At 46.1% G+C, this 142,943-nt stretch overlaps 7 protein-coding genes across 15 annotated transcripts; 2 read left to right on the forward strand and 5 right to left on the reverse strand.

Annotated features, from left to right (window-relative positions):
- Window positions 1–4,163: 4,163 nt before the first annotated feature.
- snx27a (sorting nexin 27a) lies at window positions 4,164–12,684 on the reverse strand. The gene is made up of 13 exons (XM_062446230.1): window positions 12,271–12,684; window positions 9,732–9,963; window positions 9,388–9,580; window positions 8,803–8,867; window positions 8,475–8,579; window positions 8,238–8,316; window positions 7,943–8,106; window positions 7,707–7,796; window positions 7,366–7,515; window positions 7,081–7,209; window positions 6,820–6,879; window positions 6,570–6,618; window positions 4,164–5,844 (listed from the first exon to the last, which is right to left on the reverse strand). The coding sequence occupies exons 1-13, from the start codon at window positions 12,579–12,581 to the stop codon at window positions 5,777–5,779; spliced, it is 1,695 nt and encodes a 564-aa protein (XP_062302214.1). The 5' UTR covers window positions 12,582–12,684; the 3' UTR covers window positions 4,164–5,776.
- Window positions 12,685–13,104: 420 nt separating this feature from the next.
- Window positions 13,105–15,156, reverse strand: LOC134007069 (ictacalcin-like). Its single transcript, XM_062446234.1, has 3 exons — window positions 15,025–15,156; window positions 13,684–13,826; window positions 13,105–13,389 (listed from the first exon to the last, which is right to left on the reverse strand). Exons 2-3 carry the CDS (start codon window positions 13,819–13,821, stop codon window positions 13,246–13,248), a joined length of 282 nt encoding a protein of 93 aa, XP_062302218.1. The 5' UTR covers window positions 13,822–13,826; window positions 15,025–15,156; the 3' UTR covers window positions 13,105–13,245.
- Window positions 15,157–17,386: 2,230 nt separating this feature from the next.
- On the reverse strand, window positions 17,387–19,569 carry LOC134007068 (protein S100-A1-like). 2 transcript variants are annotated; one of them, XM_062446233.1, is made up of 3 exons: window positions 19,354–19,569; window positions 18,029–18,229; window positions 17,387–17,607 (listed from the first exon to the last, which is right to left on the reverse strand). In XM_062446233.1, the coding sequence occupies exons 2-3, from the start codon at window positions 18,167–18,169 to the stop codon at window positions 17,446–17,448; spliced, it is 303 nt and encodes a 100-aa protein (XP_062302217.1). In that variant the 5' UTR covers window positions 18,170–18,229; window positions 19,354–19,569; the 3' UTR covers window positions 17,387–17,445. The 2 variants fall into 2 exon arrangements, with proteins under 2 accessions (XP_062302217.1, XP_062302216.1); XM_062446232.1 differs by having other exon boundaries at window positions 18,029–18,182; window positions 19,354–19,566.
- Window positions 19,570–23,128: 3,559 nt separating this feature from the next.
- trim46b (tripartite motif containing 46b) lies at window positions 23,129–33,936 on the forward strand. Of its 5 annotated transcripts, XM_062487372.1 has the most exons (13): window positions 23,176–23,198; window positions 23,423–23,515; window positions 25,912–26,173; window positions 26,560–26,710; window positions 27,401–27,599; window positions 27,834–27,980; window positions 28,384–28,479; window positions 28,829–29,082; window positions 29,612–29,733; window positions 30,500–30,838; window positions 32,014–32,243; window positions 32,478–32,545; window positions 32,665–33,936. In XM_062487372.1, the coding sequence occupies exons 2-13, from the start codon at window positions 23,492–23,494 to the stop codon at window positions 33,098–33,100; spliced, it is 2,328 nt and encodes a 775-aa protein (XP_062343356.1). In that variant the 5' UTR covers window positions 23,176–23,198; window positions 23,423–23,491; the 3' UTR covers window positions 33,101–33,936. The 5 variants fall into 5 exon arrangements, with proteins under 5 accessions (XP_062343355.1, XP_062343357.1, XP_062343359.1 ...); XM_062487371.1 differs by having other exon boundaries at window positions 23,129–23,515; XM_062487373.1 differs by having other exon boundaries at window positions 23,129–23,503.
- Window positions 33,937–41,780: 7,844 nt separating this feature from the next.
- Window positions 41,781–43,335, forward strand: dpm3 (dolichyl-phosphate mannosyltransferase subunit 3, regulatory). Of its 4 annotated transcripts, none has more exons than XM_062486956.1 (2): window positions 41,781–41,906; window positions 42,321–43,335. In XM_062486956.1, the coding sequence occupies exon 2, from the start codon at window positions 42,368–42,370 to the stop codon at window positions 42,644–42,646; it is 279 nt and encodes a 92-aa protein (XP_062342940.1). In that variant the 5' UTR covers window positions 41,781–41,906; window positions 42,321–42,367; the 3' UTR covers window positions 42,647–43,335. The 4 variants fall into 4 exon arrangements, with proteins under 4 accessions (XP_062342940.1, XP_062342939.1, XP_062342938.1 ...); XM_062486955.1 differs by having other exon boundaries at window positions 41,797–41,959; window positions 42,346–43,335; XM_062486954.1 differs by having other exon boundaries at window positions 41,799–41,959.
- Window positions 43,336–47,669: 4,334 nt separating this feature from the next.
- efna1a (ephrin-A1a) lies at window positions 47,670–61,011 on the reverse strand. The gene is made up of 5 exons (XM_062445678.1): window positions 60,716–61,011; window positions 50,245–50,540; window positions 49,731–49,796; window positions 49,529–49,609; window positions 47,670–49,395 (listed from the first exon to the last, which is right to left on the reverse strand). Exons 1-5 carry the CDS (start codon window positions 60,814–60,816, stop codon window positions 49,271–49,273), a joined length of 669 nt encoding a protein of 222 aa, XP_062301662.1. The 5' UTR covers window positions 60,817–61,011; the 3' UTR covers window positions 47,670–49,270.
- Window positions 61,012–84,487: 23,476 nt separating this feature from the next.
- efna3a (ephrin-A3a) lies at window positions 84,488–128,822 on the reverse strand. The gene is made up of 6 exons (XM_062486507.1): window positions 128,777–128,822; window positions 128,059–128,635; window positions 92,662–92,963; window positions 91,661–91,726; window positions 89,578–89,664; window positions 84,488–86,744 (listed from the first exon to the last, which is right to left on the reverse strand). Exons 2-6 carry the CDS (start codon window positions 128,166–128,168, stop codon window positions 86,626–86,628), a joined length of 684 nt encoding a protein of 227 aa, XP_062342491.1. The 5' UTR covers window positions 128,169–128,635; window positions 128,777–128,822; the 3' UTR covers window positions 84,488–86,625.
- Window positions 128,823–142,943: the final 14,121 nt, after the last annotated feature.

Raw genomic sequence — 142,943 nt, forward strand, 5'->3', positions numbered from 1 at the left:
ACCCCTCCACCCCCCTCTCCACCCCTCCACCCCCCTCTCCACACCTCCACCCCCCGCTCCACCCCTCCACCCCCCGCTCCACCCCTCCACCCCCCTCTCCACCCCTCCACCCCCCGCTCCACCCCTCCACCCCCAGCTCCACCCCTCCACCCCCCGCTCCACCCCTCCACCCCCCGCTCCACCCCTCCACCCCCCTCTCCACCCCTCCACCCCCAGCTCCACCCCTCCACCCCCCTCTCCACACCTCCACCCCCCGCTCCACCCCTCCACCCCCCGCTCCACCCCTCCACCCCCCTCTCCACACCTCCACCCCCCGCTCCACCCCTCCACCCCCCTCTCCACCCCTCCACCCCCCTCTCCACACCTCCACCCCCCGCTCCACCCCTCCACCCCCCGCTCCACCCCTCCACCCCCCTCTCCACCCCTCCACCCCCCGCTCCACCCCTCCACCCCCAGCTCCACCCCTCCACCCCCCGCTCCACCCCTCCACCCCCCGCTCCACCCCTCCACCCCCCTCTCCACCCCTCCACCCCCAGCTCCACCCCTCCACCCCCCTCTCCACACCTCCACCCCCCGCTCCACCCCTCCACCCCCCGCTCCACCCCTCCACCCCCCGCTCCACCCCTCCACCCCCCGCTCCACCCCTCCACCCCCCGCTCCACACCACTGTAAGCATTTAATATGGCGAAACTGTCCTCTATAAGCATTAGAATCCCTGTGTATCCTGCACCCCCAATTACCAGAGGTAATCAAATTACTCCAACATGACTAGAGAACCAAATAAATACTGGTTGTAATTCTAAACCCCCCCCCCCCCCCCCCCAAAAGACCCTGTAATTTAAGACAAACGTGCCTGAGTTTTCATCCCTTATTACCATGGTAACCCATCACGATCATATTCCCTCCACAGATCTGAAAAGTGATCAAACAAGTCATATTTCCAAATTATTTATTTTCATCCAACTATGTTTAAATCATCAAGGAAGATCCCACTGACTGTGTTATGACCTTCCCCACCTGCCCACACGGCTGGTTGGACATACTGTATCCAGAGGCTTAGAAGCTGACTTGGAGGTGGAAACTGGCAAGGAAACACGTGTGATTGATGTGTGTACATCAAACAAAATTGACTACTTTTACTCTTTTATAGTGAATATTACACTATATTACAATATTACAAATATTTTGTGTATTTTATTCATGGTGCGTGTTTATTTATTTGGGGGAACCTGTTTTTGTAATTTCCTCTTCTTGATTGCTGCAAGGCCTCAATTTCCCCTTGCGGATCAATAAAGTACCTACTGTATTTATCCTTATGCAGTGGATGTACTTTGAGTCTTCAAATAAGGCAATGTGTGTGTATATACGTGGGAGTCAGGTGGCTGAGCGGTTAGGGAAACGGGCTAGTAATCTGAAGGTTGCCAGTTCGATTCCCCGGCTGTGCAAAAATGACGTTGTGTCCTTGGGCAAGGCACTTCACCCTACTTGCCTCGGGGAGAATGTCCCTGTACTTAATGTAAGTCGCTCTGGATAAGAGCGTCTGCTAAATGACTAAATGTAAATATACAGTACCAGTCAAAAGTTTGGACACATTTTCACATTCAAGTACTACTGTAGTTACTGTATGTTTACATATCCATTTTCCATTGACGACACTACGACTTGTTTCCTCTCCCTCAGGTGAAAGTCCATCTGACCTACCAGTCTGAGAGTCTGGCCCAGAGGCCTGTGCTAGCGCTGTTAGCCAGGCATGACCACTGATAAAGACGTGTGCTGTAAGCTCCCATCCAAATGTCATCAACTGCGTTTTTTTCTGCAGGAGAAATGTGTGTGTGGATCTTTAACCAGTGCTGGTGCTTTAACCACAGCAGCTTGTGCTGTGGTTAACCCTGCCAGGGTTCACGAGCGCTATGCTTTTTAAAAAGAGCATCCCAAAGTCAGGAGAGTTTGTGATGTTGTGATGCCCCTGCAGGATAATGGAGACAGCTCCCTATGAAGGACAGTTAGGATCCATGCATTGATAAACCCCATCAGGCCAGTATATCATTATGACAGTCGCTAATTAACTATCCCAACAGCTAATTGAGGCAGCTGCTGACTTTGTATTTAGAACGCAAGTGTTGTGTCCAGAATCCATAACTGTCCTACTCGTTTGACGTAGGACAACCACACACTGTCAATACAAGGAAACAGACACCAAATCGTTTTTCTCAATATATCATTTTATTTAAAATAATGTTACAATTTATTACTCTACATGACATTTTCAAATCTGTTTTTTTTTTCCTTCTCCTTTTTACATTGGTTAGTAAACCTTCATATATTTTTTTATTTTAAGGATATAAAACTTTCCATTTCGTGTTTCAGTATCAGTTGTTAATTCATGTCTTTAGTGTAATGAGAAGATGGCAACACTGCTTGACGTCCACAGTTTGACTGGATGAATGATTAGATCTTGCTTCCCCATATGCCCACCCCACACACACAAAAAATGACAGCGGCAACTCTAGAACACTATACTAAAATGTCCCACAACTTAAACAATTTGCTGAAATAAATTAAGGTTTTCAGTCAGAGAGAGTGCATTCTTGTCCATCAGACATTTCTTTTTTTTTGTTGCAATAATTTACAAGTTATACTGAAAGACAAAGACAAAACCAGGTATAGATATTAACGTTGCTGCCTACTTGCCATGAAACGTAAAAAGCCCTGCTAAGCCTGAAACGTAACATACAGAAATCGGTTTGAAACGCACACAAAGGCTCGACAGTTATAAAACAGCACTGGACACCCATCTCCATGTTAGTGATTTCATAACGCCAGGCTCCAGAAGGCAAAGCGTGTGGTCCTGCCCTTGAGGCTGGCGTCTACACAAAAGCATTCAGTTCTGGTGGGTTAGGTTGTTTACGTTGTTCACTGAGGACACCGTCCTGATAACTGTTGGGGGGGGGGGGGGGATATTCACAGATACATTCTAATTCAGACGAGAAGTAATTTGCGGTGGCTGTCACCCAGCGGAGCTACATGGTGTGGTTTGAGGAGGCGGAGCAGGGGAGCGGTGGTGAGAGGCGGTGATGGCGGCGTGGCTGCTGGGGTGAAGATGAGTCACAGACATGTACAAGCGAGCCGCCTGCTCTTACCTCACAATCCTGTTTCTATGACAATGAACTCTAGAGGACCATGATGCCAACTTAACGGTTTGTTAGTTTGTGTGTGTGGGTGTGTATTTCCCACAACAGTTAAGTAAAGAACCATGGTCTAGGTACAGAGTCCGTCAACGAAGGGTGATTCACAAAGCAGAACCCTCAGGGACGACACAGGACCATAAAGCATGTTTACAAGAGGGTGATGGCAGGCGGGTGACTCAGTCAGGTGACAGGGTGAGTTGGACTGAGCATGCTCAGCCAGCGTGGCGCTGTCACGGCAACCGCATCTCCAGTCCGATAAGAAATCAAACTGAAATGGAAGAACTGAATACAACCTAGGAGAGCACGCACACGCACACACACACACGCGTACTCCTTCTCCCATCACAACAGTAGCACATACCCCTAGCTCACACACACACACTTCATGGTAGAGCACCTGCTATCCTTATGCCATCCATCTCTAAATTGGTTATTACTCTGTCCGTCGGGAGGAAACGACCAACAGTTCCACAGCTCTCCCCACAAACGGCTGCAAGGCTCCACAACAGACCTGCTACTGATGTCAGCTCCTCTGGACACGACACCAAACCAGCTGGACGTGATCTGTCACACGTGGGCCAGTGTGTTCTACCACCACAGTGGGGCGGGGGAAGGGGGCAGGAGAGGAAGTGAGGGGAGGAAGTGGGGGGAGGAGAGGAAGTGAGGGGAGGAGAGGAAGTGAGGGGAGGGGGAAGTGAGGGGAGGGGGGAGGAAGTGAGGGGAGGAAGTGGGGGGAGGAGAGGAAGTGAGGGGAGGAAGTGGGGGGAGGAGAGGAAGTGAGGGGAGGAAGTGAGGGGAGGAGGGGAAGGGGAAGTGAGGAGAGGAAGTGAGGGGAGGGGGGAGGAAGTGAGGGGAGGAAGTGGGGGGAGGAGAGGAAGTGAGGGGAGGAAGTGAGGGGAGGAGGGGAGGAAGTGAGGGGAGGAAGTGGGGGGAGGAGAGGAAGTGAGGGGAGGGGGGAGGAAGTGAGGGGAGAAGAGGAAATGAGGGGATCGGGTGGGGAAGGAGGACAGAGGGAGGAAAGAGAGAGATGGATGGGAGAACAGTGGAAGAGGGAGAGTGGATGGGGGGATAAGAGGGAGGAAGGCGGGAGGGACGCTAACACAGCTGTAAGAGCCTGTGAGTGTGGGCTGGAGGGGAGGAAATGTCTTCCATCCATCTCTATCTGTTCGACTGTCAGCCACACGGTCATGTTCTGTCTGCTGGGAACAATACCCCCTATCAACGACACACACACACTAGGACAAATCCAATACAGTGTTGTCTTGGTTACACAAGGTGCAGCGAGGCGACACAGGCAACATGATTCTACCTGCTCTGCTGTGGTCAGAGTCCTGCACTTCCACATTCTCAATCCTGCACTCTAACACACACACACACACACACACACACGCACACCCTCCTGACACGGTTAATAGACAAACTGCAGAGCAGTACTCAGTGGGTGAGTTACACAGCCCAAGGGAGCAATTTCTAAGGAGCTTCCTGATAGACCTGTCTGGTATATGCTCAATACTGAGAAACACTTCACAATACTGCACTCTGCTGGCTATACTGGGAACTGCAGTGACACATGTTCCTGACATTGGTTTCTAGTCACGTAAGACCCAAAGAGGTCAAAGCCTATTGTTTATAGAAACCAAACTATGACAATAAAAACACTTCTGGTGACTCGGCAAAACATTACATGATGGGTGTCATCAGAAATGATTATTGAAGAGGAAGTTAGATTGGTTAGCGCACTGGAACAATTTGAGCGTAAGAACTAAGACCTACATTACCCTCCTCCACAATAAAATAGGTCATTAAACGAAACATTGCCATAGTCGTGAGCAAATATAGCCAACTGAATCATGGCCGTCTGCTACTTCAGCCTTCAGTGCTGTTACAAGTTTACTGGGCCATTTGTTCCATAGATGATTTAGAAATCTTCATCTGATTCTTCTCCAGCATGTGAAATGCTCTTTCCTGTCTGCCTGTGAAAGTAGTGTCCACCCCAACTCCCCCTCCCTCTCTCCCCTCATACATCATTTCCTGTTTCCATACTCCAGCATCTCATTTCATAGTCCAGCTGACCAGAGGCACATCTGAGCTTCAACCTGAACCAATCATGTCGAAGATCTGGCCGTCACAATCACATTGTGGATGTCAGGAATCCCAGCGAGCGTTTCGCCGCAGGCGAGGGAGCTCCCTTTCATCCAATGGCATCGCAGGCTGCCGTGACTCAATGACCAATTGCGCTTCACATCGTTCTGTGTCCTCAACCAGTGAGATAGTAGAACTCTGCCAAGGTCCCGCCCCCATGGCTGAGGGGCGATGCGAGGAGGAAAATGTCTATGGCGTTCTATGAACATCTAGTTAATGACATGTAGGTTTCTTTTTTTTTTCACGCTCTTTCCCCGTTTTCCTTCAATGCTCTTCTACGCTGTGTGTTTCCCTGGGTTTGGAGTGAATCTTCGGGTGATGTCGGGCTCGTCTCAGCCCGTCCTGGGATGGTTGGTAGCGGAATGGCGCCGTCTTGGGTTGTGTGGTGGCTGTGATGGCGTGGGTGGACTCCGGATCCTCGTTCTGGTTCTGGAGGTGGAGAGGTCTTAGGAGGTGGCGATCTCCCCCCCTAGATGGCGCCAGCCTTTCTGGGTCTCCAGAGGAGGGAGATATTCTACAGCAGTGACATGGAACAACAGCAAAATAAGTCAATATCATTTTCAGAACGATAATAAAAAAATAAAAAAATAATACTTAAACTTTCTCAGATGTTTTCCCTTCAATACATATGGTTGTAATGTTGCTTGAAGAAAATGTGACCGACTGAACAGTCTATCTCTCTTTAACCTCTATGAGGAAGGACTCCTCTCTTCACTTAGTCTGCAGACAGCAGCCATGCCCTGACTGCTCAATGTCTCCCTGAGGGGAAACACCTCTCTCCATCTCACCCCTCTCTCACGTTCTCACTCTCTTTTTGTCCCCCCCCCCCCCCCTCCACCCCCCCCTCTCTTCACCTCCCCTTCTCTCTACCACATGGCTCAATCACATGTTCCTGTCTGTCCTATCTGTTCCTGTTTGCTGGTACTGTTACATCCATCCAGCTGTCCCCAGTGGCCAAGGGAGACATTAACTATGTTCTCTCACTCGCATTTTGATCTCCTCACGGCCACTAACCAACTTTGTTAGTTCGTTATTAGTAAAAACGAGGCGTGCACTGTAGCGACTGGACTGCTTTGATGTGAGGGCACAGGAGCGTTCCCCCAGGGGACTCCCAATTCCAACGGGAGTTCAACCTCCCATTTCCTTCCCTCGCTTCCTCTCCCCGTCCCTCGCTTCCTCCTCTGACGTAACGCCGCGCGAGGCCCGTGGCGGCGGACGCCCAGAGGAGGACGCACTCACCGCTGCTGCTGCAGTTCTTGTTGTCCTTGTCCGAGGCTTCCTCCTCCACCTGGAACGTTTGACACGGGGAGAAGCGACAGGTGAGGATTCACGCCGTCGCAGGAGAAAGATGAGCCCCCCCCCCCCCCCACCATGTTTTCGTGTCGCGGCCACGTTTGCGGGGAGCTTTTGTTTGCCTGGGACTACCGTGCGAACACGGAACGTGCCGGAAGTGGTGTGTTGACAGAACAGGAAGGGGTGTGCTCCCTACCTGTTTCCTCCTCTTCAGCTCGCAGAAGACCCTCTCGAAGCACTCGTGCATGTAGTTGAACTGGGGAGACGACACACGCAAACACGCACTCGAATAAACATGAACCGTGACGGCACAGAGTTCAGCTCTCACCACTTCACTTCCCACTGTAGCTGACCACTACTTCTAGTTCCTTCACTGGAAATCGTCGAGTGAGAGTTGCTTCCGTGTTTATGTCTGGCTGTACTGTGTGTATGTGTGTGTTTGTGAGCGTAGACTCACGTATGGCGTGAAGATCTTGACCCAACGAGGTTTCTTCTCGCCCCTGGCGTACTCGAAGCAGAAGGCCATGCCCTCCTCGTCCGTGTCCCAGCGCTGCATCTCCCCCCACTCAAACGCGATCACCTGGTTCTGGAGGGCACCATGGGGACAGCACAGGGTCAACACACACACACACACACACACACACTACAATCATCCTGAGATTCAGACTCTCACACACACGCGAACCAGAATCATACTATGATTCAGATTCAGACTGTCACACATGTGCACGCACACACACACCTCCAGAGTTCCGTCCTCGGTGCATGCGTGCAGCTTGAAGTGGTGGATGCTGATGGCGGTGATGACGTGGCCCTTCCTGCGGGAGTCACAGGAGCAGTGAGGGAACAGGACCTCGTTGTAGCCCTCACAGGAACGCAGAACGTTCAGGTACTGGGGAGGGGGAGAGAGGAGAAGAATAATGAAATGTCAAAGCGTCATTGAACATCTCAAAGCACTTGGAGATAGACAGAAAAAACAGACCATCAAGAATGAAGCTGGCATATACTCTGATAAACCTCCCCTACACACACACACACACACACACACACCCCAGACCGTGTCTCTGACAGGCGAGCACCTACCATGGCCATCTTCCTCTGCTCAGCCAGCTTCTGCAGCTGGTAGGACTTGTCTTCTGTCTTGATGAAGCCCTTCTTCACGTCCTCCAGCGCCTGGAGGAAGACAGAGAGACATACAGTGGGAAAAAAGAAGTACAAAAATAAAACAAAAAAAAGAAATGAAACAAGCATGTTTCAACAGAGCAGGGTTGGGGTGGGTAGTGTGCCTGGTGTGTGTGTGTGTGTGTTAGTCAGTGTACCTGGTGGAAGCAGTAGTGCATGGCCAGGGGGTTGTCCCGGAGCAGCTCGTCCTCCTCGGGGCTGAACAGCCACTTCCGGAGCACCAGGCAGGTCCCAGGCACCGCAGACGTGTAGTTCTGCACGTACAGCTTGTGGGGGAACTCGTTAGGGGCCAGCTTCCTCACTGAGGGGGGGGGGGGGGGGGGGGGGGGGGTGGGGGGGGGGGGGAGGGAGAAAGTGAGTGAGAGACAAAGTGAGAAAGAGAGATCACCCCAACCTACTCTCCCGTGGACAGTATAGATAAAAAAAGCTTACCAAAGGAGTGATTTATGACTTCAAAGAGGGCGAAGTAGCTGGCCATGACGCTGTCCATCCCAACCTTCACCACCAGAGCCTGACGGATGAAGAGGAGAACATTGCATGTTGAATGAGGAAGATTTGAGGCCACAACAAGAAAAACGAGCTTCCAAAGAAGCAGAGTCATCAACGAAGTGAACGTGAAGATGGGGGGGCGGTGTGTGTGGTCAGCAGACGAGGCGGCGGTGGGCGTACCTGGTACACCTGGTCCGTGGTGCTGTTCTTGCGGATGCGCACAGACACGGTGGTCTTGTCGGGCAGGGCTATCCTCAGCTCCACGTCCGTCACACCGTTGTAGTTCTGCGGGACGGAGGGAGGTTTGCAGGAGGAGGGTCAGAGTGAGGGCTGAGGTCTTGAGTGTCCGTGCGGGACAGTGTCTGTCCACTCCTCTCTGTGGAGGGGTTAACCTTGTGTGTGCGCGCCAGCGTGAGCGCATGCATGAGCCAAGTGCAAATGCAGCGGAGGGCATGTTGAGGCCGACATGAAAACCACATGACTAGTAGGCCAAACCACACGTCCTCACCTCATCCGACTCTGACAGGAACTCCTGCATGATATCGCTCTCCCCGATCACCCGCACCGAACACACTGGGGAGGAGAGAGACACAGGAAGAGACTGATAGGTCGTGTGGCTCTGAGAGTGTGTGAAGGCATTCCACGCAGAACATTTCACAAATACTGCAGTGATTCATCCGAGAGATTGGTTCTTTCTGACACGCGCTCTCTTGTTCCTCCTTTTGATGCGATTGCATTTTGCACTTCTTCAAAACGCAGATTTATTTGCAACCGCACTTCCCTAGTGGCCTTGATAACCTCGGTTTCGCAACTTCTAAACCCTCATTTCTCTACCCTCGCTCACCCCCCCCCCCTTTCCTCCTCTGCACGTCTTCCCCCTCTCTCTTCCATCTTCCATTCTCGCCCCTTCCCTATACGTGACTCTTCTCACCCCTCTCGTCCCCAGTCTCACCCCCTCTCCCCCCTCCTCAACTCCCCAGTCTCACCCCCCTTCACCCCCCCCTCCTCCCCGTTCTCACCCGTCATCTCCTCCACGGTTCCCCCCCCCCCCCCCCCCCCCCCCCCCCCCCCCCCCCCCCTCCCCCTATCTCACCCCTCTCCATGTACTCCTCCAGGCCCCTGCGCCGGGCGTCCAGCTGCTGCTCAGACAGGGAGAAGGGCCACTTCCCCGGCAGCTTGGGGAAGGTGTAGGTGGCAAATTCCCTCTTCAAGTTCTGGTTGAGGATAGCGAACTCCCGGTACCGCTTGGAGCACAGCTGCCTGCCTGACATGTACACGTTGTACACCTGCGGGGGGGAGACACGCGCCGGGAAAGAAAACCATCACAACACAGGGTAGAGGAGTGACGCAGCAATACAGCAGCAATAAACAAAAACTTGCGAGTGTAAATGGGAAGCACAGGGCTGGGACCCAAAAATGTGTCAGGACTCGGCTCACCACGAATCTCTCGGCGTGCTGCTCCACGTGCTTGTAGGTTGGCACGGAGATGGGCACGGCCTGCTTGTCGCTGTAGTCGTGGCTGGGCTGGACCGAACTCTCCTCGCCGGCCTCCAGCCCGTCCGCCTCCTGGGGAGGCACGGACAGCACAGCCAGCACCAGCTCCCTCTCTCCGGCCCGGATCAGGTCCACCACCTGCTTGTGGGTGGCCCCCTCGACACTTACCCCATTACTGGAGAAAATATGGGACGGGGGGGGGGGGGGGGGATGAACTAACATTAGTGCATCGACTTCTCTATTGTGAAATGTAGGCCTATGTTTGTTTAGTCTTTTCATTAACGTTTCTTATCTTGTTATGGATTGCTCTCTTTTTGTACAGTCTCTATTTTGTTCTGTGATGACACCCTCTCTCACTCTCCCCCTTATCTCTTGCTTCCCCTCTCAATCCATGCGCCTTGGCCAGATGGCCACAGCATTAAGGTGTCTGAGCTAATCGGCCTGAGAAGCAGGGATGGATGGATGGATGAGGGAGGGAGGGATGGATGGATGGATGAGGGAGGGAGGGAGGGAGGGAGGGAGGGAGGGGAGGCAGGTCAGGGGAAGGTAGCACCTGTCTTGGCCTAAGCACCCTGTTTCCATCATCATTTATTAATTTCACTACCAAACATAACAGCGAGAGTGAGACAAACGGAAAGGGGAGGACAGAAAGGAGAGATGACTGGAAAGTAGCCCTGAGGCACCAGGACAAACAGGTGAAAGGGAACTGGCCCTATTTCTGAAATGCGATTAGGGATTCGATATTATGAGGGGAAGAGTATATAAAGTTTCTTATTGGCTATGCACAGCAGGTAACTTATTATCCAGCTAAACCGCTGACATAAATACTGTAATTTGAATATTTTTTATGATAGGCCAGTTCAATTAGAGAGTCGAACACCTGAAAACTGGTCTTGCAGAATCAATGAAGGGCTGCAATGAATGACTGCCAACACAGCGATTCAATGGTTATCGTCACTGCAACAGCTTAGTATGACGATCAATCAATTTGCAAACCAACTAAATGAGATAACGTAACCGAAAACAGAGATGACTTCCACAACTATATCAAGACATCTTTGAGAAGCTTGAGGCAATCATGCTGGTTAATGTGTCACATGAAAAGCACAGGTCACATGACCTAGCTTGGAGAACAGATCAGGGTAAAGCCCATTTGATGCCTCAGCAAGTTTGCTCTCTCACTAATGTTCCTCATTCTTCCTTCCAGCGTAGGTGGACGCTAGCATGGACTCCTGTAAGCTATAAAGGCTACTCAGCCTTAATGTAGTCCACAAGGCAATTTCATGGTACCCTAACTTGTATACGTGTATCAAATTGAACACAAACTGGCCAGGATAAACCTAGACCCAACTGTTATAGAGACAATATCCTCTGCTGCAATCCCCTAACTGTAAAATCGGTTCGTAACAGATTGTTGCTTTTGCAAGTTTGGGTTAGCTAGGCTAAAACACATCCTTTGAAACCTCCTGACATGTTTTGGGTGGGGGAGAGTGACAAGAGTTCAATAACACCTATGGAGGCCTGATTAAAATAGGCTTTTCCTGGCATGAGATGCCGGACTTGCCAAAACACAAAGCACTTTTGTATCAAGTCTCAAAGGTTTAGCACTGCCTGTCAGCTTCAACCACACGATTCATATAAAAAATCTGAATACAACGCAATACGAGTAGCATGCGGTAACACCGCTGAACTTTAGCTGATTGAATGACTTGATACATAGAGCTGGTCTTACTGTTTATCCCATCAGCCAAGAATCAGAATAAGTTTTATGAAAAGCTGAATTAGGTATTTCAGGTTATACTATATTTGAAAGCCATGACTTTAAATATGAGTCTATATCCTATGACAAACCAATTACACTATTTAGCTGGTCAGGGGGATTAACTGTAACTTTAGGTGACTAGCTGGCTCGACAACTAGAGCTAGCTAGATCCCTCAATGCGCCAAATAGCTCGCTGGCCAGCAAACATTAGGCTCTTTCGAGCTAGACTACCTAATTTATGGCTAATAGCACCTCTATTAAATGTACAGTACCCACGAATGCAGCTTGTTCATTCCTGCACGGAACTACATATATCAAACAAGCGTAGTCTAACTAGCTACATTATGGAATGGATTGGCAAGGCCCAATTTGAACTGGATATAGCAGGCAGCAGCTAGATAGCTGATTGATACAGTTAGCTCTAGACTAGTATCTAGGCTATTCAGTCTACGTAAACTATCTATGTAGAATATTTACACAATCGTTAGCTGGACTGCACTGTGGCTAGTTAGGGGTAGCTAGATTGGAAGTGACAGCCAAATTAGCTGAAATAACATTCGTTAGCTAGATTAGGCTAGTAGTTCACGCTTTGACTCTACTGTACAACGACGTTAACAGTGAGCTAGCTAGTACGAAAGGTAGAGCTACAGCTAATCAGTTAGCTTGCACTAGGTGGTTGGCAAGCAAACAAATGGCTTAATGTCATTACAGTTGACTTACACTTCAAGGATCCTGTCACCCTTTGATATGCCAGCTCTGTCCGCTGCTCCTCCGGGCAAAACAGCACTAACATGCTGAAGAGGGGCGTACAATTCCCCATTGATGCTCCGCAGTTGTCCCCCTTCGCTAACCTGACCACGAACGTTGAATCCATAGCCCGATTCCGACTTGACAATTCTTACTACTCTTGGACCTGACGTCACCGTTGTGGTATTTAGTCCGGTGGTACCGACTACCGAACCAACACTAGGTCCATTACGAGATGCCGAAGGTAGAGCCGACCGAATTTCATCGCCTTCAACATCCGCCATCTTCTATTGAAAACACTACCCCCTCCGGTCCGTGTCTAGCAGATTCAAAACAACACCGAATACGCTCTCAGACAACCTTCTCCAGACTGACTCGGTTGTTATCCCGCCCCTCCATCGCATCACGAGACCTCGATTTTAACCCAAGCGAAGGCATCACGGGCCGCTGTGGTTTCTGTCAGAACATTTGGATTGTTTATGCTCTCAGTGTTGATCAGTGTTGATTATGCAAAATAGGTTGTTGCACATATTGCATGTAATAAGTGTTGCATTAAGTGGTTACTGTCAGTGGATTCCAACTTTCACTGTACCAGAAGTTCACTATTTACATAACCAACAATGTGAACACTACACCACCTAAAATTTAATTCTGACAGTGGTATTAATTTATAATAATGATGAACTGGTTTGAATAGATTAGACATTTTGATAAGAAGGTTTGAAAGCAATCTGTATCTGTGCCCTTTATTTTAAAAAGTAACAATATTAGAATTGAGAGAAACATATCAAGTCACACACTTCACAATTTAATTAATCTACTTTATTGTTTTATTGTATTGTGTAGAACGACTTCCTTTAAAGATACGACATGATTTCGGATATATTTTCAGCCTGTTGGATCGTTTTCCCCTCCTGCAGTTTTCCTCAATGGCCAGCAGGTGGTAATCTAGTTCTTTTTGGTGAAGAAGTCATTGCACATCACTGTGAGGCATGAGACCAGGGTGACGTACTCCTTGAAGTCAACAGTGTTGTCTTTGTTGGAGTCTAGGTCGCTGAAGATTCTATCCACGGCTTCCTTGTCACTAGACTTCTGTAACAGGGAGGGAAAATAAAGCAAGAAACTAAAATGGGTCATGATTGGGTCTTGATCATTCAATTAGTAGTCGGTTGTCTGCTAATGATTACAGGACAATGTTCTTATTTTACATTTTCTGAATGTGTATTTTTATCCTAACAATCAGTTATCAGAGCGGTTTAAGTCTAACACAATTGCTTTGTGATGTGAATACAAGTCATTTTGCTGCATTTAGAATGCCCGCTTCTGTGCTTCAAGAATGGGTGAAAACACTCTTTATGTAGAGGTTGGCCTGACTGGTATTCTTACCCCCAGCACCTCCCCCAGCTCTGCCTGGAGCAGGTCCTTCAGTTCAGCCTTGCTGAGGGTGTACTTGTCCCCCTCCTTACCAGAGTACTTGTGGAAGGAGGAGATGAGGAGGGCCATGGCTTGCTGGACCCCAGACATAGTGGCTGGGGAACAGAGACATTTACATTACATTTAGTCATTTAGCAGACGCTCTTATCCAGAGCGACTTACAGTAAGTACAGGGACATTCTCCCTGAGGCAAGTAGGGTGAAGTGCCTTGCCCAAGGACACAACTTAATTGGGTACAGCCGGGAATCGAACCAACAACCTTCTGATTAATAGCCCGACTCCCTAACCGCTCAGCGATCTGACCCCGGGCGGCAGGAGAGGAGATCGCAAATCACAGATTACTAAAGCTCCAAATGCATTATGAGACAAAGAGAAGATTTCGAAAGAGATGTCATAAAGGATTTATCATCTGCATAATGGTTTTTATTTGTAGACAAAGTGACCAGATATGGTGGTTATTCAGTTAACCAGATTCTTTATTATTCCCAGCGCACACACACTCTTGTTGACATGATAACTTTTGTCCCTTGCTGTGTTTTTCAACTGTACAGGTACTTTCCATGCAGCTGGATATAAATAAACCTGTTGTTTATCCGTTCCACGGAGACCCCAGCAAAGCCTCCCAACTGTGACTCCCTAACCCTGGCTCCTGGGCACTCCTAACAGGCAATGCTATGGCAACGGCCCTCTCTCTTGATGATTGGTCCTGATACAGGAAGTAGGGTCCAACCTATGTGATCACTTCTACAAAAGCATAACATCCCACCCAGACACCGAACCTTTCCCTGGAGAGCCAAATACAACCACTCCCATGTGTCTGAGTGTGGATGTAGCCTTACATGTATGGGGTGTGGCACTGGGAAGCCTTAGGATGAGACAGGAGAGGATGACAATAACTTAATAAGAAGTGAGACAGAGCAATAGTTGTGATGGGTTCATTTGTGCCATCAAGCTTTTTTGAGAGACAAAGTATTCCAAGCAAAGCCATACTGTACATATGAGTCAAAACAGGGATACATTCAATTTAAGTATTTACACTGCAATTAAAAGTACATTGTGAAAAATGTTCAGTTACCTGGTGTTACACATGAAGTAGGCCTACAAATGACAAATCTGCTTATCCATACACAGAATGCATGGATTGGACGTGGCTTGAGCTATAATATCCAAAGAGCCAAATGTGATCCAGTGTAGGTCTGGCATGCAGCAAATGTTAACACGTTGACCAGTAATACACACAGATGTATTATACTACATATAGTCTTATTTAGCTATGTTAAAATTTGTACTCACCAAGAGGTTGTAGAAAGTAAGTTTGAAAGGTGATGGAGAAATAGAGTCAGAGTAATGAAGAGAGGGGTGTAATCTAAGTTTTATACTTCACCACACCCATTTCCCCTCTATCCTCCCCTTCTTTAATTCCCACTCTCTCTCTCTCTCTCTCTCTCTCTCTCTCTCTCTCTCTCTCTCTCTCTCTCTCTCTCTCTCTCTCTCTCTGTCTCTGTCTCACTACCCTCCTTTTCTCTCTCTCCCCCCTCTCTCTATTTCTATCTCTCTCTTTCTATTTGAAATGTATCAAAATGGCTTAATATTTACTGATGTTCTGCATATGTGCATAGATATACACCTTATATTATAATGCATCGCACAACAGAAATAAAATATGCTCTAGAACTAAATCAGTCTGAAACAAAGGAGCAAAGTCTTTAAACAAAATCCTTTCAAAATGAATACTGTCATGAGAACGTGTAGATAAAACTTAAAAGGGTAAATATATTTATTTAACATATTAATATATTATAGACATATGTTGAGGATTTAAGAACTGGTGATGAGAAGATGTTGAAATCACTAATGTGTGTACAGATCTTAATTTCCTCTCAGGGCAGGGTCTGTTTTGGCAGTTACAGTGCTCTCTTGTTTGTGTGTCACACAGTATCATTCAAATAATTTGCAGTGCCTCTTTGAAAATAAAAATATGTGGTTTCTAGGGCCACAATTAACTTACTGTCACAAAGTCACAAGTTGGAGTCTAACTGCTTTCACAAGAATAGGTACATGGTACTAGAATGACTTGTGACAACATACACACTCAACACAGCAGTTTAGCAGCTACTTTATCTTGCCAGATTTATCCAAAGCTAACCCAAGGAGAGAGCCCTGGTTCAATGTGGTTTGTTTCCTCTGCAGGTTATCCAGCTCCCAATGTATGTGACTTGAACCTGAGACCTTAATATCTGCATGCTCTAACCACTGAGCTATAGCTATGAGTTCAGAGGGTGTCAACTGAGTTTCTGTTTATACCTCTGAGGGTGGTGGCTCTGTAGATCTTCCTTCACTGCACAGGAACCCCAGATTTCTGAGGTTGGAATTGTGAGTCACAGTCAGGACCATGAGCCGATGAGTCAGCCAGAAGCTTCCTGACAGAAAAAACATCTGATGACCAGGTCTCTCTTTACCATGGCAACTGTTGGTGGTTACTCTGTATACTGTTTACTGTGTGCTTGTGTCTCTAAATGAAAGCATGTGTGTTGGCCAGGTGGCATCTGTGTGTGTATGTGTGTGTGTGTGTTTTCTGTTTGGTTTGTGTCCGTGACTACCTCCTCTATTCCTTCCTTCCATTCAGCAGAAACCCACAATTGTCATTGAGTTAAATGATCAGGAAATTCTTGTCCCTAAATCTGTCCTGTCTGCTCCTAGGAATTTCCTAAACCCTGCATATTTTCAACACAAACTACCAATAACGAAACTAATTTCATGAGTTTCAACTTTGTAAACTTGTTTAAACTCTACCAACCAGCTACACTCTTATCAAATAGAGAGGGCAGGACAAATACACTCTGTGCAAGCCAGAAATAATGTGATTTAACTGGGTTTCTGTAAAACCCTTTCTCCACCTAGTGGCCATTGTATGAAATGTCTCAATAATACCCTATATGGAATTGCCAAGAACAGAATTATGTTTTTTGTAGCCGCATCCATAGTTACTGTTTGAAACACTGCTTGAATACCAAGTATTAAAACTCCCACAGTGTGGTATGGTCTGTGTATAGCTACTCCAAACAAAGTTGAACATTTAAGTAGACCAGTGAATCTTCAAAGAGAAAATAACAGTTACAGAGCGAATCAGAGTTATAATTCTTTAAGAGGACTCAGGGGAATCCCCATTCTGTCCCTCCAGCAATCCAAGGCTTTGGCGTGAGTGTCACATGGGTGTGTTGCTCATGTCTTCCTACTGTACACCCACGCCACTGTAACCTAGCAATACATGTTTTTTTTCTTGTAACCAATAACGTTGGTCGGGGTAGACCACACAATAAGTCCTGCCAAAAAAGAGAGAGAGGGGAAGACCGGAAGAGATATAGAGAGGGCGACAAGGCTGTTAAACCTCTGATGGTAAAACTGTAAAACCCCACCCTGAGGCCTTGTGCACTAGAACATTCCAAGGATTCCTCTTTGAGATGATAAATGAGCTGTTTTATCAGACTGTATGACTTTGATTGTATGACTAAGTGACATACAGCTCCAGCAGACCTGCTATGCAACATATTTTTAACTGCAACCACGTCACTTACTGCAGCTGAGATCCATATTTAAAATCTATCTCTGTCTCATTCACACAAACAAACCAAATCAGAAAAGACTCCATGAGGAAAACAGTTTCTCCATGTTTTTAATGAACAGTGTGATATTACAAAAGTGACCCCTCCTCTCTCACTTCTTCCCCATCTTCTTCAGGTGCATCTGGTAGCACTGCTCACAGGCGATGGACAGGCCCACCACCAGAGACACAAACTCCTCAAAGTTCACCTCTCCATCTCCGTTGGTGTCCAGATCTTTCATGATCTTGTCGATCGCAGCGGGGTCCTTCTGAGACTGAAGGGAGCAGGACGACAAAAAGAACCACATTTACCAACGTTTATCATTTACGAAGGAGTTGTCTCGGAGCTAAGGCTTCCCCCTCAGTGATCTAGTCAACGTGGTGCAGGCAAACACTGGATGCCCACAAACATGTCCTGTATGGCCACTGTAAAAGTGTAGTGCGACACACAGGTGGGCAAGGATACTAAGCGGAAGGGGGCGTGGTACATTTGTGCGCTCACTTCTTCATATTACACAACACTACTGCTTCATCCTACCTCTTATGAATCTGGCAGTGAATAGTCAGATAAAGCACACTTCACTGACATGGGCACTGTCTGCACAGAGCTATATAATGGGCTGAGTCGTCTCTGTAAACTGGCTGGTCTCAACACCACACCGTCTGACGTGGCTGAGATGAAGATATGGTGCCCACCTTGAGGAACCCAGAGAGCTCGTGCTCCATCAGGTCCTTGAGCTCACGGCGGCTGAGCGAGTTACCGGACCCCTCTTTGGAGGCGTAACGGTGGAACACCGTGATCAGGGACTCCATGGAGCGTTCCAGTTCAGAAGGCATGGCTGCTGGTTAACTGACAGAGGGAGAAGTAATAGAGAGAAATATAAGGAGACAGAGAGACTGAGAGGATAAGAGAGATAGATAGAGAGCGACAGCGAGAGACAGTGTGTGTGTGTGTGTGTGTGTGTGTGTGCGTGTGTGTGTGTGTGTGTGTGTGTGTGTGTGTGTGAGGAGACAGACAGAAGTTGAGATAGAAAGAGAGAAAGAGGTTGAGAGAGATTTCAATTATTTTGAATGCTGCCATTGATATGCTAGAGGGATCATGGGACCTGAGATCTTTTTTGTGTTGACCTTGAGGCATGTAGGCCTATAAGCCTGTATGTACTTATAGGTGGCACTTGGGAAGATCTTGGCTGAAGAAAGCATATTTTAACGATTAATATTTCTCTGTACTCTTACTCACAATCCAGCAAACTACTCTTAAAAGGTATCCCAAGTTTACAGGCATACTCACATCTGTCTTACACACACACCATTTAAAGCACAAACACTCATGCTGCAGCTTGACCCAGAAGCTCGAATGTACAAATAGAGGAAGAAAAAGGTGGGGCAGGGAAAGGGTGTAGCTGCCACTGGTACATACTGAGAGAAGAGGGAAAATGACTAACAAGCGAAAAATGTGTAGAGGGGGAGAGAGGCAGAGACAAAGAGACGTTGCATCAACACCAGGGAAATTGTGTATGTACACATCCCTAAATCCATTCGATTTTATCCAGTAGACACTCAAAACCTATGATGGCCCCGTTAAATATAAAAATAAATACATAAATTAACATTATCAGCGCATTATTAGTACAGGTGTGTGCGTACGCCCATTGGAACTGGCAAGAAGCAAGTTCTAAAAACTGACTAAAACACCAGATGTAGACAAATTCATACCGTAGCAGCATGATGAAAGTGTTAATGTGTCAAGTGTTAATGTGTAAATAACATATAGCCGTCTTCAGTTGTACAATTGCTAAATCAATTCTTTCATAACCAGATTCCAAAATGTCTCTAAATCTCTAACTTGACTCGAATCTTTCTTCCTCGTTTTTTATGCAAACTAGAAGCATCAAAAATAAAAGCATGTCGCAAACCATTTCGCAGGTTCTTCTTGTGGAACAGACACCAAACTACTTTGCGCCTAGAGACAAAAATACCAGTCAAACAAGAACTGTGCAGTACTATTACATAATTCTTACCGTTACGGAGCGAGGAGATGGCGGTTGAAGAGAGTTTGTAAATGCGCAGGAGTTGAGAAATATTGAGTGTTGGAATTTATAGCAAGGCGCCGCCCTGACTGTCAGAGTTCGAGGCAAGTAATGTAGTTGAGGATGTTAAGATAAGCCCACTCACTTTATGATAGTTAACAACAGAACAAATAGACTTGGAAGATTGTGTGATCAAACTTTTTAATTACCTTATTTCGACTAGTTAGGCTGTCTATTTTATTTTGACGACCACCCTGCACAGGATAAATAGTATATTCTTAATTGTGATAGAGTTTAAGTCCTGTAAAAAATAATGTAGCCACATACATACAAATCGTACAAACTGTAACCTGATCAGAAGAACGAATCATTAACCACCGACTATCTACTGAAAATAACCATTGAACAGGAGGGCGTGTAGCCATACCTACCTCGCCCAACAACACACACACATATCAGCCTCATACCTGTGTTACTACAACGAACTATACACTTTTGTCCTTAAATAGATTTCCCCCAATAAATCAAATAAAAATCAGTTGTAATTGGTTGAGATAAGTTTTTTTTTTTTTTTTTTCATATGTTCTTGATATTGTGAGCATAGGCGATTCTAGGTTTTAAAACGGGGGGTGCAAAGAGTAGTCATTTTTTGGGGGGGGCTTACAAAAAGATTTTCAAAATTAATACTAGATCTTAAAATTTACAATTTATCATTACAGTACAACCAACCTTGATAGAACATACAACTCTGACATCCCTTAAAAAATTCTAAAAACATTTTATCGTTTTTTTACATCCCAACAGTAGTGGGTGCAAATGCACCCGCGGTAAAAACGCCTATGATTGTGAGGAAGGTATGGAGGTTTCTGTGACGATCCTCTGAGTCATAATAAACTGAAATCAGAATGCGATTTTGGAACCACAAGAGGACACTACATAGGTTTATTCAATCTGGATGATCGTATTATTCTTAGTTGAATGTTCGCTTCACCTCATATTAACTGACTCTATCACCTATGTTTCATGTGAGAGTTTATGTAAGTGTGTGTGCTCACTAAAAAGACAAATATTAATAGGGAGGGGTCCCACTGAGTCACTGTCAGCACGAACAAGTTTTGTTTTAAGACGGATTATTTTTCCGCCATTGTACTTTTTGTCTTGTGTGTATGACTCACTTGACATTCACTTCACTCCCTCCCTCATTTAGCAGACGCTCTTATCCCCCGAGGCAAGTAGGGTGAAGTGCCTTGCCCAAGGACACAACCTCATTTTGCACGGCCGGGAATCGAACTGGCAACCTTCAGATTACCAGCCCGATTCCCAAACCGCTCAGCCACCTGACTCCCTGTTACTTGACTTCAAAATATCATCCCTCTCCTTGACACTATACCTTGATCCATGTGTGCAGCTGCTTTGACTGCTGCACAAGTTTGCTTTATATATTTTTGTATATTTTGGAAAAGTACTTTTCTGGAGAAATAGGTAACACAGCCAACCGATTATTGCTATGAAGTGAACCAAAAGACAACAAACAAAGATTAATACACATTGTTGAATGTTAACACAAACATGAATGTTCTGAATGATCTACATTATGTTCTGCAACTGTAGGCGGTGGAGATGGTATTCAGAATAGAAAACTTGGGAAACATGACAGACTAGCCATCTCAAAACTGGGATTAACTGTAAAGAAAAGATGGACCACACCCAATATGATTACCTGCACTTGTGAAGGGTGAGATGAACTCAACATAAAGATGTAAGAATATCTTTAAAATTTCATCAGTTTATTACTCTCCTTCCAATTAATCTATGAGCAAGTTTTTTGAATTGCTGAACACATGATCAAATTTGAGTCAGAGTGCAGGAGTCTTATCTCATGGAATCTATTTTACGTAATGTGTCTCACAAACTGGTTGGTACCACTGGTGTGGTGTGTGTATGTGTGTGCAGTATATAAGCACCCACACCATCTTTCGCCTGCACTTTGCTTCCCCTGCTCAACTGAAAGAGTCACCCTCACCCAGCACACAGGTAGGATGGGCATATGACGAGAAAGGACAAACTAGCTCACATAGGGTACTAGTAAAAAGAGAGATAGACAGACACTCTGGCAATAATTGTGTTAAGAAATGATTCTGAAAGTCTAGTTGTCCATAGCTTCAAGGTCAAAACTTAAAACTGCAACTCTGAACACAGTCTCGTTATCTATCTAATTCTTCCTAAATTGGTATTGTATCTATCAAATGTCTCATTTAGCCAGCTGTAATACATATCATCTTCCCTCTTTCTTCCTGTTCAGGATCACGCTCTAATCGCAAACCATGGAACCAAGCACCCTTGAGATGGGATTGATCGCTCTTGTTGCGACTTTTAAAAAGTATGCAGGAGAGGGCAGTCAACAGACTCTCAACAAGGCTGAGCTAAAGAATCTGCTGGCCAGCGAGCTTCCTCATCTGATGGCGGTGAGTCACTGAAACAACTAATTGCACAAAAGAATGTGGCAGTGATTTGCATAGTAGCTATTATAAGGCTTCAGACAACAGGCTGCTGAATGCTGACCACATTATTAGCTTGAGAACATTTAATAACAAATAAAATAATAATAATAATATTTAGAACTCACTTTATATTAGCTAAAATAGCTAAAGTGCTACAGGTTAAAAACAAGAAAGGGCGAAAAAAATCATGTCGACCAAAAAAGAAAATAGGACAGAATAAAAGAGTCAATCAACCAAAGGCTCTGTAAAAAAAGGTGGGTTTTGAGGCCACGTTTAAAAGCATCCACAGTCTGTGGTGTCCTCAGGTGATCAGAGAGAGCATTCCAGAGACTGGGAGCGGCTGAGCAGAAAGCCCAAACTCCCATGGTACGCAGCTTAGTCCTTGGTGGTTTCAGGAGATGTTTTTCAGCAATCTACATTTGGCAAGCACGACAATATAATAGGTGATTCAAGTAGAGATTTTTTTTGTTGACTTTTTTGTCGTCAATAAGAAACATCTAATTACAGTGATTACATAACTGAATAATATTGCAATGCATGAGCCTTGGGAGTTATAAATACAATATTTGTCCAATTTATGTATGAGAACTACCTAACGTTTTTTAGTGGCCCTTGTTTGTTTCCTGAACAGAAAGGGGGAGACAAAGTGGATGAGTTGATTGCCATGTTGGACGCGGACGCTGACGGGAGTCTTGACTTTCAAGAGTACTTCACTCTAGTTGCCGGCTTGGCTATGTGTGTCCACGCCGCACTGGAAAATCACTAAAACGTTTTGAAAATATGTTTTTAAGGGTCAACGGTGTCTATAGACAGTGGTTATGTTAAGACCCCCTTTTAATGTTTAACTATTCTTAATTTGCCAAAATGTTAAAATAAATAACAATACAAAAGAAATGCTTGTTTCAGTCTTATTGTTCTTTATTTCTAGTTTAAATGATAACGAATTAAATGTTTTCTTACCTGGTACTTACTTTAAAGATACCTTTGGTATGAATCTGTATTTGATATACAATAACAAAGATATCTGTCAGATATAACTTATTTTAATTTGGCTATGTAATACAGTTACACAGGGACTGCAGGACATTTACACTGCAGGAATCAGAGATATGTGTGTGTGTGTGTGTATGGTAAGTATTACAGTTTTTACGTTTTTCAGGCCATTCTTTACATCAAGATTGATCACGCATGCTCAGTGGGTGACACCATCAGTGGGCATGTACGTGCAGCTCACAACCTGAGTACAGGGCTAGGCATCATTTTTAGTCTAGAGTGATTCGATATCTGAAGGATTGGGGGACGGAATGTCAGGACAAGGAGCGGATAACATTATCAGTCAGGAATCGGAGACCTTTTGATTATAGTTTTGCATTATTTTGAGTATCTTAAAATTTCTCGTTTTTACTGTTTTCAATTCATATTTTATTAAAGATTGGCATAGGTCTGTGCGTTTTACAACGATCCAAACACTCACAGGCAGGCGTAATGCTTTCATTTGACATCATACTTGGATGAACATATTACCATTGAGAGGTTCACTTCTGGAAATATTATGTTAGGTATCATACACGGATACCTCTATCGTTGACGGTGTAATTCATCGAAGTCGGACTGGAAAATTCTCAAGGATGGACGCACTGGTTCGTATTAGTGTGAGTAACGTGCTGTGACGGTAGCCTAGCCGATAGATTCAGAGCATGTTGTATGTTCTAACACAGGCCTACATTGGTGAGAGGCGAACCTACCATGAACCCCCTCCCACATCCCACTTGTCGGACCCACTTGTAGTATGCATGGCTTGTACATTCTACTTTGCATCTAGGTTTGCATGGGCCTTGCATCGGTGCCACCAGTGTGTAACATATTTCTATTTAAGCTTTTATCTTTATGTAGACAATGCTATTGACACGTCATATAGGATTGGTAGCCTATCTCTGTGACCGTATTATGTTACAAGAAATAAAAAGATAGCACATGGTAACATGACAAAAAAGGAGATATAAAATACGGAGTTTTACGGTGTACGCCCATAGTGTGCTAACATACTGCACGATACTAAAATAAGCGGTGCAGCAGAACACTTACACTGCACTATATGTCAGAGCTCATGGGACTTGGAAGGATGCTCGTTGCCATGGACACGGGATACAGACACGCGGAAATTGTGCGTTGCATGGAAAGGGGAATACAAATGCGTTACAAATTCTAATATAAATACGTTCACGACATATGTTTCAGTGGGCTTATATGAAAACAGGACAATGGTTTTAAACAGTCTACAAACATACTAAAGAACAGTGTGTGCAAACAAAGAGCGCTTCTCAATCTCCTTTATTGGTTACAAAAGCGATGCAAATTGATAAAATGACATGCATCTTCCACATGAAGGTTCTTAAAATGTTTCCCTTAAAACTGTATGGGACGGGAACGTCTTTCTCGTTTCCTAACCCTCACTTCCTTACTATCCCAAACCACCGGGGTGTAAAACCAACCCAGCGCTCAGATTGTAAGGAGGAGGAATCCATTCTGCTCATCCTATCATGGCGCCTAGATTCCAGGTGAAGGTAGGATGTCGCAGCTCGTGTTCTGTCAACGTCGCCGGTGACACACGTCTAATAGCAGTTTACTCTGATGTTATTTAAAAGAGGAAATCATTAGAAGCAAAACGGTTCTTCGTTTTTCCCAATTGCATGCTCATTTAGCTAGATAAAATAGGGCAGGCCTGAGTTGACATTGGTGAATGACACAGAAATATGTTTTTTCAGCGAGGAGCATGTTTATGCTGTTGTATGCCTTCCTTAAATGCATGTATTGTATGGGAACACGATGCTTATCTCAAATGTGTGCCACGTTCGCACTTGTGGTGTACGTTACTACCTAATAGCTGTATGAAGTGAAAATCATACCGTATTGCTAATCTAATTATAATTGAAAGGTCTTATTTTGACGAAAACAATTCATGTAGGCTTGTATTAACATTCAATGGAGTTTCTCATCTTCTGTTGCTCCTTCCTATATCAGTCCAATCATGTGAAAGGACATTTCTTAAGTGTTTTTCTGTGTAATCTGGTTGATTGAATGATGTGTGTGTACGTGTGTTTGCCTGCATGTGTGTTTGCGTGCCTACTTGTGGGCATGGGAGCTGGTCATCAGTTTGTGATCCATTTTCATGCATAAAGTAGAGTCAGTGCAGGGAGACCAACATTTATCACACGTAGGCTAACATGCTGCTATAATCCCCTTGAAAGGAAGCTATTTTTGGAGACTGTAGCACAAGAGAGATGCAACACTTTGAGGTCTCAGTGCGTTCACCAGAGCCTACCGTACTAAGTCCTCTGTCAAGGGCAGCTGCCAAGGCAGTAGGTCCAGGCGGTGACCTGTCAGTCTGTCCTTGTGGACTGTATATGGTTCGTATATGTTTTCTCGATCCATTCATCCTTTTATTCAAATAGATAAACTCTTGTAAATCTCGTTCTAGCATTAAATCCATCTGTATACTGATGTCAGCATGTGGATGTTCTTGAATGGACAGAGCCCACAGCCCATGTGAGGGAGGGTGCGGGGCACAGAGCACACAGCCCATGCAGGCATGTGGAGAAATTAAATAATTAACGTCTGTCTCGAATTCATATTTAACGAGATGGCCCCTGATGCTCCATCAGGGACTGCTATTTATAAAGTCCCGTCATCGGTCACTGTGTGTTCACATGTAGCAGGAGAAATCCCTGTCTTCTCTGCACACATGCCGTGTCCTCCAGGTCTCTCGCTGTACCCCCCCCCCCCCCCACACACACACACACACCCTCAACCTCTCTGACGGCGTCTCACTCCCTCTTTCAAGTCTTAGATGGAGATAGATGATGTGTCGGCAGTTTGGATAAACTGTAGCTCTGCTGTTTGGGATCCTGATTCGTTCTCCTCGTCTTCCTCTTCTCTCCTCTCTTCTTCTTCTTCTTCTCCTCCATGCCCTACCATGCCATGCCACACCACCCTTTCACTCAACTCTCCCTTCCCCATCTCCTCCCCCCTCTTCTCCTCTCTTCTCTAGTCGAATGTGAAGAGTATGGAGAGAGAGCTGCACTGCCCCGTGTGTAAGGAGATTGTGAAGCAGCCCGTGGTGCTACCATGTCAACACAGCGTCTGCCTGATGTGTGCCTCCGAGGTCCTGGTTCAAAATGGCTACCCTCCTCCCGAGTTGCCTCCAGAGCCCAACTCACCCGCCTCCACGCCCAACACCCGCTCCCCTCGCCAGGCACGCAGGCCCATGCCCAAGGCAGAGCAGAGGCCCATCGACCGCGTGCTGCGAGCTGGTGGGTTTTGTATCAATTTTTTTTCGTTTTGTATCAAAGTCGAAAAGTCAAGTTTATCGAGTGTGTTCTGTACCTATGCCAACCGGCCACAAGTGCAACAGTCTTTGTGCCACTTTCATATTATATTAGGTATCAAATGACCGGGTGTTACGGGTATGACAGTGCTATTCTAATCTAATTTGCTTACAAAGTCCTTTTTTCGTTGTCACTGTCCATTGACAATCAATATGCCCTGCCCTGTCTGAGGATGTGCTGTGAATATTATTATCTTTGTCCCCTCTCTCTCTCTCTCCCTCACACACACACACACAAACACACACACTCTCTCTTCCTCTCTCTCTCTCCCCTCATCCTGCTCCTCCATGTTTGTGTCTGCTGGTTTCCAGGGTACGGGACGTATCCTGGGCGGCGGCGTAAGGAGGGCCCTCCCCTGGTCATGATGTTCCCCTGCATCCCCTGTGGGAGAGACGTGGAGCTGGGGGAGAAGGGCCTGACGGACTGCCTGCGCAACCTCACCCTGGAGAGAATAGTGGAGAGGTACACACACACACACACACACACACTCCAGTAAGCACACACACACACATATACACACACATAGACACAGAGATATATACACACACTCCAGCAGGCACACACACAGATACAGAGACATACACACACACAATCTGGCAGGTGTGTGTATACAAACACACAAATATGACACAGTATCTCATCTGCAACTCTGTGTGTGTGTGTGCTTAATGCCATGCTGTGCTATTTCCTCCTGTGCTACAGGGTAGTTACGTTTCAATTAGCAGCAGCGTTAGCCTTTTGAGCAGCAGGTGAGGGAGTCGGTCCAAATGCTGACTCTCATGATTCAGCACGGAGCTGAGCTTCAGCAGAGAGAGCACACTGACTGCAGCTGAGCAGACAGTGCATCCACGCTCGACACAAGAACAGCTACATCTGCTCCCACTGTAGATAGTGTACATGTAACCACTTCATGCTGGCAGCCTGGTTGGCTGGCTTATGTCCTCTTTTTCTTTGTTTTCTATCACTTTACCTTTCCTCTCTCTCTCTCTCTCTCTCTCTCTCTCTCTCTCTCTCTCTCTCTCTCTCTCTCTCTCTCTCTCTCTCTCTCTCTCTCTCTCTCTCTCTCTCTCTCTCTCTCTCTCTCTCTCTCTCTCTCTCTCTCTCTCTCTCTCTCTCTCTCTCTCTCTCTCTCTCTCTCTCTCTCTCTCTCAGGTACAGACACACGGTCAGTCTGGGCAGTGTAGCAGTGATGTGTCAGTTCTGCAAGCCACCCCAGGCCCTGGAGGCTACTAAGGGCTGTGCTGACTGCAGGGCCAGCTTCTGTAACGAGTGCTTCAAGCTCTACCACCCCTGGGGGACGCCCCGGGCCCAGCACGAACACGTCCAGCCCACTCTCAACTTCAGGCCCAAGGTGAGGCCTGCTGGGAAGGGCTGGCAGGGAGTTGGGGGTTGGGTACGGGGAAGGAGGTCCTGTACAATAGGGAAATGGGGGAGTAGAATGGCTGTGTCACAAAGCCATGAATTTCTTGTCTTTTTAAAAGGTAAAAAAAAAAATGACTGTCACAAACACTATTTACTATCCTTCTTATCCATCCATTGTAATCTCAACTCTCCTTTTTCCATCCCTCTCTTCTGGTGCCTTCAGGTTCTGACTTGCCCAGAGCACGACCAGGAGCGTCTCCAGTTCTACTGTAAGTCCTGCCAGCGCCTGCTCTGCCCGCTCTGCAAGCTGCGCCGCGCCCACGCAGGACACAAGGTCATGCCTGTCGCCCAGGCCTACCAGACACTCAAGGTGGGCATCAGGGAAACCTCTGGCTAGTTGGCTGGTTCAGCGAATGGAGGAAGGCGATATTGGGATTGTGTGGTTTGTATCTCATAACAGATACATCACAGTGGAAACTCAAACTGAACACATAGGGTACATGCAAGTATCTGCTAATCGGCCATTTTAGTTCTGTTATCAGTATTTATGTTAGTTTTACAGGAAGATATGGAAGGGAAGCGATCCTGACATGTTTAATGGTGTAGTTCTGCATGTCACAGACAAGTCCTGCAGGACAGGACTTAACTTGGAGTTAAAATGACCCAGTGAGGAGTCGGGTTCAAATGTAGGCTAAAACTCACTAATGTGCATTCAGATTAAAGTCTTGTTCTCCATTTGTTGTTGTTTGCTAATGTTTATCTTTTATTTTTAGGATAAGATTACCAAGGAGATGAACTACATTCTGGCCAACCAGGAGACAGTGCTGGCCCAGATCACCCAGCTGGAGAGTGCCACCACTCAGATGGAGGTGACCAACGCTGCAGTCAGAGAGAAACACTCTGCTAGGGAGACCACAGCAGAGAGGGTTTAGGATTGGGTTTAACTCCCCCTTCAGCATTATTGATTCCATTGCAACACCAAAATGCTTGGAAGTTCCAATATTTCTCCCACCACCCATCTCTCTTTTATTTGTATTTTATTTTTTACAACATAGCAGTGGAAGCCCCTGACAGAGTATTGATTGAGCTGTATTAAATCCATACCAATGTACTTTTCTTTAAAAAAAAAAAACTCAAGGGGAAACAAAGTGGATTTGCTCCTGCAGTCTTGGTATTAAAACATTGACCTCTTCCTGACCCCCATGTCTGCGTCTCCAGGTGAACAGCGTCGCCGCCCGGGAGCAGCTCTCTCAGAGCGTCAGGGACCTGACGGCTGCACTGGCGGAACGCCACGCCTCATTGGCCCAGGCCCTGGAGGGGGCGCGGCAGAGGAGGGGTGAGGTGTTGGCGGGCCAGGTGGATGAGAGGCGGAGCCTGATGGAGCACGCGGGGCTCATGGCCTTCTCTCAAGAGCTGCTGAAGGAGACAGACCCGTCCTGTTTCGTTCAGGCCGCTCGCCAGACTCACAACAGGTTTGACGACTTTGTCCACACCTCTCAGAATCCTCCTTTGTCCCCACAGCAGTTTAATTTGTTATTGCTACTTTGCTTTTTCTGACCCTCCCCCCCATTAACCACTCCTTCTATCCATATCCGCCTCTTTTCAGTTTGTTCTGTTTGTCTTCACCCCTATTGTGAGTGTGTTAATGATTGCTTCTGTAATAGCGACATGTTTACCACAAGAGGGCACCAAATATTTATGTAATTGTGACTGTTGAAGACCGGGAATTTTGTGGAATACTGTTAGTGTGTGTAAGGAGGAAGAAACAGTAGATTAGTACATGTTGACGTATGTACAATGGCAGTGCTATGTCTATGCCTTGATTAGGTGCTGAATGTAAATTCAATTACTGCGCTGCAACTTTATACAAATCTCTGTGTCAAATATACTTAAATAACTGCTTTCTCTGTTATGTCTCTGTGTGTGTCCAATGTATCAATGTGTGTGGGTGTCCACTGTGTCCACGTGCACGTGTGTGTGCACGTGTTGTGTTTACCTCAGGTTATCAAAGTCCATCGAGGGCATGCAGTGTTTCTCTCTGGTTGCTGATCCCTCCTTCAGACACTTCCAGCTGGACGTCTCCAAGGAGCTCAAACTGCTCACAGAGCTGCAGTTTACCCAGGGTGAGAGACCAGGAGGGGAGGAGCGGGGGAGGGAAGGAGAAGAGACAGGGAAGAGAAGAGGAGGAGAGGGGGAGAGCTGGTGGTGGCTCGAGTGGGGAAGAGTAAGAGGAGGAAAAGAAAAACAGAGGACAGTCATTTTGAATAATGGCATGGTGTGTAGTAATACGATTACTGCTTCGGTAGTCTCTAATTGATTAAGTAGGGGAGTTACGGAGATTAGTGTAAATAGCTATAAACAGTATTGTATTACTGCTTAGTTACTGTAGGTGGTGTATGGAGGCAAGTCATAGTGTAGCAATAGTGCATTCCAAAGAACCAGCTCATACTGAAAAACCCCTTGATTGCCAACAAAATCAAGTCATACCAAGACGGCCCTTTAAACAAATAATTCTTGACGCGTGAGGAAGCTGGTGCTCTCTGCCTGGCTGATAGTGTGTTCCTCCAGAGCGCCACATAGACATGTGAATGTATCTGACCTTTCTAAAGGCAGCCCCTGCAGCTTTGCTTGTGGGTCTGTGTCGCTCGCTTCCCACAGGGTGCAGAAGGACTCTGATTCCTTTCCATGGCTTACGGAAGACAAAGGAGGTCTCCTCCATGCCTCTGCACCCCTAAAGTTGCCATGCGCCTCTCTATGCAAATCCCGAGGCGATCAAACAGATCTCTTCTTCCACCCTGAGCTAGAGACATGATTTCATGTCTGTAGGGTTGTTAGTCCTGCCGACGTGTTTTCCATCTTACTGACACCTGTGACTCCATTTCTCACCAGCCCCTCTGGCTCCAGTGATTGACACCCAGCGCACTCTGGCCTACGACCAGCTGTTCCTGTGCTGGCGGCTGCCCCAGGAGTCCGCCCCTGCCTGGCACTTCTCCGTGGAGTACCGTCGCCGGGGGGTGGTGCCGGGGGGCGGGGCCAGGGGTGGGGTGCGGGGGGGATTGGCCGCCGCCCGCTGGGGCTGGCAGCGCCTGGAGGAAGTGGGCGGGACGAGTGCAGTGATTGACAGGTTGGAGATGGACAGCGTGTATGTTCTGAGGGTGAGAGGCTGCAACAAGGCAGGCTTCGGGGAGTACAGCGAGGAGGTGTACCTACACACACCGCCCGCACCAGGTAAGAATGCTACACACACACACACACAATGTTATGGTTGGTAAAGCTTACAGCTAAAGCTTGGTGTAACTGAACTCAGTGAAAGCACCGGAACGCGCAGCTAAATAACCCATTCTCTTTTTTCTACCTGTTTCCATCTGTCTCTCCTTCCATTTCTTTCTTCTCCCACCCCATTCTCATGACCTTACCACCTCCCGTGTTTCTACATGTCAGCTCTCTGCCTCTCTCCCATCCCGTCATCCTTCCACCCTTCACCGATTCTCTTCCACTTGCTCTCCTTTCCCTCGATATGTCGGCAACTCCGATTTGCGTCACTCCGTCTCTGCGTAAGGATGTGCATTCATATATTTTGTTACTCTGCATCTCTCTCTACCCTTTGTTTCCCTCTCCTTTGCTATGCATCGCCATGGATCCTAACCCGTCACCCTCGCTCACTCCCTCTCCCTCCTTTTCTCTTTCTCTCTCCAATAACAAGATCTGCCAATGAACTGATGAGGTTTGCTGTTTGTTAAGACCCAAGGCTTAACAAACGGATTGTGGTTGAGATCCAGGTTATTGGTCTAGTGGAGTCTTGAGTGGTCAGTGGTGTATCCTCGTGTCTCCCCGTGGACTAGCTTCCTGTCAATCTGACTCCTTCTTTGATGGTTCCTCTTGAGTTTCTCCCTCGAGTTCCACCTTCTGCTTTGAGTCTGTTAGCTTTTCAGTATGTCGATAAAGTTCGGCTCCTGCAGTCCTTGTTCCCTGAACTCCTCCCCTTTTCTTCTGAGGTTGTGCATGTCTGCTCTCTGATATTCTTCTTCTTCTTCTTCTTCTTCTCTCTCTCGCTGTCTCTCTCTTTCTCTCTCTGTCTCTCTCTCTGTCTCTCTCTTGTTGTTTCCTATTGTCCTTATTATTCTCCCCTTCCTTACTACTCTTCCTCTGTTTCCCTCCTCTGTGCCCTTCTTTCTCTCCTCCTGCTCCTGTCTTCCATCCCCCTCTCTCTCTCCATCTCTTACCTGCCAACGCACTGCTCCCTCTGCGTTCTCCCTCTCCTCCTGCACCCGTCCACCCAAACGGAACCTCCGTCTATCCTATCAATCCCCTCTCGCTTCTTTCCTGCAAACACACTCCTCCCTCCTTCCTTCCTTCTCCCTCCATTCCCTCCTCTCTTCCACGCTTCCTCTTGCCTCACTCAGTGCTAAACTTCTACCTGGACTCTCGCTGGGGTCTCCATGCCGACCGGCTGGTGGTCAGCAAGGAGCAGCGCGGCGCCCGGAGCGTCCCCGGACTCTCCCTGCTCCAGGCCGCTGACCGCGCCCTCACTTCCTGTCACCTGACCGCCGACCTCCTGGTGGGGGACGTGGCCATAACGCAGGGTCGCCACTACTGGGCATGCTCAGTGGAGCCTGGGTCTTACCTCGTCAAGGCAAGTAAAACAAACGGGAGAGGACGATTATGGGATGTCTTTTTTTGTTTTGTTTTCTGTGTTCTCTGCTGTTTGATTCAAACAAATGTAAATTAGTGGAAGAGAAATGTTCTAACCTGGAAGGTCAGATATTGTGCTCTCAGATATTGAGTAAGAGGATTGGGGGTTAGGATCCTAAGGTATGTCATATGTAACATACCTTATAGATAAAGGGCCTCTGTATGTGTCGTACAGGTGGGGGTTGGCCTGGAGGCCAAACTCCAGGAGTGGTTCCACCTTCCCCAAGACATGGCCAGTCCTCGGTGAGTTCCACTGAGGAACATCCCATATCATGAGTCATGATCATGACACCCGCAGAAACAATATTAGAAGAAAACATTAGGAGAGAGTAGGTTTAATAGTGTTCCTTCTATCCCCGTAGCTATGACCCAGACAGCGGCCATGACAGTGGGGCAGAGGACGCCCTGGACTCCCCTCCTCCCTTCTCCTTCCTCACCATGGGTATGGGGAAAATTTACCTGCCCCAGCACTCTAATCATCACCATGCCAACGGTACCCGCGACCCTGTTACCAACGGCAACAGCCCCTCCTCTCCCAGCGGGCTCACCTACCCCCTGCCCCCCAGGCTCGGGGTGTGCCTTGACTTCGAGAAGGGGCGTGTCACTTTCTACGATGCCCACTCACTCCGCCCTCTGTGGGACGGGCCTGTGGATTGCTCCGGCCCAGTTTGTCCAGCTTTCTGTTTCATTGGTGGAGGGGCTCTGCAGTTACAGGAGCTGGTGGCCAATCGGAATGCAGATCCAACACCGGTCAGGAGGGTTACCATCCAATCCCGTGTCACTAAAATGAATAAATAATCTGAGGTGATTGAATGTCAAATTAATCGCAAACTATTTAGTCAGCTACAGCGAAAAGTTAGACACCTCAGAGATTTTGTTTTGTATTTAATTAGAAAAATAGTTTTTATTGCAACCAATATGCAAATGTAATTAAGTTTTGTTACATTTTTAGTTCACATCTTTTTGCCCAGTAAAAATAAAATGCTAATGTAGGGGCTTGCAAATGACACATAACTAGTTAATGTGTTATTATATCTTTGACGCTTGCTCTATTTAATACGTTTTATTGTATACATTTATAGTGTATACGATATGTATACTGTATATGCCTTATGTGAGAGATGTAGAACAGCAGGTGCACTTCAGGACCTTGTTCAGTGTCCGTGCTCTTTGATACTCCCATGAAGCAGGCCCTGCCCACTCTGTGCTGGTTCACTGATGCTCTTGAAATGAAAAATGTCTGGACTGTTAGTGAACTCTTCCTCACCTTCACCCCCCTCAGCATCCCAACCAAAGTAACCAATACCTATATATTGTATTGTACACAAGGATGTAACTGATTAGCATTGGAGGTAGATCAGAGGCATAATATGAGGCAATATTGGAATTAGTAATCCTTGCTGAACCTCTAAATGCATGCTAATAACACTGCGTATTAGTGTGTTTATGCATTGCTGTTATTCTCTGTCCAAGGTTGAATTGATGGTGTGTGTGAGCGCGGGCGCACATGTGTACACATGAGAGAGCGAGTGCACATGTGTCTGGAGCTGCACATGATACTGATAATCATACTTATACCTGTTGGCTGATGTTAATGATTGTTTTGGCGTACACAAAGAATATTTTTTAATTCATTTCAGCTGTCTTGCTTATTAGTTCATGAGCTGTGCTTGTTATTATTAGCTAGAATTCACCTGCTGGCAGAATGTTTGCAAAACAAAAAGGATTGATGACTTGAAAGTTAAATAAAGGCAAATTCTTTTAAGTGACAAGATGTCCTCCCCGTTTTGCCACTGGTCTAGTGGCAAGGCTTGGTCAGACCATAGCACATTGTCACCACAAGGGGGCAGCAGTGAAACACAGATTTTGAAGACAAACTGGAAAATTAAATATGATTTGTAAAGTATGATCTGCATCTGCTATTGATATTGACATTAACGCCACACATGTGAGTACGTTCAGCATTCCATATGTAGATGTAATGTAAATCGCTACAGTTTTTACGAGCGTGGATATGAAAATCCACATATGTATTTAATTGGCCCCATATTCAGGGGAACCCAGAAGGGTGGCTGGGTTTGCCTCAGAAACGAGGGGAAAATAAAACGACCAAAAAAAAGGTAAAGACAAAAAAGCCACAGCCCAAGCCCAGGGGAAAGTCTGTGTGATGTCCTTAGACTTTAGATAAAACATATTCCTCCTTATATGGCTTTATCGCTGTTATCTCCCATGATATGGGGAGTGGAATGTGTTTTATTCACCTCTCCCCCCATATCTCTCTCATTTTTCTCTCTTACTGCTAGTCTCTTTTTTTGGTCTAAATCTGTAACAGATTGGGTTTAGGCTGGGTGGAGGTATGCAGCCACAACACCACATGTATGGGACCACGTAATCCTTCCACTCAGCATTAAACACAGCGTGGGTCTTCTCTTAAATACCTTGCAGGAATTACCCATACTTAATCTTCCTCATCATCATCGCTATTGGCAGGGGAAATAAAATAAGTCATTTGAACTTATCTGATGACAGTCGCGGCAGACACTGTAAGTCCTGCTGTGATGGTGCCATCTGCTGGGCCTTAGAATCTGTCTGACTGTCTGTCCCTCTGCCTGTCTGTCTGCCTGTCTGTATATATATCCGTTTGTCTGTCTGTCCCTCTGCCTGTCTGTCTGTCTGTCTGTCTGTCTGTATATCTATCTGTCCCTCTTCCTGTCTGTCTGCCTGTCTGTATATCTATCTGTCTGTCCCTCTGCCTGTCTGTCTGCCTGTCTGTATATCTGTCTGTCTGTCCCTCTGCCTGTCTGTCTGCCTGTCTGTATATCTATCCGTCTGTCTGTCTGTCTGTCCCTCTGCCTGTCTGTCTGCATATCTATCTGTCTGTCTGACCCTCTGCCTGTCTGTCTGCCTGTCTGTATATCTATCCGTCTGTCTGTCCCTCTGCCTGTCTGTCTGTCTATCTGTCTGTCTGTCTGTCTGCCTGTCAGCCTGCCTGCCTGCCTGTCTGCCTGCCAGTGTAGGCCTTAGACAAACACAAGATGTTCAGAAAGGACTGAATACACTTCATTTACCTTTCCAGATACACTATTGACAAGCTGTTCCACTTGTAGGAACACACCCAGTGTGTGGTGCAGAGAGTTCTCTCAGAGCCTGAGAGGATTTAGAGTTGCTGGAGGATTTGTCCTTGAGGAACTACTCTACCACGTTTTCTTGTGTTTACACAAGTGGCTAACAAGACAGAAACAACAATAAGTGGTCTCTCTAAATACATAATTATATATATAAATCAAAACTGTAATATAGAGCAAGCTGCAATACGTGATATTCACATTTTCCTTTATATTTGATTTCAATGCAAACTCGTTTCTGAACCCAATCTCAATCTCAGTACACTCACAGTTCCACAATGACACATATGTAAACCTCAGACATCCCCAGCTTATTGGACATACTGAATTTTCCCAATACAAACAATGCCATTGTTATGGTACCATATGACTTATGTCTCATCTCTTCTAAACTTTAATTGGAGTGATTCACATACGAAGAGCTGCCTGCGGATGAAGGTGAAAGCATTAAACCTTTATGGTTATCCGGACTGCTGCCTGAGCATCCTGGGCCTTTACCAAATTGATAAGCTAAATTGAAACAGCAGGGAGAGGAGAAAATCAATCTGCTAAATGTTTGGTAAGAGGATTGAGGGAGACATGAAGAGGACGTCTCTCCTCGTTGCAGTAAACGAAGGGTGGCAGTAATACTAGAAACGCTCCATATGGCTGTGACCTGTAGCCTGCTGTACGGAGCACAGGGTGGGGGGGACGGGGGGGGCAGGGGGGGAGCTGGATAAGTCTATTACCATTTACAATACAGAGGCATGTCCGTTTGCCTCGTCTCAAGACTGTTTCAATTGCCATCACACAAATGTCATCATATGATTATATGAGAAGACAGAATAACTATCACAAGACACTGCTCTAATCTAAGTGTGCTGCATCGGCCACCCACCTGTTTTTCCCCATAGAATATTGTGTCATCTGAGGAATCATAGGGGACTTTACAATCTGTAATAGACCAGGGGACTGCAAAAGTTTGATTTCATATCAAGATTTCAATTTTAATCGCATGGTGTGGAAAAAAATCGGTAAAACTGTCAAAGATCGAGCTTGAAGTTTGCTCCCAAAATGGAAATCAACCCACATGTTGTAGCCTTTGGCTCTTGGGTGTGACTGTGAGGTTGGTATGACTTTACATTTTTCTTTACGCTTTGTACATAACTCAAAACCAGTAGGATGTTATTCTTTCCCCTGCCCAGCACGGACGAGTGTTGGGACTAGAGAGAGCAATGATATAGTGTTAATAGTAACGCATGCTGAGGGGAGTGGGTGTGGGTCTGACGATGGAAACACACTTTCAGTTGAGCTTGTACAACATGAACGCGATCTATACTGCAGGCCGGGCGGGCTGCGGTTCATTTTTAGAACGTTTTTTCGCGCTGGTCAAACGTGCTGACTTGGAACCGCGAGCGTCCCCGGAGCTGTTAAAATTCCTGTTCCCTGAAAAGCGAAAGCCAAGGCGGATCAGAATGTCAACAGGAGATTCGTAAACCACACATGTTTCCCGGAGCACTCTGTCAAAACCAGCTGTGCATACATCACAGCCCTCAGTGTGTTAACTACAGGGGGACACGCAGAGAGACGGATAGAGCAAGACGAGAGTGAAAAAGAAAGGAGTGGGAGAGGGGGAGACAGTGAGAGAGAGAACACAATAAAAGGAGAGAGAGAGAATGACAGCGAGAGTATGGGCGATAGCATCAGTTTCAGGTAGACAGAGGGGGGGGGGGGACACTCAGGGGAAAGTGGGGTGGGGCAGGTTAAAAACAGTTGACCTGGGAAAAGAGAAAAACAGTCACTGTCTCTTAAGAGTCTGGAACTCTTAGACCTATCTGTTACCATGTCAACACTTGCCCAGTCCCCCCCTCCCGTCCAACTCTCCAGGTTGGAGAGGTCAGAGGTTGACAGGTGCCTGAGGGAGACTGCAGTCCATGGGTCAGATTTCTGAGGGGTCAACGGGGGGGTGGGGCAGGAACAGGACAATATCCCCTATGTCCAAGTTAAGAAATCGACAGGTCGAGAGAGTCCAGACGTCACGTCCAATCAACTTCATCCACAGAGCTTGACAGACACGTCTGTCTGGGTCAACAGCAATCAGCTTTACTCAGCCACAGAGCACTGTAATCCACTACTCATGACCTTTAATGTGAACGTTATAGCCTCAATGACAGCCTGTAGTCATTCCATTTATGGAAAGGTATTCCACACCGGCCATCTTATAAGTTATACAGTTTTGTTCAACGTGCATTTATGTTTCATAAGAATTTTATGTGCATATAATCAAACATACATTCTTTGTCTGTACTTTTTCCATCCTTACTAACCATGTCATACTTTGATATGATTTGTTTAATGTACCTTAGCAGCTTCAATGACATTTTGATATCCATATTCTAAAGCACGTCATAGATGATTGAATTAGAGATTAACTTGGAGCGACCTTGAAGTGGCCATTACCCTTGTATTTCTAACCTAATTAGCATAGACAAGCCATTGTCCACATAATGAGAAGCAGTAAAAGAGCACAGCTACATACATTTGCTGTAATATAATATGCAAATAACTCATTTAACCCTTCGTTTTTGGTTGTACTTAGTATTTGCATATTGCATATATTGCATATATATTTTCTAAAAGTACATCTCAATTCCATTAGTATAATGAGATCACCTTATTATATGAATGACAGATGTCGATATCCAATGATCTCTTCGTGGTGATCAATGTCATGGAATCAGGACAAGAGACCAACGGGAATGAGCAGGACAAGAGACCAACGGGAATGAGGATGTCAATTACCAGGTCCCTATGCTGGGTGTTCATCCCCATAACTAATATCCCCTCATCAACAATAACCTCTCATCAATCCTGACTGTAAACACAGACCACAAAAAAATCCTAAGAGACCCATTCCGAACCCCCCCCCCCCCCCCCCCCCCCCCCCAGGCTACCCCCAGTATTAGAAGAGTGAATCAGATGACTTGGATCTGGTCTAGACCTCCACGTGACGGGCATAGACGAATGACCCACATTGAAGCTTTGAAAGCAATGTGGCCCTTGGTCCTGTGCAGCGTTGTGGCTGGAGGGAAGCAACGCAGACTAATTTAACATATCCGCAGGCTAGCTTAGCATGTGCCAATTAGCTCATGCGTCAATAGCGATGACACTAGAGGACGTGGCGTCCCGCTCCAGGGAGGAGGCCACCGTACGCCTGGATGCTGCTCCACTGACAGGAGCAGATTTGATCAGAACACAGGGGCCGTTGTTGATGGATGAGTTTGGAGAGGTCACACACAAACACACAACCACACACACACACACACACAAACACAAAAACACACAAACACACACACGTGTGCTCACAAACGCTCACATTGGCACACATAAACACGCAAACGTGCCCACACACACAAACGTTTGCACTCGTACACATGCACACACACACACACACTGAAAAGAAGTGATACACCATGGACATTAATCTGTAATGACAGCTATTAAGGTCAGCAAACAGCAGTTCACTGAGACAAACAGAGGCAACATAGTGATGCGATGCATGGGGGCATGGGGACAGTATGGGGAGGAGGGCACAGGAAGGACAAGCCAAGCCCATCCCTCTTTTCCTCTGTCACTGCAACCCCCTCTGTTCTGTCCTTCCGTCACAGCAGTAACAGAAACAGGTGTGTTTTCCAACGCAGGCAACAGCCACCACCACCAGGACGAGGGTCATCTGGTTTCTACAGGTCACACTTGGCCACACTTTGACCCCGGAACATGAGTTGTGGAGGTGGTTCAAGAACAAATGTCCTGGTTGCCTGAAAGCTTCTGACTTTAGTTCGTTCCCCCTGAAAATGGCTTTAGCTTTTCGCTCACCCAGCAAATAAATGTCTCTAGGTGTACTGTACCATAGACACAGCCATACACGCTAAGGGCACAAGCTGTGCCCTCTCTATTACCCTGGGTACACACGTCTCACTGCTGCGTAGCTGCTGACTGAGGTCCACCACTGAGGAAACAGAGGGTTCCTGTTTGTCAGCCCAAGCTCTATTGTTACCCTGGCTGGATCATTTTCTTACTGTACACACTCTGCGCGCGCTCTCTCTCTCTCTCTCTCTCTCTCTCTCTCTCTCTCTCTCTCTCTCTCTCTCTCTCTCTCTCTCTCTCTCTCTCTCTCACTCTCTCTCTCTCTCTCTCTCTCCTCTCTCTCTCTCTCTCTCTCTCTCTCTCTCTCTCTCATCTCTCTCTCTCTCTCTCTCTCTCTCTCTCTCTCTCTCTCTCTCTCTCTCTCTCTCTCTCTCTCTCTCCTCTCTCTCTCTCTCTCTCTCTCTCTCTCTCTCTCTCTCTCTTCTCTCTCTCTCTCTCTCTCTCTCTCTCTCTCTCTCTCTCTCTCTCTCCTCTCTCTCTCTCTCTCTCTCTCTCTCTCTCTCTCTCTCTCTCTCTCTCTCTCTCTCTCTCTCTCTCTCTCTCCTGCCACCTCACTGTCTCTTTCTATACTGCGTACAATCCGGTAAGGTATTCATGCTAACATTCCTCTTGGTCAAACAAAACCCAATCTTTTTTTTCTAGAACAATCTCTTATCTAGATCATTCAGTTGACTAATATTGACCTAGCCACAGAAACATGGTCCAAACACGTCGCCAGAACTGGGTTTCCTGTTTTATCTCTGTCTCTTATTTTCTCTCTCTGGGAGTACAGTTACTCCCGGTTTTATCACTGGTGTATCTTTCTACCGATCTACAGATTTCATTTTCTTTCTTGTTCATTCTCTCTCTGGTTCATTCTCCCTAGTTATTTTGTCTTCCTTTCTTTCTACTTACTTTTCTTGTTCCTTCTCTCTTCTCTCTCTCTATTAGCCTGTTCTACCTATTCCCACTTACTTTTGTCTTCCTCCTTTTTCTCTTGTTCCTTCTCTCTCTCTCTCTTCATTTATCAAGTCCATCTATCTTTACACTCTGTCACTACGAGATGTGGGAATTGGGGCCTGTGTGTGCTGGGTGGCGGTCGGAGGTGTTGGGTGATTGAAGAAAAGTCTGGATCAACATCTGGATTTAATGCACCATTAAGGTCATCAATTGTTCAGCTTGCACCTGCAAACCTCCTACTCTAAAACCTCCTCTCTCTCAACCTCTCGCCTCTGGGTCCCCCTCGCTCCCCTGCCTCCTTCTCTACCTCTTGGCCCCTCTCTCTCTTAACTCAAGCGAGTAAATCCTTCCCTGCTTTTCAATCACAAACTCTCCCCTCTTCACCCTCTCTCCCCTCCCAAGCCTCTCTCTCAGCCTCTCTGCCACTCTAAGGTGTTCCCCTGCGGCCTCTCTCCCCCGCCCTGCCCCTCTCACAGCTTGTGTCCCCTCGCTCCCCTTCCCTGTCTCAGGCTGTTGTGTTTTGTCTGCCAGCCCCCCTCCCCCATTTCTCTCCACTGAAGCCCAGGTTTCCTGAGTACAGGAACAGGAGCTGGCAGAGACACACGCTGTGAAACGCCAGCACGCCCTTTCCCACTGAGACTCACACGCGCATTGCGCAGCTCACGGTGACGCAACACATGCACATCAACACTTACTGGCAGACGTGGACTTTAGATACACATAAAGATATGAACACAAAGACACACACACACACACTAACAGACAAACACGCAAACCCAAGAAAATCAGACTCGATAGCACACACATATACAGATATTCTATAAAGATTTCGGCTAAAATAAATGATTCACACTGGCATACACACAGATAGAGTCAAACATACACACACTCTCACACATTGTAAACATGGAGAACAACCTGTTCCCTCACAGGCACGCACACCGTCACTCTCTCTATTAACACTGACACACACAAACATAAACACCAACGTTCTAAGAATGCTCAATTTTTGCAGAGTGAATGATGTTTATGTCTCAGTGGCTCTTTAGTGTCTCTCGTGCCTTCGCTAAGTGAACAATGTTTATGTCTCTTTGGTTCCTAAGTACACTCTAAGAGGGCTGTGCCCAACTGCAGCCTGACAGACGCTCTTGAGTTCACCCTTGTGAATGAACGAATGTGCCCCATAGCACATACTAACCCACATTTTTGTAACAGTGTTACTCCTGTCTGATTCAGCATGTTTGCCCATTTGGGAGGCTAATGGCAGTCATTAAAATGTTATCTCTAAATTAGGAGGTGGAAACATATGTTAGTTCGAAAAACAATTAAAACTAGGATATTTTGTTAATGTTTGTGCTAGGGGCCATTGTAAATTGACACATTACAACAGGCAGGGAAAACATCAGCGGCAATTGCATACAATTTTAATGAGTTTTGCGTTTCCCTTTAGCTCAATATTTACCTCGCCACCTTTCTCTGTCTATGTTTCTGTTTCTATAAACCATTGTTGTGAGGCCGCTCACTTGCTGAGAACTACATGTCCCATATTACACGACTTCCCTCTGACGTCAATTATGTGCGCGCTGAGTGAGGAGTGGTGAGTTGGCTTTGGAAGAAGCTAACGCTCGTAGCAAGTAACTGGATTAACGAGTATAGTGACAGACATCTTTGCTCTATTTGTCTGCACGTATGTATCTATCAATTGTTTTTACAATTGTCGCTATATCAATTGTTGTATATCAATGTTCGTCTGTCTATCGCCAGGAGTTTGAGTTGTAGTTGGAAGCCTAGCTTGCTAGCTTAGCAGCATGTGTAGGTAATCAATTGAATTAGAGCCTACTGTTCAGACAAACATAGTCATTCCTTTGCATATAGTTAATAATACTACTTTTCTTATCTAGTTTCCTATAAATGGATAGCTCTGTCACTTACCGGTTAGATGGCTGGCAAACCGTGTTCGTCATCACTTACAGAATTGTTCCAGTGTCCAACGTAGAATCTCACCTTTACTTATAACTCACTTTTTTTTTATTGTCATCTGATACCAGGCTTTCTTTCCCTGGTGCTTCCCAGCATCTTCACCGTCTCCCCCAACATGACTAAGCTGCTGGAATGGCTGTTTGGTGTATCGCTATTAGGCGCTGCCTGGGCTCTGGTGACCTTTGACCTCCTGGACCTGAGGCTCCCCCAGAACTACAGGGAGGTGGCGTGGCCCATGCCCGTCTACCTGCTGGTGGTGTTTGGCTGCTACTCCCTGGCCACATTGGGCTATAGGGTGGCCACGTTCAATGACTGTGAGGATGCCGCAAAGGAGCTTCAGGCTCAGATAAAGGAGGCCAAAGAGGACCTGAGGAAAAAGGGACTGAAGATGTGAAACAATCGCAAAGACTCATAAGAGACAGTGATGGACCATGAAAAAATAGTTTCTTTATCATGGATCGCTGTGCCGTTTTATGTTCACAGGTGTTGGTTTAGGCACAGCAATCGTTGTTTTGTTCGGTAACAGAATGGTTGTCTTACTCTATAGGATTTAGTGAAAAATACTTTAAACTAGTAAATTACTATCTGAATGTACAATCAGTCACAGCAAGTGCTTTGTGTTGACAGTAGTTAGCATTCTGATTGTGACTATGTAACGCCAGATGCGTTACATTTCAACTGTGCATATGAATGGGCTGCTTTCAAGATTTTGATCTCATCCTATAGCACCAGCAGAACATTACATTTTAATACTGGGGGAAAAAAAAGTTATTTGAACATTCCCAAAATAATACTAGTAATATATGACATGGTTAAAGCACTCTGCTCTTGTGTAGGTCCTTGTCCTTCCGTATATAAAGCCGTAATTGTCAGGCTGGACTAGGACTGGTAAGGCTTACAGTAGCTGTGTCTAGATCAATGTGAACATGGAATTACATCCTAGTGTTTCTGGAAATCAGCTTTGACGTCATCTTTGTTGGTTATTTTTGATGTTTAATAAGTGCACATTCCATTGTAAGGTTTCAGACTTGTGTCCTGAGGCTGTTGTGACTTAATAAAAGCAGTCTATTTTTCCCAAAGCTTGCTGTGTGTCTGTGTCTGATGAATGCATGCCAGACGTGGACTTATAGCTTAGGGGCTTCCATACATTGAATGCTGTCTTCTGTTCTATGAAAAAGAAAAAGAATCCTCAAATGTTCTTGTGTGTTGGCCAAACCAGCATTTCTAAGTTTCTCCCTTTTTGAAATCATTTTCAGCTCAGCTGTATGAGAAAAGTATATGGCTCAGAACAGATCTGATGTTTTTGGCAATGGCTAATTTACTCTGTCAGCTGTAAAATACTGCCTAGATTCCCATTTTCAGTGACCCCTGCTGTTCATGAACAAAGAACAGTCGGGTTTAGAGCCTCATTACAGGATTGCTGCAGTCCTTCGGAACAATAACTTTGCAAGCGAATTGGCAGTTTTCTTTGAGTTGGTGTGCAAATGTCTGGCTGCTGGTCAAATTCTAGAGTTTCTAAAAATGAAAGCTCTTTAGTACCATAGAAACATCGTAATTCAACAGTTCTGAAATGTAAGAACAAACATTACTAAATAAATAAATGTATGTCAAAATGAATGACGTTACCAACAAGACAGACATACTCAATATGCCAAAGTGAGAACAATTCTGCAATCCAACGAATAGACTCCACTGCACATAAAATCCCAAAGCACTTCAATGTAAAATATCCTCACGTTTTAGTTGTGGATTTGCAACAGCATTAATGCTGTTCGGTGTACTGGGGTAGGAGTCTGTTCACAACAAAGAGAACACATCTGATCGAACCGGTTAACTTGAAACACTCGTAAAATCCAGACTAATGATCGCATGACAATCCAAACATTTTCCCACCCACATCGACATCACCTTTGAGGTAAGAGATTTATAACACAGCATGACCACCATTGTTCCCACTGAGCAAGTCAGCACTCCACTGGACCACCACTAGGTTATTCTGAGCTACACAGTGTTCAAATTGAGCTGGAAATTGAACTAAAATGCATCAGGAAACCCCATAAAAGTTAGTGACGCCCCATAGCAGAGAGAAATGTGTCCCATGTATATCTCTTGCTATTTGTTTTAGCCGTGCCCTGACCCACCATTCACCTTAGGCACGCCCCAAGGTTAGAAGACGAATAGGAGAACAAGTTCTCTGTGTTTTGATCCGCAGGTGTGTCTCTGTGATAGTAGCTAATAATAATAAATGTTATTTGTATTGCACTCTATATTTAAAGCAATCTCCGAGTGCTACAAAGCATATAGTAATACAAATTAAAAATAATCAAAGTTTAATAATTACAATTTAAAAAAAGATCAAGGTCAATAAATAATTAAAAGCTAAACCTATAAAACACATTTATGAAAAGCTTTTTTTAAAAGATATGCTTTTAGGTTTCCTAATCTGCTCAAGCTGCTCAAGACCAATGAGATACCACTGAAAAATGATGTGATTCATCTATAGCTAAGGAAGATTGATGAAGGCCTTTTTGTTGGTTTTTCGCAACTGAAGGATGAGTTTTGTGTATGAAGGGCATTAACAAGAAGCGAGAAGCAAAGTTGCTTTTACAAATGTCCCAGCCTTCAGAAAATCACTGTTATTAACACTTTCTTCAATGTACAGTATGGACCAACATGAGTCATTAGTGTAGGTGTTGGTATTATAGTTGATGAAGTCATCTGTGCTAGTGAAAAGTGGTATATCTCTCCTAGAACCTCTACTCGTATTCCATAACAATTGTGCATGTGGAGGTCAAACAGCTCTCGAATGCATCGATAGTAGATAGCCAGGAATATAAAACACATTTGAGTATTAAGCTTCAAAAGGGATGGTTTGTTCTGAATCTCCATTCACTTCTTTAAGAGCTAAATGCTTCTCTCTCCCACACACAGATCTCTGAAACTTCTAAGTTCTTTTTGTTGCAGTTACTACTGATAAGTGGAATCTGTGTGTGCCCTCTTCTGGGTTTTGAAATATTTCCCAGAGGTCAGGCAGGGAGGAGTTCTGACAGACATTGAGGCAGAGAGAGATGACTTATGTGCACAGAATGTGCTCCCTCTGCTCTCTGAGCCGGCGAGAGGTGAGAGGCGTTGAGTGAGAGAAGCACAAAACAACAGTGACAAACAAACAGAGACGGAACATGAGAGACATTCTACAGTCTCCCTGGGGGCCTCAAGGCAGGCAGGGACACCACTGCTCTGTGTATGGAGTAGAGAGAGAGAAACAGAAAGGGAGATAGGGAGAGACGGAGATAGAGAGAGAGAGAGATCCTCACCACACAGTGATGAAAGGTTGTAAATTCACAGGCAAACCTCAAAGCTTTTAAAAGAGCCAATGTTAAAGAGGTAAGACCAAAAGAGATATGAATAGATAGGGGCACAGCATATTTAAACAGTGACTAGGAAAGCAGAGAGGAAAGGAGAGAGGGAGGGAGAGAGAGAGAAAGACAGAGAAAGAAAGAGAGAGAGATGGAGGTGGCACTCGACAGAGACAGGAAACCAGAGAATCCCGAGCAGGAAAACAAGATAGAGGACCCTATCAGAGCCGTGGGTAAGAGTATGTGACAGGACACTTTCGGGAAGAGGAGACCACACCCTGACCGCTCTCCCATGGCAGGGGGCCAGCATGTGAGGGCCTGGGAGAACCCGGCCGCCAGCGCTGACTGTGTTGTTGACAGTGACCAGGGTGCTTTGCTGCCATCCCACTGTCCTTTCTGACCTTCACTTGCTCTGTCACTCGACGCCATCACGAGGCTTCCACAAAGCCAGGGCTTCAGCATTCAGGAATCCTAAAACTTGATAAGCACTAACATACAAAATAAATATTTTGTATTGGAGTAAAAAAATGACATTCATGGATTTTTTTTATCTGCTCCACAACAGTACTCGGACATGGAGAGAATGAGATTTTAACATTTTACATCAGGACAGCCTATTTTGTTCTCATGGCTCACAAACAGCTGGTCTCTCTTGCTAATGCTTGAATGCCAATTACACACAGACGTCTACCCAGGTTACAAATGCTACAAATGAACACAACAATGTTAGCTAGCCTCCCCACGGCCCTCAACCATTCTTGCTTGTATATCGTTTCCTGCTCCGGCTTGGTGGAGACTGCTGTCTGTGATATCTCCCAATCACTTTCATAATATTTCAGTGTTATTTCCACTGTTATTGCCACAGTGACAGCAGCTTTAACTCAGTCACAGGGCAGGAGGATATGAAATATAATTTTCTTGCCTGTGCGGCGAGCCGAGTGCACCTCAAGAGTGGCCTGGTTGTGAGCCAGCGTGTGTCTCGTTGTTTTGTTGACTTCGTCCAACAACAGACTCCGACCAGCTGGCCACCGTTCTAAACCGACGCAACCGTCTTCCAAGTCCAGCTCTTCTCGCCGTGTGAATCCCAGCGTTAAAGTTAACCATGCAGTCCCCATTCATTTCAACCTTTGCATAGTGATATAAGGAACAGCACAGCATCCTGTCTGCTGTAGGCTGGCTCTAAGGAAAACCAGTGTAAATATAAACCCGTCTAACCACAAGACTGTTGAAAACTGGAGTCCCAAACACTCGCTCATGAGGGGTGTCTGCTTTGTGCACCGACTAGGTTTCTCCTCTTACGTTTCCAAAGCCATGGATCCCTGTAGTGTCTGCAGAATGTTCACTTGTCGTTGTTAGTTGTCTGGACTTTTACTGAAATTTACTGCGGTGATAAAGACTTTTACTGTTGTTCCTCATCGCTCGGTTAAGTTTACCTATGTTAGGGCGCTGGTGGAGTGAGTAAATAAGAGACTAGTCTTCTCCTCACAGAGCTACTGTCCTGGAGAGGCCCCTGGAGAGGTCAAACGGCTAAGTGTCTGCCAGCCTAATTTATGACAATCACTTTGAAAACACAGGGGAGTGTTGTGGCACCAGCACACTTTGGGGCCACAGCTGTTTTAACTGTCACGGCCATAAAGATCTTATGGGAGGAGAGAGAGAGAAATAGAATGAGGGAAGAAGAACAATAGTGGTGTCGGGGAGTGGACGGGAATATGAGAGATAATGGAATGTGGGAGTGAAGGGTGGAGGTTCACAAAGTTGAGAGACAGAGTTAAGTCAGACAGGGTCTACACCTGTGTCTCTCCAGCACCCTACTAAACACCAGGCCTTTTGTTAAGAACATCTGCAGATCTACATCTCTCTATTGTGTTCCCTTTCCGGTCATGGACTGAGACAGAAATGGCATGATTATATATGGTTAACTTTGCTACATTACTATTGACTGTTCATTGGTGCAACTACCAACTCATCGTTATTTCCATTGTAATAACATAGAAAAAGGGTTTGCTTCAAGCTTTTAAAAAAATTATTCAACTGGAGAAAGGGACACTGTTCTCATTTTCCAAAAATATCTTTTTTTATTGAACGAGAATTTCACATTAATCATATCAAACAGGTCTTTATATAATCTTCTTCTATATATACATATAATACACTTTACTTACACATGTACACAGTAAGGTAACGCATATTCTGATAACAGTAGGGTTGACTCCATGTTGGTCATGTGTCGTGTCCGTCATTCAAGCCTCCCTAGAAAATCATGTTGTTCTTGGCAGCCATCACTGGGGTCGTGTCTTGTCCATTGAGTACACACATTAATGTGCTGTGTCTGGGTTTGTATTATCAACAATAACAGTAACAAAACCACTCCCGCACTTTTGTCTGAAAAACTAATTGTGATACTGATTTAACAAAAAAACGGAACTGAATTGAACGTGTACTTTTCAATAGAAATTGAATTTTGTTTTGCACTCTTGACTGACAATAGCATCGTTTCGGTTAAACAATAGGAAGGGCTGCGGGGAGAAGAGTCCAATCATAGCTGTAAATGCTGGTGGATGTAAACGCTACAGGGACACAACTAGCAGAGGAGGCCAGCCTATCGGTACTACACACAACATCTCAGTGTTCACTTTTGGCAGATTAACATTGTGTCTGAATCCTTCCACACTCACTCTTTCTCTGTCTCACTCATGGAAAAACACACACTCTTCCTTCCACACAGTTTCTCACCCTGAGAAACAGCATCTGCCTCCTTCCCCTCTACAGTAAACATATCATTGCGTTCAACATACAATATCATATACAGTAAAATATCAGCACATATAAATAATTTTTCACAGAATGTACATAACACCTGTCGATTCTATGTAGTGTGAATCCCTGTGTTGTACTATGGGGCTTGTATTATGATGGTCTGTGTGTGTCAGAGTCTGTACAAAGTAATAAGTAGTGTGTTGTTTTCTATTGTGCTGTATAGTGCTACTGTACAATAGCACATGGTCGAGTCTGCAAAGGAGCAGCTGTGGTAAGTACAGCCCCTGCTTTTGTCGATGCTACATTGAGAAAAGAATCACTTGGACATTGATGTCACTCAATACCAATACAATAACAACAATACAACAAACAGTACACAATACTGTAGGGTGGAATAGTATACACTGGAAAGATGACCGCTATGATCTTTGGCTCAATAGTTTAGAGAAAACTTTTGAATAAATGCAGTTTTTTTTTACAAGTTTATATCTTCATAACATAAAAATCCAAAGAGAAAGTTGTTTTTCTTGATTGTTCTTCGTCTGTTCCAGTTTGTGTTCCCCTTCTATATTAGCATTTATATAAAAAGAAAAGTCACATATGGAGGAGAGCACAAAAAATACTACAATTAAAGAGAAATAATTTTCTCTGAAAAAAAAAAAAGACGAAGAAACTGACATCTTTTGGAAAGAGTGAGAAGGCTAAGTGCCTCCTTGGTTACCTCCAACCATTGTCTCACTCCTTACACGTGGTGCACGAGTGTTCATCCATACTTTACAAGTGTAAAAACTCTTCCAATGGCCAGCACTGGGCTTATAGTACTGTCTGTGTCTGAGGTGCCTCACAGGCCACCTTCAGTGTCCCTGAAAGTCCAAGGTATTTGTAGTTCTTTTTGTAGTCTCTTATTGCAGAAACATCAATAATAAGAGTGGGAGCATCAGTGAAATGGTTGTGAGGGACGATGATGTCACGGCGGAGTTTGTCCGCACACTTTTCTGGACCTCAGGCAGGATCACCACTGGGTCATCTGTGGGAAGAGTAGAAGAATCAGTAAACATGAGTTGACTACAAATGATCTCATTATCTAAACACTAGTGCCCTGAATTAGAAAATGCCAGCTACAACATTCAGATAAAACACTTCCTGGTTTCTTACTGTACCTGCTGGAAGTCTGTTGGAGGGAGTGTGGGCTCCACCTCCACCCCCAGCTCCTCCTTTAGCCACTCTGGCCTCCTGAGAGCCTGGAGGAACAAACACAACACACAATCAAACCAAGTCCCCGATGTCCAACCAGCAGGCTCAAACATGACCATACTCAAAAAGCTGCAATCCTCCATCCGACCACTAGAGCGACACACTCACCGTCGGCAGCGACGACGTCCACCCTGAGCCTGAGGCACTCCTGTCCGTGGTGGTGCAGGGGTTTGGCTGCAGGGGGAGAGAGGAAGAAACACCAGCGTTAATTAGAGGCTGGCTAATGCACTTATCCTCCTCTGTCCTTCTAATCCACCTCCACACACACACACACTTCCACATAGGCATGGACAGACGGGCGTGGGCCAAAGCCCCAGCCATCTGTGAACAGCGCTGACCTATAACCTCTGTTTATCTAATTAGAGCCATCATCGGAGGTCAAGGCGTTGGGCCAGAGTTGACCCACTTGGCATGTGACCAAGATCTGTTGCACAATAGCACACATAAGCATGCCATCGGCGTTTAACATAGCTGTTCAAAAAGGTCAACTAGCTTATCTCAGGCTTTGCCAAAGTTTCTAAGATTGTGTATTAGACACTGATAACAGACACAGATCCTTCAGCCCAAACCTCTTACAAACTACCTGTGTGACCCTTTTAAACTTGTGAGAGGAGACACTTACAGATATAGTAATAGCTCTCTCCCTGGCGGAACTCCTTGCCCAGGGTGAAAGGCGTGAAGCGCTGGAACTTCTCAGAGAACTTCTCGGGGGCGTGGGGGGCGAAGGGGTGTCCGCATTCCCAGCGCATCTGGTCATAGGACTCTGGGCGGCAGGCTGCGTAGTCCTCCTTCTCCACCATGTACAGGACGTAGCGCTCGGCATCCTGGGAGGGCACCTCCCCCAGCGGGTAGTGAGGGCAGACGATGTCCAGGTAGTCGTTGAGGCGCACCTCCACGGCGTAGTCATCCAACTGGAACCTGGGGAGAGAGGAGGACGGGGCGTCAGTAAACCAGCGCGGGATTGATAAGCACGTCAGCTGTAGCCGGCGATAAATATCCATCTGATCTGTGATTAAGTATCGACCGGGGAGGGGGAGTGCCTGCGCCCGGATACGACAGGGAAATCAGAGAGGAGCTGGAGAAACCTGTGGGGGGAGGGAGAGAGAAAAAGGAAGAGAGAGAGAGAGACAAAGAAAGAGAAACACAGAGGTGGGACGAGGGAGAGTCAGGGAGAGGGGAAACCGCTTTTGAGCTTCTGGGAGAAAACAATACGAGAAAAAGCGATCCGAGCGGGGGGCGTGGGTATAAATATGGATGAGAGTGGGCCGGCTGGAGTTAGCTGGCGGGTGCGCCGGGCTGCTGAGAGTTGCTGCTGCTAGGAGAGCGCATTGATCCCGGCTCCACCAGGAACGGAATGATGTTTGCAGAGAAACATTAGCAGTCTGTCAAGACTGCCACACTCAAGAGATGAGTATCGACATCTGCAGCTCTGCACATAGCAGACAGATAGGGAGACAGAGAGACAGGCAGGCAAAGAGGCAACAGGGGCACAAGAAAAGAGACGTGAATCAGAGTGCGAGTCTCTCCAGGGGGTCTTCCACCCCCCCCCCTCCATCCCCCCTCCCTCTCTTTTTCATTAGGACCAGACAGACAGACAGAGAGACACGTCTGGTAAGTGTCTGTCTCCCGCGCACTAACCCTTTCATTACTGAGGGGAGTCTAAAGAGAGTCGAGACAGTCAGACTGGCTGCCCTCTCTTTCTCGTCTCCTCCCTCAGCCCCTCCACCCTTTTTACGACGGCAGTCTCTGTTCTGCCAGGTAGTCACCTCCACTCTCTCTTCTCATACTGCCTCCAATCCCCCTTTCCTTCCTTCTCTTCACTCACTTTCCCACACAGATATGCACCCAACTCCAGGGGGTCGTCAACAGTGTGGTGGTAGTGTGGTCGGGGGGGGGGGGGTCGTCTCTATTTCGGCCTTCCATGACTTGAGCTATTCCTCCGGGTGAGGACTCACTCCTCAGGCCCCGCACATCCATCACCAACCTGGGGGCAGTAGCTGGCCACCGGAGACGCCAGCCCCCACCCCAGGGCTCAGTTACCCAGGCTAGGGTGAGCTATTTACTCCCTCCCTCACCCCCCCCCCCCCCCGCCTCTCGCATCACCAGGGTGCCTGGAGGAGAGGGAAGACCCCACTGTACTAAATGTTTTCACAGCTCACCATCCACAATGTGTGTCTTAGATAGTGTTTTATTGCTTTTGCAAATAATATGTGTGGAACAGTCTTGCCTTTCAGCCATGAATAGCCAGCTAGTGTGTTTGTGTGCGTGTCTGTGTTTGTTTTATCGACCCCCCCATTTACACCACACAGTTCTGTCCGAGATGGCCTTCTGCACAGCCTGTGGGTAGGTATTGACAAACTTGCCAATGAAAGCTCAGCTCCACTAGGAGAGAGGGAACTCCAGCTTCCATCGATGCAACGATTTGGGATCGTTTTCAAGGGGAAGGGGTGCGTGTGTTTGTGACAAGGTCCATATGTGGAACTAACGATCAAAGCGCACCAGCAGCGGCCCCTGTTGCTCGTTACCTAGTGTTGTTGTTTGTTACTGGGGGACCCCCTGGGTTAAAGGACAGACACAGCGGCTCCAAACACTGGGTCCCCTCCCCCACTGACCCCCACCCCCTCTCTGGCACAGCCCCCCCCCCCCCCCCCCCCCTCCACCCTCTCTTCAAGCCTCACTGCTCCCTCTCAATACTGATGGGCAGATTAACTAACAACACTGTGACAAGAGCAGAGCAGAGTGTAACATGGCGGTAAAAAGAACAACTTTTTCTGTCTTCGGTAATGAGAGTACAACAACTTCTATCGAAATGCATTAGATAACAACATGTCCTCGGCCAATGTGGCTGAACAATTGTTATTCAACAGCAGCACAGCAGCTTAGTGCTTATCTACAATTTGCCTGCCACGTTTCGTTTACCAGTCTGGCAGGAGAGTGGCTTTTCTCTCTCCTACTTCCAATTCCAGTTAAATCAATAATGCTACAGTTGTTTGCTTTGCCTGACTGTCAGAGTTGCCCATCTCTAAAAGTAAACACAAAATCACACAAACACTGTCTCTCTCTTTCTATGTAGGTTTGTCACTTGTCCCCTCCCCCCCAACCTCAACCCTGATTATAAGCTGGTGGTGGTATGGTCCCAATGTGTTCATCAAAAGGGAGTAGGAGGGGGTGCAATTAAAACACAAAAAGAGGCATTAAAGTCACCCTGGAGGGGGGCAATTATGTACCCCCCCTTCCCCCCACCCCTCAGGCTGGGAGTTAGGGGAAGGAGGGACAGTGGGAGGGAGGGGGGGGGTCAGAGGGCTTAAAGCTGGGAAGGGCTTTGATGACAGTGTGATACAGTTGCCTGGTCACTGCCTGCATTTTATACGGTGTCACTATTCACACACTGACTTGATGGAACACCTCGCTCATCAGAAGGAGCCGGGCTGAATGCACAGTCTGGTTATCACTTTAATAGGCAAACAGTTTAATTATCCTGGTGGGTCTTTTTAAGTGTTGTCTGTCTTAATTAGGACATCATCAGACTCCATGATCCAATTTGAATTGGTTTTCAAAGAGTGCATGTGTGAAAAGCTTTCTAACATGTCTCCGATACTTTTGTAGATTCCGCCCTCTTCATTTCCAATCAGACTATCCTCCATCTTACCACTCCCTCTAGTTTACGTTCAGAGTTTGATTAATACCCTCTGGTTTTTCAGGGATGCAGTGTCTGGTGACGCACGGAGGCCAAGCAGAAATAAATCCAGGGAGGGGCCCTACATTCTCTACTTAGAGATGATTTGTGGAACTATGGCAGATATGCAACAGCGAGTGTGGTCGGTGTGTCTGTCAGCTGTGAGGATCCCGTGTGGATGTGTACGTGTTGATAAGAGCGGATAATGGTCGGTGGCGATTGCAGCCAGTGAGTGAATGCCAAGCAGCTGGGTATACGTGTCTGTGTGTGCGAAAAGGGGTTTCTCCTGCTCTCCCCTCAGAGTGAAGTCCTGATTTATTAAAGCCTCTTCAGGGGCAGGAGCCTAATCTCTCTTCTTTAATCTCACTGGCCAGCGTTTTGCTTTCTTCTTCACCTCTACCCCCTCCTTCCATCCATCTATCCCCTCTCATGTCTGCACTCTATCGCTCTGTGGAATGCGGGACCACTGAAGGGAGGAGGGCTCGCTGGGGATCAAAGGTCGGCCAATCGAAGAGTCAGCACTGGAGGCTCTCAGCGCAGTCGACACACGTGCGGCCAGCACGATCAGAGGAATATGCCTCCGTGTTGTTAAATCCCCTGGTAACGGATGTAGTAAAGAGAATCACCCGCAACGGGGGAATCGATTAAGGCTAGTTTAAAAACGCAAGCAAAAACCCTCCCCTGGAGCCCGTTGAGGGTTGCAGGCTAGCTCAACATCTGACCTCAGCGTGCCTGCTACCACATCGCCAGCCAGACACTCTGCAGACACCACTAGACCTCCACTCCTCCGTGATCACTCCAGATGCCCCGTCACTCAGAGGCCAGTGCAATTACACTAACCGGGCTGGGGGGATAGACATTTTTTTCCATCAAGGTTCTAATACCACATTAATTCTCCTAAGAGGTGACCGCTCTGCGCCATGGATGAGTGGATGGGAATGCCGGGGGGGGCGCTTAATCGGCTCGTCCGAGCCTGGATTATGGGGTGGAGCATAGACTGAGCCGGAGTCCATTCAGCAGCACCAGACCCTGCCTAATACCAGGGCTTAGACTGGACACTGCCGGCCAGAGCGGGGCCGCGGGAGTGGGGGGAGAACGAGAGGGGGGCTGGGTGGAGCTCTGGAGCCATTGTCCAGACAGAGAACGGAGGTATTACTGTGGACTTTTGCGCTGCAAAAAGAACGGTACTGGAGTGCGTGTAGGCCTGTGTTTGTGTGTGATTGTGTGTGTGCGCATAGGGCATGTAGGATATGGAAAAGTGAGAGGTGTTACAAAAGAGATCTTTGAAAGCCTTGAAACACAGAGGAGGCGTTCCTGTCTGATTTATCGTCTGGAAAATGAAAACAAGTCCATGACTCTTTGACAACGTGGCCTGTGTGAGATAGATGTTCTGAAACACACTAAGCTGGGCTTGTCCACCTCTCTTTTCTTACCAAACCAAATTCTCCTCACTTCATCCATCCATCCATCCATCTCTCGGGTGTGCCCTCCCTCTCTCTGTCCGTCTTTCATCACTCAATAAGCCCACTGGATCCCTCACTCACTTCGCCCCTCCCCCGTTCGAAAAACCTGCTCAACCTATTGCAAGCAGCTTTGCTGGTATGCCAAATATGTGAATTAGTGACCCACTGTTTGTGGAGGCCAACACAATTTAGCGTGGGTTGGCTGTTGTCATAGAAACAAGTATGGTCCAACTATTAGTCCCCTCCCTTTCAACATAATATTCCAAGGCTGGTTCACTTGTCTGGTTTTTGGAGCCCATTCCGTCATCAATCTCTCTTCTTTTCTCAGTCTGTCAAGTCTGCCTTTGTTTGTCCATCATTGTTCGTTCGGACAGTGTCATTGGCCACATATCTTCACTCCTTTCCTTCACAACAGCAAACAACAGCAAAGCCCAACCATGGTCCAACATCGGCAAAATAATTGGCTTATTTCAGCGTGTACAGGAGGACTGAGATGAATATGTGTGCTCTTTCTAGCTGTCTAACAAAGTCCCCTGAGTCATTTGTACCTCTGTTATGGACAGACCAAAAAGGTCAACACTGACATCACATTCCTCAAGGGAAATATCTGCGCTAGGAAATCGATTTGCTGAATTGATTTCTGTGAGAAACATTGTTTTTCATAGGTTTTTTTTCAATATACACACAAAGCAGGCTTGTATTCTAATGAATTCCTTAGAGAATATATAGACTGTGATCAAGGGTCATCGTTTTTTTATGATTTTGCAACTATACTATTTCTGGTTTACATTTCAGTGCTACACAGAAAGGTCTTTACATGGCTGACCTCTAGGGGGCAATAGACAATTGAGGGAAGGCACCAATGTGCGTGCTATTGCTGCGGGGACAAGTTTACTGTCCCCAGACATTTATGTGACAAACAGGACAAATGCTAGAGACACATTGTCCTTATTCACACAATACAAGCATAATGGCTTACTCTACAAAAGACGATATTCAATCCATGCAGAGCACACATGAATCCACTACAGTTAGTTACAGATACATGGACACACATGCACACAGCTTCACTAATAAGATGATCTGGACATTGATGAAGTAAAGTTCTGTCCATCTCTTCAGGAACGGTGTGATTATTCTGTTTGGTTCCCCAGCCCCCGATTTCTTCCACCACATAGACAGACATTATTTACTGGAGATGCCTTTCATCCTCCATGTTTGGGGTTGAGAAGGTTGTAAAAGAACATGAACAACAATCACAGGACAGCGTGAGGGGGGAGGAGGAGGAGGGAAGAGGAAGAGAGGGAGGAAATCTGGAGGGTAGATAAGGAAGAGGAACGAGAGACAGGGGCAGAAAAACACTCGCAGGGTTGATGAGGGTTCAAATGATCAGAAGCAAATCTTAGGAGAGAATGACACTTGTGAGTCAAGCTGAGGGGAAAGATGGGCCTCATTGAGTCAACAGGTAATGCATCCCTGACAACAACTAAAACTATCCCCCCCTCTCTTAAACCAATTAACCATCATCAATCACTTCTAATCCACTTACTCTCACACGAGGAAGCCACACCGTGTACATTTTCTAATGTGAGGTGAAATTCAATCAATTGCCTACTGCTTTTTTTTCCCCTTTCTCATTTGCGCGTGCGAGTGTGTGAGAACGCTATTGTTTACTGTGGAGACAGGATATGTCGTTTTCCCGGGAAAAGACTTGGTCAGGAAACTAGCAGGCGCGGGGAAACACGCACATGCACACTTTGCTAACACTGCCTCTGAGAAAACCTTCGGCCCGCTTTACTATCTCCCACCACTCTAGTAATCCAACCTTCGTGTCCCAGACAGGAAGAAAACAGGGCAGATTAAAGTCCGGGAATCTGTCGTCTGACCCCGAGACGGGTAACGTCACCGAGGTAAATGCAGATGATTACAGTAACATACAGTCCCACTACCCTGTGCTGCGGCGATTACTGGGTCTGTCACTATAGATTAGCAAGAGTCCACAGTGTGTGTGTGTTCTTTCAGATTCTATTCCACAGACAGATTACGAGACTAGATTATGGTAGTTGAGAGGGGGGAGGGCAAATAGTGAGAGAGAGAAAGAGATCAACAGATTGAGAAAAACACTCAAACTTGTTTGGAAAAAGGGGGGGGGATTAGAGAAAAATGGTCGAAGCTGTATTTTTTTTTGAAAAGGAGCTCAAATTTAGATTGAATGTTGAACAATGTAGAATGCGCTTATTTGTTACCACTTCCAGACAACTAGCCAGCCCTACTTCTCTCCCTTCCGTTTCACACATACACACACCTTTTTTTTTCTCCATTTCATTCCTCTCCTTCACAGAGCAGAGTTCTTAGACAGGCTCTACCACTTTCATTGCCCCATGAGGAAACTCAAGAGGCGAAAAGCCCACAGAGACACACTAATGAAACAGGGGAACAGAACAGGCCTGGATTCACTGCAATACTGGAGAGTAGATGTGGAGGGGGGGGGGCGTCAGGGAGAGGTAAAGCCAGAGAAAGAGGGTGAAGGGCCTGGAGACAAATCGCTATGGGTGCCAAGAACGATATATATAAAAAATTCCACAACTCTGACCATTATTCCCTCCTTCCCCTTGGAAAGGGAGAGTAGGAGGTGAGGAAATAATAGACTGAAAAGGGGCAGCTTGTAAAGTTGAGATAAAAGGTAGCGAGGGAGCGAAGGGGACCCAGTGACGGGGGAATGAATGAGTCTCCCCCAGGCGGACCCAACGCGGTGTGAAGAGGGGGGTGGGGGTGGGGTGCAGCATTCAGAGACCACCAGAGTGTCAGGATGAGTGACAGACTGGTAGAGAACATGCCACTTCATCAGCGCTTACACTCTGACCCCCCCAATCAGTCACACCCGTTACCGTTTTGTTCTGTCAGGGCTCCGTGGCGGGAATTCACCAATTTGTATAGGAGCCGCATCACAAAACCCCCCAAATTGACTGGATAATAGTCTCTAGATCCCTTATAAAAGGTGAAACATAGCAGAAAAATCACACCTTAAGAGGTCAGTAAAGCTATAAAAAACATATTTTTGGTTAAAAATAAATAACCACAGAGCAAAGCAAGCTGGGTGAAAATACACCCCAAAGCCCCTTTGGGATTTAAAGATTAAAATATTAAAAGGATGATTGTACCCCAAAAAATCTCTAAATGAATGTTATTAATAGGAAAGCGTAGGCTATATGCGGACGCAAAATTATGGAGAAGTGGTGTGCATTAAAACTGAACAAGGCTTTTGTCAGAATGTAGACTCAAACAAGACCCAGGAAAGAGTTAACAGGCACACTGAACTTTATGCCACAGAACCAGCTTGAACAGGGAAGCCTGCCAAAGCCAGGGGAGGAAGCTGTGGAGAGAGGGAGAGACAGGTACAGAAAGGAGAAGGGAGGTTCAGTCATGCAGTGTCAGAGAGCAGAGAAGGGAACTGGAGAAAGAGCAAGCTGAATGAATGCATTATTTCCCAACTTTGCGGTTATGGAGTCTATTGGACACGAGCAAAGAGAAAATGTTACAATCAATCAGGGCTGTGTGGCTTGTGTGCAAGCATGGAAGTGTGGGTTAATTTCCGTGCGAGTCCCTCAGTAATTTAGAGCTGGTGCCGGAACACACACTGCCTCCTCTCCCTAAACACAAGCTTGGGCACACTGGCAAGACAGCTTCTAGGAACTAGCCCCGGTGATTAAGCTGCACTTAATCAGATATACGGCTGCACACTGACACAGAGCCCAAAAGACAGAGAGAGAACCACACACCCACACAGGGGTGAGAGAGAGAGAGAGAGAGAGAGAAAGAGAGAAAGAGAGAAAGAGAGAGAGAGAGAGAGAGAGAGAGCATCAACAATGCCAGTGCTGTCAGAAACAGGTATCATTCGTGTTGAAACACAGTGGTGGTTAGCTCACAGCCATGACCTTGGGAGTCAACATGCCTCTAGGCACACACAGTCCAACCAGTGTTGTCTAGAGCATCTGTAATTGACTGGCCCGTGCATGGAGAAGGTATATTTTATATCAGTAACTGAGCTGTGTGTATATATACACTATATATACACTTACATATACACTATATATACACACACACACACGTGTGTGTGTGTGTGTGTGTGTGTGTGTGTGTGTGTGTGTGTGTGTGTGTGTGTGTGTGTGTGTGTGTGTGTGTGTGTGTGTGTGTGTGTGTGTGTGTGTGTGTGTGTGAGAAGGGACAGGTAACCTACAAACAAAATGGAAAAAATAGGTACAACCAGATGTCCATGCTACTGGATCAAGAATGAATGCAGGGGAAAGCAAATTGTGAAAATTGACAACAGCATGAGATCTACTGTCCAGGACCCTTCGTTATTTCAGAGAATGTGGGATTAAGTGCAGCCAGAGGGAAAGATTTAGCTCAGATATTCAGTAAAAATAGCAAGAGCGACGGGGGATTACGCCTTTATTTGCAGAAATGATCATTGTTGTACAGCCTACTTGTGGTTGACGTAACAACGCTTACATTTGTGGGACTTAACTCAGATTTCTTCCTAGGACATGATAACGTAATTTCCGAGGACAATACCTGCAGTGACATTACCAAGCCAACACTTCTCATGGCCTCTGCTATAAAAAGTTGAACACTATTTTTATTGGGTTTTGGTAGTGTGGTGGTTGTGCCCAAGACAAGACAAAGCAGGTGCTTGCGTACAAGTGAGAGCATACTCTTACCAGTATGTGATTGATTGATCGTCTGCCTGTAGCTGTGCATGATTAAGTATGTTTGTGTGTGACTACATTGTGGCGGAACGTCACTCAATGTGTAGGTGCTCGTATTGGCAAGTGTGTTTTAACCTCAAACTCCCACATATGCCAAACTCTTCACCCCACCATCAACCATAACTCTAATTGACGACTCCCCCCCCCCCCCCTCCCACATATACACACACGTATTCTGAATGGCCGCAAACCCCGACAATCTCAGATCCAATTTCTCCTTCCCAAGCTATCCATCTCTCTTCCCAGTGTGACCCACCGGCCAGGTCTTGGGTTAAATCTTCTGTCTCTGTCAAAGGCCATTACCTCTCATCTTACCCCCTGAAATATGAACGGTCGTATGTCAAGTTAAGCCCCTCCCCACCCCATAATGCATGATTTAGTAAACTTACAGTAAACTCCTAATGAATGGAGACACTCAGCGATTGCAACAGATATTTCAACACCAAGATGACTCTTTAAATCAAAAAAGAAATACGACACACTTTACACCCTAGATTTTATCCACTGGACCAATAGACATCAACATTATCTACATATCAAGTTACTGCTTGTTAATATATAAGTGAAATTAACACTTTTTTTTGCTTTTTGTGTTGCTTTTGAAATAAGAAATAACATTAATTATCGGATTCGGATAGGCTACAACGGTCTGAAGAGTGGGGTTGGTTAAATCCACTAGAACCATGGAATCCTGGTGCGGAGTAGGCCATCTTCCCTTAAAATACAATTGGCTTAACCTACTAACTTGCAGCTACAGGTTGTTAACACTTATTCCACGGACACAGGTTGCGCAAGTGTAGTACAGGTAGCAAGACAGACAGACAGACAGACAGGGAAGGCAATACAACCCCTGGGGCAACTCTGACGCCAATGGGATGCATGGTTCGGCCCTGTATTATCATGATAACAGTGGTCAATTGATCTATAAACCACTGTTCAAGCAGTTAGCATTCCTTGATATCCATAAGAATGTGATTGGGCTCATTAACAGTTATGACAGACTACCGCGTTGATTGCAAATCCAATTGAATTTAGGCTACACTTAATTTAAAATGTAGATATAAAAACTTGATAACGCACTAAACAGATATTCAGGGATGATACAAGTTTTTTTTTACAACAATTATTCATCATGCATATCTAAAATGCAAGAAAATAAAATACTGAATAAACAAGATTGCTTACTTTTGGTTGGTGCTATTCCAAAAGACGCTGTGACGCTCTGCTGAGGCAACACCACAGGCACAGAAGCTGGCAACGAAGCATAGTCTCCAGACCAAATCCATTGTGGAGAGGAATGGACGAGCGCAATGAAAAACCAGGTGCTCTTTTAAACAAATAAAACTTAAGAAAGATGTGTGCGTCCGTGCAGGAACAGATTCAAAATGATCGCTATTGCATGCAACGCTTCGCCACAGAAAGAGTTAGATAAAGATAATGAGCCAAAACTATCCGGATAACAAATATCTAGCTTTCAGAGCAGTCCGTAGTGAATGAACAGTAACTTGTGTGGTTGCCAGTTTTGTTAAACGCCTACTAGCTCAAACCACGCCCATTTAGGTGGAGACCCAATGGGATAACAGAAACTGTCTCCCTAGTGATTTTCGCAGATGGAGCCCTCGAGCAATTCATACTCTACTTTAGCCTTGTATCAATATCAATATTCAATATTGGTCTGAATATTGATACAAGGTCTAATAGCACAAAGATTTTCCTAGTAACAAGAAAGATTGTGTGATCATAAACGGTCATATAAGGTCAAATATGGACTGTAGTGCATTTGTTTCCAAAGTCTTAGTATATGGAAAACATCTATGTAGTGAGCATGAATCTCCACCAAAAATGTTAAACACAAGCAGAAAAAATAGCAGTTATAACAACAAAATACTAGCAAATTAGGGCAAGAATACAAAACTAGCAGTGAGACGCTAGCAGCAAACTTGGCAAAGTAAATAACAGTAAATTAGTACAAAAAAAAGATAAAAAATTGGAATGCCTTGGAGTGCCGATGGATATGATGAAGTACATTTAATGTACATAGAACGACTAGAGTAAACATTTAGGTGATCATATGAATGATCAGTGGTCACTGAGATTGTTGCTGGTAGAGATGCTTGATCAGGAACATGTGTTCAGTTGTTGGCTTTCCGGAAACTGAGAGAATTATCCTGACAGTGCTAGTAAACACTGAGTGGATTTTGTCCTAATTTAGCTAGGTGCGTGTGCTTGTGTGTCTTGTGTGTAAGAGGCAGCAGACAGTATTCAGAACCAAGATGGACTACACAGCAAACTCATTGAGATTGAATGGTTGTTGTGAGCAATCCACTGGTAAATAGGTCATACCCCTAAATCCCTCAAATATTAATAAATCACACACTCTCATCCCACTTAATTAATTTTTCAATGTCCCATTCTGTCTCCAGTCTTATTGCCTCAAGTTATTTGCCGTTTGCCTTTGAGTTATTGTCTACTCTCAACTTAAGTGTTTTTCAAAAATGACAGAAAATTTGTTTTACAATTGTGAAACAAAGTAATCCTGATACAGGCACCAGACACTACTGTCCCTGACTCATATTACTGCGTAATCACTGAGCACTAACCTCTTCATTGTGTAATGTCATGTAACGCTCATTTGTAAGCAGTGAGTAAGCCCTTAACTGGAAGCCCTCTCATGACTCGGCTCATTGTAGAATCTGTCCGGATTAAACTCAGAAAACAGAGTGTCACCAGCTATATTTACCAGGAACACCAACACTCACACTACCTGCAGATGGTAGGATTGTGACTCTGATCTACAGGAAGCTAAAGGGGGAAGACTGCACATGATCCATTCCGCACATTAGCTTTGGAACCAAACAAATCTGCCAGATCACGTTTTATTTGCTCTGGCAGATGGGTTGAGCCGCCCTTCTATTCAGGCAGATTTCTCTCTGACCTGAACCTTATCAGGCCAATTGTGGGAGTCAGATGGCTGAGTGGTTAGGGAATCGGGCTAGTAATCAGAAGGTTGCTAGTTCGATTCTCGGCTATGCCAACCAAATTGACGTTGTGTCCTTGGGCAAGGCACTTCACCCTGCTTGCCTCGGGGAAATGTCCCTGTACTTACTGTAAGTCGCTCTGGATAAGAGCATCTGCTAAATGACTAAACGTAAATTCCCAAATGTTATCTGATGTGGGACAATAAGATTCAGAATATGGAGATGAGCCGAATAAGAACAACCCATTACCGTTCAGTGGATGTTCAATTGTCAGACCTCTGTTATTCAAGAGTGGATGCTCTGATGGATTCAGAATTGCCCCTTGAGCTCCATCCTCCTGGAACAAAAGACATTCAGTGTTATCCTGTGATTAACATGTGGAAGTCAATCTCCATTTCTTTGGTGTGGACATTTGTTTGGGGCATACATATGAGTTCCTCACTGTCTGTGTTAGGGCTGCCTCTCATCATGTTCATTCTCATGCTAGTATATCAGACGAGTCAACTCTCCTAAGGGCAAAGAAAGCAAACAAGGGTCAATGATTAGTGGTAGTCATGCTTCATGGCCTGAGAGGGTAAACCTGCCTGACCACATTTGGGAGAAACTTCTTTTGGTGTGTCGTAGCTAGTTCTCAGTTCTGAACAAGCTGTGGTCAATTATGTGGATAGTTGGTTAATGATCTTTGTGCTAGCTTTGTGATCTGTTCTCAGGTAAACCTGTTAAAGACATCATAGCCAAGTCTGTGGGTCTACATGGAGCTCAGCAGGTAAATGTACTGTGCTTCGCACTGGAACACTCAGAAAGGAACCTGGCTATCTAAAAAGAGAAAGGGAGGTGAGAAGGATAAATATGAAGGAGGAACGCAAATGGTGTTACATAACCAAAGCGAAACAGAGAGATGGAGAGACCAAAAAGTGAGGAGGAGTGTTAGAGAGTGAGAGGCTGGGAAAATAGGAAAGAAAGAGGTGCATGTGAAAAGAAGGGAACGAAAACGTTACATTGGTAGCAAGTGAGAGAGAGAGAGAGAGAAATGGAGGAACGGAGGGAGTCCAAATGAAAGACAAGACGGGTGAGAGAAAAGGATAGAAATAGACAGTAAACAGACTGCAGAAAGGAAAGGCCAAGAGAGAGAGACACACAAACAAACATGTACAAAGAAAGACGGTCAAAAAGACCGAAACTACTAAAGTAAGTACCTCTGGCCGACTTGCCTATAGCTACTTCAGTATGTATGAGAGAGAGAGAGTCCTGTGGCAAGAAAGAGGAGGTGGAGGAAAGTAGGTTGTCATGAAAAAGAGCCCACAGCTACTCCAGCCACAAGTCTTTCTTTTTCCCAATGCATGTCCACGGAGAAAAGCACCAGGAGAGAAAAGACCACCCAGAAGTGTTGTTTACCATCTCTTGCTTGTCCCTGACACAACCCAACAACACACTGGAAGTGCTAGGTCCCAACACAAACAACATGCCCGCTGAAACTACAACACCACAGTCCGGCATCGATTACATCATAACTGTGGATTCAGACTGAAGCGTCAAAAGAAAACCCACACTAAAAGCATTACACAATGTAAATAACTTGACCAAAATTACACAAGAGGGCCTGAAAGTGCCCCTAAGAGGAGTGCAGATCCTTGCTGCAGAGGACAGTAGAAAACAAAAACCGAGTTATAATTATGGGATGCTCTGTTTCTTAGAAAGCTGTGAGTGGTTCTGAGCACCTGCTCTCTTAGCTGAGTTGAAGAGAACACAAGTCAACAGAAGGAGACTGAGATAGGACAGGCTGTTCTCTGCCTGCTGTGTCAGGCCCCAGGATGCCACAAACAAGCTCACATTTGCTCATTATTTCTAAAAAAAAAAACATACAAGTGCAAGCCATGACTCTTTTTCCCAAAGACCAGTAGATCTGTCCAATGCACCCAGGCCAAGCTGACAGTGATGGGTTCCTAGAAGCCTTTGGGGCCAAGATTGAGCTTCAGGCTTGTCCAAAGTACTTCCACTGTGGCTGTCATGGCGATGGGGACAGTGAGTGACACCAATGTTAACAAGAGACAATATTTACATTCAGATTTTGTGACGGCCTGTGCTGTTGTTGACTTTATCTGACAAGATGGGGAGGCAATACTCCCAACTCTAAAAGTTGCATCTTGGCAACTTATTGTGCTGACTGAGGACTGTGGGCCTGCATTGATGAATATATAACCAACAGAGTGATAGGCACAGTATAGTTGTCTCTGTTTAAGATTCTAATATGAACCAAAAAGATGCAGCATCATTTATTTTAAGTACACACAGGTAGTAACACTCAAATAGCCAGAGCTGCCAGTTACTAGTTCTGTTGTTACTGATTTCAAAATCCTATGGGAGTGAAGTGTTGAGATTCTGGTGTAGTTTGAACTTCAGAAGTGTAAATAAAAATGTCAGTCAGGTGTTCCACCCTGGAGTTGAAGCAGTTGGAGAACTCCAAGTGATGTTCATTTGAACATTATATATACATTATATAACATTATATATATTTTATATATATAGATATATTATATGGCATCTCTATTTTAATTCCAAAAGGTTGTGTGTCATACTATGTATATCCTAAAAAGGTTTATAATGTACCTATTTTTGAGTCAAATGTGCACCATTTACTTTGCTGTGTAAATTCAATGTGGTCTTAAAACATATAGACAAAGCAGTGCTCGTGTGTGTTTACATGAGCATGTTTACACGTGAGTATACAGTATGTGTGGTCTGGACCATCAAACGGCTGTTGCATTCTGCCAGTCGCCCCGTCTCCCGTCTCCCAACAAAAGTGAAAGTGTGCTGGACTGAAAATCTGCTTAAAGGCCATTACCCCACCCTCTATTCAGAGACACACATGCTAACTCTCCTCCTTCTGCCTCATTACTTAAGAGAATGAGAAAATGAATTTTATGACCTTCTGACCTCCTCTCCTTTTTGTCCCTTTCTATAGCCCCCCTTCTGCCATGGCACACTTCTCATCTATTCACCCATTCACCCCTTCTTCAGGAAACAAGGAAGAAGCAAGGAAATTAATTTTACTGCCTTCCCTTTTCCCTCTCTTTCTGCTTATTGACAGGAGCCCACATCTCTTCACCACTCTTCTATCTCATTACTTAAAAGAGGGAACAGGAACAGGTCCTTCCCCACCGCAACCGAATGAAGTGACACACCATGCCATCATCTCCTTCATTACTTAACAGAGCGATTGGAAATGAATTTTACTGCTGTATCCCCTTTCCCCCTACTCTCTCCGTCCATCACTCTCCAAGCCTCACGTCTCCTCTTTTGTCTCTATCTTTCACAGTCTTAAAGGAGAAGAAAATCCATTTTATAGCACCCCCTCCCCCCCCCTCGTAAAGAGAGCGGCACACTTTCGGGTATTCTTGTATCTGGTCTTTTTTTTGCTTTACAGGATAGGGAAAAATCAATTTACGGCCCCGGCTCATGTTTTACAGTCAGTCTTCGCCCTCCCGAGAGAGGCACACTTCGTCACCGTGGCCTCCTCGGTGGCTGCTAGCCTCGCATTCCCCCCCCCCCCCCCCCTTCCTCTCCCCAGTTCTGCATTAGCATACAGGTGGTCTCCATTGTGCTGCGCGGCGAGGCACACTTCTGCTCCTCTGTAGTGTCCATGTGGCACCCTTGGAGTGCATGCCGAAGGGGTGTGTGTGTGTGTGTGTGTGTGTGTGTGTGTGGGGGGAGGGTTGAAAGGGATGGAGGGTATTAAAAGGTCACTTCAGATAACTGATAACCCACCCTTCTGTCGCCACACCCCATCTGACACCTTCCCTGGTGATGTGTAGTTGATGACTGGCTGAGACCTCTGTGGCTCTTTCTTTCATTCTTTTCTTTTCTCTTCTTTCTTTCTTTCTTTCTTTCTTTCTTTCTTTCTGTTTGTCTTTCTATCTTTTCTGTGTCTGTACATGTCATATGAGGACTGACGTGTGGGTAGAGACCTTCTCTAATGTCCTGTACACCACAAACAATCACTCTTGAAGCTCCAGCTTCACTCGCTCACACATCTCGACCTTCACAGCCGAGAGTTACAGCAGCACATTAGATTCACCTCCATCTCATCGGAATGACTCGACAGAGAGCTACATCGTTTCCTGGCTCTCCGCGCGGGTCACGGAGAGCACCGGCGCTGACAAACATCTCTGAGATCTTTCTCCTCCTCCCCCATAAGATTGCTGTTCACCACAGACTCTTTTACATGACTACACACATATCCACGTATCTGCAGCGCAGATGCCACCTCCGCCCCCCCTCCCCCGCCCCCCGCCCCCCGCCCCCCCCCACCCCCGTGGCTCCCTCCCTCAGTTCTTCCCCTCTCCCTTCTTCTCTCCCTCCCTCCTCCTGCTGCTTCTCTCCACTTGTGGTCACTACTCCAGCACCCTATTCATTAACAGCTTCTTAATACTCCCAGATGGGTTGACTGCAATTTACAGCCAAGAGTGTTTTAGTGTGGATGTGTGGATGTGTGTGTGTGAGAGTGTGTGCAGTATGTATTTATTTGTTAAGCACATGCATACCAGGGTAGATTAGTTTGTATGTACAACTGATTATGTGTTTTAGACAGTGTGTTGTACAGTATGTGTCTTTTAGAACTGTGTGTATTATTCACACCAGTCTGGTTTTCAAAAGCTTGCTTGTGCTTGTGTGAGAGTCTAATGTGTATGTAAATGTGTTGGTGGTAACGTTGTTCCTTTGCCCTGAGCCTAACTCATGATCGAGCACGTAACTCTAGAGGGCAATGTGAGGACAGCCATTAAAGCACATATTTCAGGTTTTCTGTCCAACTCTCAATAAGGGTTTTGTCTCCAACACAGACCTCAGAAGGAGCAGCAGTTTTCCATCCCATCCTTCATCTTCTCTCCCCTGTGTTCTCTCTTGCTCTGGTCCCGCTAAAATTAAGATGTCAGAGACTGTGTGGGAAGTCCCCATGTTCACAACCGCACACAAATGTGAGCATATGTGTACTGTGTGTGTGTCCATGTGAGACTGTGTGTCTCAGCGTTTGTGTGTTTGTGTTTGTTTGTGGCAGTTGTTCCATGCCCAAACCTCAAGCTTACGGATGTTGGCACGTTCACTCCCCCAGATTTTGGAGTATTGATTCCCAGCTCCCTCTCTCTCTCCTGGAGGGGTAGTGGGTGGGGGTTATGGAGGTTACCCAGACTGTGGCCTGCTTTTCGTGCCAAGAAAAGCCTGTTTCCTAGAAATGGAGAAACAAACAAACACACACACACACACACACACAGCTCTCCCAACACAGGTAAAGCAGAACACTGTAATGACAAGGGTCAACTCAAACACATAACACACAAGCACATCTGACAATCGTGCTGTGTTCAGTGATCTATCCCTCCTTGACTCCTTGACCATTTTGGTTTCTTGCACCTCTCTCTCTCTCTCTCTCTCTCTCTCTCTCTCTCTCTCTCTCTCTCTCTCTCTCTCTCTCTCTCTCTCTCTCTCTCTCTCTCTCTCTCTCTCTCTCTCTCTCTCTCTCTCTCTCTCTCTCTCTCTCTCTCTCTCTCTCTCTCACTCTCTCTCACCAGTAGAACGGAACTCCGCACGCAGTAAAAATAGCCATCTGGGGACCCAGTCAGCAGTAGCCTAGCCCGCTCCGAAAACACAGGCTAGCCACAGCGCCTGTTAGCAGCGAGATGCTATTTGAGGAGACGAGTACATTCAAGCTCCGGTGGCGGGCGAGCAGCGGTCGCTGAATGCAGCAAGGACTTATGGGAAAGGAATCTTTAGAAGGAGGAACGGGGGGGAGAGGGGGGGGGGAGGCACCCGGTGTGAACTGGCACCTTTGAGCATTTAGTCTTAATGAGTCCTGTTGAGCTGCACCCTACTAATGGTTCCCAGCCGTGCCACACGTGTCCAGGGAGATGGATGGAGGGCTGAGTGCGGCCGCGCTCCACACGGACGCCCCGCTCACTCAGGCAGGGGAGCAAGATCAACAGCTGGAAATTGGGGTCTTGCACACTCCAGCAGATGTGTAAATACACGCACACAAACACCGTTTGCCCACGCAAGTTCACAGGCCCACATAAACACGAAGAAGGAAAACAAACAGGCGCTTGCGCATTGACGTATGTTCATGCTCTCTTTGGTGGGTCTGGACGCACATGCATACACACACAGACACACACACACAGACACGGGCAAATGTGGATATTCACACTCACAAACACACGCAAATGCACACACGGGCACACAAGCCAACGATGTCCTCATCTGCGTGCATGCGTAGATAAGTATATGTGTGTGAGAGAGCGTCCTCTCAGACTTGACCACAGTGCACAGCTGGCAGAGAGAGAGGGACCAGAGTGTGTCAGTGTGGTCAGGTCAGGGGCCCTGTCTCTCTCTCTCCGCTCCCTCCTCCACTCTCTCCTCCACTCTCTCCCACTATCTTTCCTTTTCTTGTCTTCCCTCATTTGTTTCTGAGTTCTCTCCCCTCAGTCTGGTTTTGGCGTGACTGTCTGTCTGTCTGTCAAGACTGAGGACAGTCCCAGGTCTGGTCCAGTACAAATAAACACACACACACTCACACACAGACACACATATGTTCCCAGGTCCACATACAGTTCAACATGGACGCTTTTGATCGGCATATCCACTGTAGATTACTGCTTATTCTTTTCCACTTTGACATGCCTCTCGTGTGAGTCCCAACCACACAACAAATGCTGAAACCAAACATACTCCATATAATGCCATACACATGAGACACAGCCATCTAATTTAAATAACAGCATGAGCTTGGACAAAATTGTGGTGTTTATCCTGACAACAAGGGCATGAAGTTCACATTGAGATAAAAAAAAATCTCTGGGATAACGGGGCTGTTGAAAGTATGTTTTTGTTGAAAGGTAGTCAATATGTTTCAGGTGGCTGATAGCCTTTAAAACAAATTGACCAGGGTAGATAAGTTATCAGTCAAATCATTTCTCTGAATGTGTACTGTTTGCTATTTGTTCAGCCCCAAGGCTCCACACCAAAAGCGATTGTTAGACCGTTTAGAACTTTATTGACATTACAAAGAACACCTCAAAGAATCCCTGCCTAAAAGCACTTAGCCAAGGTCAGTACTGAAAGGACAGAGATGGCAAAAATTGACGGTGGCAAGTGTTTCCAGCTAAACTTCCTGAAAGCCTCCACTGCTGTGCGGTTATTTGTCGATGATGTTTTTCCAAAAGCACTGTGACCGCTGCCAATCATGACTTGCACCAGCTCTACCGAGAAGCTTGACCCCAGGGCGGGACACAGAGAGAGACGTGGCCACAGGCTGGACATGCCCTTGAACCATCCTGGCTGACCTCTCCCTCACTGACCTTCGACCTCTGACCCCTGAACTTGGAGTTTTGATCCAGAGGAGGATTCCCTGACCGCAGAGAATATGAAACAACTCTTCACTTCTCCCACACAGTCTAAGTTACAGTTCCCACACTTTTTTATGATGGTTTAAAATTACAGGCTAATCTGGGCTCGCCTGAAAGATTGAAGCTATTGGTTTTGCTGTAGGTGTGTTTTCACCTTTGTGCTCCAAGAGAGAGCTCAATATCACTCACGTGTGAAGGTGTTCCCTTTATATTGGAAAGGTGAGATGTGGGCGTGCTTTGTGTAGATGTGTGTACGCGTTTGCAGGGTGTATAATTATGTCCCTCAGGTGTTTTTAGAAAGCTGAACAAACACACCTGAGTAACCGTAAGGCGTGATGATAATCTTTAATCAAAACCTATTCTATTCCCAAAAAAGCAAGGCCTTACTATTCAGCATGTCCCACACACTTCAAAAGACATTGAAGACACGAAATACCCCCACTATTTTTGTCTGTGTCTGAACACAGTGATTTTTTGCATATGAACCAAAACCATCGAATGTGTGATATTTCAAGATTAAATCATTTCAAATCATTGGCCTCAGGTCTGACCTTAGGATGTTGGGAGCCACGCTGGTTGGTTTTCTGGAACAAATCTGGGAATGTCAGTGCGTTCACGTGGTGATGTCAGACAACAGGCCCATCAATTCTACATGGCAGACCACGTCAATACATGCAGCACACAAGGAGATCTCAGCACATGTAATCTATAAACATATGTCCTGAGACTGACAGGGGGATGAACATGATCTGTGCCCCTCGTCTCGGTGGCAGGGAATTAGAACAATTCCCAGAAAGATAAAGAGAAGAGAGCATATTAGTCCTAACCGAGACATGTCTGTAAATGTCTCCCTGCTCAGCGAAGAAAACAATGCCATCAACTCTCTTCCTCCTGACTCACCATGACAACGGAGGCTTGTTATTCACTGGCCTCAGGGTTGTTGATGGTTGGTTAAAACGTTTAATCTCAAATCAAATCAAACACAGAGAGGATAGAAAGAGGGAGAGGGGAGTGGGGGAAGATAGAAAGAAAGAGAGATATGAGAGAAGGAGAAAGAGGGAGAGAGAGATAGGGGTGAGATATGGAAATAAAACATTGAAAGTGAGAGACAGAAATGGAGAGAAAGAGAGAGAGAGAGAGAGAAAGAGAGAAACAGAGAGAGAGAGAGAGAGAGAGAGAGAAACAGAGAGAGAGAGAGAGAGAGAGAGAGAAACAGAGAGAGAGAGAGAGAGAGAGAGAGAGAGAGAGAGAGAGAGAGAGAGAGAGAGAGAGAGAGAGAGAGAGAGAGAGAGAGAGGGGAAATGTTCAGGCTTGTTGCAGTTTGAGCCGGTGTTCTACCTAAGGTTATTTGCGTAATTTAATGAAGGATTTTTTTTTTTAACACACATATGTTGTGTCTGTTCCAGGTCCAATATGTTCATCCCACTCTCACAGGGAGATGGAGGATCACTAATGACTGCAGATGGACATGAAGATACCTATGTGATAAAAGAAACGTCAGACCATATATTAACTAACCTGTCTCAATGTAGAAACACATGAGTCACAGTACATGACAATCACTGTTAAACACCCATAGATTCACAAACCTTTCCATTAACCCAAACTAGGTTTGTAGGGTGGTAACCCTGCGTTGAAATATTGTTTGATAATCGTAATGAAAACACAATGCGCTCTTCGGGGCTGCTCAAGGCTTGAACTGTCTGCTGATTGACCCAGTTCCTATCCCAGCAAGTGGCCTAGTTCTTCCGCTCGACCTACTGTACCGTAAAGAAGCTCCACAGGGCTGGGGATGGGGAACACACGTTGACAGAAGCCTAACGGTACTGTCAGCGCTTTGACCCTCTGTCCAATCAAAATATTGGATTTTTTAAGTCCCAACGATGAAAGGCAAAATGTGAAATCACCCAGTTGTCCAGGAGGATCAAGGATCAAGCTGGCAGCTGAGCCCTGGTAAAGAACAAACACTCTAGAGTGAATGTTTTCAGTTGTAAATGAGATAAGGGACTGTGGTGTCGTCAAATCCTATAGAAATTCGGAAAACGGGTCTGATTGCGTTTTTCCCATCGTGTGTGTATATATGTTCTAGCACTGCACCCGTGTGTTTTTGCTCCAACATGTAGACTTACTGCCAGTGTGTGTATGATGTGTGTGCTTGTGTGTGTGTGTGGACAGCTTGGGGTGTGTTGTTGTTGTGTGTATTGCGTGCTGCTAAAGAGTTTATGTTATTCTGTCCCTCCTTCCTTCCCTCATTTACTCTCTATTCTGGGACCTTCCAAATTACAGTCTTTCAGTGTGTGGTTGGCTTGTGTGGTTCTGAATTTGTACTTAACCTACCCCTCCTGGTCTAGCCCTCTCCCTCCTCTGGCCTTTCTCCCCCCCCATCCCTCGGCCTCTCCTTTCCTACTCTACTCTCCAAATGTATCTTCCTTCCTTCCTTCCTTCCACCTTTCTCCCTTTCTCCTTCCAGTTGTCTACCAATCCCGGTTTTCTCTCTTCTTCCCTACAATTCTCCCCATCTCTTTACCTCACGTATTTTACTCCCTCCATTTAGGCTTTGTTTTCCAAAACCCGCCATCTTTCTGTTTGCCTCCTCGCTCCCTCTCTTCCATCCCTCTCTCCACTACAGTCCTTCTCGCTCCCCACATCGCCACTCAACATTCTCTTCTCCTCCTCCTTTTCTCCTGCTCCCTCCTTTTAATTCATCTCATTCTCTGTTGTTTAGTGTCGCTGCCTGTTGCTGAGCGGATGTCATGAATAAAAACCACTTCTCCTTTAAAAACATGTCCCCTCTGTGGCTTTCTAAACTGCCTTTCTTCCTTTCTCTCTCTCTCTCTTCCCCCTCCCTCTTCCACCTCTTGTGCAATCACCATGCATACATAGTCATCTCCTCACCATTCACAAACATTAGTTTGTGTGTGGGTTTGTGAGTGTGTGTTTGTGTGTGTGTGAGAGAGAAAGAGTTCCATACACATTTATGATAACTAGTCGTGTGTAATTGAATGTTCATAATATGGATAGTATGTCATGATCTTTTTTCAGAGTGCGAGTGTTTATGAGTATATTTTTTTTTTTTGAGGGATGTGTATGGTGTGTTTATTTGGGTAAAATGCTCTCATTTGGCCAGTCCAGTGCTTAGAAAGTTACACACGTCTATTCTAAACACCTGTTAAGTATATTTTTTTTCGTTATTCCCACATTACTAAGTGAAAGCCAATTACAGTATTGAGTTTGTGATATGTGGGATGTTTGTAGTGTGTTAAAAGCTGAAGCCCTTCAGGGTCCGTTCATTGTGTTCACCAACCGAAACAAACCTCACAGTCACCGGCACTTCATCCCCGCTGAACATGTCACTCTTTTCAAAAGGTCATTTCTGCCATCCGTTAAGGTGATATCTCAGCACGGCTTGTGTGAGATACATAGGAAAGGATATGGAGAACTCATTTTCTACCCTGGATAAGGTCAACAAAGCAATCTTTAAAAGTCAGAAAAGCTGAAAGGGTCTATGTGCAAAACAATTCCCAAAATGTTTTGAATATTAGATCAAATTGATTGGATTAGATTATTTGAAGTTTAGGTCAGCGTTTTAATAACTGTTTTCTCAATGTTCTTTTATGTTCTTCCATTTCTCTAAATGTTATGTAAAACCTGATTATTTGTGTCAGGGATAGGACACCACGTCCTGAGCCGCAAGCTTATGATCCACTGGCCCAAATTGCCCGCACTATTTTTACAAGGATAATCTACATGTCACAGTGTAAAATACTGTAATATATTTTTATGGTAGCTGTTGAGTGTGAAAATGGATTGTATAGATATAGGTTCCTCTCAGAGCCTCTCAGAAGCCCTTTTCAGATCTTGTCTGTTTCCGGTTCATGCAGCTCTGTCAGGGTAGCAGCCGACAGGATCGTTAACCTTTGAAGTGACCAGCTGCCTCCCCTCCTCCCATTCCTCTGGCCCAGTGCTAATCCATAGCTTCCTCCGCTAGTGGCAGTGCACATCTGCCCACCGCATGCAGAATGACCTGCTGAAACACATGACCACTATGAGTCTGTGACTCCGGGCCACCTAATCCTGTGGCGGGCAGAGATCGCCTTGAGGCTGGACCGTGAAGGAAGGGATGACCAAAGCCCTGGGTGACATTCTCCACCACAAGGGCCCCTTGGGCTCCTTAGCAAGGCCAGAAGGTTCACTGACTTCTCCTCCTCCTCCTTCTTCTCATCCTCGACTTCGAGAAAAAAAAAGAAAAAAAAACTAACTACATGTTTGGTTCAGTCGCATGGTTACACACAATAAATAAATAATCTGCATGATTATATAAGATGTGTTTGTTGAGCAGGAGCTCAAGAGCATTGTAAGTCAGAGGCTGATCCCAGTGCTCATTAAAGGCCAGCAAAAAAAACTCTTAGTGAAAAAGAAAAATACTTTTTTTTTCTTTTGGCTCTTTACTTCTTTTTCTAAAAGAGCATGCAAACTGGTTGCTTGAAATAGGAATATCTCCTGTAGGCTTTAAGCATGCCAAATACTGTACGTTGGGAGTGAGCTTGCAGGTTGGGTTTGTGCTTGGGACATGTTGGAGGAGTTTGGCTGTATGGTATGATTTGGTGCAGGCCTACGGAGGCAGCTTGAGAGAGTGAGAACTATTTCCTACTCTCAGCAGGGTCTTGGATCACTGTCTGATAGACAGATAGTGACTTTTGTTTCCTTTCCAAGTCTTCACATTCTATTCCAATCTTTAACCTTCTTTTTTTCCGGCCTTCTTTCAAGTTTCTTTTTCTTTCCATTACTCCGTCACATTCCCTTTCTCGTCTCCTTCATCTCAGCCCCCCCTCCAAATCCCCCCTTTTAATCTCTCACACCCTTCCAGTACTCTACTCCTGTTGCCCCTCTCTCCTCTTCTCTTTGTCTGTAGTGTAACGACCTCTCCTCCTCTTCATACGTCCTCTGCCCATCCCTTCTGCCTTTCCACTCTCCCATCTCTGCTTTTCTTTCGCATCTCTCCTTCCCTCTCTCTTTCTCTGTCTGTCGGTTGTGGGGTGAAAGGGGGCTTTATCAGTGGGTCTGAATGGTTCAGGTCCTGCAGCGGTTGGGGATAATGGGCCCAAAATCAGAGGAGAGCAGGGTCCGTGAATGAGTAACAAAGACCCCCGGCCCAAAAGAGGGGCCCACTCTGAACCTCACAACACCGAAACAGCCCCCCCTGGCTCTTGTGTGTTTGTGTGTGTGTTCATTGTGTGTGTGTGTGTAGTGGGGAGCGAAAGGGTGAAAGAGGGAGGGGTAAAGAGGGCAAGAAAGGGGGTGCTTGTTTCTGAACAGTACTATGTGTGTGTGTGTGCTTGTAGGAGAGAGAGCATGTGTGAGCATGCGCACACGCAAGCCTAAGCAGGTGTTACATTGGAATTTTTCCTCTACCCACCACCTCAATTTTTTATTTTATTTTATTCGCTTTTAGCTATCATTCTGAAACAGATTGCCTCACAGCCCACTGAGTAGAGATTATTTTACTGTCCAAATCCATCCTTTTTCCTCTCACCCCTCCAGTGTCTTCAGTGTATCTTCACTATTATTCATAATGCACTACTGCTGTCCACTGTGCTGTTGTGCCACAGAGTGTCTGTATGGAGTGGATTTTTTCTTTAAATATGATAATACATTTGACAGTCATGAATATGCATGTAGCCTTGCTTGTCTTTGTGCTTGGTCCATCGTGGCGCAGAAGAGCTCTTCACAACACATGCAGCGCTACGTGGAGAGCCGAGCGTGCAGGACTGAAGAAGTGTGAGACACATTCTGACTGTACTGTCTGGAATCTCACTGTAGGAGGACCGTGTATGTGAGAAACTTGACAAAAAGGACCCATCTGTTTGAACGCCATCCACACAAACTTGTCTAAAGAACTTCAGAATCCACACCTCTGATGGCACAGATATTGCATAACGGTGAAAATGTGGTGTGCTGAACAGATGTTCTGCAGGGCCACAGTTCAACTAATGTATGTGTATGCGATAAGCGCCTTGCAGATGTTGTGTAATGGTACGCCACAATCAGCCAGTAGGAATAACGGAGACATCATCTGACCCCTCTAGGGTCAACTGTTCTCGTGAGGTGATCGAACCCAACGGCCGTTGTTAAATCCAATTACTCTGGCCGAGACACGAGGTGACCTTGTATGAATACAATTTCATCCATAGGGTCAGAGGTGCCTCTGGGTCTGTGCGTGTACGCGTTTGTGCTGGTGTGTGCGAGCGTGTTCGCGTGTGCGAGTGTTTGCGTTTACACTGGGCGCGTGTACCCGTGTGTGTGCGTCTGTGCGTGTACAGCGTGTGTGCCCGTGTAAGTGTGTGTGTCCGCACGCGCACCTGTGTGTCCAACTGGGGGCGTAGGCTGTGTCTGTCTCAAGTCCGGATGCAGTGTGACAGAGGCCACTCAGGGGGCCCCTTTGGCCCTCTCTATTTAAGGGGAGGCCCAATAGGGAAACATATTATTCAGGCCACAGGACACAACAAGAGCAATCAACCTCTCACCCCTGCTTTTTAAAAATCATTACATAAAAGCTTAAGAATAAGGGGTTAATCCCAGCCTTGTTTACCGCAGGACCGACATGACATCTGGATGCTCTTATCCCAGCCGCTTCACAGAGGAGGGCTACGTACAGTACAGACTGGCTGGTGTTCCCCCGGCCCTTGGACCTGCTGTACCAATGTCTGGAGAAAAGTTGAGCAGAGCATGATGTGTGTTTAGGCTGTACAGGCTAGATACTACTGGCTAAATGCTCGGTATACATGAGTGATGCATGAGGTTTTGTTTTGCCAGGTGGGAGTCTCTATGAATATATTCAGTCCTCTAGATAATAACAGCTGACTACATTCATCCTTCTACAACCCTAGTGGAGGTGCTGGTTCTGAGGATGTTACCTAACAGTCTCTTAGACGTTTAACCGGCATCATTTAGTCAGGTCTGTGTAAGTTTCCATGTGAGTTCCTCTGCAGGGCCAAGAACAAAAGTAAACACGCCATTCCCATCTCCCCCTGGTTGCCTTTACATAACAAAGCTGGAAAGACAAAGACTTTGTTCTGGTTCATGTCTCAAAACCTCCTTTTGGGTTGAATGACAAATATGTAGTGAGTCATTGAGGGAATTGGGGTTGTGTAAAGAGTTGTGGTGAGGTCAGTCATGTTAAGACTTGTAGTCCAAATGTAGTTAAGGAGGTGCTTTGCCAGGGTAAACACTAACATATAGGTAGGTATAGTATATGGCCCAAAGTATGTGGACACTAATTATTGAGTTCAGGTGTTTCAGCCACACCAACTGCTCACAGGTGCATTCAGCACATAACCATTTAATCACCATTGACAAACAGTGCAATGGGTTGTACTGAAGAGCTCAGTGACTAGCATAGGTACCGTTTCTATAGCTAACGCAGGCACGGAAATAAACCCATACACATTTAGACCACACGCGTACGAACTTGGAAATAGTGTCCTCTACAATTTCCCTGTAACAGTCAGGCTTCTGTTGCAAATATTCCATTCTGAAGCTATTAGTGTAACAGATGTTTCCATCCATTAAACTGGGCCCTGTTTCGTAATGCTTGGGTGTCATTGGGCTTAGCCCAGCCTGGACATAGGCCATGATGACTATTCTCAGAAAGGGCCAGTAAATATTTGCAAAAAAAACAACCAAGGTTAGGTTTTCTAATTGCTATAATGACACATTGAGGCTTTCATTCATAAAAAAAACTGCTTTCATTCCCATCCCGAGGGCAGATGGGAATAGATATACTGTGTCCCCTGTTCAATATTAGTCATTCCTAGAGCCCCATTACTAAGAAAATTGGCGCTTGTCACTGTTGTGGCCCTTGCTAACTCACGCACGCACGCACACACAAACAGGGATGCCCATAATTACACAAGAGGGCAACATAAGGACAGCTGTTGATTATTGAGCCTGTTAACCACCCCATTTATCACCAAGGAATCAATGGACCAGAAACAGGGAGAGAGAGAGAGAAAGAGTGAGCAGTGAAAAAATGTCTGAGCGATTTGCGATCATTTGAGTGAATTGTAATGAATGGATCCTTCCCAGACCAGGTCAGAGCAGACAACATCAGACCAGTTCAGGCCAGGCCAGAGAAGACCAGACCTTAAACCTAACAGTCTGATTTCTGCCTATATGAACATTTACCATCTCCCATTTTTACACATCAACATTCATTGGAAAGTGGTTCTGCTGGGGTCAAGAACATATTGCTTGTACTTTTACGGAAAACACTGACAGTGGGCTCAGCTTCAAAGACAGTCTGATAGGCAGTCTGGTTGTCTTTGTTAACATGTATTGTTTTCCGGGAAGTGTGCTGGGACAGTGAAAATTAAGATTCCGCTAAAGCAAATCTCTTCAAACGCTACATTTACTCTTTGATTTACTCTACATTTCGGGGAAAGACTTAAAAATTTGACACGCCCAATCTGGTGAAGTTCCCATCAGTGAGAAATGGGTATTAGGTTTCTCCCCGTGATAGGATCTGCAAGTCGACTGAAGTCAAATGCTGAGGTAAGTAGGTCTGACACATGAAAAGCCCATGATGAGTCACAACACGTTTCAGGAGCACAGAAACAGTCTAAACGACAATGTCAGAAATCTGTCACATTCAATCAGTCCCATTGTGTCATGTTCATGCAGGCGATCGCCATACAGAACCGCTTGTCTGACTAAATGTACAGTTGTAGTCATACTGTACTTTCAGAGTAAACTTGTTATATCAGCTAGAGCTAAACTTAGGTTTGGGGGAAGAGCATGGTTATAAAAGTAGACAGGTACTTACAATTTTTCTCAATTGTTTACACACAAATACTGGTACTTGAGACACAATGACCACAACATGTAACTCATGCATCAACCCCATGAACCAATTGTGCTACACTACAAGCACAATTCCTGCTTTACACTCAAATTTCAGTTCTAACACACACTTTTTTCAAAACACTACACACAATTCTCTGCATTTGGCACAATTTTCATGAAGAAAATCTTTTGTTTTCACAAAGAACACACTGCCATTCAAATATGCACACTGACTCATCACATGGGCAAACACCTGTCACACAGTTTTACAATTAGCAATCAGAGCTTTAGAATAAAAGGGCAACAGGTGAACTTTTCTGTTTTTGAGCAATGGATGCCAACATTGGAAACAGAGGCAGAGGAGTGAGAGTAAGAGGAGGAGGACAGGGAGGACGAGGATGAGGAAGGCCAAGGACCATAATCTCTGATGAGATCCGAGCCGCTTTGGTTGACCATGTAGTCAACCATGGTCTAACAATGAGGGAGGCTGGGCAAAGAGTACAGCCAAATTTGAGCAGGTACACTGTAGCATCCATCATCGGGACTTTCCGAAATGAGAATAGGTAAGAAATCTACACTCACTACAAAAATGACTAAATGTAAATGTAATTGCAGTAAGCCTACTGCATATCAATACAGTACTCAATGAGTACAGTAGTACAGTATTGCCTGTGCCTGTTCTGTAGGACTGTAAAAATAAAGTATGTTTCAAGTATTTGGAAAATGTATTCCTACTTTGTATTCCTACACAGTATTTACAGTATTTTACTATTTGTTTGGCAGAACTGAAAGATTACCAACACAAGGTGGTCGGGAACGCCTTCTGTCTCCTGAACAGGAAACTGAAATCATGAACATGGTCCTAGAAAATAACGGCATAAAATTACGGCAAATACAAAGAAAAATAATAATAATGTAACTGTATACACTATACAGTAAATTATTCTGTTGTTTTGTATGTAAACCACTGTATGTGCAACTTTGTGTTGGTTGGGATGTACACTGTGTACATATATGTAAAATATATTTGTTACCGTGTATTTCTGTGTTCTGAGTATAAAAACAATATTCTCAAATATTTTACAACACATGTATGTATGTACTGTCTGTAGTAAATGTAACACTGAACAAAAAAAGGCCTAACTCATTATGATGAATGAAGAATAAGTGTTTTCCATTCATCATAGTGTTTTACATTGAGCACATCAGTGTTCAAATGGTTCTTATAAATGTCTATTCATATGATGGTCTGTGTTTGTCATTTGAAAACAAAATACCATTTTGAGATTAAATAACATTGTTTTGAATGTTAAGTTTAATTTTGCAGGAGAAGTGAGGGGTTTTGCCCATTGTGTGTGTGTTTTTTTGATTTGTGTGTAGGATTCTGAGAGTATGAGGTATGTATTCAGAAAATGTGTGTAACCAATCGAGAAAAACTGTAATAATGCAAGTCATGCTGTAAAAACAACCAGCTATCCAAAAGTTCAAAGACTTTCTCTTAGAATTAATCAGATTCTTAGTGATGATATTCAAGCTCTTTCTGACTCATCAACTTCCTGAATAATTGCATGTTGGGGAAACACGGACAATCACTAGTAGAATGATGTCTCTTCCAAAGCTAGGATTAAAAATCCCTTGGCTCAAGTGTTGATCAGATGCCCTATGTGTGAGTGTGTGTGTGTATGTGTGTGTGTATAAGTGTGTCTGTGTTGGGGTGTGGCTGTTTGTGTGAATATATCCCCAGCTGTTGAGTGTTGGGCAGATGCGGCAACCATAAATAGGGGATTACAACTAAATATAGGGAGAAGTTGAGAGAGAGACAGAGAGAGAGAGGGAGAGGGAGAGGGAGAGAGAGAGAGAGACAGAGAGAGAGAGAGAGAGAGAGAGAGAGAGAGAGAGAGAGAGAGAGAGAGAGAGAGAGAGAGAGAGAGAGAGAGAGAGAGAGAGAGAGAGAGAGAGAGAGAGAGAAAGAGAGAGTGAGTGAGTGAGTGAGTGAGTAAGGAGAGAGTGAGAGAGAGGGGATAATAGGGTACAGAGAGGACTGAAAAGGAGGGCGGTGACAGTTAAAATAAGAAGCCAGGGTTAAAGGGGAACAACCGAGGAAAAGCAAGGCGATGAAGGGAGAGATTAGAAAGAAATGGGAGTGAACAACAGGCAGACAGGTACAGATATGGAGCGAAGAAGCAGAAATTGTGAAAGGAAACCCAGGGACCAGAGGAAGAGACCAGATGACAGGTGGACTCACTCCTTAATAATTCATGTGTTGGAAAGACAAAAACAAACGGATTGACACATATCAAAGGAGTTATTCAAAAAACAGTAATATTCTAGACAGTTACACAAGCAATGCTTTCATTGGGTTTGATGTTTGTTTGTTTGTTTGGTAGATTTCGCAAGGAAAATCTGTGTAGAGCCAAACAGTAGTGTTACACAACTGTCCCTGGTCAAAAATAAATCACGGGTAAAGCATCTTATGTTAAATATCCATTTATGTAGTCACACAAGGGAGTGTTTACGCTTATCAGAGGTGGCACAGAGGGCCCAGGGAGCTTTCAGTAGTGTGTTGGTTTTCTAAATTAGAAGAAGCTTAAACCCCAAAAAAAGGTGATATGCCAAACTAACTTTTAGCGTGATCATTATAAATGTAATGTAATGATATATGAAGGATATTCAATAATTATCACTTTATTTTGAGATCTGAGGGATGACGCTTGATCCCTGATTGCTTCCTGTATTCTGAGACACCTTCTGAGAATCTGCAGTACACAAGAGACGACATCTGCACAATGAATAGAGATTTTCTTGAACCGAGAGTTTACACCACTTCATATTCCGGAACATTTTTGCACCTAACTGGAAGTGAGAGTGGGTTGGCAACAGTGGACTGTTTGATATTCTGTGATAAATATTTTCCTTCAGTGCTTTAGAACTAACTGATCCAGAGAGGATTGGCAGGGAACTAAATTAATGTGTGCAAAGCCCTCTAGGAACTGAGCTTAACAGGCTTTATAATTAAAATAGACATTGACATTTTCCTGCTTCCAGCAAAGGTTGTGTGGAATGGCGGAATTTGTTTCAATCACACCTATAAAAATAAAGCATTAGTATTCTGCATTAGAAAATACATAAACTTAAGATATAAATTAACATTATTTGGACCATGTTTCTTGTGTAGAAAATACCTAGGGTTGTTGTCTAGATTAGTGGCTGAGGTGATGTCGAGGCAGGGTTGTGTAGCCTTTTAATTACAGGGGATGTAAAGGTAAAGGTGTGTGAAGCCTCTGAGCAATTTGTGGAATTAATGACCCAGTCAATCACCCAGGAGATGACAGACTTTCAGAATCAGCAAGACTTTAACAGCCTACAGGAACAAAACCCAATACAAAGACCAGGGCTGTCGTCTTTAATGAGGCATGAATCCAACCCATCCACCCACCCAAACAGCAGACGTTGACCCAGAGGTGTTGAAGTCACGTGCCTGCTTGCCTCTACAGGGCCAGCTGCTCCTGTGCTCTCGGCAGTGGGTGTAAAAAGCCCCAACCTCTCCCTCACCTGGTCACTGTGCTACTTGGCACCGGAGGACGGTTGGCACCATCGGAGGGCTGGCATCTGCTGATGTTTAATAAAGGTTTTTGCAGAGATCTGGACCACTGACCAAGTGGGACGTCCAGATGAGCTATATTTAAATCGCATTATGCTTTTCGACATTTCACAATAGTGTAAAAGAGATCAGTACAACGTTTTTAAAAGTAGGTTTGTGACATCATGCCAGAGTTACGTAAACATAAAAATTCCTATGATCCAGCTTGGAGACTTTAGGTTTATTTAGTGACCACGTAACATACATATTGAATGACTGCAGAAGCAAAGCAAATCAGGTAGTAATTCCGGTACATTCATTAAATATGAATGTACATACAATTCATTACATAATATATGTTAAAATTGAGAGTGTAGACACCTGCTTTAAAACCAAGTAGGTTGCCTCTATGCTCAACCTTGAGTCTGAGCGCCACAGCGACATCTATAGATTTTAAATAAGAACTGCATAATATTTGAATTGATCTCTCAAAATGAATTTACATTGAGGCAGTAATAAAATATTTTCTTTAACTAGTCATCCTTCCACTACATTTAATTTCCTTTTCAGCAACATGTCTCCGTTGGATAAATCAAGAATCCTTAGCCATCGATGTCAGGCCTAGACCTGGCCCAGCTGGAATCAGTCTGCAGCTCTACCCCTTCGCAGAAGAGATTGTTCATCGATGTCGCAAGATAACATGTTCTCTCTAAGGAGGAGGCATCTGTTGCATTGTTGGGAACAGACGGCACACGTCGTCTGGGGAATGCTACCCCTTCGTCCCCATTCATCTAGTACAGATGGCTTATCTCACGGTAAATGATTCAGAAAATGATAAATGTGTCTAAACAAAGAAAGGTCCTCTACTTTTACTAATGGAATGTTTTCCTTGATTTCAAAGTAGCGAAATTCTACACAGGCTTGACAATGCCTTGTGCCTTCAAACTCCTTTTTGGTGATATATCAGTTACCTTTAAATATGCTGAACATACTGTACTTTTACTTATGTAAACAAAATGTGCACTATCATTAATAATGTTATGTACAAAACTATCCAGGTGTGTTTTCTCAGTAAACCTATTTAGTCCTCAAGCACTTTCTCTACCCTTCAGTGAACAGCTTGAAAGTCTGTCAAAATAAGTGAACCATTAATGGTGCGGTTCTTAACATAGAGATAGAGCAGGGTCGGACTGGCCATCGGGTGAGTCGGGAGATTTCCCGAACTGCCGGTCAAACGGCCCAAAAAATAAAATAATAATAGTAGCCTACACGGTCGTGGGCCGGTCTGCGTTTCACAGTCCAGGGCCGTTTTTCAGTCCCAGTCCAGACCTGAGATAGAGAGATAGGTTTGCTTTTGTACAACTGAACAAACATGGCGGTTATCTATCTTTCAATTAAAGGACTGTCAATTCTAATCAAGGAGCTAGGTTTACATGTAATAAATCTTTAATTGTAACTAGCCTTCAGTGAACACTCCACTCCTACACCTCCAGCCAAACAGACTAGAAGCTAAACATCATGGGAAGAGCTAGGAGCAGGCCCCTTTTTCTTCCTCTTTTGTGTGATTTTCAGGGTACAATGATGAAAAACATCACAGCCCAAAAATCTGATGTACTCTGTGCTTCTGACACAGACAGGACAGTGTCAGGGTGGATGGATGTGTCATTGGTCGTCTTCTTTGAGTTCTCTGTACAGAGATTAGAAAGGAATTGACAAGGAAACAAGAGAGGGGGGGAGGAGAGATGGGTGGAGGGAGGAGAGGGGGAATGAAAGATACGAAGAGACATGAATCTGCTGCAGGTGTTTTCTTGGGTGTTGGGTGTTGAAAATGGAGTGGGTTATCAGAGTAGCATTATCTTCCCATGTGGTCATAACCTTTTATTGCCACAGTGCGTGTCTGTGTGACCTGTAACATGTAAAGGTTGAGAGAGATTGGCGATGGAGACTGAGCATGCGGAGGATGAGTTGTGTATGTTATTGAGGTAGATTGAGAGTGAGGGAGAGGTTAGCTAGGGCCGACATAAATACAAACACAAATAGCTGAACAGGTAAGTGATGACTGGTGTATAAAATACATTTTTTAGATAGTGTCTAACCCAGAGACAGTGAGAATAAACAAAAATGATATAGCTAAAAGTAGGATTTTTTATTGTCATTAATTTATTCATTCTTAGTTCAATGTACAGTTTTTCTCAAATTCATTCCTGTCAAAGGTAAACACAATTCTTATTGTTGTCTCCAACATTAGTAAATGCTTTTTTTTCCTCCCCACCCCCTACTAACGTAAACTAAGTTTTAACATTATAGAGCCACACACCCTCTCATACACGCTTGCATATTCAGATCCTACAAACAAGTCCTTTAACGAATACGAAATTTCTAAAATGCACACATATTCGAAGCAGGGACAAACACATTCCTAGCCCATACATACGCACATACTTGTGCACACATATGTTCGCTCTTTCTTTCTCTTTTTCTGACACACACAATGATTTCCTAACCAGCCTGAATAAACATTACAATGCAATCTCCTTATTTTGTGTGTGTCAAGACTAAGTGCAGCACTGAAGGAGCACGGACTTTAAGCCAATCTCACCACTCCTCTTGTTTCATGCTGACATCATAGACGTCTTGTGTCGGCTAAGTAATTGAGTTTGGAGGATCTGTTGCATAAGAACAGGTTGACTCTACATTATCTCTGGTCACAGGTCTCAGCCAATACTTCTCTCCATTGGACTGTATTACAGCTATACGTCCATCTACTTTAAAGAATCCTTGGTAGGAATCAAAACATTGAGAAAAAAGGACGTTTGGCACAGTAGCTTAATATAAAAGTCTAGAAATGCGCATAAATAAATACATAAAGTAATGCACACATAAATAATGTTATCAAATGTGAAACAAACAAATAAAAAAACACAGCTTAGCTCTTGATAATTCTATGTTGTCCTTCGTTACAAGTATAAAACATGTAAGCTGTTGTTTTAAGTAGCACATTCACGCATGGTAACAAAATGGCGGCAACAGTGATCTGTGACACAGAGCACAGTCTCCTCAGGCACCTGCCGCACTCTGGCGACTGTATGGGGTCATTTCCATGGTGACTGGAGATTGCTATAATGGCCAGTCATGTTTTTATAAGATTCTCTGAATTGGTTGAAGAATAGAGACTTGTGCCTGTATTGGAACGGAAATTCACTGCAACAGTGGGAGATTTTAGCATTGTAATTTAGCACTATTCGAAACCACTCTGTTGTTTGATTGCTGAAAAAGGGTCTGACAGCCACAGCCTGAGAGAGTGCAGTGGGCGGACTCTTGTTTCAGGCAGACCTAGCGCAGCTATGCTTCCGAAAGTGGCCTTTAAGCACTAGTTTGTACTTTTCTATGTGTGTTGATGGTTCAAAGGCAGAAACGAGATAGACAACGGACTAGTGCTGAGAGGGACCTCTTTGCCTCCGCAGAAAACAGCTTCTCATCTCCTCCCATCGTCAAAGTCACGCTGTTTGGATGTCTGCCGGGAATAGATACCGCACTTGAAAGCTCGGCAGAGATCCTCTCCCACCGCTCGTATGTTTCCAGGGACACACACCAGGGCTCGTCTGTGATCGTCTGATAGCCACTCCAGTCTGACCCTGGCCCATCTAGCAAAGCATCTAGCAAAGCAGTGGCACAGTACATTAGAGGCCTGTTGTACAGCATACAGAAGGGTCCTGCAAGGCCTCCACTGCAACACAGCCAAGGCTGACTCGGCTCCACATTAGAAGCCTGCTTGTGTTTCCCAAGGTCTATCAGTCCATTTAGGTTTAGAATCCTTGTGTTCCATTCAGCTCCAATGTCCTTGGTCATTTCAGCTATCTAAACAAAATGCCATTTGGCTTTATTACTAGATGGATGGTCGTGCTCCAATTACGAGTCCTGATTGGGTGTGAGTGCTGGTGTAACCTAGCCGTACTGGGCACGGTGGCAGTATCACTGCTGTCTGAATGCCTGGTGTGCTGTCATTTCAGCAAGCTTCAGGAAACTCTGTTGCACATGCTAAAAGCCCTGCAACATGTTAAGTTACATGAACAGCGTGCCGAAAGGTGTGTAGAGATAGGATCTGAAGGCCTCTTCATAAGTGAGTCCCATGAAAGGAAGTGTTGCTTCTTGATTTCTTTTGAACTTTTTTTGAACTGGCATCAATTTGATTGTAAATCTGGCTTCTGATTGGTCGGCTCACTTCCCACGTTTGAATGAAACAAGGGGTCATTGGATGCGAAGCCCTTTGGACGGAGCGGTCCAGCTGTCCTTAAGACGTCGCTAGGACACCAAGTAGGCGGAAATGAGCAGCGTTGCCACGGTGAGTAACAGGCGGTCACGTGACGGGCTGCTTCCACTCACGCTCTTCTCCAGTTTGGGAACTTCGGGGTTAAATTCATCTTGGACAGAGGGAGAAGGGATCAGGAAGGGAGGATAGAGAGAGGGGAGAGGAAGGCGGAGAGATAGGCAGACCGGCAGACAGGCAGAGAGGAGAAAAAAAGGAGAAAGAGAGAATCAAACACCATATTAACACACCAATCTCAACTGATGTGTGATGCATACAAATTACCCACATGACAGGCACAGATTTTACACATTTTACCCACAAACCACCAATTATCATCAAAGCTAGTACACAAGGTCCTTTAGCCCCATGGGAATAACGAATTCCCTTTTTTTGTTCATGTATCTCTATTTCAATGATTTTCTTTCATCATACAGGAATTTCAATCAAATGAGATTACCATAAACCATAATGTGTTAGCATTGATTGGTCTCAATTGTACACAGCCAGAGGGTCAGAGATGGGAGAGAGCACATCTGGTTCTGGTCATGCTGTACATGCATAAGCAGCCTGTATGGGGGGGATGTTAAACACAGATCAGAGAGGGATGTAGTCAGGGATGGAAAGAGGAAGAGGAGGTGGGTGGGCAGGGGGAAACCCTGTCTTCTGTGGGGGGGATGGATGGTGTGAGGGGAGGGGGGCAACTGGAAGTAAGGAGCGAACTAGTCAGGAGAGAACTAGTCAGGAACTAGTCAGAACTAGTCAGGAGAGAACTAGTCAGGAACTAGTCAGAACTAGTCAGGAGAGAACTAGTCAGGAACTAGTCAGAACTAGTCAGGAGAGAACTAGTCAGGAGAGAACTAGTCAGGAACTAGTCAGGACTAGTCAGGAGAGAACTAGTCAGGAACTAGTCAGAACTAGTCAGGAGAGAACTAGTCAGGAACTAGTCAGAACTAGTCAGGAGAGAACTAGTCAGGAACTAGTCAGAACTAGTCAGGAGAGAACTAGTCAGGAGAGAACTAGTCAGGAACTAGTCAGGACTAGTCAGGAGAGAACTAGTCAGGAACTAGTCAGAACTAGTCAGGAGAGAACTAGTCAGGAACTAGTCAGAACTAGTCAGGCAGGTCAGGTGTCTCAAGGCCTTGTTCTCTCTCCAGCACACAAGTGTGACAAGAGACCGGCGTCGAGATGATGCTGATAAGACATGTGACGTCAGACTGGAAGGAGAAGCAGGGAGGGGAATGTCTGGAATGTTCTTGTTGTTGTTGGTTCTTAGGGGGAAGAATCCGATCTGGCCGGACTGGTTAGTCCTTTGGCACGGCCCCTGTCAAGTCTGCTGAGTCACACCCTGTTATTATCTGTCTGCTGACACCAAGCCATGACATCTACACACCTGACTTGGGGAATTCAATGAGTAAACACAGAGGAAATAGATTGGAGTAGAAAAACTAAATAACAGTTTTACCAGAAGAGAGGAGGAACAGCAAGAGAGGTTGTGTGGATTTTATGTTTACAGATAGCTCAGTAAGGAGACACATTGAACTGGTTTCAATTATTACTATGATTGATTACTGTATGTTACTATACTAAAAGTGAATGTTTTACTTACTCCACAACAAGCATCAGAGGTACCCCAATAAAACGTAACGGTTCTCTAGGTATTATAGATACATTATTATAGATATAACATTCAATATTTTCGATTAAAAATAATTATGGAAAAAATATTCCCAGACCAGCTTTACGTAATCTGTCCAATACCAAAAGGGTTACAGACGGAGACATATGTTGCAAGGATAAGCCTGTGGTGTTTTTTTTCTTCCGTACTGCGGGTGGTATTCAGGAAACACGGCTGGACAACATGTTCTTTACCACCATCAGGGGTCTAGTCCGTTCAGACGTGAGCTTTTTGATAAACGGAGAGCAAAACGTCCTAGAGATGGCCGGGGTGAATCAACGAAGGACAGAGAGAGAGAGAGAGAGAGAGAGAGAGAGAGAGAGAGAGAGAGAGAGAGAGAGAGAGAGAGAGAGAGAGAGAGAGAGAGAGAGAGAGAGAGAGAGAGATAGAGAGAGAGAGAGAGAGAGAGAGAGAGAGAGAGAGAGGGAGAGAGAGGGAGGGAGAGAGAGAGAGAGTGAGAGAGGGAGAGGGAGGGAAAGAATGAGAGAGAGAGCTGGTGACCAGCGGTCAGCAAGGCCATCAGTGTTATGCAAGTGTTTATGAGTGACAGTGTGTGAGTGTGTGTGAACTCTTTCATGGAGCTAAGTGGTATGGCGTGCTGGAGGCTTTGTGATTTGTTTTATTTCGTAATTCTTAGTTTTCTCTCAGGCATGGGTTACTGTGAACTGGCCGGGCCATTGAGCCTCTGAGAATCCGAATGCACTTTCCCCATAGCCCCGGAGCCTTTCCTCTCTCTCTGCCCCACTCTCGCCCTCACACGCGCATCTCTCCATCGTGCTCTCTTCCCGACCCCCTCCCTTGTTCTCTCTCTCTCTTTACCTCTCTTGCTCTCCCTCTCCCTACCTCTCTCTACCGTTCTCTTTCGCTTTTACTCTCTACCCACGCACCCACTCTCGTTCTGTGCCCTGGTCGGAGTTTCCATCTCAGGCAAGTCACACACTTTCAGCTGACCTTTAAACTCCCATAATCCTCCAGACCTAATGATTGTCATCTACGCTGAGAGAATAGGAATGACCTTTTGCATAACCACTCTGCTGCAGTCATAACCACTCGATCGAACACTTGCCTTTCCTAGGAAGGTGAAGTAACTAGGAATATTCCACGAATTGTAAGACACCCCATGTTCCGAGTTTGGTGTTTGAGTGTTCAGAGTGAGTTGGGTGGATGTCTTGCCTATGTGCGGGCATCTGCGCAGTTAGTTTCGTTAGTATGGTCACTGTATTCCGAGCTAGAAGGAGAGGTGGCTGTACTGAGACGAGTAGTTACTCACCAATGTCGTTTATTTTGATATTGGGTCTGACGGTGTAGTCAGGAGGGGTTTGGCTGTCATCATCATCATCATCATCTGCCTGGGACACTGAGAGACAAAGACAGTAAAGCACAGACATGATTATACACACGCACACACACACACCGTGTACACTGACACTGGACAGGGATGCATGTACTGACACATGCACACACACACACACACACACACACAGACACGCACACACACATTGTATGCACAGGGACAAGATGTTATCGGCATTCAGTGGCCAACACCCACACCAAACATATACAATGTTTTTCATAACACCCACTGCACTAACATAATGACGGGTATATAGAGAATTTGACAATAACAGCTGTTGAGCAGTGCATTGAGGCACAGAGAAGAAAAGCATCTGACAGAGTCTAGACGCTGAATTCAAATAAACTCCTTCAGTGTCACTGTGGGAAATGGGTATGTGACTGATCCATATTACACTGAACATGTGGAAGCAGCATGTGGTGCTGGATGTACAGGGATTTAACGCCTTGGTGGTGGATGTTGTTGAACCAGGTAATATCTGGACAAATAAGACTTGTATGTTCTGGATGTGTGCCTAGCTCTCTAAGGGAGACGAGAGGACTGAAATAAAATAAGAGGTGAAAGAATACCACAGAGACTAAGTGGGGTTCAACGGTTGGCTGTGTAACTGACCTTGCCGGACAAAGGTTGTGGGTAAAAAAAAAATCTAAACAGCGTACTATACACAAAACGCTCACACACACATCCATGCACCCACACATGAGTCTACACACAAACACACAGCAACCATCTAAATCTGAAACCAAATATACAGACATACAGTCCCTTACAAACACACGGACATGCACGTAGACACCCACCCACACACACACAGACACATACTAAAAGGAGTGGACCCGAGGATAGATGAGCCGTGACATTAAAATAGTGGGGGTTAAGGTGATGTGTACACAGAGGCTGACACTGGCCTGAGAGTGGTATAGATGAATGCTGACAAGGTTAGGTGTGTGTGTGTGTGTGTGTGTGTGTGTGTGTGTGTGTGTGTGATGCTTTCAGTACTGAGCTCTGATCAAAGGCCCTCAGGGGAAGGGAGGCAACTGGGGTAAAAAAAATATCACATCAACTGCCACAGAGAGGCATTACCATCAGAGAGACAAAGCAGAGAAAGAGAGAGAGAGATGGAGTCTGTCAAAAAAAAAAACAACATGACTGTGGATTGCATCGAATAACATTAAAAGCCTGCAGGACACATTAACATTATTGCTGTAGCCATTGTTTGATTCATATGGTTAATAGAAAGAGAGCTGGGCTTGACAAAGACTACAATAAGAAATGGAGCGAGACAAAGCACTGTATGGAAAGTCCACACACCTGAAAGGGAAAAAGACAGAAAGAGAGAGAGAGCGAGAAACTCAAGACAACAGAGCAGTGAGATTTGGTCTGTGCTTACAGTAAGTGCTTTTGTAGGAACCAATGTGCTTATGTGCTTTTGAATGTTTTCTTTATAGAGATACTTGCCAGGGACTGCAGATGGAAATGAGCCTGTCAGGCTAAATCTGGCACATGCACATGATGGACCCAAGTTCTCATGTTAAAAAAAATGAAATAAGCATAAAACGTAAACATAGACAGAGACCAGTTGACAGGGCAGACAGTGGAGGAAGAGAGAGCAGACAGTGGAGGAAGAGAGAGCAGACAGTGGAGGAAGAGAGAGCAGACAGTGGAGGAAGAGAGAGCAGACAGTGGAGGAAGAGCGGGCAGACAGTGTAGGAAGAGCGGGCAGACAGTGGAGGAAGAGAGAGCAGACAGTGGAGGAAGAGAGAGCAGACAGTGGAGGAAGAGAGAGCAGACAGTGGAGGAAGAGAGGGCAGACAGTGGAGGAAGAGAGGTCAGACAGTGGAGGAAGAGAGAGCAGACAGTGGAGGAAGAGAGAGCAGACAGTGGAGGAAGAGAGGGCAGACAGTGGAGGAAGAGAGGGCAGACAGTGGAGGAAGAGAGAGCAGACAGTGGAGGAAGAGAGAGCAGACAGTGGAGGGAGAGAAAGCAGACAGATGCTTACCCGTGGAGCAGCAAACGTACACCCTCAGTCTCAGACAGCTGTGGCCGTGGTGATGAGTGGGCGTGGCTGCCAAAGAGTACAGATATGTGTTAGTCCTCTGCCCTCTGCAGGCCGCCGTACAAGCCAACGCTCATGACACAAGACACAGACAAACATGGGGGCGCCCAGATCCTCATCATCCTCATCATGTTGTTGTTCTCATTGTACTATTCATCGTCATTCTGCTCTTCCTCCCGTCATCATCCTTCTCCTGCTAGTCTTTCTCATCATCCTTCTCCTGCTAGTCTTTCTCATCATGCTTCTCCTGCTAGTCTTTCTCATCATGCTTCTCCTGCTAGTCTTTCTCATCATCCTTCTCCTGCTAGTCTTTCTCATCACCCTTCTCCTGTTAGTCTTCACCATCACCCTTTCTTGCTAGTCTTCATCTTCATCATCCTTCTCCTGCTAGTCTCCATCATCATCCTTTTGCTAGTCTTCATCATCATCATCATCATCGTCCTGCTGCTCTCCCCATTCATCATCATCCTCCTTCTCCTCCTACTCTTAATGATCATTCTACTCTTCCTCCAATCACCATCCTCTTCATCCTCCTCCAATCATTATCCTCCTTCTCCTCCTACTCTTAATGATCATTCTACTCTTCCTCCAATCACCATCCTCTTCATCCTCCTCCAATCATTATCCTCCTTCTCCTCCTACTCTTAATGATCATTCTACTCTTCCTCCAATCACCATCCTCTTCATCCTCCTCCAATCATTATCCTCCTTCTCCTCCTACTCTTAATGATCATTCTACTCTTCCTCCAATCACCATCCTCTTCATCCTCCTCCAATCATTATCCTCCTACTCCTCCCCCACCTTCATCATCCTACTTCTGATCCTCCCCCCCACCCACCATCATCATCATCATCATCCATATCATCACCATCTTCCTCACTGTCAATCCAATCATCAATCCTCTTCCTCAACATCAATATCATCATTTTCACGGGGGACTCACAGATGTAGTAGTACTCGTGGCCCACGTTGAACTCGTAGCCCAGTGAGAAGGCGCTGTATCGCTGAAACTTTTCAGAGAACTTGATGGGTGCGTGGGGCGCGTGGGGGCGGTTGCACTCCCACCTCTTGAAGCCCATCTGAGGGTCGCAGGTGCGGTAACCGCGGTAGCTGACCATGTAGAGGACATACTGCTCGGCGGTGGAGCGCTCTAGCGCCCCTCGCTGGCTGGCGTTGTAGTGCGGGCAGTAGATATCCAGGTAGTCATTAACGCTGACCTGCACTGTGTAGCCTTCCTTACGCAAGCTGGAGAGAAAGAGAAGGAAAGCAGGGGGGGGGAGATAGATAGAGAGGTTAGAAGATAAAAGAAAGGATGGGTGCAATGATACAGGGATATATCACACAACTGTAAGACTCTGCTACAGAGAGATATTTTCCTCCCTCTGCATAAAATACCCATTTCCTCATTCTGTTCCCCAAGGCCCCTGCCAGGGAACCTAGCTGCAGAAAATAATATTCTCCCAAACTACAACTCCCAGAAGGCTGCAGTCACTGAGGTGGAAGGAGACCGTGCCAGTGGCCTGAGAGGTGTTCTTCTGCCTCAGGGGAACACACAGTAACATGTAAAGGGCTTCTGGATAGCACTGATGACCAACGTTGTTTTAGCCGGTACATAGGGTCAGTCCTGGGGTATGTGACGCGATATTGTGGAGGACAGAGAGATGCACTCACATATACTGTACACATATACTGGAAACATATACATATATTCACCACACTATACACATAGCCACATTATCACTCAGACACGTACACAAATTCACAAACATACACAAGTTACCACAGGTACACAAACCCAAAGACACACACACATGCACAGAAGTGTAGAAACCCACAGACACACACAGACACACACGCAATTCTGATGACTCTGACTCTCAGTCAGGACACAATGCGTGTGCTAATAGATTTCAACTTTCCCCCATGTCATTACTCTGTTTAATGTACTAAGTACACTTATTAAGATCATTAGACAAAGGTTGAAAATAACAAGCAGATATCATTAACATGATCCTGCAGGTGCAGAAGGGAGAATGGAGGAGTAGGATTGCATTCTTCCCCTGCGGCGGGTGGGAGAGTGGTCCATTTACTGGAGTAGCAGTAACAGTTATCCACCAGCGGGTGGCAGTATTGTGCTGTATTCTGCCCAAGGCTTTACTCTTTCACTTTATTGTGCTCTTCTTCCTTTCATTCTCTCTTGTTCTGTACCTTTTTTTTCGCACTCTCATTGTTCTCTGTCACACAGTACATGTATGCAGACACGCACACACGCACGCACGCACACACACACACACACGCGCGCGGTAGTCTATACTAGGTCAGGTCTCAAGAGAGATTATTATTCAATTACAAAATGAGGATCAGGAATGTCACAACACCTCTCCCTTTCTCTCTCTCTATCTCTTTATCTGTCTTATAAATACTATCTCTCTTACTACGACGTTGCTGCTTCTCTTTGTCTTTTTTATTTGTATTTCGCTCCCGCCCTCTCTCCCTCTCCCTCTCTCTTCTCCTTTACCTCTTTTGCCATTACACACATGCTAAGGCAGATGAATATCGTATCTTTTAACCACTTTTCCTTCCCTGCCATCAATCTTATCTCTCCCCCACCCATGTCTCTCTGATGCAGGATGACAGATTTGAGTCTTGCAGTGTTGCGAGAAGAAACAACACAGCCATGCTTCAAAGGGACTATATTTAGAGAGGGAGGGGGGGCATGGGGGGAGGGAAAGAGAGATGTGTGTGTATGTGTGCGGGGAGGAGGAGGGGGTGAAGCGTGGAGAGGTTTGAGAGAGAGAGAGAGAGAGAGAGAGAGAGAGAGAGAGAGAGAGAGAGAGAGAGAGAGAGAGAGAGAGAGAGAGAGAGAGAGAGAGGAGGGTGGGAGTAGAGGAAAGGAGAAGAGGAATGTGATGACATATGGGGAATCATGGACACAAATGGGGTGGAAATGCAGAGAGGAAGAGAGATGCAGTCACTGAGAGTGGAGCAGAACCGAGAGAAAACGAGGGAGAGTGCGCCTTGTGACTCCCTTGCGGGTAACACGCACTTGTGTGTGTGTGTGTGCGTTTCAGACTTCTTCATATTCTGCTTAGTGTTGTTCTAGATGGAACGTCAGACCACGCGGTTATATCATCATTCAGTCACAAAGGCAAGGCCTAGTGTAAGGCAGGAGGAGGAGAGGAGAGAGGATGAGACAGGATGAGAGGAGAGGGTATCTATAGGGGCGAGGACTTATATAAGCACTCCACTTAGAGACACAACGCAGAGGTGCTGGGGCAAGGCAGAGAGCGAGGGATGCTATAACAGGGCGGGAGGGAGAGAGAGGAGGAGGAGAGGAAAAAAAAGGGAGGGAGGGAGACCGAGGAAAGGCACAGCAGAGAGCCGGAGACAGAGATGGAGTGATGGAGAAAGAGAGGGGGGAGGAAAGGAGAGTCGGGGGGGGGGGGAGAAGACAGGGAACAAGAGAACCAGCTGGGGAGAGGATGAGAAAGAGAGAGGGAGGGGTTAAGGGTAAAAAGCTAAAGGAATGGAGGAGAACCGTGTGAGCGATGACAAACATGTGAAAGAAGCGAGGGAGAAAAGCAGAGGGGGAGACAGAGATAAAGTGTTCCCCAGGGTAGCATATATATGTAGTAAAGCGTAAGGAAAAACTCTCCCTCTCTTTCTCTCTCGTCCTCTCGTTCTCCCCCTCCCTCTTTCCCCCCCCCCCCTCTCCAGCCTTCTCTGCTGAGCATTGTCTCCATGTCGGTTTTGCTGTCTCATCATCATTTTCCTGAGTGGGAAAGCAGGCCTCGTTAGTAAAGCCAGCCCAAGCTGGATACAGGCGAGGGAGGGGGGTGGGGGGGACAACAAGGGAGAAGGGAGGTGTAGAGGGGGGGGGGGGGGAAACAAAGGCTTAGAGAGCACCACTTACACCAGGTACACCAGTACCTTTCACATCTTCCATTAAAAAAAGCACTAGAGAGAGAGAGAGAGAGAGAGAGAGAGAGAGAGAGAGAGAGAGAGAAAGTGAGGTGTACAAGATCCACATCTTCCAGGTGGTACCGGGTAGGCCATTCCTAAACAAACACCTGAATGGGTGATCACACAACTACCCAAAACCTCTATTCCAAACTCAGTCTGTTGTAGTTAACCACAACCCTGTGGTTAACCTCAGACTGGTTATCTAACCATCATAAAAGCTTGCATCAAACCACCATGAGGTCATCATAACATCACTCCTTACGTGACGTAACCAGGATGGATGGATGCTAAAAGACCATCGACTCATCTAACAACATCGACCAGCTTAGAAGACAAGATTCAGCTGATTTTCTATAAGGGTGTTAGACAAGTCGGTCTGGTCTTGTCTGTGCTATGAAGAGTCAGTCTTGGCTGTTTCTTCTCCCTGTACCTCAGCCTCAAAACTCATTCCACACGCCCACTGTCTCCTGACAACGTGCCAGTTGATTGAGTTAGCCTCGTTATTAGTGCCCATACTCCGAAGTTGTTCCAATCCAAAATGGCGGAGGAGGAGAGCCGACACTGAGGACCTGAGAGGCTCCGCGGAGAAAAGTGGCAGACGCTACCGCAGCAGCCTCCCAGTACCGGCGGGTATCCCAGAGTCCCCGGCTGCCACCATTGGCGAGCAGTGATGATGATTCAGAGATGAGTCAGGGCTTTGGCGACGCTGATGGGTTGGTGGTGGAAAAGGGAGTGTGTGTGTGTGTGGGGGGGGGGGGCTTGGATTGTGTAGCCTAAGCACTCAGTGTTAATGTGTGTGTGTGTGTGTGGGAGGGAGGTGGGGGGGGGTAGAGGAAAAGGGTTAGGGGTTGAGCCATCTAAACGTTACTCTAGCCCCGTAGTGTGGTGGCTCACATGTTGGGGAGATAGGAAAGGAAAGTGGGGAGGAGAAAGAGAGAGGGAGCGCATCAAGGGAGGTTTTTGGACTGGCTGGCTGGCTGGTTGGCGAGACTGGGTGGGCTGGATACAGGCTGAATACAATTAGCTGGAGACTTATGTGTGGAATTTTGTGACAGCACCTATAGTCATTTAGAAAACGAGACACAACCAAATCACTTCCAAAAGCAATGTCGCAATGACGGACACTGTAGTAAGAATCATTGGCATACTAATGTGCTGCACGTCAAATCTCAACACAAGTCAGCCTTGGAGTGTCTTCCCCATCCTTCTGCAGTGACAAGTGACAAGAGGACCTTTTCCAAGGCGGCCATCTACTTGTATGCCCATATTATTACTGAAGGGCTGAGCTCTCTCTATTCATCCGTGTTTTTCAAAGCCCGCAGTTGAACAGTGAAGCTTGTTCTCTCCCTCGCCTCTCTCTTCCTGTTGTCCTGTTTGCTCAGAGGGAGGCAGGCATGCAGGTGTCGGTGCTGACAGGGATTTTTCTCGAGACTGTAAAAGGTTGTGTCAGACAATGGAGGCCCCTTCATCAGGACGGATTCTTCCACCGTTCGCCGCCTCAGTGGGAATGTCACCGCCATGTTCAGGGTAGGAAAAGGGAGGGGGGAAGGGGGGGTGGGGGGGCGCGGCAGCCATCGAAGGAAAACAAAAGCTCTAATCTTGGGGAGACGTCTAAAGTCAGGCCACAGGCGGTATGGGTGAGATAATGGCACGAATGGGACCACACAGTCCATACACACACACAACGTGGGCACACACTCTTTCTCTCACACACTCGACACACACACGGGCTACGTGGTTATATCGAACAAGTGCACCGACACCGGGGTGCGAAATGAGTTTCTGCTAAACAGTAACCCCCCCCAAAAAATGTCATATTATCAGGCTGAGCCGGTGAAGTGGCACACGGGCCGTAGAACAAGAGAACTACTTCCATCTGTTCAAAGTCCTGTGTGTGTGCTTTGAAGTGGCGCGTGTGTCACAAACCTGACTCTTTAAGCCTCTCCTTTGGGTTGGCACTGAGAGAGAGTAAGAAAAGGAGAGTGTGTGTGTGTGTGTGTGAGAAAGATGGAAGGAGAGTGTGTGTGTGTGTGTGAGAGAGAGACTGCTAGAGAGAGAGAGAGAGAGAGATGGAAGGAGAGGGGAAAAGAGAACAAGAGTGTAGGACCTATTTCTAGATTGGACCCTACACACAGGGACAGTGCCAACCAAATAGAACCTGGCTTTTATCTCTAAGCCAGAACAACTGCAGGGATTTAACTGCACGCACACACACAAACCTGCATCGTACATGTCATTATAATTATAATACAGTCTCACCCGTGTGCACACATACATGATTAGCAAGGGCACACCGGATTGTCCTCATACAACCTCACACACTTCTACATGCACGCACACACACACCCACACAAACAAGCATACACAAACACACATATTGTACGATCACCTCTTCCCACACACAAACACTTATACATACACAAATTCCACTTGCCACCCACACACATACACACACCCAGATTTTACATACAGAACACACATAGACCTCCTCCTATATTAATATTTGATGTGTTCTTAAAATAACCCGTCCCTTTACCGGTCCACTGTCTGTTTGTGTAAACAACCAATGTACAGCTTCAGGGCCAGTGGAGGAGAGGTAATGAGTGTATTAACCTGACAGCAGAGTGCACAGGTCAGTCCACACAGCCCACTGGTGCTGGGGAGAGAGGAGGACAGGTAGGTCTCTCTCTGCAGCCCTCTAAAGCAGGCAGACTGGAGAGCAGAGCAGACCGGGAAGGTATCTCTGCAGCCCTCTAAAGAGGCAGGACTGGAGAGAGAGCAGACCGGGAAGGTATCTCTGCAGCCCTCTAAAGAGGCAGGACTGGAGAGAGAGCAGACCGGGAAGGTATCTCTGCAGCCCTCTAAAGAGGCAGGACTGGAGAGAGAGCAGACCGGGAAGGTATCTCTGCAGCCCTCTAAAGAGGCAGGACTGGAGAGAGAGCAGACCGGGAAGGTATCTCTGCAGCCCTCTAAAGAGGCAGGACTGGAGAGAGAGCAGACCGGGAAGGTATCTCTGCAGCCCTCTAAAGAGGCAGGACTGGAGAGAGAGCAGACCGGGAAGGTATCTCTGCAGCCCTCTAAAGAGGCAGGACTGGAGAGAGAGCAGACCGGGAAGGTATCTCTGCAGCCCTCTAAAGAGGCAGGACTGGAGAGAGAGCAGACCGGGAAGGTATCTCTGCAGCCCTCTAAAGAGGCAGGACTGGAGAGAGAGCAGACCGGGAAGGTATCTCTGCAGCCCTCTAAAGAGGCAGGACTGGAGAGAGAGCAGACCGGGAAGGTATCTCTGCAGCCCTCTAAAGAGGCAGGACTGGAGAGAGAGCAGACCGGGAAGGTATCTCTGCAGCCCTCTAAAGAGGCAGGACTGGAGAGAGAGCAGACCGGGAAGGTATCTCTGCAGCCCTCTAAAGAGGCAGGACTGGAGAGAGAGCAGACCGGGAAGGTATCTCTGCAGCCCTCTAAAGAGGCAGGACTGGAGAGAGAGCAGACCGGGAAGGTATCTCTGCAGCCCTCTAAAGAGGCAGGACTGGAGAGAGAGCAGACCGGGAAGGTATCTCTGCAGCCCTCTAAAGAGGCAGGACTGGAGAGAGAGCAGACCGGGAAGGTATCTCTGCAGCCCTCTAAAGAGGCAGGACTGGAGAGAGAGCAGACCGGGAAGGTATCTCTGCAGCCCTCTAAAGAGGCAGGACTGGAGAGAGAGCAGACCGGGAAGGTATCTCTGCAGCCCTCTAAAGAGGCAGGACTGGAGAGAGAGCAGACCGGGAAGGTATCTCTGCAGCCCTCTAAAGAGGCAGGACTGGAGAGAGAGCAGACCGGGAAGGTATCTCTGCAGCCCTCTAAAGAGGCAGGACTGGAGAGAGAGCAGACCGGGAAGGTATCTCTGCAGCCCTCTAAAGAGGCAGGACTGGAGAGAGAGCAGACCGGGAAGGTATCTCTGCAGCCCTCTAAAGAGGCAGGACTGGAGAGAGAGCAGACCGGGAAGGTATCTCTGCAGCCCTCTAAAGAGGCAGGACTGGAGAGAGAGCAGACGGGAAGGTCATCTCTGCAGCCCTCTAAAGAGGCAGGACTGGAGAGCAGCCCTAAGAGCAGACTGAAGACCAGACCGCGGAAGGTATCTCTGCAGCCCCTCTAAAGAGGCAGGAACTGGAGAAGGGAGAGCAGACCGGGAAGGTAACTCTGCAGCCAGAGAGGAGGTGTTGCCGGGCCGGGCTGGCTCTGAGCTGCCCGAAAGGTAAGATGGGCCATATTTCCCTCTCTGAATAATTGACTGACCTTAGCCCACGTTCTTCTCTCTCAGACCTTAGCCCACGTTTTCTCTCTCACGTCACTCTCTCTTTTCCCTGCTGTCTCGCTCTCTCAACACAATGGCAGAGACCGTATATACATAAGAGCAGGTGTACAAAAGAAAGCATTCTTAAGGTACTCCCTATCATGAGGTAGTTATGACCTTGCGCCAGCATCTAACATGGATGCATTTCAGTTCTTTTTCAGACCTAGACAAGGAGCCAACTTGCCAGGCGCGATGGAAAGTCTAAGACCAGACACGTGGCTTCCATCCTTTCCCACTAGGGAACAATGTCGCTCATTTACCTTGTATTAAGGTTGCCTGTCTAACGGGTCGATACAGTTAGTGAACTTGTGTCTTGGTGAGTGCACGTCGCTGGGACGAGGGACAGCGCGTCGCTGGGACGAGGGAGAGCGCGTCGCTGGGACGAGGGAGAGCGCGTCGCTGGGACGAGGGAGAGCGCGTCGCTGGGACGAGGGAGAGCGCGTCGCTGGGACGAGGGAGAGCGCGTCGCTGGGACGAGGGAGAGCGCGTCGCTGGGACGAGGGACAGCGCGTCGCTGGGACGAGGGAGAGCGCGTCGCTGGGACGAGGGAGAGCGCGTCGCTGGGACGAGGGAGAGCGCGTCGCTGGGACGAGGGAGAGCGCGTCGCTGGGACGAGGGAGAGCGCGTCGCTGGGACGAGGGAGAGCGCGTCGCTGGGACGAGGGAGAGCGCGTCGCTGGGACGAGGGAGAGCGCGTCGCTGGGACGAGGGAGAGCGCGTCGCTGGGACGAGGGACAGCGCGTCGCTGGGACGAGGGAGAGCGCGTCGCTGGGACGAGGGAGAGCGCGTCGCTGGGACGAGGGAGAGCGCGTCGCTGGGACGAGGGAGAGCGCGTCGCTGGGACGAGGGAGAGCGCGTCGCTGGGACGAGGGAGAGCGCGTCGCTGGGACGAGGGAGAGCGCGTCGCTGGGACGAGGGACAGCGCGTCGCTGGGACGAGGGAGAGCGCGTCGCTGGGACGAGGGAGAGCGCGTCGCTGGGACGAGGGACAGCGCGTCGCTGGGACGAGGGACAGCGCGTCGCTGGGACGAGGGACAGCGCGTCGCTGGGACGAGGGACAGCGCGTCGCTGGGACGAGGGACAGCGCGTCGCTGGGACGAGGGACAGCGCGTCGCTGGGACGAGGGACAGCGCGTCGCTGGGACGAGGGACAGCGCGTCGCTGGGACGAGGGACAGCGCGTCGCTGGGACCCGGCAAGGCTGCAGCAGCTGGCTGGTGGTATTAAGGGGCTGTGCCGCGTGCCGCCGCCTACTGGAAGCAGGCCCTTTGCATGCCTACCAACACACGGCCCAGACAGAGAGCCCCACGGAGGAGAGGAGGAGGACCGGAGGAGGGAAGAAAAAAAGGGCCTGTCCGCAATGACAGGCGGACAGGCCCTCCAAGATCACACATTAGATAATTGGTGTAAAAAGCTGTCTCCTTCCTGAGTGGGTGGTGTCAGGGTGTGTGTGTGTGCGTGTGTGTGTGTGTGTGTGGAAGGGGGGGGGTAAGGAGGCGATGTGGCGGATAAGCATACTCCCCCCCCCACCACCACCTGCCTGGAGCATTGTTGCAGCGTCTCCGTGGCAGCGTCTCCGTTGCAGCGGGTGTTTAAAGGCACGAGCACGAAGCCTCTGAATGTCTCTGCGTCTCTGCTGCGGGTTAGGATGCCTAGCTGGTGTTTCACACTCCCCTGGCTGGATATGGGAGGATGCAGCGCTGATCTCTCTCTGGCTGGATATGGGAGGATGCAGCGCTGATCTCTCTCTGGCTGGATATGGGAAGATGCAGTGCTGATCTCTCTCTGGCTGGATATGGGAGGATGCAGCGCTGATCTCTCTCTGGCTGGATATGGGAGGATGCAGCGCTGATCTCTCTCTGGCTGGATATGGGAGGATGCAGTGCTGATCTGGGGATCTGGGGAGTCAGGTGGCTGAGTGGTGAGGGAATCGGGCTAGTAATCCGAAGGTTGCCAGTTCGATTCCCGGTCATGCCAACTGACGTTGTGTCCTTGGGCAAGGCACTTCACCCTACTTGCCTCGGGGGAATGTCCCTGTACTTACTGTAAGTCGCTCTGGATAAGAGCGTCTGCTAAATGACTAAATGTAAATGATCTCTCTCTCCATCTCTCTTTTTTTATTACTCGTTTCTCTCTCTCTCACACACACACACACGCATACCTTAAAAAACACACATGCACTGCACCCCTCAGTATCTCTATCTTTCTTCATATTTCTCTCCTCTCTCTCCTTCTATCCCCCCCCCCCACCCCCCCCCCCCCCCTTTCTTTCTCTCCCTCTCTTCCTCGGAGCACCGTGTGGCTCAGTGATGTGCTTGTGCCCTTTCATAATTCATGGAGTTGTTCTCATGGCTGAGGCAGCCATGTCGGATCTGAATCCTAGCTGAAAGACTCACTCAGTCAGACAGGACTCCGTCAGGGAGAGGAGGTTGTGGGTCAAGGTGCTGCATATTCAGGCTCTTAACCAAACATCTCAGTCGGCCTGAACGCATGCAGGAAGGTTACGTGAGGAGATACAACACATGAACGTGTGCAAAAACCCTGACTCTGACTCCAAACCAAGACGGGTGATGCAGCGAGGCTTCAGGGTCGGTCTCATTTATGGGCGTGGGTGTTTTTCAAGTGGGAAAGAGAAAAGAAGATATTGCTGAAGGATCTTCTTAAGCACACACATGAAAATGAGCTCACACATGGAGGCCAACAGACCCCAGATGGGAAGAATCCTGATTTGAAGTTTGTCCCAGTACCCTTACCCTGAGATCCATTATTAAAAGGACAATTTACATTTAGTCATTTAGCAGACACTCTTAGCGACTTACAATAAGTACAGGGACATTCCCCCCAAAGCAAGTAGGGTGAAGTGTCTTGCCCAAGGACACAACATCATTTTGCACGACAAGGAATCAAACTGGCAACCTTCAGATTACTAGCCCAACTCCCTCAACGCTCAGCCATCTGACTCTCAATTTATGTTAACGCCGCATGTCTGAGTCCTATTTCATTGTGAATCGGGCCTTCAAGTCCCCTGGGTTGCTACAATACATAAACACACACATGTAACCACACACACATACATAAACACACACACGTAACAACACACACACATAAACACACACGTAACCACACACACACATAAAAAATACCCATATAGTTGTGCATCCATCCAATCAATGCCAGTGACATGACTTAGACATTTATGGTAAAACACACACACACACACAATCTCTCCACACACGCACTGTCTCACACACTCACAGCCCCTCACACACACACACTCCAAATGAGAAAAAGGCTCGTTAGCTACTTTAATCAGTGTTAATCACTGCAGACTCTCGGACCACTGTCAGAATTGGACCCGTCTGTCTGGCTTTAACAGAGACAGGAAGAGAGGGAGAGAGAGGGAGAGAGAGAAGGAGATGGAAAGAGACAGAAATACAGAGAAATAGAGAGAGAGAGAGAGATTGAAAGAGAGAAAAAGGAAGGGAGGGAGAAAGAGGGACGAAGAGAGAAGGCTGAAAACCGACTGCAAAATTGGAAAAATTGTATCTAAAAATACACACAGCCCACAGAGGCGTGAGTCTGTAGCAGTTTTGATGTACTTTATCTTGTTTTTCAAGGTCTGTTTCTTAAGGCCCATATGGCTGTGCCGGGGCGGGGGAGGTGGTCAGGCCAAGCCCGTGCCGCCGGCTTTTAATTTCAGTCAGGGGCAGAGGGACAGAGCGCCAGGGAGGGACAGAGGGAAGGATGGAGCGAGCGAGGACGGCAGAGGAAGCCGGGCAGAGAGATAGAGGAGGAAGAGGGTAGGAAAGAAGGAGAGATGAAGGGATATAGGGAGACAAGATAAGGGGAAGGGGCTTTGGAGCTTGGGAGGGGAGGAGGGGGGTTGTGAAGGGGAGGGGGTGGAGGTGTGGGGGGTGGGGGGGTGCAACAGCACCCAGAAACGGAGATAGAGGTGAGGCAATGTGCTTTAGCCGTGAGGAGAAGAAAGGGAAGGCTGAGATGGAGGGAGGCAAAGAGGGGGGAGGGGGGCGGGGCAATAGAAAGATAAGCGGGAAAGATTATTAAGAAAAGATGTGTAATGTATAAATAAATCATGACAAAGGGATGGGGGAGAGGAAGAGGAATGTGTTAAGGTGAGCTGAAAATGATAGAGTTGAACTTGGGCGCGGGGGACAAAAGAGAGATAGAGGGAGGCTGAAAGAAAGGCGGGGTGTGACTGAAAGGGACTGAAGGAAGTTGGGAATAGATTGTGTTTTATCAATATGTAATACGACTGTGAGCTTCGGATATGGCCCTCACGGTGTAACCGAAACTTTTTGTCCAGAGTTTAGCAGGTTAGACAGAGGTCGAACAGGACTGTCTGTACTGTGTGTGTGTGTGTTTTGATTCAAATTCCAGATTACTAAGAAAGTAGAGTCAAATTCTGCCATGGGCCTGGTCCCTAACACAGGCACCTGAGTGGGTGTAAAGATAGCATACACGGTGCACAAACACACACACACACACGACTAGTGCTTCTCTTGTACTGAGCCATGTGAGTGTGAGCCTGTGGGTGTTGGCGCTGGCGCGTGATGGAGCGGGTCAGAGTAATTGTGTTTAAAAGAGCTCTACTGCCGAGGACATGGCAGAGAGTGGGGTTCAGGACGCGCGCTACATGGCTGCGGGGTGGAGAGAGGGTTAAGGTTGTTTGATTTACGAGATGTTAGTCGTGGGACGGTTTGCTTCACACTGTGATGGGTTAGTGTCATACTGAGTACTTAAACGGTACGCACAGAGACACACATACACACACACACACAAGCTAGCATGCACACTAGCACACATACGCCCCACACCAACATACACACACACACTGGATCTGAGCACAACAGTCCCGTGTTGCAGCCATGGCAGAAACCTCTCAGGGATTGACAGCTGTCAGGAAGACAGGGATCACCAGGAGGAGAAGAGAAGGAGTGAGGGATGGATGTCAGGGTGAGAGTGAAAGGCAGAGCCAGATGGAGGGACGCAGATAAAGGGCAGAAGAAACAGAGAGGAAGGCGGAAAAGAGAGATGAGGGAGGGATGAAGAGATGACCGCCCCCCCCTCCTCCTTTCTGTCATTTTCTGTGATCGTCTGTTCCTCCTGTTCTCTCTATCAGCGAGTCAGTAACCTTCAGCACAAGACTGAACTTGAGATGATGAATTGAGACGGAGACGAGGAGAAAGGACAGAGATTAGGAAACACCCGACAGATGATGAAAAATGACAAACAGGGAGAGGGGTTAGAGGAGGAGGTGAGAGAGAGGGAGGGAGAGGGCAGAAGAAAGTATGAGAGATAGAGGGAGAGTGAGAGAGAAAGTGTTAGAAATGAAGGTGACATTGGGGTAAGCAGGAGAGGGGAACCTGGTTTTTAGCTGGAGGACGGCCACAGGATGACATTAGTGTTACGCACTTTGGCTGCTCCCACTGTGAGGCACATACACATTAAGGAGTAAAAATAAGCGTCTTATGAATACTTATTCCTAACCAGTGGGGAGCCAGTCATGTTTCCCATCCAACTCTAGCCCAAAGTGAGAACAAGCCTGATAACCTTCACATGACTCGTACATACCTGTATCACAAGACAGCCTGAAATAAACAACAACAACAGAGTTTGACACTGTCCTGGTTGCGGAATACATCAAACACATCAAATAAACCCTCACCACACTTCAAACCTTCCCCCCCAAAAAAAGACAAGCTGAAAACATGGTCTGAAAATCTCTGTGAATAATCTGCAGGGCAGGATTCAAAGCTGTTTCTAAGTTTAGAATCAGACCGTAAAGCGGCATGCGACTGTTTGTCGGAATACCCGGGGGTTGTGTTGCAGAGGACTTCAGTTGGTTTTGGTAGCAAGACTGAATGGCTGTGTACTAGGGGCTGGGAGGTAGCACTCAGGAAGGTGTGAGTGGGCATTATTCATCATGGGTATGTGGCCATGTGACAGTACTGGCTTTGTATATAACGATGTTGGTCCAAAACCATGAGCAGAGACACTGAGCCAGCCACAGTTCTTGTGTGACTCCCAAGTATCCTCCTTCGTGTAGACAACAACACTATGTTTTCTGTAGGGATGTCCTGTGAGGACTGCCAGGCTCGGAGACGGGGAAACCGAACAAGTGAAACCGAGAGACCTACGGAACAGCCGACGCGAGGCGAGGAAGGGGGAGAGCGACAGCGAGGGATGACAGCTGTGGATGAGAGATGCAGAAGGAAGGGAAAAGGAAAAAATGGAGATCAAGAGGGAGAGGTGTAAAAAAAAAAGTGTGTGAAATGATGAAAACGGCAGTATGGCACCCCGGGCACTCCCCCTCCCCCTTTCTTCATCACACTAAGACAGTGCCCTTTCCCTCTCTCTCCGAGCGAAGCATAAACGAGTGGAATGACAGACAGAGAGAGCCAACAGGCCCCCTCCCTAGAGGACGGAAATGCACTCATCCGTACTGATCTTAAAACAACAGCCTTCCTCCCTCGCTCTCTCGCACTCCTCTTCTCTCCCCTTGCCTCTCTCCATCCCCTGGCTCGCGACACCTCACCCTCCTCTCGGAATCTACTCACGACCCCTCGCTCTCTCTGTTCTTTCTCTCTCTCTCTCTCTCTCTCTCTTCTCTCTCTCTCTCTCTCTTTCTCACACTTCCCTTTCCTTTTCCCTTTCCATCCATCTCAACTCTTAATGCCTTTGCTCATTCAGGAATTTGACCTGGTCCATGACCAAGTGCTGTTTTCATCAGCAACTGGTCATCAGCAACTGGTCATGGCCCTCCCTCATTCTCCACGTCTGTCCTCCTTCTTTCAACTGTTGAACTTTCCCAACAGTTGTTCATCCATTCATATTTATTTTGTTTTATTACGTAAAGAATGACGTGACCCTGTGACCCTCGCTTCTCCTCTCCACCTCCTTCTCTTTCTTTTGTGTTTCCTCTTCCACTTCAGAATCAATATGTGACAGGGGTGCTCCACGAGTTCCCTCAGCTTTCGTTTTTGCGGGAGACCCTGCATTCAAAAAGGTGCCCAGCCAATCTCCTCGAGCTTGATTCGCATCTACACTCCAGCTGAACGAGGAGGCTCTGCTTCTGACACCGTTGAGAGGCCACTGACGTGTACCAGTGGTTGACAAATGAGGCGTCAAATTGACTTCTCCGAAGAATGCGAAACAACAAAAAGGAAAAACAAATCTCACTTAACTGAACGCTGGAAGAAATAACACAATGGAGTAGAGCACAGGCAATTACAAATGATACCCCCTCCCTCCTCATCCGTTGGCGTATCCCCGTCTCTCTCCTCCTGATCTCTCGTCTCCTTTCCTCTCTTGGCCTCTCCTCTCCTCTGCTCTCCCCCCTGCCTCCTCCCCTGCTCGGTAGTGGTAAGCGCCCAAGACGTACATTGACCCTGGCACTGTGGACCCAGCAGGGGGCCTTGTTCCTCTGCGTCGCTCCACTGCACATGACTGACGTTCTCCGTACGAGAGAGCGAGGGGATGGCGAGATTTAGGGAAGGGGAGAAGGAGAGAAAGAGAGCGAGGGAAGGCATAGGGGAGAGAAGGCAGGAACGTGACAGAGAGAGCAGGTAGACAGGAAGGGAGTTGGTGAAAGGAAGGACAGAGAGGGAGGAGGAGGAAAGAAAAAGGGAAGGAGGAGCGAGGAGGAGGAGAGAACAGGGAAGGTACAGCATCGAACATGAAGGAGCCCTGAGCCGAGGAAAGGGAGACAAGGAGAGAGAGGTAGCCGAATGTTATTTATGATCAATGGTGCTTCTCCAATTACATTCCAATTAAAGTTGTGTCTCGAGCACAGCTCTAGTACACCGCATCTGCAGAAGAGATTCTGACAGGCTCTGTATTGGCAACGTTATATCCATAACAATAGGCAGGAACTCTCTCTCTCCACCTCTCTCTCTCTCTCTCTCTCTCTCTCTCTCTCTCTCTCTCTCTCTCTCTCTCTCTCTCTCTCTTAAACACAGAGACAGAAACACACTTCCCAGAAGTGTTTAGACACAAACGTGTGTGGTGTGTGTGTGAGTGTGTGTGTGTGTGTGCGTGCGTGCGTGTACCGCCTTAACAAAAAACAACTGTGAGTTTATTACATTCTGATTAAGGTTAGTTCAAAGGGCTAATGCCAACTATTACACTGATGCTGGTTTAACAGTGTTTTACGCACTGGGGTTCAATAAAGAACCAGGAAGATGGAGGACAGAGGGTAGTGGAGCAGAACCACCGGACTGGAGAAAACCTGTCTGGGAGATTACAGAAGGAAGGAGACGAGGAAAAGAGCAGAGTGAGTGAGAGGGTGAAGGAGAAGAATCAATGATAGAGCGAGCAAGAGAGTGAAGCATGTGCTCATTTCTATTGCCCTGTTAAATTCTTTCCAGAAATGATGGCATTATACGTTTGATTGACATTTTGATTAAATGCTTGACTGTATTCAGCTAAATATCACTTCCTGCGTTCTAATGAGCACGCATTAGCCATGAATCACCACGTCACAAACCAGCAATCATCGCCAGCGGAGCATGGACGGATGGATGGATGGCTGGATGAATGGCTGTATATCTAAATGGATGCACAGCCTCACAGAGAGATAGATGTGTAGCTTAGTCATCGCCTGTGCTCACTCGGTAATACGCAGTCTAGCATATCGGCACTGACTTTAATCACCTTGGTTAATTACGACATGTTGCGCCGTGTAATAATGCATTATTAATGTGCCTAATGTGCGCCAGCGACGGGGGTCCAGCCGGTGTTTTGGTCGAGGGGTGGCAGGGATGCTGTCTGCCCAGTCACCACTGATGAGTAAGGTGCACGAACACAGCCTGAATCACCAGGAAATTGGAGCCAGTTCCAGCCGGTTGGCCACAGTCAAGACCAGTATTGATTCACAAAGTGTGTTTGTGTTGTGGGGGGGGGGGGCTTCCCCAGGCACTAGTCTGCATTGGCAGGAGCTGTGTGTGACCACCTCAGTCCTGTGAGTCAGTTGCTCTGGAATTGAAGAGAAGTGCGTTCCCTGTATTTGTAAAACATACAATAATGGAAAAAACTAAGATTGTCAAAGAATTACATTAAGGTTACATTAATCTCCATTTAACTGCAGATTAGAACAATACCTACAGTAACAACATATAATATGTAGTTACATATTGACTACTATTGTGTTACAGTTCCTTCTGGTCTGGTGTAATTCACTTCTTACAATGAAACTTGGTATGGGGGAGATGGGTCCTTCCAAGGAAAGTGGATGATTGTGTTTTGGTATCACAACTTTCAACTGCCACTTTAAAACATCCACTTATCCCTTACACTGCTCCCCATACTAGGTCTTACACTGTTCAAATAACACATTGCAATACCATTAAATTACACAGCAATTCACGTGTACAAGTTCATAGCTGCTTTCCTAATCAATCACCATCAGAAATGGGTCATACATTCTTTTTTAAAGGAAAGAATAAGGTTGATTTTACTGTGTAGTTTAAAACTGTCTTTGGTAAAGATTAAAATACACTATAGGCTACCCCTCTCTCTCCTTTATTATTGAGCATTGTGAAATGCGTGCAGATACAGAAGGATAAGACGGCTGTGATAAATATCCAATCCTATCTGGGATTATTGGAAGCCCTTCCTCTTTTAATCTTGATATAATGAAGAGAAAGTGACCTGGAGCCACCAAAGATAATCTCTTTCAGCATGTCATCCCCCAAGACAATAGCTTTTGCTTACCACAGGAAATACAGAATGTCCCAAGCTTTCATAAACAGGTTGATTGATTGAGACTAATTAACATCAACCTTCCTAAAGATTATATTCTAGAATTTGAGAGCCATGTTCCATCATTCTGTAGTCTTTATCTTGGTAGAAACAGCCGCAGGATATAGAATGTTAACCCAACTTTGAGCCGAACGGTTCTTCTCCTCTATTCACCTCCTTTCTTGTGTCTGCAGGCTCCTCTTTCACACACCGCCTTTTCTTTCTCCTTTTCCCTCTTCCTTCGCTCTCTCCTTAAATTCAATTAAATTGGATTGCATTGAATGCAAATTGCTACGTTGGCATGACAAAGGAACATTTGTGTTGCCGAAGCATGAAATAAAAAAAACAAAAAAAAACAGAAAACAAATTGAGCAAGGAAACAATAAGTGAGAACAACAGTGGTGATTATGAGGCTCAATTAAACCTCTAATCCAGAGAATGGGTGTAGAACATTCGAGTGGAGAGAAGGGGGGCTAGGAGGCTTGTTGTTCCTCCCTGTACCGGCTGTGTTGTGGGTTGTGACAGGTGGCGCTGGGCTCAGGTGGTGCTGCTCCGTGTCCTTCTCTTGAGAGTCTAGAAATATCACTTAACTCATGTTCCATTTATTTGCGGTTTGAGCACAACTAGTTCTCCAGTAAGGGGGGTAAATCACCCCCTTTGTGTGGATGAGCGGTAGGCCAAACAAACTCTGCAGTGCCTGGCCACGCATGTGTAAACACGATGACACACCACCTACGCAACCATGCACCAATACCAGTCAATTGCAACCAGTCCGATTGCCAAACCCTTGGCTCACAGACGTTTGGCAATTCACAAAAGGAATTGCTTTGGTCAATTGATTTTAGTGCACATGTGTTGCGGCTCTGTGTCTCCATCTTAGGTGTGTGTGGATGACGCAAAGCACTCCTTTATGGCACAACTCTACTTCTTTTTTGCCTCGTTCCTGTTTTCCCTGCTCAAATATGTATCTAGACATTCAGCCCCTTCATCTCAGTAGAAGCCTTAGATCAGTCCATTAGCATCCAATGGGATATATTTCACAGTTTGATAACCTCTCTCTCTGTCTTTCTACTGTCGTTTTGAGTAATGTTTTGTTTTGTTTGAGATGATTCCCTTGGTCTTGCTGAGATCCTGCTGGCAAACTTCTTCCTCTCTTGTCCCTTCGGCAAAAGTAGCCACATATCAAGACTATTTATCATAATTTGGGTCAAGACACGTGTGGGTAATGCTGATGGTCTATTGTTGGAGCATTTTCGTTCAATCCTGTCGGACCCCATAAGTACAGATCTCTATCAAGCCCGGGGATTTAATTGATCAATGTAAAATTATTGATCTGGGATTGAGATGGCACACCTTTAGCTCTTCAGCCGAATTGGTTTGAGAGAAAGATAAGCGACAAACTCTGTTCATCCTCCCTTCAAGCTCACAGTTCTAACACATTTTGCAGCTCCTAAAAGCGTGTGGCAGAACGTTGCGGGACGCCCGGAACACATTTGCGTTTCTTCCCGCTCCAGTTCCCGAGGCTGAACATTTCGAAGGGAGTTCTGACGGAGGACAGAAATGCAATTACTGGTAAATAGAGGCTCCCTGCTATTGCAAATTTGCCCCGGGTCCTGAAAATGACTCTTTACAGCCCCGAGAGGTGTGTGTGTGGCTGGGAGACGTGGTGTGAATCATTGTGCCCACGCCATTAAGGCTTATCAGCCTCCAGTGGAGCTGGCAGAGCCAGGTCTGCTCTGCACTGCGCCGCAGAGCCCGGACTACTCTCTCCCCTCCTGTGTGCTTTTGAGCACTGATGGTCCCCCGCCCGCTCGGTCCTGTTAGCCCCCCGCTGCCTCACCGGCCAACTCCGGCTACACCTGCAGAATAGGCTCGATTAGCACAGCATCACCACCCTAGGTCCGTACGCTTATAATGACACGTCAGACACGCCTAATTCAATACCGCTCCTTTCATTGCTAATAACTGAAGGTGGCAGCGGAGAGGGTTGGGAGTAGGAGAGGGGGAGAGGGGGGGTTAAGGTACACGATAATGGCCTTTAAACGCGGCGCCTCAACGCTCTATGGGTCCACTGCCTCGTTTGGTCCTCTCCTCCGTCCTCACACCGTGTCTTCAGCCTCCCACGTACCACCTTCTCTTCCCAGACATCCACCTCCCCGCTAGGCCTCCACACAGATGGAGGTACCAGATTACTGACTCATGTCCTGTCCCCATTCCATTTCGTTCTGCTGACATTTAAAATGCAGAGCATGCAAGTTCACACGGCAGTAATGGCGAGATGATCCCTGTACTTCCTGTGGCGTGTGTCTTTGAATCAGACTTAAGCGTTAGGCAAGGCAGTGTGAGGAGCTTGACTAAATCCGGCAGATTGAATTGTCAAAGTGTAGGCCTCGACTGAAAACATCCTCAATACCTTTACCAGTGGGAAAGGCAAGACAATTATCAGGCCTTGCTCCCTTTATCCTTTATTTCCCTGCCCTCGTAGCTGACTAATAAAGTTGATCCATCGCCTTTGAGAAACTTATCAGATGTTGAATCTTTAAAGTCCCTTCAAAAACTTGGCACTTATTAACAACTCTCCCATCGTGGCTAAAAGCGATGCTGAATTTCAGTATCGCTGAGCTGTTTGTAATTTTTCCACTCTTTACCATCTGTATGATTAAAAACACTTTCAAGTCTTCATGGTTAGGACTCTTTGTTCTCTAGTTTCTTTCCCCTCTGAATATTTTTGCGACACCTGCAATATCTTCCTTCCGTATCAAAACCCCATTGTTTCAAATATCAGCATCTATCTGTTTTCCACTGTCTTTCATTCTTCCTAAACCACCGAAATCCATTCCTCAATCCCCTTGTTTCCCCTTTTTTCAAACAGTCCTCCCTTTCAGATCTCTCTATCCCATCTCTTTGTGATGAACTGCAGAGGAGCCACATGTGAGTGATACCAGTGATTACTCTCCTGTAGGGGGGCCGGGTGTCGTATTTCACAGTGGTGCTGATCAGCTCTGTTATTAGAGGCAAGGACTCCGGGGGACAGTGAAAAGTGACAGCAAGATCAGCCGCCATATTGCTCGGGCGGCTTTAATGCGATTTCCAATATGCCTCCATTATTGGGGACCGTGTCGTACCGGCTTCCATCACTGGGCTGGATGCCTCGGGGTCTGAGAGACTGGAGATGTAGAAATACATGCCATATGAACGGAGGGCCACAAGCCATGACACTTTGACTGGTTGTTCTTTCTGTTTGTTTTTCTTCCAGCGACTTGAACAGACACGCTGGGTCTGTGAATTCGATTACAGGAACAGAGACATTTGTGTGACGTTGCCTCACTCAAGGGGCTTTTTTTGCCCCTCCTTGAGGCGTGTGCAGCAGTGCAGGGGAGGGGGGGGCAGGCTGTCATTTGTCTGGGGATATCTATCGATCCACTGGTTTCACTGATTAATTCATATTCTCTCGAACTCGCTCATTCATGTCTTTCAAGCATGCTGAAATCATCCCTGTGTGAAATTCAAAGCATTTCAATTCTATGGCAGCCTTTGAACCAGTGCTTTGACACGAGATAATACAAGGTTGCTTTCACCTCTTTCCATACAGTAACATAGAATGCAGACAAGCAGGGGAAGGCTATCGACTGATAGCCAATCAGGGTCAGTCAGCCCTTTACTCTCCCTATTTAGCTTCAACACATCTGGTTCATCAGGTTTTTCTGATGGTAAACCTCAGTCTATACATGCCACACATCATGGAGGGGTCATCCATTTTTCATAAGATCTACATGTAAATTAATGAGGGAGGCGGATAAGGTTTGCTGCATCTGAACAGAGGACAGCCTTCAGCACTCCCTGCCCATTTACCATGTGGCTCACGACCTGTCAGTCAACAACTCCAAGGCCCTTGCGTGCCTGTCTCACGCAGTCTTCCGGACTATCAATCACATCGAATCTCTGCATATTTCTGCGGGATAATTAAAAGGAGATTGCAATGTGGCGCAGACGATCAATCTGCAAATCACCAGACCAGATTAAATCCAAATTCCAAAGTGGTTCGCAGAAGGCAAACTAAACAGCCTAAACTGACAGGGCTGCTATCGGGGTGGCGCGAAGGACCCCCCCTTCCCCCCCTGCCAGGAAGAGGGGCCCATGTCAGTGCCTGTGTGTAATTTGGAATTAATGGGACGGTAAAACTTTTAATTCAAAATCCAAGCCTTGGGGACAAAGACATTTGCATACAAATGAACACAATTTCCTGTTTGTTCGGTATGCAAATGCCAAACAACAGAAAGTTACGGGGGGCTGCCAGGCAGCTGAACGCCGCGTCTTTTCTCGCCGGGTGAAAAATGTGGGCACCCAACCGAGCACTTCAAACACAGCTCTGTTTGAGATATCAGGCTAGGGCAAGAGGGGGTGAGCGCATCTAGTCCTGGAGGAGCAGAGGGTCCTGTGGGGATGATGCTAACCTTTCTCTCTCCCACTCATTTACACTTGGAAATAACCGGTGTGGTGACTCGTCCTCCGGATGCAGGATCCAATTAAAGCCTTCTGGTCAGACGTGGGTGGAGGTGGGTAAAGGAAGTCCCAGGGGCACGAGGCGAGACGTCGCTGTTAAGTTAAATAACTTCACAGTGTAATTGCTCACAGATCTTGTTCCTTGATACCCAATGTGACATCCTTGTTCGAGATTTGTGGGTTTTCAAACGGTTACGAGCCACTGGATAAGGATGATTCGTCCTACACTCTTCTTGCACATGAATGAGTATGTACACAGGATGTGGGCTGACGTGATCTGATAGGAAGGCCGTAATTCATCACAGCCAACATGAAAGACACAGAGGAGGCAAAACTTATTTGCATTACCGTAAGTGACTGACATGTTGGATAGGAAACAAACCAACAGCTTGTTAAAATTACCCTCAGCGCTTGCCAGTCTGAATTTGACTCAGTCTCTAAACTGTGCACTTACAGCTCAGCTCTATTTACATAGTGTGGGATGTAGAGTAATTGAGTTGATATTTACAGAATCAAGAGCATAGGCTACCATATTAGCATTGTCAAAACAGTTGGTCACAGCCAAGTTTAACCGAAAATAAACACACACAGCTGCCGAACACAAAATGGCAGAGTTTGTAATCAAGTCTTTCCTCGTAAAGTGAAGTGAGCCAGGAAGACAGCCCAGGCGTTGGGGACATGTTGAGGTACAGCTTCTTCCCTCCAAAGACTTCTCATTGATACTCAAGACAGCATCTTGCCTCCCCAGGAAGTCTGAAGGTGACACAGCAGTTAGAGTGGACGTTGATGGGTCACAGGGGAGCCGTACTTCATATTGGAGAAGCTCTGCTCTACTGAGAGGAGGAACATTTTCTCAGTCTGCAGACGACTGGTAGAGAGAAAGGGGCTGATTCTTTTTTTCCCCTCTCTCCTCTTTCTCTCTCTCTCTGTATTCCCCAAGTCCTGAAGGTGAGATTCTAATTCTGTCCATGCCAGTAAATGAATATGAAACACCTCCAAATCGTTTCTGCCCCGCCACATATTTAATCCAATCACTAAATCATTAATTAATCAAATGTTTACATCAACAGTAAATCATTCCTCCACTCCCCACCACACTCCCCCCCTCCCTCCACCCCCTGGTCCCCCTGGTCTCTCTCCCGCTTCCAAAATCAACCAGTTCGGTATTGGCGAAACTATTAACTGTAGTAACAAGAGGAAAAGAGAAAAATGTGTTCAAAATGGATCGTTAGAAATTAAAAAGCAAATCTCCAAGAATAGCTGGATTGAGCCAGTCTGATTGAAACCACAGATAAGTGCAGGTCAGTCCTTCCCTCTCTGTATCCTTGCTTCCCTCACTCTCCCTGGCTCACCCACAAGGCCGGTCCACTCGGCGTCACGGAAACCCCGGCCCACGCCAAAGGAGACCCCGGTTACCGGCCGGATCACATTCCGTATTCACATGCCGACCGCGGATCTGATTAAATCTGTATTTAATTGGATCAAATTTAGTCGTGATGGAGCGCTCCCCCGGCAGTTAACCCACGCCCCTCTGTCAAGTGAAAGGGAAAAAAAACCACGGAAGGGAATCAGGAGTGAGGGATGAATACCAATGATATCCAGTGCTAGTCATGAACTCAGGAGGAGTGGACCACACCTGTAGGTTGGCAAGCTCACTGGCTCCTGCAGTGAAGCGGTGTGGATTCCAAGTGTAGACAGGATGATGATGTTCCGTGGTGCTAATTATTCACTGGTTGCAGCTGGCTGCTTTGTTGAGCAGGGTTAGTATGTGTAAGACATGTCTCTGGTGAGGGAAGTGTTGCTCTCAGGTGTAATCCGCCTAAAAATTGCTTTTCACCTTTTAACTTGTTAACAAAGAAATATGCTGTCTAACTGAGATGTGGGACGCCATGTTTTTTTTCTGCTTCTTGCCAAAACAAGAAAAACCTTAAGCTACGGCGCAAATACACCACATGTAACTAACAGGAAAAATGTACAATCACTTAAATGAACCACTCAGACACAATCAGGCAAACCACGGAAAGTAATTTCAGCAACAGTAGCAAACAGCTAACTAGCAAGTAAGGGTCTTTGACGTTGCTTGTCTAGGTCTATGGGTATGGTATTGAGTGATTAAAAGAATGATTGCGTGAGGTGACCTTAAAGGGTCAGGGGAACCTTGGGTAAATGATCCCGCACCAGAGCTGGTATCGAGCGCCTGTGAATGAACGCAAGGTTGATTGAAAAATGTACATTTGCATACAAATGTATCGAGCGTCTGACAGGGAGCCTGTAGACCTGTTCACTTCAGTTGAGTGCTGGGAATGAGTTCTTATTTAGTAAAAAGCAGCATTTCCTTAAGGCCCTGAGCACTCCCTCACAATGGGCTGACTGAGCTCCCAAGCATTGAGAACTAAATAAGGAACCTGCAATGTGTTTAAAGAGAAATGAATTCTGCCTGCTCATAAATAAAACATATGCTGATAGATTGCTGATGAACTTTCTAATGAGGTGGGGGTAGAGGGGCTTGCTGACGAACAGCAATTTATTTTTTGTATAGATTTTTTTAAAGAAACCTTGTGCGCACACGCGTGCATGTACGCACACACACGCACACACACGCACGCATACAGATGGGAAAAGCACATACTGTCAAGTCTTACACACACACAGCACAGAGCAGGAATGCTAATTCCTTAGACAGGCAATTTTTCTGTAAATAAACTATACATTATCTTCATCAGATAGGTAGTTAATAAGAAATCTTGAAAATGAAACACATATCAAAATATACTGCTTAAAATGCATGCCGCTCCCAAATTAAACATTTAAATGGTTATTGTACCTTCAGTACAAAACCCTGCATATGAGGAACAACTACTTTGTATTGATAATGCACATTCACAAGCACTCAAAGTCTAGCAGCAGTTACGTAAGCCCAGCTACAGTGTGTATAAGCATTGAGATGCTTTCACAAAGAGCTCTACTCAACATCAAATAAATATTCATACATAATTGTCATTTACAGTGCCATTTTCCGCTTTACTCAATTAGGGGGCTTTTTTGTCTCGATCTGCCCTTCGGGGTATGAATGCCTCAGAGTCCAACTCAACAACAATTTTCACCGGCAAAAAATCCACCACTACTTTTGTGTGCTACACTTGTTTCTCCGTCACAAACAACCACCCTAGGCTGCATATGTTATTTTCCTATCTGCATCATTTAACTTTGCAAAATGGGGTCCCTTCCTCTGACACCAAAAAATACATTTCCTCTCTCTTCTCTCTCTCTCTCTCTCTCTCTCTCTCTCTCTCTCTCTCTCACACTGTCCCCCCCCCTCTCTCTCTCTCTCTCTCTCTCTATCTCTCTCTCTCTCTCTTGCTATATGTGAAACTCCATAGTCAGTCTATCCCCTTCCCCTCCTCTTGTCTGTCCCTCTTCCTTCTGTCTCAGTCCCAGACAGCCCGCTGCTTGGCCCTGTTGTTTGGCTGTCACCTGTGACACACACAGCCTCCTGGGAGAGAGAGAGGGGGTCTCTCCCTCTCAAACTGCCATCACCGCCCCTACCCCCACATTGTAAATGAGCATTATCTACAGCTTCCCACCCACCATCCACCACCCTATTCTCCCTCTCTCTCTCTTGCTCTCTCCCTACACGTCTCTCTCTTTCTCTCTCTCTTACTCCCTCCCTACACGTCTCTCTCTTTCTCTCTCTCTTACTCCTTCCCTACACGTCTCTCTCTTTCTCTCTCTCTTGCTCTCTCCCTACACGTCTCTCTCTTTCTCTCTCTCTTACTCCCTCCCTACACGTCTCTCTCTTTCTCTCTCTCTTACTCCCTCCCTACACGTCTCTCTCTTTCTCTCTCTCTTACTCCCTCCCTACACGTCTCTCTCTTTCTCTCTTGCTCTCTCCCTACACGTCTCTCTCTTTCTCTCTCTCTTACTCCCTCCCTACACGTCTCTCTCTTTCTCTCTCTCTTGCTCTCTCCCTACACGTCTCTCTCTTTCTCTCTCTCTTGCTCTCTCCCTACACGTCTCTCTCTTTCTCTCTCTCTTACTCCCTCCCTACACGTCTCTCTCTTTCTCTCTCTCTTGCTCTCTCCCTACACGTCTCTCTCTTTCTCTCTCTCTTACTCCCTCCCTACATGTCTCTCTCTTTCTCTCTCTCCCTCTTGCTCCCTCCCTATATCTCTCTCTCCCTCCTACACTTGCAGCTCTCTGCTCCCCCTCTTCCTGCAGCTTATTGTGGATCCAGCTGGTGACAGGTGCTGGCAGGGATCTGGAAACCCTGACACAGTGGTAACTCAGCAGACACTGTGTGTGTGTGTGTGTGTTTGTGCGTGTGATTGTGTCTGTGTGAATGTCAATGTTTGCTGTGTGTAAATCGGCCAGTGGAGCAGGTGTTGGAGCCCCAGACAGCCTACCTCGGTGCAGCCTGATATTACAAATGATGGAAGATAAGTCACCTCTCAATTAGCCAGAATGATTCATACAGTATTCTATCTCGAGGACAACATTCCAGAACTCTTCCAGTATTGACTTTACATGGACTGTACAACTGTGAGGTGACATTTGTTTACTGGCCAACTCAGTCCCTGTGGTTCCTCTGGATGGTCCTAGAAACACTGAAAATTGTTGCAGTCTGATGAGTGTTGAGATCAGCGTGATGTTAGAAAGGGTGCAATAGCGTCTTGAATTCATTTTTGTATACTGTGTCTGTGTGTGAAGAAGGGGAGAGGGTACAAGTCTGTGACGAGACTCCACTCCATGACACAACATTCATATTCTCAATGCCTCTATCTATCTATCTATCTCCCTTTGCATCCCTCTCCTCCATTTTCCCCACTCCACTGTGTCCAATCTCCTTTAACATCTCTGCCTCCACTCTATGTCTCCCTCCTTCACCTCTCTTCCTCCCTCCTCTCTCCCATAATACTTCACATCTTTCTTCAGCTCCATTTTTGGTTATATCGGCACTACTTTTACCACCTCTCCCACACCCTCTTGGGAAGTGGCACAGAATCCTTTAAGTGATGTAAAAGCAAATCTATTTATCACAACCATCTATCTCCTCACTATCTACTCACGGAAAACCACATACAAGCACACACATCCTCCAGCTAACATAAGGATATCCCATCCAGCACAAACACTCCTCTTACTACCGTCTACCCATCAATACGCGCAGACACGCGCTGTCAGAGCGGCTTTAAATGAAAGGGAGGTAATGGGCGGGACTGTCCGCTCTCTGCCCACGCACGGCAATGCGGTGGAGCGCGGCCCGCAGGGACTTCCCATTGACTCCACACAAGGTGAGAGCAGAGCAGGAACAGGAGGCTGAGCAACAACACTTCAAACAGCTCAGCAGGAAGAGAGATAGAGCCGTGTCTCACGCACAAACCTCACATGCACCCGCGGCCTGTGAGCTGGTAGAGAAACGCCGGCAATCGGTGGGTGGGAGACAGGGAGCGATAAGTATCTTGTTCTCACCGGGAAACATACACCGACGAACAAGGTTCCCACATGAATATATGTTTAAAAGAAGTCACTGCCAAGTAATGAAAGACGTGCAGTACAGTGCACCGTCTCCTTCATGCTAAAACTTGTAGACACTCAGATTTAAAATCCTACCCCCCTTCTCTCCATCAAAAACACACACAGACTGGCACACAGACACATGCACAGAGTGCAGCAGGACATTGATATTCAGTCCGCCCACACACAGCGTGTTGAGGATCTGGGTTCTGGGCTCATCGCTGTGTGTCTCCCCCTTTCCGTACTGCATCGTTCTGCACCATCACTAAACACATCACATGGCATTACACCGAGACGGGCCCCTTTTACACATACACTACATGTCAGTCCTTACACAAATACACACACAGCCCCATGGCTACAGTATTCTGCCACACGCACACATACACAGCTCAACGTATACACAAAGCATACACTATTCCCAGAGCGCAATACCGTCATCTGTCAGACATACAGTTACAGGCCGGCATACAAAAATAAAATGGCACACAAGCTATGAACTAAGGATGAAGAATGCCTGCATACAAAGTCTACCTACAATACCAATGCATAACTGACATGGCAAATACCTTGGTGAACAAACACCCTCACACAGCTCAGTCAAGCGCACATACATTGAACCGAAGAGGGGAAGGAAAGATGAGTGTAGAATGAGTCACGTACTGTATAGACAGTGTTAAATCAACGTGAATAACACAGGGATTAAAACATGTGCATGTGTATGAAGAAAAAAGGCATGGTTATGCATGTAGTGGTAGCTCATGTATAAACCATCACCAAATTTACACATCAAGGCGGCAAATGAATTCCAAATAGATTTTTGATGCAGGCCAACACGAGACCAGATTAAATGATGAGGTTGAGGAGATTTAAACATGGACAGCAGAACTGGACCGATGAACAGTGTCAATGCCAGACTTAAAGTACATATTTGAGTACTGGTTAACAGTTTTTGTCTTGTATTCTAAATGTTGACGTGGGAACCGTCATGACTTTGTCATTCCCCAGCTCAAGGAAGCTCTTTTTTTGTTAAAGATGCAAGTCTAAACTGGTAATAGCTCTTTCAAAGAACCGCTACTTGCTTGACAAAGGTGAACTCACCATTAGTTCCCCTCTTAAACCAAGTTCCCTTCTCTCTCCACGCGATCATTTCACTTCCATTTTGCACCCTCAGGTAGCCCTCCTGTCCAATCCACTTACTTCTGACTTTCAGGCTCGAAAGAGTCGGCTATCATATTTGTAATGAAACTGTTTCGCTTGAAGTTGTCCTGATTTAAATGTTAAAGCCCCCAGCATTACAACTGGACAACTCAACTTCTAGAGGCAATGGCAGCTACTACTGCCGTTGAAGGGGGTCAAATTACATTTAGTCACTTTAAAATGTGCAAATCACTGGAGAGAGATTTCAATTTTCTTTAGATGTCCTCATTATGAAGGCAGCAGCTGTCAAAGGGTCTCAAACCTTCCTATAATTACAGCTTCAATCGGCAAATTCTCAATTATAACAGAATCTCTAATTATTACATCCAAACTCGAATGGCCCCCATTTGATAAATGGACTAATGCCTCGACTATGGAGCTCAAGAGGAGACTTTTTGCTTTTCAAAACTGACAGCATTGTTGAAGTACTCATAAGGATTAGGGCAAAGATCCGTGGTGGCTCAGGAGCTGTAGGGAGTTACACAATCAGTGAACACGATATGACAGGGCAAAGATGTGTGTGTAAACTGAAGGAATTGGGATGTATTGAAGGTGCTAGTTCAGCTTCTGTAGCATAGCAGGATCAGTCTCACACACACACACACACACACACACACACACACACACACACACACACACACACACAAGACGAGGCCCTTCTGGAAGAGACACAAAAATAACATTATTGACAAAGTACATCATATTTTCCAGTCCATGTAGCAATGTCCATTACACTAATGGTGCCGATCTGTCTGGTGACCATCATCCACCATCCAGTGGCTTTGATCTTTTCCTACATTCAGACAATTTACAAAGGCGATACAATTTCCCAGCAGGAGATGGGTGCCTCACAGCAATGCCGGAGTAATGTACTGTAGTGCTCACAGAGTCCGTACCCAAAGAAAAGGAGTTTGAAAGAAGAAGGGGCCTCTGCTAAGGAACATTTGCATTCAAATCATTGAGTCTGAAATTGGTTCTACCTGTCTGGATCAGGGCTATCTCCTCTGGGTTTACAGAGCTGGTTAAGTGCAGTCTCTATAACCTTGGAGCGGATGGAATACTAATGGCTTTTGATAGCATGTGAAGGGTCTGTGTTTTCAGTGCATGTTCATCTTGAGAAGCCATGGCCTAACACAGATTGGTCCCATGGCACCTCCCTACAGAGCCCTTGAAGGGAGACTACAATGCCCACAATGCATTTCTTCTGATGATAATGAGGTTGAGAGGTAGCGCTGGAGTACCTTGTTCTTTTGCTGGCAGATTTGGTAGTCCTGCCACAGAGGGCTATTTTAAGAGATAAGATAAGCCACTCTCATTAATGTCAGTGGCTTATCACTCAGGACTGATTATTGTCATCAGATCTTGTGAGATCAAGTCTCATGAAACCACGACTCTTTGCACTATTGTGGCAGAAATAAATTGGAGCTTTGCTTGTCTGATTCCAAGACTTTCATGCGAAAGTTGTAGGGAATGCAAAGTATTGCAAAGTAATATAATAGTTCTATAATAGTTCAGTTAGGGAGACTCAAGTATTTATCATGACATTTTTGGGCAACACTTAATATTAAGATTATATACTGTATATTACCATGTAACTACATGGAACAGTTCTATACCAGAGAAAATGTACTTCCAACTATATTTCCACATCAGTGGTACTGTAGACTCTACTATCTAAACCAGGTTAGCCTCTTTTCTGCTGTTGGTGAAAAACTGTTCACTGTTAAACTGATAACCCTATTATCTTGCTGAAAAAATATCCTTTGATCCTTTCATACGATAGGGACCTTCAAAATAAGGTGACACTTCACTGCCTCAGAAAATCCTCCAATCCTCCACCTTGTCTTGTGCAGCAGTACAAGGCCCACCTGCGTTGAGGTAAAACGTTGCTGTTAGGTAAGTTATGGCCTGACTGCTGGAAACAATGCTTGTGTGTATGTAGCCGGTGTGAATCGGTGAAACTCACTCCTCAAGAATGTAACAGGACACCCGTGTCAATGAATAGCTAGCTTTTCGTTGGCGTAGCTGGTAGTGGTCGCGCTTGGTAAGTCAGAGATGGGGTGTTCGATTCTCGGTGAAGGATGAACACGGTCCGTAAAACTCTGACAGCTTGCAAGACCACGTCTGTTGCATACACAGACACAACGCACGAGGAGTACTAACAACCACTACATGTACACATCTGTAGATACTTTGTTTGTGCACAAAGTCCACTGACTGTCTGAAGCCCTTTAAGAAAGCAAGTCTTTGAGATGTGCGTTAGAGACCTAGTGAAGGAGTTAGCTGTCTCTCTGAGCTTGTAAGGATGTTAAAGACATATTTTGATTGAAACATTCTGTTGTTTTCCTGGTTCTACCTTTGTCTGAATTCAACAGGTGTGAAGAAAACTGCCATGACAAGGCCTAAACTCAGGAACTGTGTTGCAAGCCTGCACAAGCATGCCCACACACACACATTACCAAAAGTCAATACTTGATCTTTTCAAATCCACCCCAAGAATACTTTATGGCAATTTACTGACACTGAAATCAAATTAAAAATGCATTTGAACATTGATCACCTGATGGTCTGGGATTGATTGTAGCTGGGCGTGCAGCCTTGGTTTGAGTGTTTTTTTTTAAGCCATGAACCAGTACTGTTTTCCCATCCCATGCAGTTGTATTGATTGACGCACTCACCCTTGGGACCCTTAAGAACCATTAAATATCCTTTCAGCTTGCTTTTAGCTGAAACATCCTTTCAGCTATTTGCAAGACTAACCCTGGACTAGCAACCAAATACATCAAAGGAAAAAACAGGTCCCTAGTCCACCTAGACTACCCCCATTTTTGTTCACGTGTGCACTTTGACAGCCCTTTCAATGTACTTAATGTATTATGTGTTGGACATATTTCATGAAAACATCTGAAAATACACTTGTAAAACATTTTGTAATTACACAATCAAACTGCATAAATAAATAAACACTTAATTCAGTACTGAAAGTCACTGAACACGTTTTAGCGTGTTAAACACTTTATTATCATTCAGCACCACAGCCTGGCACTACAAGACAGGGGAAAAAAATACTTGGAAAAATATTTGCATGCTATCTAATGTTATTTGAGACGGTTGTGAGGCACAATGGATGTGGAAAAGAACAAATTGAATGCCAGTGAATAAGACGCATTTGTATGCTAAATTGGCGAGACTGCTCAGAGAGCGAGTCAAGCAGACAGCCTTGCATGTAATCATCTAGCAAATCCGCTAGTGTCTCACTATGCGCCGGTTGCGCTGTGTTGCGTAGGCTGGGCACTATTGTCTTTGAGCACTGGTCCACATGAATGATCCCATGTGTGTCCACATTAGCATCGGTCAACTCCCACAAGTATAATCTCCCCAGAAACGGCAGCTGCAGCACAGGCGACAAATGACTTTAAATGTGGTTTGAAAGAAAAAGGAAACCAAAAAAGTATAACACTCCCACTCACTCCCTCTCGTCTTTCGATCATTCTCTCTCAATCTCAAACTCTACCTTTACCTTTCCAGCACAGTTTCCATCACTCCCATCTCCTGTTATTCATTACCCACCACCACTTCATTCCAAAATGTTCCTCACACTTCTATCCTTCATTCTCTCACTTCAGTAGATCGGTCTACTAGATCTCTGTGCCTTCCTAACCTACCCGCCGCCTTCCTCTCCTCTCTCTCCTCCTCTCTCCCTTATCCACTTTCTGTCTCGCTACTCTCTAACCGTTCACTGTCCCTCTCAAGGTGGGTATCTCAGACGACCACCAAGTTGGATGTCACTACTCTTCACTAATGTCCCCTAGCCACACCCCCCCACACACGGTTCCCCGCCCCCCCAAGCCCCTCCTCCCCATCCTCACCACACCCCCACACAGCCCCGCTGGTTAATGATGTGGTTGAGTAAGATGGCAGACCTGCTACACATTGATCATGTTCCCCCGCCACCCCCCTGCGCAACTCTCAGGAAAGCGCTTTGTGGAGGTGATAATTTATTTTGTAACACCGGATATGGTGTACCAAGAACAGTTGTTTTTTTCTATATTTGGCTTGGGGGGTCCTGACAGACTCAATTTAATGTCTCAAATCAGGGTCACTGCATGTGGTATGGAAACACACAGAGCAATAACTCACTGAAGTCTGCCAGGAGGGGGAACAGAAAGCTTTTATCTTGTTTGGAAAGCCATGGCTATGCTGTATGAGCAATACGGTGTGCTACATTTCCACAGTGATTCCCTGCTCCCCTCCCACATCTCTACAAAGCCTGGCAGTCTTTATTTTTTAGTCAACTGCTAAGTTGTGAGCCTTTATCCGGGGATCAAAGTGCAGGAGTGACTGAGTGGAAGCCTCACTGTTATTTTGATCACGTTGACAGAGAGCAGCCAATTATGAGCCTGCGGGTCCATGTCACCAGTGACAACGGCCAACACCTGATGGGGTGCCGGAGTGTAGGCCACTGGCGGCGGCGGTGATGTGACTCCATGGAGCCGCACGGCTCCCGCGAGCTCCTCAAGATGTTCCACATCTCCCTTCTCTAATTGGCAGATGGCCTCAGATCCGAGATGATTTAATGGCCTGCGCGTGCGTTTTTTCCTGCCTCAGTCAGCCATTAGCAGGGACATCTGTAACGAGTTGGCTGGGCGCACTGCTGCGAGCGGAAGCCGAGAGTGGAAGCTGAGAGCAACACATTTTAATGGAGATAGTGTACAGCCGCTAAAGCAGTCAAATCACAGCTGAAATCAAAGCACTTAAAGGTTCCGTATAACCTCAACACACTTTGTCTGGACGTTCGTGACACCTCTTAAGAATTTATCCAAATGGAAAAGATAAACCAGTTCATCCTACAGTGTGACATGCTCTACTTGTAAACCACGAGGTGATATGTTACTGTTGCAATAACTATGCCAAAATGGCAATATTCCTTTGAAGTTGCGGCAGAGTCAGGAACCATAACAAGCTGTTTTCATGGCCTTCGCACAAACAGCTTGGTTTCCATGTGATCCCATCTTTCACAGCTGGGTATTTTCTGTAGCCATCTGGGCTGGATGCCTCGCTCAAGGGTATAACAGCGAGGCCTCACCCAGAGTTCTGCCCTGAAACCCCTGGTCCCTGGCCTTCTGCCCCAGCCTTGGCTCCTCGCTGTTCACCCTGAGATAGCATCCACGGCTGGGTCGGGTAAGTGAGGCCTGCGGCAGGCTGTGGACACAGCAGTGGTGTAGTGTGGCCTGAAGCCTACGGCCTTTAAAGCTTGATCGCCTATCAGTATTCCTGCCATTGCCTCTGTGGATTTGTCTGCTACCTGCAAACTGGGTCAATTTTTGCATTATTTTACAGATTCTTATCTTAGTGTGGAGGAGGGGGGAGATTTTAAGCACATACACATACACACACAGCCTCAGTCCCACACAGACATCATTATTACCCCTGGAATACATCAATATGGGAAAATATTCTTGAAAATGTTACATTAAGCTGCCAAATGTGCCAACACTTGATGAATGATTGTATCGTACAACGCGTTCGCATGCTCATGCTGTGCAAGTCATTCTAGACGGAGCACACAGCAAATGAATAATTAACAATGATAGATACTGCTAATACAGATTGTGACACTCACAAACCTGCGAATCCTCACAGCACTTTGAACACACACTCTCAATGCTAATTAGTCTCCTCTAATATGCTTCCCCTCGATTCATATTCATACTGACACACTTAATTGCAATCGCAGCCGAAGCTAGAAGGAACTTGACTTGCCATTTGTACTGTGCTCGTTTGGCTACTTTCATTCAAAGTGTTGATTAAGATACCTAACTAATGCTGTGAGCAAGGATACAGGGGACGTTCCTAGTTTTTGTGTTTTGACAAAATGCTTAAAATGGGCATTGAGACTCATTCAAATCTCTCTGTCCCTTTTAATTATTGTCATGTCCTCTCTCTTTCTCAGTCTGGGTTCTGGAGGTGAATGAGGGAACGAGAGCAGATGGGGGGGTGGTAATGAGATGCAAAAAAAAGGAATTGAGGGGGACAGGCTGGCTGTGAGACAGTAGAAAAATAAGAGGGAGGAAAATAAACAAGTATGCGATAGAGAGAGGTGATAGGAGAGACCAGCAGAGTCCGAGTTGAATATAAATGGCCAGAGGAGGAAAACAGATAAAGCAGGAGGAGGAGCAGAGAGTGGGATGAGGGGAGAAGATAAAGGAATGTGAGAGAGATGGATTCACTGTTAACTAATGAGGGGACAAAGGCACCAGAATCCACATCGATCTCTGCCGCAACTGCTTTAACAAGTATTGAGTTAGAAAGGTCTAGGTGGAGGTGTACTGTACCTGAGGTACTGTGTGGGGTTTTAGTCCAAGGTGGGACGAAGTGTTTGGTGTGTGAGTATGTGTGTGGCGGTGGAGGGGGGAGGGGGGTGGGGCTGTCTGTCTACGTGTGTGTCTCTTGGAGTATGTGTGTTCCTGAATTTGCAGTAGGGGCGGAGGCTGGGGGCAAAGAAGTCAATTTAATGTGAAAGACAACAAAAGCAGAGAACTGAGTGGAGAGGGTCAAAAGATGACAGATATGACTCATCACTGCCAGTGGTAGGCATGGATGGACGGTAAACTGTGAGAAGAGGCCATAAAATATACAGAAGACTACATCCAGTATATTGCCTACATGCGGTTAGCAACATTTAAGCAGTACAGCTGTTAACAAAAGGCAAACAAAACCTATTAGTTTGGGGGACTGTGGTAGCACATTTGTTTAATAAAAAACTGTTGAAACATAAAAATATACTTTTGCGTTTCCAAACACTGTTGACACGAATGGCATGTTGGAATGCATGTAGGTCATTGATTTATTGCAGAACATTAATCACAACTTTCATTTGTCAAGCAAAATGATATAACTTAACGTGTGATATTTCCCCTTCGTAATTATGTCCTTGCATTTTTAAAAGGTTGACATCTGCCAGGTTCGATTCCTGCTGCTAATGTGACAATCAACTCACGTGCACAGACAAGCATTAAGCATACAATACACTGTGAACTACACTCCATACGATAGCTAAGGATGTTTATTCACTTACTGTAAATTTGAGCTGTTCCAATAAACAGCATGCCGGTTGTTGGCTCGAGCCAGGTGCAAGTTTGTGAGGGCGAGCGTTAAGAGGCTGAAAGAAAACGTTGCAAGAGCCATAATCCTTCAGTTCCTCGCGACCCCTTGTTCTCTCTACAGTCTTCGCTCTCAGTCTCTCCGTCCCGAGGAGCGAATGTCTCACAACATCCCACCGGTCAGCAAAACGCCGTTGAAATGTTTCCCGCAGCTTCAGATGAGACGAACAGACTATGCTACTTGGACTGCTTATGTGTTCTTTAACTCAAATTCCATAGCGACAAGCCCCATTTCTGCATCCTCTTCCCAACTTTGCTATTTTTACGTACTGCTGCGCACTTTGAAGTCAGTCACAGCGCTTTGGGTATTCCTTTTTATGTTGCCTACTCTCCACAGATTTGAAACAATGGTAGAAGGGGAGATAGGGCAGGTTGGCTACATTCGAAGTCCCGTGTGAGAGATGAGAGTAGGCTGCAAGTCACCTCATCATCACTGGCAACTCACCTCAGAAGACGCTTTTCGTCCTGAACAGGCTTCTTTCTACTGAACAGCTGCCAGTTATGTGGTAAAATAGAGTTGATTTAAAAACATGAATCCTTATTTTATTATGTGTTCCCAGTTTTTCAGAGAACAATTGAGTAAGCTTGGCTAAGCCTCGGGCTGTTCGTAGAAATTATTGAAGGTTGTCTCACCTGCCGCTGCCTCAAAAACCTCCGCGCGCGCCATGCAACAATCCCGCCCTCTGGTGATGGACAGGATACGCTTATTCTCTGTCCATATTCTGCACCGCCCCAACCATGTTGTGTGTGTGAGTGTGTGTGTGTAATAGAGAGAGAGAGAGAGAGAGAGAGAGAGAGAGAGAGAGAGAGAGAGAGAGAGAGAGAGAGAGAGAGAGAGAGAGAGAGAGAGAGAGAGAGATTCTCACCCAAACTCTAATTAATTCATCAGAATTCTAAGATGTTAATTAACAGGCTTCATTTTGCTGGTGGTTTTACCATGTTATCTACCAAGAGTGATGGAACTATTAATTTCCCTGTTGCAGGCATAAACATTTGGGCCTGTTTCATTAACTGCTGCAATCACATAAAAGTTTACTTCTAGGCACCATAAAATCCAAAGCATTCAAGTTATTGTGATAATTCCACCATCTGTGAATGTTCACTGTCAAGTGATTTCCATTTTACTCATTTAACTCAAATTCATAACTCAAATGATTTTATCCAAGGCATAGTAGGTCGACAGCCTACATGGTTTTACCCCCCTCTCTCTCTTTCATACACGCTGTCTATTTCGCTCTGGTCTCCTTTCACTCTCTCTCCCTCTCCCTCTGTTGTTTTTGTCAGTGATGACGCCTCTCTTGAGTGCCCTCCAGGCATGTTGCCGTGGAGACTAGGGGAAAAGGGGGATGAAAGAGGGAGAGAGAGGACGCTACCTACAGACACTTTCCCCCAACTCTGTCCAATCCTCCTATTCTGTCTGTTCGTTCTATACCCGATCACTTTCAACATTTGTCATCCTCAGTCAAGTTAGAGCCATTATGAATCAGTGGCATTTCAGTAAGCCTCATCCATCCAAACATTTGCGCTCGCTTGCTTTAATAAACAAAAATAATAAAAACAAATGTTGAGATTGACACTTCAAGATCATGTATGTTTCATGAGGGAAATATTATGCCCCTTCGAAATGTATACCGTGTGCATCTGCGTGTGTGCGCACGTGTGTATGTATACATATTTGCATGAGGGTAAGGTATCTCCAGTGAGTTCCCGAGTAATATATTATCTAATGTGTTTTGATTTAATGTTATATGATGCTAATATATACATTTTAATGCTGTTGCTGTGGTGTTGTTAGCACATAGCTGATGCTAGTAACACCAATGGTGGGAATGGTTCTGCCTTGTGACTAATTCATGACCAGTACCATTATGGGCACTTTGATTCTTTAGATTTAATGGTTATCATTAATCAACCTTTCTATGTTCACATACTATTGCTGGCTTGTGATTGATATCACATCACTAACAAAAAGAGCTGTGCTCTTTTCCTCTTCAATCTTTGCTGTCTCCCTCTGTTTTCAGTCTACCTTCTCATGCCAGTTTGGGAAGCCATCCAAGACAGCAGGATCCGCACCTCTTCTGGCAGAAGGTACTGCGGGACAGGAGACTCCTACAGGATACACAATCTTGCACTAATAGTTAGTTAAAAACGAATTTATATTCAAAGCATCTGTAGGGATCACTGTTATGGCCATTTCAAATTAAGGACGTAGCAGTAGTTAGCATAGTCGCAGGTTTCTGTCTAATCTGTAACATCCCTGATCTGATTCCCCAGTTCAGTGTTGGGTTAGTGAACCGTGTTGACATGGCCACCTAACTTCAGCCATCTTCCTAGTCTTTCACCCTGTCTCCCTCTCTCACCCCTTAGTCCAATGTGTATTTTCCAATCCTCTGTTTACCTAACCCCACTGTGCCAAAAACAAGCAAGATGAGAGAGAGAGAACAACTGGATGAGGGAGGCACAACGAGTGAGGGATAGAAATAAAGAGGTAGGACAACAGAAATGGTTTGGTGCATTCAGACGGAGATAGAGACCGAGAGATGGCAAAAAGAGAGAGGCTACAAGTGACTGAGATTAAATTGAAAAAAATGGAAAAGAAGAAAATACAGATAATCAGATAGAGAAAGCAAAAGTGAAAAAGATGGATTGAAATAGCAGGTGGTGAAAAGAGAGAGACCAAGAAAGCGAGGTACATGTCCAAGTGGAAAGACAGATGAATGGAGAGAAGGCCACCAGTGAGCTGTTGTTATGGTTGGTGATGAGGACTGTGGTAGGGCTGAGCTCCAGGTGGGCCCAGACTGTTTGTACCCTTGAGCGTAGTGCTTAACCTGCTTTGCTCCAGTAAGTACCCAGCTGTACAAATGGCTAATGTGATTGTGAAGATATAAGCCCTGGATAATGGCATCTGTCAAGCAATCACGCACAATGTTCTGCAATGTCGGGGACATGATGAAAAGGGAGAGAAAGAAAATAGAGGTGTGGATGAGGGGTGAACCTTTGGGAAATGAGCAGGGGAATAGTAAACATTCAAGAAGAAAAGGAAAAAAGGATTTGACAAAGAAAAGAGACGAGTGGGACCATGTTCTTTATCGCTATGATTTAGTCCATAAAGCTTTGGTTTCTTAAATGCTGAGCACTGACATCACTTGATATAACCAATACAGTGAAGATGTGATGCTTGCCATCAAGAGAAGGTTAAACGAAGTCACCACAAAGCAAACCACTGCCTTCAGGGTCACTGCACAGGATTGCCCCAACTGGGAAGATTGAGAGGCAAGAGGGGGTATGAGACAACAGAGAGACGCAGGAAGATAGAAAATTATGTTTTGACAGTTAGGGAGGTGGTAAAGCATTTGGAAGACCAAAAATAGATGCACTTTCAATGGCATGAAATATTGAAGAGAAGGGAGCAAAAAAACAAGAGAGGGTAGAGCAGCATGTGTCTGATGAGCAGACAAAAAGAGGAGAGTGAGTTATTAGCATGAGTGATGGAGGGAAATTTACTGGGGAAAAAGAGCCAGGGACGGTCTGAGGCTCTGAGAGAGGAGGACAATGAGCTCAGTACAGGTAAAAACCTCACGGCACTCTCCTAATTGACTAGAAGTCGAAAGACAAAGACATCCTAGGAAAATGAATGTGCTCTGGATCCTTAGCTTGGAAATCTGACAATGTGTATTATAGAGAACAAACGCTTTACAAATCTTACATAGGCCTTGTTCAATAACATCTGACAAGAACATGTACTGTATGAACAAGTATTGACAAACGGGAAACTCAAACCTCGGAATGAGAATCTGTGTGCTAAGCAAGCTGACGCGAGACTGAGCATGATGTGGTCTGTAAAGTATATTTTGAAGCCAATATTTTTTTACAATGCACCCCTCTTATTAAGCCTCCAAGGATTAGGTTTTGTACGACAAAGCAAATGCGGAATCAACAACAGGGTCAATAACCTAGCCCCAATCAGCAGTCTCAACTGACCAAGCCACAAGACGACGATCGATTAAGGAAGCAATTAAGTACAGAGGTCAATGAATCCATAGATGTTTCTCTTTAATTTCCTACTACTGTCTCTCTCTCTTTCCCTCCCTCTCTCTTTCTCTCTCTTACTCTGGCTCTCTGAGTTTCTCAAATGTCATCTTTCTATCAGTTATACGCAGATTGTGATCGGGGAGTGCAATCAATCTGGTGGGGATACTGAGGATATTTGATTCTCCTCTCATTGCCTTGATGAGTTAATAGCACTGTACATTTGAGATGCCGGAGTTTTGCTCTCCATCCCATCACTTTGTTTCATTCCCAACGCTAATGAGAATCTATGGAAAGGAAACTGGGCTGGCAGAGTCAACTGGTTGGCAGAGTGAATCAGAGTCAACTGAATTAGTCACTGTCCTCACTGCCTGAGGCACTGATAGTGACCTGGCCTGCTTCCTCACTCTAACGCTGATTTACAACACAAAACAAATAACAGAACAGTGAGTGCTCACCTCCATTTTGAACCACTTCCATTTTATTGTCTATTTATAAAAAAAAATTAAAAAGTGTCAAAACAATGTTTCTCAACAGCACTGTTTAGCATCTGCATCCTTTCAGAAACGTCACCATGCCAAAACCCTGTTTCTTTAAAGTCGAGAGCTATTTTTCGCCTCCTCTGTAAATGTTAGGTCGAAAGTTCACTTTGAAATAATGGAGCATGTGACCTTTTTCTCTGTGAGGAAGAGCTATTGCTCCTGAGGCATAGGAGCATTTGGGTGTGGGGGTGTGGCGTGAGGGTGAATATTCCCCTGGGGGGGGGGGGGGGGCAGGAAATGTCACAATCACTATCATAGTGCGACTTGGTGTGGACATCAAGCTTTTCCTTGTGTGCATTTTGAAGGAGAACTGGCGCGGGATTATGGCATTACATTAGGGAAAAGAAACAGCTCATTGGGTTTGAGTGAGAGTTAGAAAGGGGCTGATTATGGAAGAACATGACACAGCAGGTTTTGGATCCAGCCGCTACCTGATGGTTTGTTAATTGACGTCTTGCAGGGCAGCAGTTAACTGTCAACGACACCACTGCTCAGAGCATTAACTATGTGGATGTTTGGTGTTTTTCAAAAGGTATGGAACAAGTTTTTGTGAATACCTCTGACCTTTTTAGAGGTTACAGACATTTAGCTACCACGGGGACTAACCGGTCCGAGAACAGTTGTGGTCCAGAACCACTGTACTCTCGATGCTAGGCCAATCTTACACTCAATAGAATGTTTGCAGTTTGCCAGCTCTAATTCCATCATATGTCTGAGAATATCATGGGGCAATCTTGGCAAGCCTACACTGAAGGCTCAGGGTCTTAATCAGGAGTCCAACTGACGGTTAGGTCAACCTTCCCTTGGCTGGGGACCAATCCCAGGCAGGAACACTCAGACAACCCGTTACACAGAGCCAGTAAGGTCAGCCTGGGCCGTCTTGCACGTCTGTCGTCGTGTGGGGCTGGAGGAGTTGACTGACCTAATTAGTCGTCTGAATAATTGCCGCCCGCCTAGCGTGGAGCCGGTGGGTCGGGGGTAGGTGGTGGGAGGGGGTGGTGGTAATGGTGGTAACATGGATGGGTGGTCGATGGCCTGACCGATATGAGAAGTTTGCCGCCCTCTCACTCACTGCTCAGCGTATTGTCGATGGGAGGCACGGTTGGACAGTGACGGCCGGCTGTAATGAGGTCTCGTGCTCTGTGCTGCTTCCTCTCTGATGGATAGATGGCCCTCCCCTGCCTACCTGACTGGGGTATTGACCTAATTGACAGAGCAGTGTCGCTCTGCAGAAAGTCTGGTTACAATATTAGCTTCTACTTAAGTCACTTTTATCTCGCACTCTCTCAGGACCTTTTTCTAGTGTCTTTAACAGTGAGCCATGGGGAGTGGCCTCTAGCTAACCAAGGCACACCCAGAGAGCTGTTTCAAGGGATAGGGATTTCAGCATTGTTCATGTAAGTGCTAGGTCTAAATGTGCTTCATGAACATTTCTAAGCAATATGGCGATGTGAGATAATCAGTCTGCCAATCAGGCGAAGCAATCAGTGATACTTGTTCGTTTCTCATTGAAAGAGTTGAGGCATTTCCTATCTGCCAAGGCATTTATGAATGGTTCATGGTGTTTAGGTGACATGAATGGAATTTTAAAGCTAATGTATAGCAGCTATTTTGAAATTAAATGGCCTCTTCTGTTAATGAACGATATATTGTCCACAAGAGTAGCACTTGCACAACAGGGCTTTAAGTCTTGATTATTCTATATAGCTTTATGGTTGTGCATGACTGAGGGTCTTGTAATGTGGCAGGGGTCGATAATGCTGGTTATTAAGGTCGAGAGGTTTTTGCGAGTTTTGTGCATGTGTCTGACTGCACATGTGTACCCGTGCCTGTGCGTTTGGAGACTGCATGTAGTAGCCAATACATTTATCCCTGGAGGACCTATTTGCAAATTGTACATCACATTTTGCAGAGGAAAGAGATAAAAAATCTTTCCTTGATTGAGGATGCAACATTATTTGGGTATGTTGTGAATTGCAGCGAAGCAGGTTATTACCATCATCAGCACTCGATAGCGGAGATGGTGGTGAGCTCCGCGGCTGTGCTATTGATTTGGCTGTGAAGAGGTGCTTGTGCTACAAAGGGCACATTGCAGTCTTCCATTAAGATAATTGCGCCCTCCATCCCCTCCTGCACACCTCCGTAGACATTTGATTGAATAAAAGGGCCAATAATTACGTTGCTTCTATGTTTTTCAGCTGACAATGCTCAACAAGTTAAGCAACTGTGTGCTTAGAAGAGGGTTTACAAGATGGTAGTCATGGAATTAATATTTCATTAGCCTGAGAACATTATTAATTGTCTTGATCATGAATAGTTGGCCAGAGACCACAATAGACCATCTTGGTTAACCTGACCTGAACTTGAAATACCTCTTATTTTTCACCCAAACTTCAGAAGTTCTACTTTCACTTGGGCCTGTGGACTATCTCTTCCAACCTGTTTTTATTATTATTATCCGGGTGTAAATCGTTTCTGGGGCTCCTCGAAATAGACCTAAATATTCTCAAGCATTTTCTGTCCCCAGATCCCAATCACCCGCACCTTGTTCATGAAAGCACCTATGAAGCCACACATGTTGTGGATCTGTCACAACCACGACCCCAGACTTGACTCAACGCTCCCTCGAGAGCACGGCTTGTGGTCCCCCGTTTTCAAACGCCAAGGGCTTCTCGGAGGACCTGTTTCACAGCAAACCGTTTGGTATTAGCATTTTCGAAAGGTCAATCGAGTCGGCACGTCAAAAACAGAGAAAGGTCACCAGGTTTCCTGCCGGTTAGAAACTCCACACTCTATCAATCTCTGGCCTGCTCACGCCAAATTGAGAGATTGCCCGTCGTTCTCACCAGTGACATTAAGAGGGTCATTTAGCACTCCAACAGGAAAGACTCGATGGCTCTCCTTCACAGGGGGCTTTACGGGCACGCACACACGCAGAAACTGACCCTGTGTATGTCACCTCCAGACTTGGTGGTGGCAGGACGGGCAAAGAAACTTGTGGGTGTAACCAACAGACTGGGAGGGGCGGGGGGGGGGTTATACAGAACAGGATGAGGAGAAGGAGGGAAGGGGGGTTGTTCTCAATGTGTCTGTCTGGCTGTCTGGCTGTCTTCCAGGCATCCAGTTAAACCGCCAGTGCACGCATGGTGGGCTGTGTGGCCAAGCCAGCGGGGCCTCCATGGAGGCTGGTTCCAGTAGTCTGGGAGATGTGCTTACACGGATGAGTTAGCTAAGCTCGGAGCTCTGGAAGGGCCCTGGAGGGGGGGCAGGCAGGGAAGGGGGGTGCTCCAGGGACTTGCGTGGCCCTGGCTGCGGAGGGGACCACTGCCTCTCAGGCCCTGATATCTATAAGTACCCTAGGGTTGACCTTGGCATGCTTTCACTCACAGTCACTCTGTCAACATGCTATAGAAAGAGTAAAAGAAATGTTATAACCATGAAATCACACATCTGGTGGCTGGAATGGGTTGGCTGAGCTAAGCTGTGAATGATATGATCCAGTGTAATGTGATCTGACATCTGTGGGCTTTGGAGGGTATTTTGTGTCTTTGAAATCTGTATGCATAACTCATATCATGATTAAAACTAAGCTCATCAATACACAATGTGAGTGAGCATATCAACACTCGGTCAACAGTCGTCGTCCCCCCCCCCCCAGCCCCCCCCCCCCCCCCCCCCCCTCCGATCGTCATCTCTGTCCTGAACTGTAAATCTGGACCAAGTGTTTCCATCTGTTACTCTCATTGTCAGCATGTTATCATTGCCTGAACACCTCTCTTCTCTTCCACCCGCCCTCCCCTCACCTTCCTCACCCCATCCCTCACCCGCTCTCCTTTAATTCTGTTCCTCTATTCGTCCTTTTGGCTGAGCGATGTGCGCAGAGCAGGTAAATAAATCACTAAGCAGCCCACGAGAAGATAACGAGGCGATGGGGGATATGCTGTTCACGCGGCACATGTGTACAGATGCTTTGCCTGAGGCCAAACACACAGCCACAGATATAGACCAGCAGATACAAACACTGTGAGAGTCTTATTCAGCATACGTAGAGATATAGACATATACAGCATATATTCTCTATATATGTACACACATACACAGTCACAGATCTAGACCAGCAGATATTCTCACTGCTTGAGCCAAATATAGATATGCAGCTTAACCAAAAAAAATGAATGTCTCTTTCATGCTCGCGAATCCCCCTCTCCCCCAAAAAGAATGCCTCATTTCCCAACAGGACCCAAGAAAGTGAAAGAGGGAGAGAAAGAAGATATCCCATAGAGGAGGCAATAACTGCCCTCATACACACATGATGCAACGCAGAATCACAGGATCCTATGGACATAGACTTGTCGGACAGACAATGTTACCTGTACGGGACATGCAAGATCAGACAGCAATGTGGTGTGCAAAAAACATACAGTATGAGTTTAAATATTAAGGATGAAATGGAGACGATCAGATCCATCCCGATTCATGTCGTCAACGCCAAGCTTGAGAACAGTAAAACTACAAGCAAAGTGCTTCAAACATGGAGTTAAAATGGCATTGTTCGAACTCTAAACGCCCATTAGAGAAAAGTGGCTTGTTCCTTATTTGGTTTAAGAAGAAAGAGGTAGGGAGGGAGAGGGAGGGAGGGTAAAGCCAGCTATCAGAAACGACACTGAGCTAGACTGAAAGAAGAGCAACACAGACAAATAAATCAACCAGCCGCGTGGTTTATAACAAAATAAACGAGTACGGAAATGTTATCAGAGCACATTATACACTGCACAGTTTTATATGATAACATTATACTGTATAATTAACGTTATAGTGAGGCTTTGAAATTAAGAAACTAAAGAAACTAATTATGCAGGGATACTGGATATGTGTGTGTCTGTGGGTTTGAGTGTGTATGTATGTGGGTTTGTCGGTGTGTGTGTGTGTGTGTGTGTGTCAAGCAGAACTTACTTCATGACATTGAACAGTTTCCTGCCTGCCGATTAGCTAGGTGAAGCACTACAGTATATTAGGATTTGCTCTGTTAAATGCTTCATGGCGTCTACACAATGGTTTATTTATTAACACTTCTGCCAAGCATTGAAAAAGCAAATGGAGGCTCAATTAAGGCGAATAAATTAGGATTAGTGCTGAAATGTGCCGCATTTTCATTTTAATTAAATGTGTTTATTATTTATTTTCCCAGATATAGCAGAGGGAATTAGGAGAAAATAAGACGCCTGACTGCTTCCCAGTGCAGGCTGAACAGGATGACAGCCAGGTAGGAAGGCAGGGTGGCATCAAGGGGACGTGGCAACTTACTACCACAACAACATGGTGAGATATCATGCATTGTATCTGTGAAAAAAAGGTTCAGGTTCAAAAAAACTCACAGGACAAAAAGCTCACAGAAAAACACAAATCCAACACATCAGCCGTTTCAGACTGCACAAACCCTGCAATGCGACAAGAGGATTCCAACCTCAGAATTCACTTCCATTCTTTTTTGAAGTTACGCATGGCAGAGTTTTATGAGTCTGTACACACAAATCATATTAGACCAGTTGCCCACAAGTCAATTCTTATATATTCCTCCTGTATGTCTGATGTTCCCAGAGGGAAGGAAAGAAGCAAGAAGGGGAGAGGAGAAGCGTGGCCCCCATGCAGAGACAATGAGAGACACATCACTAAATGGCAGGGAGACTGCGGAGGGGTGACACGCGTTGTGTCATCGATGTCACGCAGCAGCATCCTGCTGCTGTCTTGTTCTGTATAATCTAACCAGCCCTGGCATCAGGCGAGCCTTCGCTGCCATGCCAATATGGTTCTTTGGAAAGAAACACGCACAGAGAGAGAGAGAGAGAGAGAGAGAGAGAGAGAAGGAGAGAGAGAGAGAGAGAGAGAGAGAGAGAGAGAGAGAGAGAGAGAGAGAGAGAGCGGAATAGATGAAACATGCAGATGAGTGGCAGCAGGAGATGAATGTCTGGAATACAAGATCATGTCCAAATATCCTGCTGCAGAGTCAGACGAGCGTGCTGACACAGTGCTGCAGTGACCGGAGAGAATCTTGTCCACATTCTCAAAGCTGTTAGCTGGTACATTGTGGGTACAAGTTTTTCTTTTTCACACAAGTGTTAAATATGCAAACCTGCCTCCAGCTATTTGTTTTGAGAGCTGTTGGCAGGTGTAACATTTCATAATTACATAAACACATGACCTGTCCTGCATTAGCTCTGATCTCTGCCTGAACCTCGTAGGTGTGCATCTGTAGGCCCAAAGCACTTTAACCAGAGCTGTATAAATATGCCTCATACTCCAATTGTCTTCTTAGATGCATATAAACATGAATCAGCTCAACATTAGACTTGCATGAGGGTCCAGAAAGACAACCCACAGCTTTTATCTCCTTTACATTAACTCCCTTTTCACTAAGGCAGGGAAGTGTTGGCCAAACTGAGATCTATAGTTTATACCCACTCACATGCATTATCATAAAAAAAGAGCTCAAGTAGGCCTTATCCTGGCAGGGAAGTGTCTTCCCCTCCTGCCTGCAGCCAGACAAAGACGGAAGCCCTGAGGTATTGTAAACACCTAGATTGGGAATCTGTTTGAATGAAGCTCATTTGAGCATTGGGGTAAATTAGGCATTAATTCTCTGCAATGAGACTTGCATAGCAATTGACTGAGCCGATGGAGGCGGTGAAATTATTGAAATAATGAGATCTGGAGAAAGAGTTAGACGATAGAAGAACAGAATGGAGAATGGAAGAATGTGGGGAAGAAGAAAATGAAAGGTAGAAAGGAACTAAAAAATAATAATACTAACCGACCAATAAAGAATAATAATACTAACCGACCAATAAAGAATAATAATACTAACCAACCAATAAATGTATGAAAGAAAGAATCGAATGAGCGGAGAAAGACAGAGAATGGTTGGGGGATGGAAGAGGGAGGAACGACAGAGAGAAAGGGCAGACCGGGAATCATAAAAACAGAAAAGTGCATTTATAAACACGTCTCTATAGTAACCAACTGGTAATCTGGCTTGTGGGGAGAGAGAGGGAGGGCGGTGGGGGGGCAGGAGGGTGAGCATTTACCACTGTCACCGGCATCAGACCGGTTATTACAGAGGAGAGATGAAGAAAAAGAAAGATGGAGAAAAAAGAAAGATGGAGAGTGGGGGGAGGGGGTTGTGATTGTGAAGAATATACATGTACATGTACATGACAAAGACGCCAATTAAGGAGTGAGTGGAAAAACACAAAAATGCAGAATTGGAGAAAAACAAGAGACGGACAAAGAAAGATAGAGGTCACAGTCCCTTGGGGGACATAATTCTTGTGATTGGGCTGTAGTTTGGTCCTGCTGAGGGAGTAATTCTATCTCCCTTTTACTGCGCAGTTTTCGGGGCGCTTACCCTTGCTGTGTGAAATCACCAGCGCTTACAGGCCACATTACTAGTGGGGCAATAATGTTCTTGGAGTGAGACAAAAAAAAATAAAAAATGAGATTGAACATGGAAGATAGAGGTCATCTTTACTGTACGTGATCAACATACTGCACTATGTTTGTGTGTGCCGTTACCCTTTAGATATGTGATTGCACTGTATGTACAGATCACGTGGTGTATGTGTGTGTGACGTGTGTGTGTACATGTGTGTGTGTGTGTGCGCAAACCACTTCAAACCCCACTGATGAGTGAACCTGTTGGTATGGTTTTCTCTGTCACTGTTATGCTTCTGTCAGGAGGGTACCCGTTTATTTTTGATGTGACATGCAGCCTGGAACGCACACACCCTTTTACACACACACACACACACACACACACACACACACACACACACACACACACACACACAAGACACAGAGCACCAGGCAGGTGTTGATGGGGTTTTCCACACTGAGCAACAGCTGCCTTGTAAAGATTCAGATCTTCCCCAGATTTTTTATCTGAAGGTATACAATGTATACTGTCTTTACTTGACAAGTATGAAGACTGTATTAAAATTACACATGAAGTGCTTTTTCTGACACTCACAAATCACTTGAGTGAGATAATTTTTTTTTACTAATCTACATACTACAATGGTTTTCATTGACTATGATCTCCTTTTTGCCTAGAGATAGAGCTTATGTAGCTTCATGCTTCTTCTCATCACCCTTGAGAAGCTGGAGTATGTGAGGAGAATCTGGTAATCTCCATTTTCCTTTCTCCCCATTACGGATTCTCCCCACTCTCTCTCTCTCTCTCTCTCTCTCTCTCTCTCTCTCTCTCTCTCTCTCTCTCTCTCTCTCTCTCTCTCTCTCTCTCTCTCTCTCTCTCTCTCTCTCTCTCTCTCTGTCACTCTCTTACCCTCCTCTCTCTCTGTCTCTCTCTCTCTCTCTCTGTCTCTCTCTCTCTCTCACCCTTCCTCTGTTTCTCTCTACCTACCTCTCTCTCTCCCTCCTGACATGAATCCTTTCCCTAAAACAGCGGTAAACAAAGAGCAGGGGCATGTGTCTCAGGCTCCTAGAGTCACCAGAGAGAAGGCACGTCCTCTCAGGGACTACCCAAGGCGTCGATGAATAACAGTCCATGGTTGACTTCCAAGGCACCAAAGCAGACTTGAGAATTAATCACCAGTGCTAGGCTTACTGCTGGAGACCAGCTGGGCCCTCTTGCCAGGGCTAACCCTAGCTCAAGCTGTGTCTGGATCTGTAGCAGTGACTACAGTAGCATTAGTCTCCGTGCACCTCTGGCTGTCTGTGTGAGTGATGGCAGTGTGCGGTCTCAGGTGAGTTATCTCGCCACTTTATAAACTCCTCGCTGCTGTAATGTGACAACAACATGGCTAATAATGGGTGACCCTCCACAGCATTCCCTTTTTCTCTGTCTCTCTCTCTCCAAACACACAGGCAGCTTATTCCACAAGGAATCCCTCTTAGCTACATGAATGCTGTACAACTTCATACAGTCCATCTAGGGACACCTTTGTACAGTATGCATAACAACATATACAAGAGAGGTGGAGAAAACACAGGTGCAAATCTACTTCAGCACATGCTCACAAGCAATAAGTACTGTAAAGTATAATATTCCAAAAATATTAATCACAATAGTTTCGTCAAATGAAAATATTTTGTAATTGGGAATGGTGTTGAGGTGTAATTGATCTAGGATGACAGGACAGAGTAATTCAAATACAATTCCATCCTATTATCTGAAGCACTGTTTGAAAATCAGAAGTCCTTGTAATTTATCAACACCAAATTGAGGAAGAAGAGAAAAGAAGCATTAAAGGAGTTAGTGGAGGCTAGAGTACAGTAGACAGGCCCTTACTTACGGATAAAACATTCAAAACATGAGGGAAAAAAACATTCATTTTGCATGCGATAAACAGCCGGTAGACAGACAGCTGCTGGAAGGAGGCTGTGTTGTTGGTGGCAGTGCAGAATCAGAATCAGAATCAGAATGGGCTTTATTCAAATGACTGGTAGATGACTTGTCCCCTCCTGAGCGGAAGCCTAAATGCTGTGTCTTAGACAATGCTGGGTTCTCTTCATTTGGCCCCAGTACAGGGACCCTGGCGGCGCCTGCTGTTTGCCTATCTGTCCGAGAGGACCCCGGTCCTATCATTGGTGCGTTGTGGATAATCCAGCTAATCCCTCCTCTCCCTGCAGGCTCCTCCTGGCTCTGGGCTCATCTGCTTTGATCCCCGGCCGTGCTAAGAGCCCAGCGTCTTGTCCACAACTGAGGGGGACTCTCCTCGCGGCTGCTACTGAAGGTTACTCTCAACACACGGGGTCCAAGGGGAACGAGGGAGGGAAGCTTGGCAGGGGCCTTCTCTTCTCCTCCGAAAATATCCCTCACTCTAATCCTGCAGGAGAAGATAGGAACCGGCGCAGGTTGTCTTCCAAGGTTGAATATTGGATTCTGCCGGGTGCTCATTTCCATCCCAGTAAGGCAGGGCGCGATGACTAATCACGTCTAAACAGAGAGCAATTTTACTGTAGCTCTGCAGACAGTTTGGACTGACAAGAGACCAATACTAGTTGATTTTGGGATGCAAAAGCATCAAAAGATTTAAGTCCCAAATCCTTTTTAAAATTCCTTTCCAACAAATACTAGACGGTTTGCTGACTATTGAACATGACCTGACTGTACACAGAAAAACCCCTATTGTGAATAAACCAAGAAATGTCAAACATTGCAGTAATTGGTTGTTTTTCTGAAATCGAGATATTTGTTTACCAGACTGGCCACA

Source organism: Osmerus eperlanus, chromosome 20 (genome assembly GCF_963692335.1).
Source record: "Osmerus eperlanus chromosome 20, fOsmEpe2.1, whole genome shotgun sequence".
Lineage (NCBI taxonomy): Eukaryota > Metazoa > Chordata > Actinopteri > Osmeriformes > Osmeridae > Osmerus > Osmerus eperlanus.

Coding starts and splice junctions, on each gene's coding strand:
- snx27a (XM_062446230.1), bottom strand. CDS start 12,581: ATGGCGGATGTTGAAGGCGATGAAATTCGGTCGGCTCTACCTTCGGCA. Junction 7,516..7,706: donor AGCAGAGGAAGATGGCCATG/GTAGGTGCTCGC, acceptor CCCCCTCCCCAG/TACCTGAACGTTCTGCGTTC. Junction 5,845..6,569: donor CAAGAACTGCAGCAGCAGCG/GTGAGTGCGTCC, acceptor TCACTGCTGTAG/AATATCTCCCTCCTCTGGAG.
- LOC134007069 (XM_062446234.1), bottom strand. CDS start 13,821: ATGTCTGGGGTCCAGCAAGCCATGGCCCTCCTCATCTCCTCCTTCCAC. Junction 13,390..13,683: donor AGCTGGGGGAGGTGCTGGGG/GTAAGAATACCA, acceptor TCCCTGTTACAG/AAGTCTAGTGACAAGGAAGC.
- LOC134007068 (XM_062446233.1), bottom strand. CDS start 18,169: ATGCCTTCTGAACTGGAACGCTCCATGGAGTCCCTGATCACGGTGTTC. Junction 17,608..18,028: donor AGCTCTCTGGGTTCCTCAAG/GTGGGCACCATA, acceptor TGCTCCCTTCAG/TCTCAGAAGGACCCCGCTGC.
- trim46b (XM_062487371.1), top strand. CDS start 23,492: ATGGACGCACTGGTTCGTATTAGT. Junction 26,711..27,400: donor CTGGAGAGAATAGTGGAGAG/GTACACACACAC, acceptor TCTCTCTCTCAG/GTACAGACACACGGTCAGTC. Junction 29,083..29,611: donor GCTCGCCAGACTCACAACAG/GTTTGACGACTT, acceptor TGTTTACCTCAG/GTTATCAAAGTCCATCGAGG.
- dpm3 (XM_062486956.1), top strand. CDS start 42,368: ATGACTAAGCTGCTGGAATGGCTGTTTGGTGTATCGCTATTAGGCGCT.
- efna1a (XM_062445678.1), bottom strand. CDS start 60,816: ATGGATTTGGTCTGGAGACTATGCTTCGTTGCCAGCTTCTGTGCCTGT. Junction 49,610..49,730: donor GGACGTCGTCGCTGCCGACG/GTGAGTGTGTCG, acceptor TTGTTCCTCCAG/GCTCTCAGGAGGCCAGAGTG. Junction 49,396..49,528: donor CTCCAACAGACTTCCAGCAG/GTACAGTAAGAA, acceptor CTCTTCCCACAG/ATGACCCAGTGGTGATCCTG.
- efna3a (XM_062486507.1), bottom strand. CDS start 128,168: ATGGCTCTTGCAACGTTTTCTTTCAGCCTCTTAACGCTCGCCCTCACA. Junction 89,665..91,660: donor GTACGTTTGCTGCTCCACGG/GTAAGCATCTGT, acceptor TTTGTCTCTCAG/TGTCCCAGGCAGATGATGAT. Junction 86,745..89,577: donor TATCAAAATAAACGACATTG/GTGAGTAACTAC, acceptor CCTCTGTCCAAG/ATGAATTTAACCCCGAAGTT.